The 144,179-nt window shown below is 38.6% G+C and overlaps 6 protein-coding genes and 1 pseudogene across 14 annotated transcripts in view; 3 read left to right on the top strand and 4 right to left on the bottom strand.

Moving 5' to 3' along the window:
* Positions 1-10,825: 10,825 nt before the first annotated feature.
* On the bottom strand, positions 10,826-17,941 carry LOC149813956 (protein LIGHT-DEPENDENT SHORT HYPOCOTYLS 5-like; annotated as a pseudogene).
* A 19,375-nt stretch (positions 17,942-37,316) lies between these two features.
* LOC149813955 (putative E3 ubiquitin-protein ligase XBOS34) lies at positions 37,317-49,457 on the bottom strand. 4 transcript variants are annotated; one of them, XM_089991960.1, is made up of 9 exons: positions 49,097-49,457; positions 47,530-47,644; positions 40,968-41,048; positions 40,744-40,832; positions 39,959-40,050; positions 39,657-39,738; positions 39,381-39,483; positions 38,624-38,709; positions 37,317-38,431 (listed from the first exon to the last, which is right to left on the bottom strand). In XM_089991960.1, the coding sequence occupies exons 1-5, from the start codon at positions 49,196-49,198 to the stop codon at positions 39,967-39,969; spliced, it is 471 nt and encodes a 156-aa protein (XP_089848086.1). In that variant the 5' UTR covers positions 49,199-49,457; the 3' UTR covers positions 37,317-38,431; positions 38,624-38,709; positions 39,381-39,483; positions 39,657-39,738; positions 39,959-39,966. The 4 variants fall into 4 exon arrangements, with proteins under 4 accessions (XP_089848086.1, XP_089848085.1, XP_089848084.1 ...); XM_089991959.1 differs by having other exon boundaries at positions 39,973-40,050; positions 49,097-49,362; XM_089991961.1 differs by lacking the exons at positions 37,317-38,431; positions 38,624-38,709 and having other exon boundaries at positions 39,455-39,483; positions 40,002-40,050; positions 49,097-49,362.
* An 8,901-nt stretch (positions 49,458-58,358) lies between these two features.
* Positions 58,359-64,231, bottom strand: LOC149813954 (ENTH/VHS/GAT family protein). Its single transcript, XM_089990862.1, has 4 exons — positions 64,021-64,231; positions 63,213-63,753; positions 60,073-60,354; positions 58,359-58,885 (listed from the first exon to the last, which is right to left on the bottom strand). Exons 2-4 carry the CDS (start codon positions 63,696-63,698, stop codon positions 58,592-58,594), a joined length of 1,062 nt encoding a protein of 353 aa, XP_089846988.1. The 5' UTR covers positions 63,699-63,753; positions 64,021-64,231; the 3' UTR covers positions 58,359-58,591.
* A 3,139-nt stretch (positions 64,232-67,370) lies between these two features.
* On the top strand, positions 67,371-68,624 carry LOC149813953 (pollen Ole e I family allergen protein). Its single transcript, XM_089991235.1, has 2 exons — positions 67,371-67,516; positions 68,303-68,624. Exons 1-2 carry the CDS (start codon positions 67,371-67,373, stop codon positions 68,622-68,624), a joined length of 468 nt encoding a protein of 155 aa, XP_089847361.1.
* A 26,741-nt stretch (positions 68,625-95,365) lies between these two features.
* On the top strand, positions 95,366-102,827 carry LOC149813952 (uncharacterized). Its single transcript, XM_089992024.1, has 2 exons — positions 95,366-97,595; positions 101,907-102,827. Exons 1-2 carry the CDS (start codon positions 96,129-96,131, stop codon positions 102,285-102,287), a joined length of 1,848 nt encoding a protein of 615 aa, XP_089848150.1. The 5' UTR covers positions 95,366-96,128; the 3' UTR covers positions 102,288-102,827.
* A 2,333-nt stretch (positions 102,828-105,160) lies between these two features.
* Positions 105,161-116,538, bottom strand: LOC149813951 (polypyrimidine tract-binding protein homolog 1-like). Of its 6 annotated transcripts, XM_089992352.1 has the most exons (12): positions 116,406-116,536; positions 115,482-115,678; positions 112,274-112,483; positions 111,476-111,572; positions 111,271-111,333; positions 111,129-111,202; positions 110,948-111,043; positions 107,546-107,603; positions 107,359-107,463; positions 107,197-107,278; positions 105,979-106,091; positions 105,161-105,808 (listed from the first exon to the last, which is right to left on the bottom strand). In XM_089992352.1, exons 4-12 carry the CDS (start codon positions 111,494-111,496, stop codon positions 105,383-105,385), a joined length of 1,038 nt encoding a protein of 345 aa, XP_089848478.1. In that variant the 5' UTR covers positions 111,497-111,572; positions 112,274-112,483; positions 115,482-115,678; positions 116,406-116,536; the 3' UTR covers positions 105,161-105,382. The 6 variants fall into 6 exon arrangements, with proteins under 6 accessions (XP_089848478.1, XP_089848475.1, XP_089848476.1 ...); XM_089992349.1 differs by lacking the exon at positions 111,476-111,572 and having other exon boundaries at positions 116,406-116,538; XM_089992350.1 differs by lacking the exon at positions 111,476-111,572 and having other exon boundaries at positions 115,482-115,694; positions 116,406-116,535.
* Positions 116,539-142,088: 25,550 nt separating this feature from the next.
* LOC149813950 (Transducin/WD40 repeat-like superfamily protein) overlaps positions 142,089-144,179 on the top strand; it is a 9,907-nt gene continuing 7,816 nt past the window's right edge. The window contains exons 1-3 of the mRNA XM_089991234.1: positions 142,089-143,172; positions 143,305-143,900; positions 144,130-144,179. The exon at positions 144,130-144,179 is cut by the window's right edge and continues 558 nt beyond it. Of these exons, the coding sequence (XP_089847360.1) occupies positions 142,089-143,172; positions 143,305-143,900; positions 144,130-144,179 (1,730 nt within the window). The remainder of the gene's footprint in view (positions 143,173-143,304; positions 143,901-144,129) is intronic.

Below are 144,179 nucleotides of genomic sequence, written 5' to 3'. Positions count from 1 at the left end.
ATGTATTACAAATCGATATATAAAACATATAATATCTTACAAATCGATATACATATCGCATAATATATTACAAATTGATACGACAATTCAGCATAATAGCTTATAAATCGATATTAACAAACAAAATAATATCTCACAAATCGATAGTATGTTACTACAACTGTGATTTGCGACATATTGCATATACTGAGTGAATGGACGATACCGGATGGGATAGAAGCCCTTGCATTTGTAACCAAGCATTCTTGTCAATAGGTCTCAACGTTCTACAAATATCTTTAATTTTCGAACTGTCAAAAAGCCAACATCCACCTGCAATAACAAAACAATGCCTTAGTGACACTCACGGCGATATGCGTTCTTCAATAATAACATGATGACATGGAAAGGTACTCACGACGCCTTAATGGCACTTGTTGGAATGTTTGTGCGCCATTACTTTTTCCATACTGCCTAACAAAAATGAAGAAAAAGAGAAGACTGTAAAAAGAGATGGCCGACAAATCCCCCTATGACGCCCACCAATGATCGAACCAGTCGATCGATTTATAGTTATCTCCACGAGGTAGGAACGAACCTGTGAATGTTTTGTAACACAAGGCAGCAACGAGAAGGCGACAATGTATTGTAACGCAAGCTAAAAACCAAGGTGATAACCTGGACTCGCGGGAATGTACAAAGCTATTTACGGGAGGACATTTCCATCAAATGCATATCTATCTTACGGGAGGACATTTTCGTCAAACGCATATCTATCTTTTTTATATGTTATTTTATTATAAAATCATCATGGGTAACATTGGCATATGAATTATCATGGGTCCCAAAATATTCCTTCGTACACCCCCGAACACACGAATCTGTCTTCGGGGGAGAACACACAACACCCTCTCGTGAACTAGAGAGGGTCATGGGCGAGGTAGAGGACGAAGAGCAAGGTTGGCATCTAAGGGAGCAGCATAACCGTATTGTTTCCATGGTTGAGGATAGGCGGATTAGGGAGGAATTTCGGTGGAGGCAATATGCAAGAATTTCTTGGCTCAAGGATGGGGACTTCAATAGAAATTACTTGCATGTTTTCGTCTCTAACCGTAGAAGAGTCAATCGAGCCTCTTTTATTATGCATGATAATGTTACTGTGCAAGGTGATGATCTCCTAAACCACTTTACCAAAGTCTTTGAAGAAAGGTACATGTGTGTGAGTAGGGACATTCTTAACTTGGCAAGGATGAAATTCCGAGCATTGGATAATGCCCAAGTTGAATTTATATCAAGGCCGTTTACCCAAGATGAGGTTCATGAAGTAGTTCGGTCCATGCCCTCATGGAAGGCCCCGAGCCCAGATGGTTTTTCCATCGAGTTCTTCTGTGCGTGTGTAAAGAAGACTTTTGTTCTCTATTGAATGAGTTTCATGCCCATGCTTCTCTCCCTAGAGCAATTGGAAGATCCTTGACGGTCCTACTCCATAAGGATGGGTCACACACCCCTTTAGATAATTTTTGCTCTATCGCTCTAAGTGGTTTGGTGTACAAGATTGTGTCCAAGATTTTGGCCTCTAGATTACAAAAGGTACTACACAAGATAGTTCTCCCAATCAATTTGCTTTCATTGCCGGTAGCAGGTTGCATGGAGGTTACATCCTAGCTCATGAACACACTATGCATGCTTCATGGGAAAAATGTTTCTTGCTCAAGTTGGATCTCATAAAGGCTTTTGACATGATTCTGTGGGACCTCTTTCTTGCTTGGAAATGCTGAATTTTGGAGTCAAACAATGTTTTTGGATAAAGGAACTCCTAAGCATATCAAACACCCCCATTTGCATCAATGGTGGCCAAGGTACGTACTTCAACTTACTTAAGAGTGTTGCGGCAAGGAGACCCCCTATCTCCTCTGCTTTTTCTTGTACTCATGAAGTCCTTATCCTCTATGCTACAATCAGCCACTTCAAGGGAAGCAGATCAGGTCATGCTGAACATGAGCATTTTTTGCTCATGCCGACATCGTGGCCATCCGATTTGCATTTTAAAAATCTCAAAAGTCAACAAAACCACGTGGCATTCATCCAAAATACAAATAGATGGCCACGATGTCGGCATGAGCAAAAACACTCATGTTCAGCATGACCTGATCTGCTTCCCACTTCAAGGGGGTTATTTGAGGGTGTAGACTTACCCGGTCTTATTCAATTTTCTCATATTTTATTTGTCGATGATATACTAATCTTGGATAAAGCTTGTTCCTACAACATTGCACACCTTTTGACCTTGCTTTGGGTCTTTTCAGAGTTGTAGGGCCTCTCCATCAATGGACTCAAATCTTGTTTCGTGCCTCCAAGGAATTTGGGTGGGTCGATCGTCACATTTGCTAAGTCACTATTTGGGTATAAGTTGGTGAGCTGCCCATTAAGTATCTTGGCCTCCCCCCTTCACTTGGGTGTGTCTAGAGATAAATATTGGAGGGAGGTGGAAGATAAGGTTATAGCATAAATCAATGGGCTGGTTTTAGTCTTGCATTGGCAGCAAGAACCACTCTTGTTAAACATATCCTCTAATCTTTTTTTGTTACACTGTGTGCAAATATTTCAAATCCCACAATCCACAAGAAAACATATAAAATAGAGCATTCCAAACTTCGTTCTAGGCACCAAAAAAATACATTTGGTTTCTTGGGAAGTCACAACTTGCACTAAAGAGGAGGGGGGGTTGGGCATCCGTGAGATTGGAAGGTGGAACCAAACACTGCTATTAAAATGGTTGTGGCTACTATACTTAGTGTAGATTCACCCTGGGCGGTACTAGTAATGAAGCACAAATATGCCTTACGGGGTTGGCCTTGGGGATGGATGAGAGGAGCGAAGTGGTTGGGAGGTTTCGATATTTGGAAAGGTTGGGCTAAACTAGGGCGGTTTCTTATGGATGGCATGCCACCCACGCGTTGTTTTGGGTAATGGGACCAAAACTAGGTTTTGGAAGGATGAGTGGTGTGAATTTGGTTGCTTGAAGGACACTTTTCCGACGTCCTTATATTATAGGCAGCTAGAGGAAAATAAATGATGATAGATTCGATTTGGGATATAGACAAATTTGGATGAGAAATCCATTTAAGGAGGGACCCATCTCCGATTGTTTCTGAAGAATGGATGAAACTAATGAGGTTATTGGCTGCACGATGCCCATCCTCTAATGAGGATGTGCCATATTGAAAACATGATACAGTCTCTCAATTGTTTCTTGCTACCGCATGCTTCGACCTCCAATGGTTGCTCGACAAATCGTTATGAGACAATGCTTTTTAGGTTCGTGGGGCACTAACGGGTTGGCTCATAATTCTTGAAGATAGATTGCTTACAGATAGATCTTAGGGATGTGCTGACTGCACTGTTTATTCGCAAGGGCAACAGCAAAATTATCTTTGCCTGGAGGTGCTTTGTTTTGATTACTTAGCGCCTTATCTGGTTGGAGAGGAATGCTAGGCGCTATTCAGAGAGCGCGATGGCTAGTAGAGTCTTGGCGAGTGTTGTCTTAAGAGAACTTCGTCAGCGGATCCAATTTACGTGGCCACATCTTTCTGAACCATTTGCCTTTTATTTGATATTAATATGTAATATAACAATGTAGTGACAACGCCTCACTTTCGGCATTCTATATATTTATGAATGCAAATATAAATATGAAAAAAAAATGTGGCATGAACTCATACATTTAATGTCACTTGGACCAGTTCAAGACTTTGAGGGGTCCTTGGGACATACAGAATCCCATCCACTAGATTATGTACCACTATATATATATATATATATATATATATATATATATATAGAGAGAGAGAGAGAGAGAGAGAGAGAGAGAGACGAACTATAACCATGAACATTACGAAACAGGTTCAACCAACATTGAACCTACCGCATAACCCACCAGGCCCAAGACATGCCAATGGGCCCCAAAATGAAGGAAAAAAGAAGAGAGAGAGAGAGAGAGAGACTTTGAGGGGTCCTTGGGACTTTGACTCGTTTCATGTCCTCCATCCCCGGTTCAAACGGGGACGAGGAGGGGCGGGGCGGGGATTGAGGTGGGGAACAGGCGAGGAAAGTGGCGGGGACGGGGCGGGGGCGGGGAAAAGTGAACTTCCATCCCCGAACGGGGATGGATTTTAACCTTCGTCCCCGCCTCCATCCCTGTTTCATACCCTTCATCCCCGGTCCAAACGGGGCGAGGTGGGGCGGGGCCCCGCTTTCCCCCGGTCCACTGCCATCCCTAATTACAGTGGTTGTTGGTAATGAGAAAGAACATTATTTTGGATGGATGTTTGGACAGCGGAGGAACCACTACGGTATAAACACCCAGGCCTCTTTTGTATCAGCAGAGGAAAGGGTGGCAAGGTGAAGGACAACTGGTGTCAAGATAGCTCACTAACATAGTCCAGTTACGACACAACAGTTGCAAGATATGTTGTGCTCAATGGTTAAGTGCAGCTTGTCAATAGTGATGATAGAATACGGTGGGAGCATGAGAAGGTTGAAGAGTACAGTGTGACATTCTGCTAGCGTGTGCATGGCAGGGCTACTATAGCACAACCTTTGGGGGGCTGATCTACCTCCAAGGACGAAGTTGTTTGGATGGATATATAGTGCTCCATGGCAGGGCAAGAATAGGTGACAACTTCCAAAGGATGTGGGTTCTATTGGCTAGTCAGTTTTGATTATGCGTAAGTGATGTGGAATCCACCTACCACCTCTTTGTTGAGTGTACATGGCTTAAGGAGTTGCAAAAAAAAAAAATCTGGAACCATGAACCCAAATGAAAAAACATGCAGCCCATGAGATGTGTTCCTTTCCCATTGACAACGAAGACGTGTGGGTAGAGAGGACTGGAGGTGTTAGATTTTGATCTCACGAAGGCTGATACAGGAACGTGATAATATTCGATGATGAATCTCCAAGCATGAAGCTTTTGTAGGTTAGCATTAATCTTAAGCTGCGAGAATGGAAGAAGCTGAAATTGGGAAACGACAGAGGCAACGTTGTGCCCACAGTTGTGCATGCTTAGCAAGCTGCAGTTCTAAGTTTTTATAGACATCGGATGACAGCTTGTCATTCGGTTTCAGCTGTCCTAACAGCAAATTGTCGAAGCAGGTTATATGTTCCCCCCCCGAACAGGGCAGTTAGCTACATCTCATGATCGGGGGTCCCAAAGAGCACCACGTATGTAAGCATGTGCATCTCGTATTCCCATGTTTGTCACCATTAATTAGCGTTGGAGTTTGATGCGATTGCAAAGACTTAAGTACCCTCTCCTCCATTGGTGCAAAAAAAAATGACGGTTCTTGAAAAGGAGTGGTTGTAAAGACTTAAGTGCCCCGAAGATAATTATTTAAGACCCAGTCTCTGCACTGCAGGATTATCCGAGAAAGAAATCTCCCCTGGAGGAGGCCATGAACATCAACCCTCTTACTCTCTCTCTCTCCCTTCTATTTCTGCTTCTGTGCACATCCATTAGAAGATCATACATTGCTCCATCAAGCACCGACTGACCTGCACATTGACTGTTGTAGAGCCTGATTCAAAGTTTTTACCTTTACAGGATGAGGGTTTGGGGGCTCATCCCAGCGTGGGTAGCATCATTCAACTCTCACTCTCACTCTCTCTCTCTCTCTCTCTCTCTGTCTCTTCTATTTCTGCTTCTGTGCACATCCATTAGAAGATCATACATTGCTCCATCAAGCACCGACTGACCTGCACATTTACTGTTGTGGAGCCTGATTCAAAGTTTTTACCCTTACAGGAGGAGGGTCTGGGGGCTCCTCCCAGCGTGGGTAGCATCATTCAACTTGAAGAGTTGTGGAGTCTGATTTAGAGTTTTTACCCTTACAGAAAGGGGGGTCTGAGAGCTCCTCCCAGTGTGGGTAGCATCATTCAACTTGAAGAGTTATAGAGTCTGATTCAGAGCTTTTACCCTTACAGAAGGGGGGTCTGAGGGCTCCTCCCAGCGTGTTCATGGCCTTTTGTGCTTACAGAAGGGGGGATTTACATTTCGTAGAACACCCGTCACCAGAACGAGATGAACACCCATCGCCGGAACGACGGCTCCGCTGAGACCTCCTCGTTAGGGAGAGGAAGACGACGTGGTGGAGCTTCTGCTGGCCATCCTCAGCGTGACTGCACCGACTGGGTTGCTGTCGAGGAGGAGGGCGAGAACGTTGACTCTTAGCTTGGGCAATCTTTCTTTTGATGATTGTGGTTGTAATGTATCGTTGAAGTTAAAATGGAGAATGAAATGACAATAGAAATTGCTGAAAATTTACAGAAATAAACTAGACTCAATAACGAAGACACCACTTTTTACGGATTTGGAATATGACCTTAAGTTAGGGAGATATGACTCTGACAAGTTGGTCCTAATTTGCGGAAGACACTACAAATCGCTATAGCGATTTGCGGAAGACACTACAAATCGCTATAGCGATTTGCGAATCGCTATAGCGATTTGCGGAAGACACTACAAATCGCTATAGCGTTTCGCGATTTACGGAAGACACTACAAATGCTACAAATTGTTGTAGGAAAGCCCGATAATACTATAGCGTTTCACGATTTACGGAAGACACTACAAATGCTACAAATTGCGGGATCCGCGCCGGGGGGGAGCCCCCGGACCCCCCTCCTGTAAGGGCAAAAACTCTAAATCAGGCACATAAGTAGAGAGAGAAGGGAGAGAGAGTGAGAGGGTTGGTGTTCATGGCCTTCTCCAGGAGGAACCCTTTACCTCCCTTGATTTCTTCTCTACAGAGAGAGAGGGTTTTACAGTGTTTTACGAAGAAGGAAGAAGAAGAAGATGACGATGGAGCAATGTACGATCGTCTGTTGGATGTGCACAGAAGTAGAGAGAGAAGGGAGAGAGAGTGAGAGGGTTGATGTTCATGGCCTTCTCCAGGAAGAACTCTTTGTTTCCCTTGATTTCTTCTCTAGAGAGAGAAAGGGTTTTACAGTGTTTTACGGAGAAAGAAGAAGAAGACATGTTTGTCCTTTTTTTGAACAGAAAAAGAAGAAGACTTTGAAGAGTCAACATCATCCTCGACTTTCTGGATGGAGGACATGTTTGTCCTTTTTTTGAACTATTTGTTTTTTCTTTTTTAAATGAAGGGCATTTTTGTCATTTTTTCAAACCATCAGTTTATGAGAAGAATAGCAATAAAGGGTACTTAAGTCTTTGCAACAACACCAGAGTCCGATGCAAAGTTATGTCAACATACACGGGAATACGAGCCCCATGTGCATGAATACGTGGCGCTCATTCGATCCCCCGAACACGGACGTGGGATTCAGTGAATCATCGGGGGCGAACATACACAACCCTCTCGCAAATTGTAGTCCATGTATGTGTAAATTGAAAAGTATATATAAAAAGAGCATTTGCCTTCTTCTTAAAAAAATGACCATAATTCATAGGAATCGAGCTAGAAACCTTGCACATTTTACGGTGTGGCATCTAGATTAGTGAGTATTGGCCATGAATCCGCCTTGCATTCCTTTACATGCATCTAAGGTTTACAATATAAGCTACAAACTCTCTCTCTCTCTCTCTCTCTCTCTCTCTCTCTCTCTCTCTCTCTCTCTCTCTCTCTCTCTCTCTCTCTCTCTTCAAGAAACCTCGGCCCTGCTATAATTAGACGTGGAAAGAAGTGGAGGACTATATGGAGAGTTTGGTTATTTACAATGTAGTGGTTCATATGAATGGGCAGAAATGATGCTACTTTTCGGATGTCCCGTTCAACCTTAACAGTTTGACTCATAGGGTCTTGGCTGATGTGTATGCTATCTTATGCATATATCTCAAAGACCTGCCTGATCCTCCTCTAGATGTCTGTGGTCCTTGATGAGTTTTCTGTTTTGTGTAAATGATGTTTTCATGTTTTGCTGTTGTGTTTTTTGTGTTTGTTGTGTTTGTTGTGCTTGTGGGACTCAACGCTTTGTTGAGTTTCACTTTTCGGCACATTGCACCTAATCCTCTCTCTAACCTTACGGGGACCTACATGATAAAGCAACGGGAGATTCGATCTTGGGCCTTCCTTTTACTTGGACACCTTTCACAAGACCCTGTTCACCAGGCATCCTCAACCCGCAGTGGCCGTCTGCTGTAAGTCTAGATGCATACATTTCTTAACAGTCGCCAGGTTTACAGAATTTGACAACGCCTGAAGTTTGATTGGCATGTTAAAGCAATCAGAGGGGCATATATTACATGAAAATTGAATTGGTAACCTAAGATGGTCTAATCGACTTATCTTGCATTGCAACTCTGGGAAATGGACACGATCTGTTATTGTGCTAGTTGTCCCAGAATGAGTATTATAATGATTAATTCCCTTGTTGGCAAGTAGTAAAACTATGAAATATGGAAGCCAATAATTGTATGCATCGAATAGTTCTTTCCTAAATCTGGGTGGCATTTACAAGGGTATAATTGCAGTTGTCTTTGTGATCATATAGGCTTGAATAGATTCCCTGTGGGACTCAGCTACGACTCTTATGCCTGCTGCCTTTGCTCTAATCTGTTTGTTCTATTTTCTCTTTGATCAACAAGTTAGAAAGCAACTGAGTTTGGCACGATATAAGATTCTAGATCTCGTGGAAAATATACAAAAGAGAATGAATAATATTGCTAAAAAGTAACCATTTATCCAATATCCATGACCTAAACAACTGTATGCATGACCTAAACAACTGTATGTTTAGTTTATCATGATAAGTTGCCTATAACAGATCTGTTTGTGTTGCAGATGTGTTCTTTACATCAGTACCAAATTTGAATTCCCTAATGCTTTCTCTCTCTCTAACACGCACACATACAGAGAGGCCGTCGCAGACAGAAAATTAGCATAGTGGGATTCTATCACATCATTACTAAAATATTTGGAAAATATAAAATCCAATAATTTATTCATTTAGTTTTTTTCCTTGAAACAGTAGACGTCATTTAGGAAATGAATATAAATGCCAGAGAAGAGGAGCAAACCTAGCTCACATGAAAAATTATTCAGTATCCTTTAAAAAAAAACTATTCGTTATTACTTCTATGCTCACCAGTCAAACTTGTCCGTACGATGAAATACTGTAAGATAAAGATCAACTTCCAATAGTTCTGCCATCAGAAATGATCCTTGGCTAACAAAATGATTACTAAAGCTTCCAAGAGTAGAAACCAAGCATTGGCACCCTCCATCACAGTCCTTGGTTGCAATGATGAAAGAGACAATCAAGTCATGTATTTAAATTCTCATAGAAAATCATCTGAAGAAAGAACATGTCTCCAAATGAGCAGAAACAAAAAAGCAAATGTTCTCTTTTCTCCATGTACAATAAAATATGAGGTAGTTCGAATAGAAAATCCAATGTTACCCAATCATGGGCATCTAAAATGATGACATAGGCTGCACTGTCGGCCAGAAAGAATAGTGGAAAGGCTCTAGTACTCCTCATTCTACCTTGAGATCCCTACAACATAGTATTATGACAAATTGAGCACGTTACAGTGGTGCAATATAATACAGGTGATATTGTGAATAGAACATAGATTTGCTTCATTTTGATTTCTCTTGAAAATCTAGCTCAATGTAAACCCAAAGATCTATAATTTAAAGTGGAAACTGGATCGAGGATAGTGATAATTTTCATTCTAGTTCCATCTTTTTCTCATTTTTGTCTCACATAAATAACCTGACATTTGCTAATTTGGGTCTCGACTGGTTACCTTGGAAAATCATCACTTTGGTTTTTGCTCAAACTTTGTACCTTCCAAGTGGTAAGGAAGCGGAGTTCAATCCGAAACAGCATAAATCAGTTTCTTGTGCATTTCCAGTAAACGCAACAGCACGGATTTGAAAAGGAAAGAGACTTCAGTGATCTGCCATTGAAACTATTTCCCTCAAACACAAGGCAACACTTACACATTGTTGGTTGGACACATCACAAGCAAGAAGAAGAAGAAAAACCCAAATAGGTAAACTCAATGTTGTCAGGTAACACTACAAAGAAGAAAAGCAAAAAATGATAGGTCTGCTAAGATGCTGGTAGTTGAAGAGACCATCCAAAATTTAGGATTAGAGCTACGTCTTTTGTAAGAATTTTCCTTATAAGTGCCAATTTGATATCCACAACATCCATACAAGACTGCAAAATCTCAAATAACTAACAAATCGACTTAAGAGTTCAACACCAAAATATCTATTTTTCTTAAAAAAAGTGCACCAAATAGTCTATTTGGAATTATGGCTAATCTATTTAAATTATCAGCACCAAAGAGAAGAGCAAGAAGAAGATAGTAACTTGCTTCACAACCAACATGCAAATCTGCAAACCGTCAATATTTGCATACATGGAAGGTGCACCACATTAAAACGACCACTCGATATCCTGTACCGAAAAAGAGAAAGAAAAAGGCAACGGAGAAAAGAAGAGGCATTCTTTTTCCCACCAGCAATCATCACGATCACCATCTCCTTCTCCTCCTTCAACTCCTACTACAATTATTATAGGTACTGACACTATAACTACTACTACAACTGCCACTGCCTTTGCTTACTACTGCTACTACTACCATATCATCACTGCCAACAACACTCCTATAATTGGCACTAATCCTAACAACTACTTACACAAGCATGAGACTAAAGTGAACAAAAAGAAAAGCCTAACAGTAGTCGAGGTAGTATATAGATGATCAATTCAAAGTTAGTGAAAACGTGGCGCACCGCCATCTTGGTGCTGCTCACATCTGATGGTGCTCAAGTTGGCAGTTCTTGTGAGACTTCCATCCACTGGTTGCCCATTAGGCCGGCCCTCTTTTCATCATGGTCACCCCGGCCATTGAACATCCGCTGCCGCTGCCCGACTCCGGCATCGTGATCTGCCCTTCTTTGTCGGCGATCATCCCGGCTGCCTTTGTCATCTCCGACTGCTGAATCTTCTGTTGTGTCAATGGAGGACGCTTTCTCTTCTTCTTCTCGTAGGCGATTCCTCGTGCCTTGGCCTGCAATTCCCTCACCTCTCTAAGGTAGAGGCGCACTGCTCGGGCGCCGAATGGGTTGGCCTCCGGTTTGCCGCCGTTCTCTTCATAGGCGGCGCGGAGACGGCCGATGAGCGCGTCTAGGCTGCCCCAGGCCTGACGGAGCGGGCAAGGGCATGGGCAAGGTGGGTTGGGGTGGCCAAAGAAAGGGCAGATCTGGCTGTGCACCTTGGTCTTGCCGAACTGGTCCAGGTAGCGCAAGAACTCTAGCACATGTGCACCACTACACTTTGATAGTGAGAGTGGTGGCCTGTGATTCCTGAGGTACTGGCCAAAGGTGTTCCAGTCTCTCCTCTTTTGGGACTCATATCTGCTAGGGGTTGTTGAGCTTGTTGTTGCGGTGGTGGGGATGGTGGTGGTGGTGATGGTGCTGCTGTTGGTGGTGGTGGTTGATGATTGAAATTCATCTGCAACGTTTATGGTAGCCATGGAAATGAAAACTTGGTAGTGTGTTTACCTGTTTATCTTTGATGATGATGGCTCCCTTCTCTCCCTCCTCCTCCTCCTTGCTTCTCCTTCTTCCTCCCCTTCAAGTGCTTGTTTGCAGGAATTGGATGGTGGGTTTGGCCTAGGGCTCTCTCTGGGATGGGTGGATAACTAGGGTTTTTTATTCAATGATTAATTGTTTATTTATATCTATGTATTTAGTCATTTGTGAGTGAGATTGATGGGGTTTTTTATTCGATATTATTTTGTTTTTTCCCTTCTTATTGATGGATGGTACATGAATGGAATCCTTCTTTCTTTTTTTTCTTCACTTTTGGAGTAAATGAACAGTAGTTGCTGAGTGAACTGTTTATCATGAACGCACCCAATTGCCCTCTTAAAAGCAAGGTGGTGATTAGTTGTTCTAGAGTTGGTATTTGTTTGGGTTTTTTTGGTTCTCTCTCTCTCATTCATGTCTTTGGTCATTTATGCCTGAAAGAGTGGGTGGGATTGTTGGATTTCAAACGTTTCATTGATGGTCGTTGAAATGTACTAAAGCTTTCTTCTTTTGGTGCAAACCAACAGTTGATGGGATGAACTCTAGGAGGTCACTCAAGTTGGGTCTGCTTTTTCATGTCACTCGACTACTTTCCCTCACAATCTTGGTACGAGCTATTTTATCCGATATATCATTACCTTTGTTTTCTTTTTTGAATCAATTATCTTTGTTTTCGTGTGCTTGTTATTTAATTCCATACTAATATATGATGTGGTATTAGATCATTTATCATGTACGCGGTTGGTTGAATAGCGTTCAATGTAGCGGTGGTCATCGGGGCAGTGACTAGGTACCCAGCCCGAATCGGGCCGTGCTTGGGCTGCAATTTGCAGAGCCGGGGTAGGCCCGGCCCGATTAGATATTCGGTCTCTAGTCAGGCCAACCCTTGTGTAAAATACACAGGGCCTGACAGGTCCGACAAGACTGAGTATGACTGAATCGGGTTGGGCTTGGGCCAAGACATGGGTCGGGTTAGTCGGACCCTATATAATCAGGCCGGCCTTGCCCGACCCAATGGCCACCCCTAATTAATTAGCTTTTCTTTGTTGACAAATTCATTAAGTAAATCATGTAAACTTACCGAGTCATTGATCATGTTTTCATTATGGTACTAACAGTAACAACCAGTCTTTTTTTCCCCTTTTTTTCTCATATAATACACAAGAGATTTGATCTAAACCAAGTCCATCAGTATTAATTACTCTCATGAATTATTGAATGTGAATTTGGTGAAGGTAGGAGCTGATTTGACACTTTTACCTTGTGGAGTTACTGAGGAAGGAATATTTAATTGACGAAGTTACCCCCATACAATTTGCTCGAGTATACACACTTTTGAGGGCAACATTGGCATTTGGAACTTCAACGGCATTATTAATTTGGCTAAACTCTGCATGCGTATTTAGTCATGTGAGTGTACAATTTGTTTATTTATTATTGATTTTTTCCTCTTTTGAAGTAAATAATGAGAAGAAATCTAGTCCGTGACGGGTTTTACCACAAACTCTGCTCACCATCTTTTTTGTGGACGAAATTGCCTTTGCACTCGCCTGCCGCACTTGTTTGTAATTAGAAAATTTTATGAGGGTATTATTGGTATACAAAGAAATGCACAGAGACGAGTACGTGCGTACGCGTACACGTGTGGTCAATGGTCAAGCGTCGTTATTGGAATTTATTCGCTACTCGGAGTTCGACGCACGTTGACTACCGTACAATTAACACTGTTTGGAAACGTGAAATGACAAAAATACCCTCTTTGTCGCGAACGGGCTCCCTCGGGATTGAAGCACCGGTCCCAAGAATGGGGCGTTTGTTTTGGCCTTTTAGGCTGGGAGAATTCGGAAGGAATTGGAGGTTCCCAAGTTTCCCTTCCCTTCCCTCATCTGTTCCTTGGGAGTTGACAATTCCTTGTTGGGAGTTTTTCCTTTCCCTCATGCCTGTGTTTGGAGTCCCGTGAAAATGAGTTCCACCAAACACCTACATGGCATACCGCTGTTTGGACTTAGCAGTGAACGAATCCAACCGAAATCGTTTGCCATTGAGTTGGTGATACACAAACACACAAGTACTTGTCGCGATTTCATTAAGGGCCTGTTTGGAATCTGTAGCTGGGATGGGCGTTTATGGAGTTTATGCATTTGAAGAAGTGGCAGCTGCCAAATCCTGTATTTAATGTAAATACCAAGGAGAAAGGGCCTCACTTCCCATCCCAAATGCATAAACGCCCATCCCAGCGCCGAGATTCCAAACAGGCCCACCAAGGTAGTTTGATCAAAATTTTGTCTCGGGACCACCAAATGCATAAACGCCCATCCCAGCTTCCAGATTCCAAACAGGCCCTAATTGTTTCCTAATATAATTTATTTTCACGGAATCCAAACATGTAGACAAGGCATGACTAGTCGCAAATTCTCTATGTAAGAGCAAGTAGTTATAAATTCCCTTCATTTCCCCATTTTTAGTGTTTTCTACTCCGTTATTTCTCAAGTTATCCAATTCCATAGGATGCCCAAACACGAAAATGGAATAATTGGAGAGAAATCTTGATAAGGTGTAAAAGCCAATGCCCTTTGGATTACCGAGGGGAGGATTTATATATATGGGGTGGCCAATTAAGACTACATTGTCTCTTCAATTATTTGATTCAAAAGTTTAAATTATCTATTAATTTGTATATAATACTATTTGGTAAGTCGATTTCAAGGCTGCATGCAGCTATATGGATCTCCAGATAGATTTGATCTGAATTGAGTTAGCTGGTTGATAAATCCAGCTCATGGTCCACTTTAAATGCTGGTGAATATATATTTTGCCAATCTGGATCCAGTAAGTAAACCTCTTCACTAGTGTTCTGAGTAGTTGGACGCAGATTTGTAATCCAAATCACATAGTGGCTATGTTCCATCTCCATTATGGTCCATTAATTTCTTGGATCCAGATCTGACTATTTGCTTCCTGTATCTAGGATTAAGTCTAAGTTTCTACGGAACTCAACTGAGTTCAAGTCTATTCTACCTTGAGCTTGCCAAGTATTCCAGTCGTTGAACTGCTTCGCTGCTCGGATTGAGTGAGCTATGATATAAATGGTCTGAGACAGTTGGATACCTATGTGGGAGCAAATTGTATATGGTGCATTTCTTTGTATCTAGACCCAATTGTCTTCTGCGACTTCTGTTCCAAGCCATGTCAACATCTGATTGAGAAGATCAAGATCTGACAAAAGATTTAGTCTAGTTCATTGAATAGGAGTGCATATCAGGTCAGAGTGAGCTCTGACGGATTACCTGATGTCGTTCGTCCATGCAATTTGCAAACTGTAGATGTCGTTCATCAGAGGCATCGACGGCTCTGAAAAAAATGTGAGACCCATCTAAGAGATACAGAGTCCATCATGGATGGAGGGCATTAAGGTGAGCTCTGATAATAATCCATCAGAGCCTACTCTGACCTGATACGCACTTATTGGATATTAAGACCTGAGACCATCTAACACCTTTCGTTTCCTTATTTAGACATGGAATAATATTTGATTGTTAGATCCGCATCTATACTATTCCGGATCTGCGCCAAGGATTTAAGGCTTTTATATGCATCCCCAGTACTTTTTTTTATTCATCCCTCGTCAGTTAAAGTGGAAACAAATAAATGGGGTGATACAAATGTTTCCACCTAGACCAAATGGATTCTTTCTTGACAGAATATGCTTTGGCATTAAAAAAATGAAAATGAACATTTCTTAATTAAAAAAAGAAGAAAACTTTCAGTGTTATTTCGTCAAGAGGGCATGAACTTAAACAGAATAATTGCACCTGAGTTAGTTTGATCGAGTTGGTCCCGGTGTTAGCCCTTATTTGCTGGATCTTTTAAGTTGGTTATAGAGCTATCCTATGATTATCGTGTTAGATTTCTGTGACCAGAAATGTGCGCAGTGAGTGTAGGAACAAAGAGAGAAAATGAGAACGAAGGGGGTCTAGGAAACGAACTGCGTCAAGGGTGATGCCTGTGCACGTGTTTGCACCTAAAAAAACTATTGTGGAATTAATTTGATGTGAACAGTTTTAGATATGGCCATGAAACGAGCAATCCATTAATTAGATAAGACCCATCTCAATCCTTAATTAACGCATGGACTCATGCTCGAGAGGCGACATGGCCACCTTGGTTGCCTTTTAAAATCAACATATTGATCACCCATGAAGGGGTTTCCAAAGAAAAAGGCTCTCTGGAGTTGGGACTCTTGTAAGACAGCTGCATTGACCACCCTAGGTCCTTCACTGTGAGCATCAGCAGTTCACTTTGTGGTTTCAATCAACTTGTGATATGTCATCCCTGCTGTAGGTTTTAGACACACAATACAAGAGTTATGTGGATTAGCGATGGACACTATCCGATGATAATTCATCGTTAATCCATTTAGCAACGGATTGGCGATGACTTAGCGATGGATAGCATCCATCACAATTTTTTGATCGCTAATTAGCGACAGATTTGATTTGTCGCTACTTTCATCTCTAATTAGAGATAGATTAGAGAATGTCATGATTCATCGTTAATTCGTCACTAAATAAGAATTGATTTGGTTTTACAACAGATACATATTCGTCACTAAAATTTAACGACGAATACGTATTTGTCTCTAATATCCATCACCAATTTAGCGATGGATTACATTTCATCGCAAAACATTGGCTGATTCAGTTTTTAAGACATAAATATTCATCCCTAATCCATCGCTAAATTAGTGATGGATATTAGTGACAGATAATATCTGTTGCAAATTTTAAAAAAAAAATGTTTGAAATATAAATATCGAGAAAAGATTTTTCGTTATACAATTTATATAACCTGTGTATAAAAAATAAAGTATACATAAAAAATACATATACAAAGCAGGTGAAACAAATTTAACACAAGTGAACATATACAAAGAATTTGTTTTGAAACAACAAGTACGTGAAACAAATTCAACACATGAATCTAATCCTCGCCAAGATTCAGAGCATCATCATCTTCATTGTCTCGATCTGCCCCTTCATCCATGCCTCCATCAGATCCTCTATGTTGATCATCTCTAGCATCCTACAAGAGAACTGAAATGTTAGTATTGACAAACAAAATATAATGAAATAAATTATATGCAATGCACCTAATCTAAGGCAATCAAAGTAACATGGTTGAATGACACATAGACTAGCAATAAAGTGAAGGACATTAACAAAATTCAGATATGTGTTCTAAGGCTGACAAAAAAAATTCATAGTGATTCAATCATGCAGATATGTGTTCTAAGGTTGTCAAAAAAATGTCATAGTGATTCAAGCATGCATATATGGTTTATAAGGTTGTCAAATGAATGTGTTATGTATCATAATCATGCATATATGTGTTATAAGGCAGTCAAAAAACTTTCATAATGATGAAATCATGCTTATATGTGTTCTAAGGTTATCAAAAAACTTTCATAGTGATTCAATCATGCAAATATGTGTTATAAGGCAGTAAAAAAACTTTCATAGTGATGAAATCATGCTTATATGCATTCTAAGGTTATCAAAAAACTTTCATAGTGATTCAATCATGCATATATGTGTTATAAGGCAGTCAAAAAATTTTATAGTGATGAAATCATGCTTATATGTGTTCTAAGGTCGTTAAAAAACTTTCATAGTGATTCAATCATGCATATATGTGTTCTAAGGTTGTCAAAAAACTTTCATAGTGACTCAATCATGCATATATGTGTTATAAGGTAGTCAAAAAACTTTCATAGTGACAAAATCATGCTCATATGTGTTCTAAGGTTGTCAAAAAACTTTCATAGTGATTCAATCATGCATATATATGTTATAAGGTAGTCAAAAAATTTATACTGATGAAATCATGCTAATATGTGTTCTAAGGTTGTCAAAAAACTTTTATAGTGATTCAATCATTCATATATGTGTTATAAGGCAGTCAAAAAACTTTCATAGTGATGAAATCATGCTTATATGTGTTCTAAGGTTGTCAAAAAAATGTCATTATGATTCAAGCATGCATATATGGTTTATAAGGTTGTCAAATAAATGTGTTATGTATCACAATCATGCATATATGTGTTATAAGGTAGTAAAAAAACTTTCATAGTGATGAAATCATTCTTATATGCATTCTAAGGTTGTAAAAAAACTTTCATAGTGATTCAATCATGCATATATGTGTTATAAGGCAGTCAAAAAATTTCATAGTGATGAAATCATGCTTATATGTATTATAAGGTTGTCAAAAAACTTTTATAGTGACTCAATCATGCATATATGTGTTATAAGGCAGTCAAAAAACTTTCATAGTGATGAAATTGTGGTCATATGTGTTCTAAGGTTGTCAAAAAACTTTCATAGTGATTCAATCATGCATATATGTGTTATAAGGCAGTAAAAAAATTTCATAGTGATTCAATCATACATATACGTGTTATAAGGCAGTCAAAAAAATCATAATGATGAAATCATGCTTATATGTATTTTAAGGTTGTCAAAAAACTTTCATAGTGATTAAATCATGCATATATGTGTTCTAAGGTTGTCAAAAAACTTTCATAGTGATTCAATCATGATATATGTGTTATAAAGCAGTAAAAAAACTTTCATAGTGATGAAATCATGCTCATATGTGTTCTAAGGTTGTCAAAAAACTTTCATAGTGATTCAATCATGCATATATGTGTTATAAGGCAATCAAAAAATTTCATAGTGATGAAATCATGCTTATATGTGTTTTAAGGTTGTCAAAAAACTTTTATAGTTATTCAATCATGCATATATGTATTATAAGGCAGTCAAAAAACTTTTATAGTGATGAAGTCATGCTTATATGTGTTTTAAGGTTGTCAAAAAACTTTCATAGTGATTCAATCATGCATATATGTGTTATAAGGTAGTCAAAAAATTTCATAGTAATGAAATCGTGCTTATATGTGTTCTAAGGTTGTCAAAAAGCATAAAAAATATCAACTTCAATATATTAGGTCCCAAGAGGGGCTTTACAAAAGCATTAAAAGGCTAGAGGGGGATCACCTTTATATATACACAAATGAGAAGGGGGGGGGCTCCAACATACACGTTGGAGTCCCTTCAACGGTTATAAATATAACCGTTGGAGAGGGGGCTCCAACGTATATGTTGTGCCCCCCCCCCCCCCCCCTATTACAATATGAAAAAACAAAAGTAAAAAAAGTAAAAAGAAAGAAATAAAAAGAGAATACAATCATATTCTCCAATGAGAATATGCGTAAAATGTGTGAAATGATAGAAACACCCTTATCGGCTTTAAATATATATTTATATATATATATATATACTTAGATAGATACATATACATATATATACTATATATATATATTTATATGTATCTTTCTCTCTCTCTCTCTCTCTCTATATATATATATATATATATATATATATATATATAAAGAACATTACATTTTAACACCCCCCTCAAACTTAGGGTGACATAACCGAAAGTTTGTCAAAAAGGAAGTTAAATCTTGGAGAGCACAACGTCTTGGTGAAGAAGTCTGTCAGTTGATATTTTGTTGTAACATAAGGAAGGTCAATGGTTCTTAAATATTCTTCACAAACATAATGGCAGTCCATTTCGATATGCTTTATGCGCTCATGAAATGTGTGATTTTTGGCAATGTAGATTGCACTTTTATTATCACAACATAATTTTGTGGGCCCTAAAACTTGAATATTCATATCTTCCAACAAGCTATGAATCCAAACAATCTCTATGGTGGTAGATGCCATGGCTCTATACTCAGTTTCGGTGGATGAAAGCGATACTTTCTGTTGCTTTTTGCATCTCCAAGAAATTGGCGATTCCCCTAAAAAAATACAAAAATCCAATGGTGGAGTGACGGTTATTGGGGTCACCTCCCCAATCAGAGTCAGTATAAGCAATTAAACTTAATTCAGAAGAAGATAGAAATACTCCCTTGTTTATTGTACCATTTATGTATATGATGATGCAAAGAATGGCGCTCATATGAGTTGTAGTAGGTGCATGCTGAATTAAATTCTTTGAACTAGGGTTATATAACCAATAACCTTTAGATTCATCACTATAGCCAACAAAAATGCACTTTTCACTCTTTTTGTCTAATTTATAATGATCACTTGAGTCAATTAGTGCATATGCAATACATTCAAAAAAAATCAAATTACTTATATTGGGCCTTCTTTTGTTCCATGCTTCATATGGTGTTTTGTTTCTCACAACCTTTGTTGGTGGTATATTCAATAGATGCACTGAAGTAGCTATTGTTTCTGCCCGAAAGTTTAAAGGATGTTGGTTTGCACTTAGCATGCTTCTAGACATTTTTACCATTGTTCTATTCTTTCTTTCGGCGATGCCATTCTGATGAGGAATCTTTCTTATGTCAATTGCTTGCGAATTTCATTTTTCTTACAAAATTTGCCAAAATCATCAAACAAAATTCTCTCCCTCTATCTATGCATAAAATTTTGATAATACAACCACTTTCTTTTTCAACAAAAACCTTGAACTCTTTAAATTTGTTAATGGTTTCAGACTTATAAAAGATAAAATAGACCCAACTCATGCAAAAAAAATCATCAGTGAACAGTAGAAGATATTTACTATTATTCATTGATGGCGACCTCATTGGTCCACACAAATCCGCATGTAATAACTCCAATGGCCTACGATCTCTCCATGCATTTCCAACTGAAAATGACATTTGATGTTATTTTCCATAAACACATCCTTCATATATATTTTTTGAGGATATAATCGGAGGCAACTCAAACATCATTTTCTTTTCAATAAGAAGTTTTAACCCATTAAAATGCAAATGACTATATGTCAAGTTCCATAGTGTAGATGTATCATCAATATTAGTAACCAAGGCATGATGATCAAAACATGAAGGTTCAAGAGGAAACATGTTGTTTTGTGCCATAGAAACTTTGGCTAACAACTTCTCATCCTTCATTATTTCACATGCATCATTTTTTAAAACAATGGAACATTCATTTTATATAAGTTGACCCACACTTGGTAAGTTTTGTGCCAAACCGGGTACATAATATACATTTTTGATAAACTTTTGTTCACTTGATTTAAAACTTACTTCTACTATTCCTTTCTTCACAATATGAACTTGATTGTTATTGCCAAGCCAAACTTTCAACTTTACGGACTCATCAATTCTTTTGAACAAACTTTTCTCACTAGTCATATAGTTACTACAACCACTATCTAAAAACCACACGTCTTGACTACTAAGATTTAAATTTGTGCTGATGAGAAAGAGATTGTTGTCTTCCTCCACAAAGTTTGCTTGTTGTTTTGCCTTTTCAAAACAATTTGCTTCTAAATGACTAAACTTTTTATAAAAGAAACATTGTTACCTTTGAAATGTTGGCTACCTTGATTATTTTTTTCAACATTGTTGTTTCTTTGGTAGTTTGACCTTCTACGTCCTCTTCCTCTACCACGATAGCCACCTTGGTAACCTCCTTGTCCTCGACCTCTGTTGTCATTTTTCTGATCACTGCTGCTTGCTTCTTTATTATCAATTTTAGATGAAAAAGCATGTTCAGACACATTTTTTATACTCTTGTTCATTCGTTGTTCATGTGCTAATAATGAGCCCATTAATTCATTCAAGGTATAAACAAAAAGATCATTGGATTCCTCTATGACGGTAACTATATGATCAAACTTAGTTGGCAAACTACTTAACACTTTTTCAACTACCTTTGATCATCAATACATTCTTCAAATGTCCTTATTTGATTAACAATAATAGCAAGTCTTGAAAAAAAAGTTTGAATCGACTCACCGCCTTTCATAGAGAATGTTTCAAATTCTCTATGTAGTGTTTGGAGTTTGACTATGGTGATCTTCTTATCATCATAAAATTCTTGCTTTAGTATGGTTCATGCCTTCTTTGATTAAGTTACATTTACAATTCTCAGAAACATGACATCTATCACGGCTTGTTGCAACACCAACAATGCCTTAACATCATTCTTTATGACTTTATTTGGCATCACTTTTCTCTCCTGATTTGGAGGCCTCTGCTTCTGCATAACCATTCTCAACAAGATCCCATAAATCTTGTGGAAGAAAAAAAGTTTTTATTTTTATACTTCAAAAATCATAATTCTTACCATTAAAAATTGGTACCAAGGACTGTGATAAATTCAACATATTTGGGTTAGTGGTCATTTGCCTTACCTCACTTCAACCATCTTACCAAAGACTACTTGCATTAATGGGCTCTTTCTTTTCTAATCAAAATATGGTTGCTCTGATACCACAAGTTATTGATTTTTTGTTCTTCACAAAATAACCTGCAAAATGTTTAATATATATATATTAGACTTTATTACCATCCACTACTTGACACACGTAGTTACTACTCAACACATGTGACCACTACTCCATCTTTTAAGTAACAAAAAAACCATAATTCTTAGAGAGTAGAAACTACACCAACCCACTACTCCACTTACTACTTTTTAACATCCACTACATTATCTTTAACCAACCACAATTCTACCATTATGCCACTACATGGTAACACCCTACATACAAAAACATCAACACACATGAAGAACAAAAAAATCCACTAAACAAGATAGCAGGAAAAACAATAGAGATATGCACTAAAAAGCTTTGTTACCCAACTCTGAAAGGAGAGGACAATATAAGAGAAAAAAGATAAAAAACCTTAGCCAATACCAAAAGAAAAATGACAAACTATTTGAAAATTTTCATTATACGATCTTCAAAATATTTTTGGATCAAGTCATAGATCCGAATGAATTCAGAATTCTAGGGACCCACACAACAGGCTCAAAGTGGCTTCTGGCAAGCTCCCATGCCAAACCTGACCCTTAAGCAAACGCTGGATCTCAAATTTTAAAATCCCTAAAAATGCTTGAAATCCACCATTTTTTGGTTTGATAGGGAAGAGGTGATGGGCCATAAAACTAAGGATACGAGATCATAAGATCAAATGTCCAGATCCTAATTTGCTCTTAGATCTGAAGCAATTCAAATACACCCTATGCAACTGGTCGGTAGAGGCAAGGACTTGTGCATTCCAAATGACTGGATTAGATCCAATCACATTAAAAACATCTGAAATCTTCTTCCTATATCAAATTCTTGAAGCACGTTTTATCAGCCATTCATTTAATGAGATCAACGGTTACGACCAGCTTAATTGGCAATGTCAATGCTATTTTATCTTGTTTAGTATTCAGTGTTTATATATCTGCATCATGATCCCGGAAATTTGCAGTACCAATAATATGTGTATATTTCTACGATGGAATTGCAGTAATTAATCTTACCACCAATTATTGGTGATGTCTTTTCACCGTCATTTTTACCTATTGAAAATCTTGGGCATTAATCCATTTCACATATCAATTGTTTTAACATTTTCCTCCGTGGCAAAGCTATCATTTTTTTACCAAGGGGGTTCCGCTTGTTTGGTAGGAGCTGTTAGTGCACGTCACCTTGTGTTGAGACTTTGCAAGTTCAAATCCCAAGGGCATGATGTATCCGGTGGGGGTCTGCCTAACCCCAGCCTGCCTATAAAAAAGAGCTGTCAAATTTTTGTGAGTAACTTGCAGCAAACGGGTCACCATCTGATTCGACGTAATTGGAGGGGTCCAAAGCATTAAACATTAAAATTTGTTTATTAAGGGATGAGACTTAATTGGCCTTATACACAAACTCTTTACATCTTACTAGGTGGGTTGCCTTAAGGCATTCAAGTTGAAGGATTAAGGCTTAAGCAACTGAGTAGGTAAGGGTGGCAACCAATGAGTTTTAACTACTTGGGAGTGGGCCTTACAGCAGAGCATCAATTTCCCCAATCCTCATCACCAAAACTAGGGTGTCCCCTTGATAAATATCAGCTAATTCATAATTCTACATTGAATGTGGAATAGTAAGTTTTTCTTATAAAGATTGTTCAAATTAAATGTATGGATTTTAGAGTCTTGGCATTTGGGGAACGTTTGCTTCAACCCTCTTCACAGTGAATCGGACCCACATTCACATTTGAATGGGATTTATGCATGGCATTGCATTGCTCACATGACATGACCCATGTGAGTAAAAATTCACATTTGGATGAGGTTTAGGCATAAACCAATGTGGGTCCCGTTCCACGGAGTGAGAGGTATGAGTAGGATTCACATGCTTCAAATTCACACGTAAATCCAATGCATGTGAGAAGGACCAAGCCAAACGTGCCCTTGATGTAGACAATAATTGATTCTTGTAATGTATTTTCACATCTCCATTATTCTATCTAGAAGGATTCATGGTGAACTTATGGACATGGAACTTGCTTTTTATTTATTGGTGAATCTCTGGTTTAACTACTTGCTAATATTAGAAGAGAAAAAAAAATCCTGTTGGACTTCTACTTGTTGGATTTTAGATTGAGCTTGGTTTTTTTTTTTTGCTATCTCAAGGAAAATCCACCATTAGTGATCACACATTAGCAGGCCTTTGGTTGGTAAAACCTCAAGTTCTCCCCCCTACGAAGCGGAGAGTACATCAGCTTTGGCCCTGTGGCAAGGGACATCGCCCGTGGGTCTTGAACCATGGTCATTCTATGGTAAGTGACAAATGACAGTTGCCCCAAGCTAGGAAGGTGAATTTTAATATTATAAGAATCTCAAGGACTTGATTAAGCTCAATTGGTTGGATTTTTGTCTCATGTATTATATATTTGAGTTATACACATTTTTGGTTTGAGAGGAGGAAATTTTTACTTTAGTCACGATTGGTAAGTCTTGTTATAAGGGAATAACTTTACACCCTAAGTTTGACCAGCTTCTTGGTAGGGCTGGGAAACAAGGTTCAGCTCACTCGTTCAAACTCATAAAATAGGCTCGGCAACCTAAACGTAAACAATAGGTACTTGGCTCAGCTAGACTCACATGAGCTCATTAGGTAGTAAAAAATATATTTTACATATATTTCACATTTAGTATATGTATGATTGAAGTATTAATTAGTTTGCAAAAATAGGTTTAATAGAAAAATCTTATTACTTCTAGCTTTGAAACAATGCATTCTTTTAATCCTATTTCTTCCAGCTCTAAATCAATGCATTTTTTCTATAAAGAAACCAGCATGAACTCAGAGCATTTAACACAGACTCATTATGAGCTCAAACTGTGCTTGTCTCACCACAAAAATTGAGTCAAGCTTAAACACTTCGAGCTCAGCTCATTTGGCTTGTTTACCGGCCCTATTTCTTGGTGCAGTGAAAAGGTAACGGACCCTCAATTGCAACATTATTGGATGTGAGTGCACTGTCAATTGTATCATGGAAATCGTGTCCTGTATCAAATAAACTCGAAAATGATTGGCTTTGCTTAAATAGGAAAATGGGTCTGGGCCTATCTGACTCTAGAGACCCTTAGTCAATTACGTAATCTTTGCTTTTTGTCTCTCTTTTCCCTCAAGTTTCTGTGGTTTAATTTTCCAAAGGAGTGCTGGCAATAAAACATAGAAGGTGATGGTTAAATGAGGAAGTCGGAGCATCTAATGGGCTAGCTAGGGTTTTGCCTCATGAGTACAGTCCCACTGTTTGCCTGATAATTCAAAGAGAAACCCATATTTTCTGAGAATTCCATTTCAAGATGGACGGTCCAGATAATGGGCCATGGAAGGAGCACTAATATTAGGGATGGCAGTGAATGGAGATTTTACCCATGGGGCAGCAGTGGGGGGCAAAATTTTGAGACGAGGCAAGGGTGAAAAGCTTGTCCCCCGCACCCACCCCGGTCCACTGTCATCCCTACCAATAAAGACCTCAGTTGGAGTAACTCAGGTTAACCACGAGTTATGCATGATAAAATTATTGTATAGTAAAATAGACAAGATTGGGCCTTTTTCAGAAAAAAAGGCTAGAAATGATACCTTATATGGATCTTAACCTTGAGACTAATTTCAGGTCTCCATTTGACAGTTTGAGTGAAAAGCTGGGTCCTGAAATGCCTTTCAAAAAAACATGAGATTTTTTTTTTTTTTTTTTGGGGGGGGGGGGGGGGGGGGAGGAGAAGCAGGTCTCTAATTACATGGAAAGATTCCTTTTCTAAAAGGATGTAAATATTATTTCACTTTTAATGCTTATTATTATAGTGGAAATTAAACGGGCCACTATTTAAATTACCAAGTACCTTTGGGATTCAAAGAGCAACTATCAAGTAAATCGGCATATAAACGACATAAATTAAGAATAAAATACTAGAAGGAAAATCTTGGGTCGAGAGGAGAATAGATTGATTAGAGAATAAGGGGGCCATGAGAGGGCCCACCACAGCACCACAGCGTGGGTGTGACGCCACCATGACGCTCTAGACACTAGCTTCCGTTCATTTTCACCTACTTTTGTTAAAAAATGAAATTTGCATATCTCTTCTTTGCTTTATATATTCGATTTCATAGATAATCTCGTACACATTCGTGAAATCATGTCCCCACTTGTACCTTTTACAAAGAGGTTGTGTTACTTATGGCAAAGGTCTGATGAGCATAGTTGGAAACACTCTAGGGTTAGGGTTAGGGTTAGGGTTAGCTTTTGTAGAAGAATCAATCAAGATGCACGATGGGATCAGTAAAGTGGAAGAAATGGAGACAACCCAAATGATTTGAGTAGTTTAAAATAGGGAAAAGAGATGGAAGGGTGCCTTACAGCTTCGTGTATTAAATTGCAGGGAGATCTTCACTTCACCTAAGCATATCTAGGGCTCATTAATTAATATATGCATGATTGCGAGCTTTTATATATATATATGAGGGTCACTTGGCTCACATAGTTCAAGTTTATTTGAAGATAGAGAGCGTCTGCAATGTGTTTCCCATGTAAAATAAATAGGTTTCTCATCGAGAGAGAGAGAGAGAGAGGTACGGTCTGGATGCCTCATAGATGATAATAGTGTGGATCTAAATGGAATAATAAGCTACCATTTGGTAGGACTTGGTACAGTTGTTTGAATAATAGTCAGATGTGATCATGGAATTTCAAAACTCAAACCTATAGATTATGAAAATATCAAAATCTAAATCAAATTGCATGCCTGGTCCATCGAACTTAAGCCTTGGTTTTTTGAACTCAGCTAAGTTCAAATTAATTTGAGCATTTTTCTAACTAGAAAAGTAAAGGTTTGGATGTGCAGATTTGAATCCGCCAGCTCATGTACGAAGGACCAGCCCCTAACTATTAGGTTTCTTTTTTGGTGGGTGGGGATTCACTTTTGTACATAATAATGTACAGAAGCACATTATAATATAACTGAGCTTAAACAAGCCTTAACAAGTCCAAGCACACTGCTTGGGTCCAGCTTGTTTAAGAAAATGAGCCTAAGGCTAAACTCAAGTGAAGCTCATTTATTTAAATAAGCGAACCCAAAATTTTCACAAAGGGTTTGACGCACGGTTTACCTCGAAAGCACTAAATATAAATTTATATCTGGATCTAGTGATCGAACATGAGGTCTCTCAACTTGAAGTTCAAGTCTCGATCCAAAACCAATTGTTCTAGAGAATTACCATTTCTTCCTTTCAAAAAATAAAAGAGAACTACAATCCCCCCCCCCCCCCCCCAAAAAAAAAAAAAAGTAGTTCAAGTCCCAGGGGGTCCTTAGATGGAATTGGATCTGGTCCATGTCCAATCGGACCTAGCATAGGCAGAACCATGCGCTGGTTTCTGTGAAACTTCAATTTTTTTCCTTTCAAATTGAAAAAAAGCGGGTCTTACCGAAACTTGGGTGTGACCCAGGTCTGGCATGAACTTTGTAAACCAGACCCAGGTCCTATGAGTTTGGTCCCAATAGCTATTCAGACCTATTTTAACATGCACAAACCCAACCTCTTGGCGGGCCAGGACAGGATCCGCCATCGAGTACTATTTAGTCGTACAAAATTCGGTGGTAATTATGGAACTATCATAAAAGAATCAGTGGGGTCAAATGAAATAGAAGGGTGGTTAGGTCGCACAATCATAACTAAGGGGTCTCAGGTTCAAATCCCACCGGAGTTATCCTCAAGCTGGCATATAAAAAAACATACAAAAGTTCCTCTCATGAGATTCAGAATCTCATGCAAATGAGAGAATAAATCTCATTTGCACAACCAACCAAACATCAGAAAATAAAAAATAGTTTGTGTGTGAGTAACTCTCAAATAGTTTTTGTCCTAAACTTTCTTAAGCACTTCTAAAAAATATAGTTTCATATTTACATGCCTTTTAAGCTTAATCTTAACTTATCGATGAGTTGATCATGGCTTATTAACTAAAAACCATGCTTTTAAGCAAATCAATTAAATGAATTTTTTTATTTTGATTTCATCAAGTTTTGGTGCAATAAAGCTATTAATTTTTTTATCATTCTGAAAACACAACTAATATTGAAAATTATCTAATTTTAATACATATGCAAAATAAGCTATAGAGATTTTTATCGGATGATGAAACAAACACCGAAACTTTGTTCTTTGACAATGTTTAGGAAATAAGACTCTATCTTTTATATATATATATATATATATATATATATATATATATATATATATATATCTGTGTGTGTGTGTGTGTGTGCGTGTGTGTGTGGAAAGTACTTGGTACTCTCGTGGGTAAGGAACCCCTTAGTTGGAGAGCTTATAGTGAGAGGTTTTTTTTGTGTGTGTGTGGAAAGTACTTGGTACTCTTGTGGGTAAGGAATCCCTTAGTTGGAGAGCTTATAGTGAGAGGTTGTTTTGACTGAATTTAACCCCATGGATGTGTTCAGCATGAACAAAATAGTAGGAATCGGCTCTTGGATCATATTTTTTCAATATAAAAATATAATTTTATGAGGGTTAAAAATTTGGTATATCGTAGGTTATTCATTTTTAAACCCTGAAAAATCTTATATACACTTTGAAATAACATGATTCAAGCACTAATTTCTACTACTCAAACATGTAGGTCACATATGCAAGGTTATTATAAAAAAATGTCAAAAAATTAAAAATATTAGACCTTTTTACTAGAGGTTCCTTACCCACGATATATATATATATATATATATATATATATATATATATGTGTGTGTGTGTGTGTGTGTGTGTGTGTGTGTGTGTGGAAGGGAGACCATCTAACCAAAAGAAGGTCCAAAATCTACAACCAACAATGATCGAATGGCTCTCATTCTTCAATGCTTAAGCATCTCATCGATCGGACCTCATATATGTGTTCTTTATAATTTATTTAATAAGAAATATGCTTTACACAAAAACTTTATGACATATAGGCATATTTTTTAAAACGTTAAAAATTATTTTACTATCGATATAGTTGTATTTCTCTGTGAGTCCAAAAAAACAAAGTTTATATTGTTTTACTATCAATTAATAAAAACTAACTAGTAAACATTGTTTGTTCACAACAAATGGTTGCAACTAAAGGACAACTGACTCCTTGGAGAGCAACAACTTGTCATATTGTTTTGTTGATGCTAACAAGATATGTTTTTATACAACTTTGCATGACTTATAAATAAATTTTTATGTGCACAACGATGTTACACTAGATTTATGTTACAGCTTTTAATTCTTTTTTACTAGGACAATGACCACTAGGTTCTTTAAGAAATGAACATGAAGAAAAATAACTTAAGGCTTTACAATTCCATGTTGAACATATATTTAGTAGATAAAAACCTCAAACAAATAGTATGATAACATAACTTACTAAATAATGTACTTGCTTTTTTGTGTATGTTTGTTATCTCTTTTTTTTGTATATGTGTTTCAGGTTCATTTTTTTTAGCACAATTTAGGTTTGACTGTTATAAAGATTAGAGGACACAAACCATGGAGAGTATTCCTTAACAAAATAATGAGTAATTGCTTTGCATTTGTTTGTTAACTCATTTTGTATATGTACATGTTTTACACTTGGTATTTTTTTGTTTTACAAGTATAACTATGGTATATTTATCATATACAGTATATGCAGTACTTGGACAGAAATTGAAGATTGTACTTCACACAAGTATGTGTTTATATGTTAGTTGTTCACTAGTTTGAGATGTTTGATGTAGTTATTTATTACTAATAAAGGGTTATTTTCAGCAACATGTCACATATATAAGAAATTGTATGATCAAGTTCTACAAGCACATAAAGGAAAGAGCATTCAAGGGTGCGAAAGACAGTGAAAAGGTGAAGACATCGAATAGAGATGTACCAGAAGAGTCTGTCCAGCTAACTGAGTTGTGAACAATTATGTACATTTGTGATAGATCATGTTAAACTTACATTTGTAATTAGATGAATCAAGTTAAACTTTGTAATTTAATTAATCAAATTAAACTTTGAGTGTAACTTTGTAATGAAGCTCATGTATTGAATATAACTTTGTAAATATTAAACTTCAAGTTATCTGATTTTCTGTAAACCAACTGTATTTAATTCTATGTTGATCATATTGACTTGTTTATACATGGAGAAGCAGTTTTGCAAAACTGACAGATTTTGTCAATCAGTTGGATTTTCACAAATATACTTCATGAGATTTCAGAATGTATATGTAAAAAAGTATAATGCATGCAAATAAGTTGAAAATAGTTGCGAGAAGGAAATAGGTTGGGGATGATTAATTGGGGATAAAAGACAAAAAAATCTTATATTATGCGAAAATAAGCAAGTTAGAGACCACAACGGGTTTATATATGATTCAAAAAATTTGCAAAAAATAAAAAATATCACATATTTTTATCATAACTTTGTAAATATTTAAGTATGATATTTGCGATAAAAAGAGATTCGCAAATAACTTTATGTGAGATCGTTCAGTCTATGCAAATAAGTAACATATTTGTGAATTTAGTGGTAAAAGTGGTTTCACACATAAATTTACGTGATTTTAGGAAGTATATGCGAAAAAGTAGGATATTTGTGAGAGGTGTTTTGCAAATATATTTATGCAAAATATTGATGTATATGCGAAAGTGTAGGTTATTTGTGATTTTAGTGATTTCAATTTCACAAAAAATTCACTATGCGAGACCGTGAGGTCAGCATAAAGAAACATGTGATTCTAGATTTAAGTAAGAGTTGGACCTAACCGACGGACAATATAATTTTATCGCAATAATGCCTCAATTTGCAGTTGCGAAGGGTGAAAGGGTCCTAACGATGTTGGATATTTACGATGTTGGATATTTACGATGTTGGATATCGAGAGAATATAAAAAATTATAAGGTTTTTAGATAATCTCAAATTATCCATGATCATTTTTTTTATATTTTACATTATGTAGTATAGTGTAGAACAAATTATTGAAGCATTGGTTTACAACCAATTATATAGTTTAGAATTTCTAGCTATGAAACAATTTATTTTTTTTGTAAACTTAGTATTTTTAGCTCTAAGGCAATGTGTTTTTTCGCAAAGGAACCAGCTCAAACTCGGCTCATTTAGCTCAGCCTCGCTCATTATGCGCTTGAACTCAGATGGCTCACCACAAGAAAGAGCAAAGTTTGAACACTCCAAGATAATCTTGTTCGGCTGGTTTACCAGCCACCGTGTCTGTGCGTGTTCACGTGTGCTAGGACCTAACATGTCCAAACGATAATTTCTTAAATAATGATAATAGCTTTATAAAGAGTCTACACATTCGTTATTGAGTAGAAAAACTACATCATGTTTGTGATGAGAATTATATAAAAGGCATTAATCTGCATGTCTTTTTCCAAAAGAAGTTGAACACCACAAGCATATTCCCTAGAACTTCATAAGGGAGCAATCTCCCGAGGAGCACATGATTCCACAAAACCCAAACAAGGCAAGAGAAAAATGTTTCACCATCTTTGCCTCAATCACTTTCCCCAAACCAGATTTATGCATCTCTCTCTCTCTCTCTCTCTCTCTCTCTCTCTCTCTCTCTCTCTCTCTCTCTCTCTCTCTCTCTTGCCTGTGGGAGTAGAGAAGCAGTTGACGCACTTGCTGATAGGTTTTCTATGGTCTGGGTGTGAACTCATGTGTAAGCGTCACTTGATTGTTTGGCGTTCGGTGGTTTTACCTTGGTGTATGGCTGGTTTAGGCATTTCTGCGCCCAGACTACAGAGCATTGTTCTTGTCGCCAAGCAATGTTGGTTGGCCCACCAACCGGATAACCCTTATGCTCGTTTGCTTCTTGCTAAATATGGGGCTCCTGCTTTTATCCCGGTTCGTCTGAGAACCCGGGGTTTGGCGTTCTCGCACTTGCATAAATCGTGGTTGAGGGCTTTAGCCTGCTTTAGAGACCCTTTTGAAGACTCCAGAAATTTTGGTCAGTGGTTGCAGTGGGTGTTGGCTCCAAGCAGAGAGTTCCTCACCAAAAAAGTTTATAGATCATTGCTCCCCCCGGGGGTTGATTGGTTGCCCGAGGGTGTGCTTTGGTCGAAGGGCCCTTCTCCCCGCTCTTGAGTCCTGGCTTGGTTAATTTTGCACGATAGGATCCAGACCCACAGTAATTTAAAGAAGTGGGGCATTCAACTCCCGAGTTGGTGCGTGCTTTGTCAAGCTGCAAAAGAATCTATGTTTCACTTGTTCTGGTCTTGCCCAATATTTGTGGAACTCTTTAGCAGGACCTGGAGGCATCCGAAAGTGTTTGTTAAGGAGAAGTCTTTTGCGCTAGATCTGATCTTGGGCCCGGTTCGTATTAAGCGCAGCATGAGGTGGAGATTCATCTGGTGAACATGGTTGCTTATTTCTTGGTGGTTTGTTTGGATGGCACGAAACGATGCTCATTTTCGTCAAATTCCGGTTAACATTCAAAACCTGGTGCATAAAATCTTGGTAGATGTTTATGTGATCTTGAGTATCCATCTTAGTGATCTTCCGCTCCCTCCTGCTGACGCTACCTCTCTTTTGCCACAATTTGAGCAAGCGGCTCCGGCGTGAGCCCGTTTTATCTGTCTAATGTTCTTTTTCTCTTCTGTTTTCTTTATTTGTTTTGACTTTTCTCCTGTCCAGTTCATGGGTTCAACATTTTGTTGATCTTCATGAGTGGTAATGTTGAATTTCTCTCTCTCTCTCTCTCTCTCTCTCTCTCTCTCTCTCTCTCTCTCTCTCTCTCTCTCTCTCTCTCTCTCTCTCTCTCTCTCTCTCTCTCTCTCTCAATTTTTTTTGATGAGAGGCTTACCTTTTATCTACACCATGATTAAACTTGTCTCTTTGTGGCCGTTGTTTGGGCCGTCATCCTCGACTTCAACCCTACATGAATCAATCAGTTGGGTCACACTTAGTTGTTCATGCTCGGCACCTCTAAATCAATTTGTAGTTGAATGAAACATAGATTTGTTTCTTTAAGATGATTTGAAGTTCGACTGATATATACAACCTTCGAATCTTTTATTTGAACGTAATTAATTTTGTTCATAAAGGATCAGTTATATCTTTTCTTTTTCCTTTTTTTTATGATGAAGAACCCTCTCCAAAGCACGAAAAACTCTGGGTGGGGTCCCACGACCACCCTGCCTTAAAAGTGGCCTACCTCTGAAAGCTACGGACACACCCATACGCCAGTGGGTTTTGATCCAATCCCTTCATCTCAGCACCCTCACAACCACCCATATAATTAATGGCAATTTAATTTTATAAGCCATATAGAGTTATTATTTATCATGTTCAATTACTGTATGTGGCCATTTGAAAATGCCATACTAAAGCTCGAGAAAGGATGTTTTGATTTGGACTTCTTGTGCCATATGGTTAATGATAAGCTCACAAATGTACAAACGAGAGAGAGAATTTAGCAGGTTCAATATGAAAACTGAATTTACACTTGATTAATTAACGAACTAAATGAGATTTGGTATACAGGAATAAATAGGAATAGGAATGGAGTAGGGATTGTTATGAGTCGTGAGTTTATAGATAATGTAGTTGAGGTCCGTAGGAAGGGTGATGGGATTTTACTTATTAAATTAGTATTAGGTACAGATATTATTAATATTATTAGTGTTTATGCACCTCAAGTAGGTTTAGATGATTGCATTAAGCGTCAATTTTGGGAAGATTTAGATGAAGTAGTACAAGGGATATCTTATGGAGAAAGACTTTTTATCGGCGGTGACCTTAATGGGCATGTAGGCATTAGTAGGGATGGTTTTGAGAGTATCCATGGAGGCTATGGTATAGGAGAAAGAAACGAAAGTGGAGAAAGGATTTTAGATTTTGGTTTGTCCTATGATATGATCTTAGCAAACACTTGGTTTAGGAAGAGGGAGTCTCACTTAGTAACATTTAAAAGTGGGGTTAATACGAGTCAGATAGATTTTTTCCTACTTAGAAAGAGAGATAGAGGTTGTTGCATCGATTGTAAGGTTATACCGAGAGAAAGTGTAGCTACACAACATAGAGTCTTAATTTTAGATCTTAGAATTAGACAATGCCGCAAAAGGGATAGACATAGGATAGATCCTAGAATTAAGTGGTGGCACTGAAAGGATTTAAACAAGGAATGTTTGTAGAGCAGGTAGTTAAGGAAGTTGATTGGTGTCTCGAGGAGGATTCAGAATCAATGTGGAATAAGATAGCGGGTGGCATGAGAAGGGTGGCTAAGGAGGTATTGGGTGAGTCTAAAGGCGGTGCACCGCTAGGTAAGGATACATCGTGGTGGAACGAGGAAGTCAAATTAGCTATTAAGGTTAAAAGAGAGTGTTATAGAAATCTAAGTAAGAGTCGTGATAAGGAGAATTCGGAGAAGTATATGATAGCAAAGAAGGAAGCTAAAAAAGTAGTTCGAAACACGAGGGATAAGGTATATAAGGAGGTTTATGACAAGTTGGATACCAAAGAAGGCGAGAAGGATATTTATAGGCTTGCAAAGATGAGAGATAGGAAATCGAGGGATCTGGGTATGGTTAGATGTATCAAAGATGAAACACAAAGGGTTTTAGTCAAAGATGAGGAGATTAAGGAGAGATGGAAAAATTATTTTGATAACCTATTTAATGAAAGTCATGCTCAGGATCTTGGAGACTTCTCTATTCCTTTTCATGAGATGAATCGTGACTTGGAAATGCAGAGGCTTTGAAGAAAATGAAATCAAGAAGGGCAGTTGGCCCAGATGGTATTCCTATCGAGGCTTGGAAATGCTTGGGAGAGAAAGGTTTAGAATGGTTGACAAATCTTTTTAACAAGATTTGGCGAACAAATAAGATGCCTAATGAGTGGAGGAAGAGTACTTTGGTGCCTCTATATAAAAATAAGGGTGATATACAAGATTGCACAAACTATCGTGGTATAAAACTCATGAGTCATACTATGAAACTTTGGGAGAGGGTGATTGAGTCTAGGTTGAGGAAGGTTGTCGTGATATCGGAGAATCAATTTGGTTTTATGCCTGGAAGATCAACTATGGAAGTTATACATCTTCTTAGACAACTTATCGAGAGAAATAGAGAGAGGAATAAAGATTTGCATATGGTTTTTATTGATTTAGAGAAGGCATATGATAGAGTACCTAGGGACGTTCTCTGGTGGACAATGATGAAGAAAGGTGTTTCTCTCAAGTACATTAAAATAATTAAAGATATGTATGAAAGAGTAGTAACCAATGTCCGCACTTGTGGAGGGGTGACAACCAATTTTCCTATAACGGTTGGGTTACATCAAGCATCTGCTTTAAGCCCTTTCCTATTTGCTATAGTGATGGATAAGCTTACGAGATCAATTCAAGAAAATGTGTCGTGGTGTATGTTGTTTGCTGATGATATTGTTTTGATTGATGAGTCTAGAGCTGGGGTTAATGCTAAGTTAGAATTATGGAGACAGACATTGGAAGCAAGAGGTTTTAAGTTGAGTAAGAGTAAGACAGAATACATGGAATGTCAGTTTAGTAAGCAACGAAGTAATGATGAGAGTTTAGTGAAGCTTGGTCAGCAAGAAATACCGGTGGATGATTGTTTCAAATATTTGGGATCTATCATTCAAAAGTATGGAGAAATTGATGGAGATGTAAATCATAGGATAAAGTTTGGGTGGATGAAATAGAAAAGTGCAACTGGAGTGTTGTGCGATCGTAGAATGTCATTGCGGTTGAAGGGAAAGTTTTATAGGACGACTATTAGGTCTGCTTTACTATATGGTACGGAATGTTGGGCTGCCAAGGGACATCATATTCAAAAAATGAGTGTAGCTGAGATGGATGTGTGGAAATACAATAAAAGATAAGATTCGGAACGAGGAGATACGTAAGAAGGTAGGTGTTGCACCCATTGAAAATAAGATGAGAGAGAATCGTTTACGGTGGTTTGGACATATTCGGTGAAGGCCTAATGATGCTCCAGTTAGAAGGATGGAGAAATGAAAAAATATATTAGTTAAAAGAGATCGGGGTAGGCCTAGGAAGACATTGATGGAGGTGATAGGAAAGGATATGAATGATTTGAACCTCACCAAGGACATGGCATTGGATAGAAATGATTGGAGGAGAAGGATTCATGTGGAAGACCCATAATGATTTTCTTTTTTGGTTCATATCGCAGACCCCAATTATTTTGGGATGAAGGCGTAGTTGTTGTTGTAATTAACTAACTAACTTTCTAGTTCGAATTTGACCATCTAGAAATGTTGCATTATACGATAAACTGAAATTATGACGACTTCTTTCAAAAAAGGACAAAAACGGAGGGTATGAAAATTATAACGCGTAAACGTTTATGGAGATGTATTTAATAAAGAAGGCACATTCTTCCAAAAAATGAAGTCGAGTGAAAATAAGAAACGCCCACTTGGGAACTAAACGCAGTTAAGATTTTAGTGGCCGTAAAATAAATGAGGCATGCATTTGAATTATCTGAATTATAAAAAGTTACTTGATCACGTTCTTGTAACATTAATTACCATGAAACTGTAGCAATTGGAAAACACGTCACCACATGGACTTAGCCTGCCCATGAACAGTATAAACGAGTACTCTCTCATTAATAAGTGGAAGAGATTGAGAACGCCGAACCCAAACATTACTAGTTCAATAAATTCCCATACGCATGTCGTATTGTTAAGACTAAAATACATCGACTACTCACTGCTCCATCACATGCTCCTCTAGGAGACGCGCCCTTTTTATCCCAATATGGTTTATCTCATTTTCATTTAATTTTTATTTGTTACTGAGTAAGTGATAAGTAAATTTGACATTTATAAAGACATTTTTGTTTTGGCTTCTTAAAAACAAAACCAGTGTTAATGTAAAGCTAATTATGATAAAATAGAAGTGATTTCTTCCCAGTCTTGCTCTAAGGAGGTTGTTATTATGCCTAAGTAGGCAAGGGCTGTCAGATGAATATGACGAGCCAATCATCGATCATACATATATAATTTGCCTCTCTTCTATATTTATATATTTTCTCAGATCGATCCCATCCTCAACAAAATTCCATAGCTGGACTACATACAGAGCCACTTCGAGTTTACTATATATCATGCTTATCAGAAACAAATCAAGGTGCAACCATTTGAAAAGCAAACTCCAGCACCCACATTGAACAAACCTGCTTAACTAGTCTTTGGACAAACGTAGGACCATTTACAATATAAACATCATTTTTACCACCTACAGTCTCCACTAGAAAGTTGAAACCAAGAACAAACAAAAACTAAAACAAGATGAAAAATAAGAAAAACGAAAAAGAGACATCCAACGTGCCTTTCACCAACGCACAGCCATAAGGTAAACGTGTTTACTTTCAACCATTCCTTGGAAGAGGAACAATATCAACTTTTATTTTAACCGATAAAGTCCATTCAAAATACGGGAACGCAAAGGAAATATTTACATACATGGTGGCTTGAAGAACTGGATTCTGACTTGTTCACGCAATTCTACAAACAACAATATGAGCAAATTGCCACCTTCAATGTCCGATTTCTCTAAATGCAGCTCATCATCAGCGACAGTGCACAAACAGGGCATTTCTTGGCTTTGATCATAAATCTGGTATATATATTTCTATTGTGTACTGAAATAGAGGTCCAACTCCCTTCACGTACGCTGGAATTTATCCACACAACATAAATATTTATAACAAAGATTGCTAAGATGTACTGAAATAGATGTTCAACTCCCTTTAAGTATGCTGGAATTTACCTACACGGCATAAACCCTCATAGCCTGCTCAATCTTTGCACGGCAAACAGGGCAACCCCAATTCTTGGCTTTGATCTCATTCAAACAAGCCATGCAACCAGCCAAGTGACCGCAGGGGATGCAAGCACCCTCTATTGGAGCATCCCAGCAGATTACGCACGTTGGTGAACCATCACCATCATCTTTGGATGGGCGCTTATGTGAACTATCCTTTACAGAAGGCACGTCCAAGTCAATAGGACTGGAATCAATAGTAGGGTAATGAATTGCACCTTCTTCAGGAAGAAGCGGAGCTGAAGGAGCCAAAGAACCAGCCACTGAAGAGATCTCAACAGAGGGGATATCATGTGGCTGGTGACTTTGACAAGTCTGAGCGGGGAAGTTGCTTGGGCCAGCTTCAGATGGAACCCATCCACTAGGTTTACAGCTAACAGGCTCAGCCAGCCAGTCACCTGCATTGGCTTCTGAAGTTGATGGCAGCCTGTCTGGAATTGCGCTCAGCACATTGTTGAATCCCCAGCCATTGTAGGTAGGAGTTCCAGTGGGGCCTGCCCAACCATTAGTGTTAATAGCTTCAATGCTCTGGTGGGTGTTGGGTAAAGTGGGTAGACTTTCCTCCGTAGTTGATTGGAGTGAAGCATTGATGGCCATGGATATATCAAGATCATCTGCTGATGATGTAAGAGAGGTTGCCGGGGACCTTATACGCTGCAAAGGAAGAGGAAGAACTCTGTTGGGATCTCTCAAAATAGGTCCATGGAAGTGCACCATCGACTGTACAAATCTAGTGTTTTGTTTACAGCAAACAAGAAACTAGTTGTATGTGTGTGGCACCACACACACACGCGCGGACGAGTCCCAAAAAGATGCATGTGCACGCTAAATAGCATTCACCAGTACCTGCGGAATTCCTCTACAAGCTTCATAAAGCCACTTTAGCTGCTCTTTGTTACCCTCCTTTTCAGATAAGAACTTGAACTTTGTTTCTGTAAAATGTTACACAGTCAGTACAGAGGTGGTTTTAAAACGTTTTAGTTTCCAAATGCACATTGGTCAGAATCACCAGATAAAGACAAAATCAACAATTAAGTACTACAAACTACCACATTATTGTGCCCGTTAAATTGCACAGATATTGGATTTATACACAGCTTGGTCTGATCACTGGAAACAACACAACATATTATTCAAACCCACAATGGTTCAGTTAGAAACATTCCTCTTTTGTTGAAGAATGGTCAATGCTAGTAATATTTATTATCTGTATTTATAAAGAAGAGGAAAATTTAAAAAATCAGGGCATACACATTTTAAACGCACCCCATCCATGGTAAATCCCTCAGCCCAAGCCACTTTATTTTCCATCAAATCGTCTAAAGAATGTAGTATAAGATTTGTTAAATTCTCATCATTTTTCTTTGGAAACGCGGTGATTAATTCTTGGTCCATGGGAATTTTCCAAATTTGCTAAGAGCCCCATTATTCTTATGGGGGGAGTAATTTTATGAGATACAAAGAGCATCTAGATCCCATGAAACACATTCCACAATAAATCATAATATAGCTAACAAAGTTCCATTCACAGCCCATGGCAATTTGTGGCTTTAATAAATTTCATGATTGAGCAAATTTCCTCTGGAAACTTAGAGAAACTTACAGCTGTGCTTGTCAAAAATAATCAGCATAGTGTCTGGCTGGTTAAATTTGGGTTCGTCAATCTCAACCTTCCACAGCAAAATGACTGTCCGAGGCTGTGCAACCTGCAAACAGAATATCAACACAGCAAGAATAACATAATTCCAACATGCAGATAAGTAATCAGAATAAAATAACATTAATTAATGGCAAGAAAACTTGAGAAAAGCCCAAGAATCTGCATGCTAGGAGTCCATCAAGCTTTGACGGTTAAGCAATCATATATGAAGTTTCATACCTGCAAGCCAGGATAAATAGCAAGCTGAAATTTTCTGGGACTGGTTGGATTGCGAGAATCCGCTGGTATAATCACCACCCAACTGAAAACAATACAAATACAGTCAATGCAAATAATCTACTAATTTCTTAAAACCACCCTGCAATTGGTGATTGAAGCATAACCTGCTTAGTGATTTAGCCAGGCTAGAAAACACAAATTTTGCAGAATATTACTAGTTTTGACAAAAATGTGCATCAAAAGAAAGACTTCCAAGTCTAACAAGCCAACAGAAAGAAAATGACTACTGAGCAAATACTAACACTTTTTTTTATACCCATTGAGGTGCTAGTGCCTCCAATATACCTGGACCAGAAAGCTCCCGAACCCAACCACAGAAAAGGCAGATATGTCCCTGGGTAGGAGACAGAAATAAACATAGCGAGTGAACAGCACATTAAAACAAATGGAATCAACAATATGTAACCAAATTATTTTAGAAAATCCTCTGCATGTATCAAAGTTCTGAAGGAAGACAAGCATGTGTAAACTAGGTGTGTCAAAAGGTTGGACCTTCACCGGACCTCGGTGGGTCTAGACTCAGATCCGAATTTAAGATGCTGGTACCGGGTCCATACCCAGGTCTGACCGGACCTACCATAGAAAAAACCATCCAGGGTCAACACAGTCCATACCCAGTAAAATAATAATTTTTATGCTTTTTACACTGTAAATTTCCAGATCTTAATCAGAACTCCGTTTGGACCTGGGTTTTGGTATGAAATTTTGTAAACCATACCAGGCTCTGTATACTAATCTAACCTTATGAATCCAACCCTAATGCTTAAGCCAACCTCCTTATTTATAACCAAACCCAAATCCCAGCGGATCCAGAACAGATTGGGATTGTGTCATACCCGACCTAATGACAACCCTAGCATGCAGAAAGAGCCACTGATGCATATGCATGCAGGTGAATGCACACATGCATGGGTGCAGACACATAAGAGTGCAACTGTTCAGAACTCCAGATGCACGTCCACTCAGACATGCAGAAATCACAAGTATAACCAGCCAAAATCTGAAGCTTCAGAAAAATAGACTTTACCTCAATAACACGGACAATATTGATGTGTCCCTTTGTTCTTGCCACATCCAAAGGAGTTTCACAATCATCATTCATCACCACTGCATTAGCTGAAATGGGATGCAGAAGGGAACTTAAAATTTAAGTAATGAGACGAGAATGTCACATATAGAAGAAACCTTTCAACATAAAGCTTTTTCAGAAAAATATTTCAACATAAAATACACAAGCCATCCAGGACAAACCTCCATGTGAAAGAAGTGAAAGGACTGTTCTATGAAGGCCTTTTTTGACAGCATGATGCAAAGGAGTTCCTCCACGAGAACCTGGGTGCACAAAGCATGATTAAGCTGTCTGCAGTTTCCCATGTTTCAGACCAAAAAACACAATGTATGCATGCAAACCCAACTTAAACAAGCCCAGCCAAATCAAAGAGCAAAATAGTTTTATTTTTTTAGATAGGCAAGCTGGGGTTAGGCAGACCCCCCACCAGTTATACATTTGTACCAATGGGTTTCGAACTTGCGACATCTCAACACAAGGTGACGTGCACTCACAGCTCCTACCAAAGAAGTGGAGCCCCCTTAGTAAAGAGCAAAATAGTTGGCATCAAGTAAATGCTGTTGACAAATTGGAACCAAGTACATGAAACTCTGAATGCTTGGAAGCCAAGCTCAAAACCTATATAACAAAGATACCTCATTATCCTCCTCTTAGTATCACCTTATACGTTATTCTTTACTGAGAAGGCCATGAACACGTATTACAATTTACTACAATATCCATCCAACATAGTTCAGATGCATGTTTTTATTGAAAAAGGTAATGGCCCTGCAGTTCAGATACCAGAGTTCTTTGATGAGATTATAACAAGATGGAGATACTGCCCATAAGCATACTAGGTTCATTTGAACTAAATTTGGATATTTTGACTGTAAAGCAAAAAAAATATCATAGATGTGACTGGATATCCAGTCATGCAGACAACAAAAAAAAAAGGAGAAATATCTAAGTCCATATCCTTGTTTAAGTGACATCATTTATAGATAACCACACATTTTTGTTTGACAACAGTTTTCAAATTGATATCTCTAGCATGTAACTTACTAAGAGGCACCTTATTACAGCCTAAATCAGCTAGAAAGATTACACATTATAGCCCTTAATTAAGATTCCAGTAACCCAGGTCTCAAACATTATGTCAAGCAAGACAATGAATGATGCAAGTGATCTACAGGAAACCAACAAACCTCACTCAATATTTGAAACATCTAAAAGAACTATCCCAACTGCTATATATAACACCCCGATCTGGGACCTCGAGAGTCCAAGCCCGTTGGTATTACTTTTCATAGGGAAAGCATACAGAATTCACACAAAGAAAACATGACTAATTTTTTTTTCTAATAACTTAATTTTTTTCATCATTTATAACATGCAAAAATAATGATTACATAAGTATTCAATGACAAGAAAATAAACTAACAAGTACTCTGCAGCAAAGTCGGAGTAGCCGATCACGTCCTACCTGCACTAGTATACCTGAAACCTAGAGTTGTAATTATTTAGGAGGTGAGTCCACAACTTAACAAAGAATATTCATAAGCAATAAATGACTTTAACTTACAATTGTAATGGACTCTAAGCTCCTAGTCTAAATTTAGTTTTCGACACACTACACAAGATTTGTATGTTTTGATTTTTTTTCTTAACTCTATCAATCAAACGCTCACTCACATCAAACTATAACACTAAATCGGCTATACCGGTCATAGTCATCTATGGGCGTAGCAACCCGCGTAGAACACCTGAATTCTACATTGTTGATCAGATTATAAACCATACACTCCCAATGATCCCCATATCATCAGGCACTGCACTGAAACAACAAGAGAGACTCCACCGGTAGCTAGCTGGAAGGTTAAACTCAAACTCAAAGTCGGCATGGTTCATACTACAATGTAAGCGTAATGACTTTCAACCGTCCATGGTTGTCTAGAGCCCCAGATATTGTGTGAATAACCAACTTTATTAACCAATAAATGAATGTCATAAAAACATAAATAAATAAAGTTTGTAACATAGAGTCACTCTATCAAGAACATCAAAAATAGGTCATGTAAACTGGCAGGCCCCATGTAGCAATCAGTCCCATCACTGAGCTCTTGATCCTGAAAAATATTTTGAAATACAGGGTAAGAACCAAAGATTCTTTGTACAAGTTCTTCTAAAAAACCAAACATAAAGGAAAGAGCATAAACCAAATTCAAGAATAGATTCTGAGAAATATAACAACAATAATTTAATAATAAATTTACCATTCCAGTATTTAAAACCCTAAGTTATATTTTAAGTTCATTACATTAAACCTTACTTTCAAGCTCGTGTTTCACTCATTCTCCCACGAGTGATATCGTGAAATAATCACGATGAATCTCACTCTTAATCTCATAATAACATTAAGGTTCATACTTTGTATCAGACTAAGCATACAACAAAGTAGAGTCGTTACGTCATTAAATCACCGGCGGCCCACTCTCCATAGTGATTGTACTCTAGCCACAAACCAGATACCACTTCTGGGATTTAAGGGGTTATGCATGTTAATCTCAAAATAAAATTCACATAATATATTTGCAGATTATAACATAGATATGTTATCATAAAATCAATATTTTTTTAATATGCAAAACATAGAACGACTAACGTTTGCATATAAACATCGCATTGCAATAATCTTATGCATGATCATTTTATGCATATCATACTCACACTCAAAAGCTACATTTCTAAATATGCTAATATACAACATCAATAATAATATGCAACGCAATATGGTTTGTTTACAACTAAGATACATATACATATATATTTATATATATATATATATAAATATAAAGATACATATACATATATATGTATACGTATCTCTATTTATATATATATATATATAAATATATATATTTTCTCTTCCTAAAATACCCTCAAGGGTATTCTTGTAATTTGTCATTTTACGCATATTCCAATTGGAATATGCATTGTAATATTTCTTTTATTTTCTTTTTTTATTTTTGTTTTTCGTACCATATTGGGGGCCTCCCAATAGAGACGTTGGGGGCTCTCTAACGTCTCCTTTGGGAGCCCCCAAGGTGGTCCCTTTGAGTGTGTATAAATAGGGGCTCTCCCCTTTGTATTTTCTACTCCTTTGGAGGAGCCTTTGCTCCATGTAATGGGTGTTTCACCCTTCCTCTTTTCAATAATATCAACTTATTATAGGCATTTTTGCCCCTTTGTGGGTTTATGTGTTAGCACATTATGTGCTTGTGTTTTCCCCTTTAGTGGGTATATTCGCACTTCATGTGCATGTGTATGGTTCATTATTGAACCTAATATATTCAAAGTTGTTTCCTTACAGTACTATAGTTGCAATCGAGTCTCAAGAGGCTCTAGCAACAGAATTTGATCATCACACAAGCATGTTCATATTAATACACATACCTTATTTAATATTTTGACAAAATTATCAAAATATTTCTCCCGAGTTGATCCATCAAACCTCAATTTTTATGCCCTTGATTTGACCAAAAATAGATGACAAGGAGATTCTCATCTACGATACGAGTCTAACGCACCAAACTTCACTCAATTCTGAGTTTGGAGTGCAAAGTTATGCCCATTCTACTTAATCAGATATTGGGTATACCTAGGGGTTATTTGGTTATTTCAACTCTTATGATTTGACCTGACTCATCCTAGGTCAAAACAGGTTCGGTCTGAGTTTAGAGTACTAGGTTTACTGAAACTAGTCTTGACCAAAGTTACCGAAAATGCCTAGGCAAGTGGAGAAGCGTGTTTTGGAAGCGCGAAAAGTCATGCTTCCGAAACGCACTGGGAAGCGCCAAAATTTATGAGAAGTGTGCCTCCCATTTGTGAAAAGTGTGTTTCCCTTTTATGGAAAATGTGCTTCTCATTTTATGGGAAGAGTGTTTCCCCCGTGCTATCCCCCTTATTTTTATTTTTATTTTTATTTTTATTTTTATTTTTATTTTATTTTATTTTATTATTCTCTTTATTAGCTTTCCCCTCGCTTCCTAGATCGCTTTTAGTTCGCTTCCTAGGACGCTTTCGAGACTATTCCTGATTCGCTTTTAAGTCATCCCACGCTTTCCGCTTCCTAAAATTTTGAAAGTGCCTCGCTTCCCACTTTCGCTTCTCGTATTGCTTCCCGCTTCAGCTTCCTCGACTAGCAACCATGGTCTCGACAAATTTGGGTTTGATTTAAAAACTCAATTAGATTCTCAAAATTCATAACTAATCACAAACTGGATTCAGAACCAATTCTGATCTGGATCCAAAATTGTCATACAGTATCCAGATCCAGTTCTAATCTGGATCCAGAACAGATCCATCCGATTATGAGTTCGATCCAGAACTGTCAAACTGGATCCAGGCCTCTAGTTCTGATCTAGATCCAGAACTGATTCATCCAATTGGATCCAGATCTGGCTCTGATATAGATTCAATACTGATCAGAACTAGATCCAGTTCTGATCTTTATCCAGATTTGTCAGACAGGATCCAAACCCAATTTTTGTACAGATCCAGTTCAATTTGGATCGGTCCAGACCGACAGGATCAAACTGGACCCAGATTCAGTCTAGTCTAGATCAGACTAGATCCAAACAGGAAACCGAGACCCTGTCAGACCCAACTTGGTCCAGTTCAGTCAACCGAGTCAAGTCTGAAACAGTTGACCAGACTCGGTCTGGACCAAACCGAACCAAGTCGGTCTTGGTATTTTGTTTTTGTTTTTTTTACTTGGTTACGCACTCAAACCGACCCAAGTCGGTCACTGGCATAGGGTGGAAGGAGCACATCCCCTTCTGATTTCTTTTCCCTCTGTTGCAGAGAGGCCGGCAGCCAGAGTCGGCTCTCTCTCTCTCTCTCTCTCTCTCTCTCTCTCTCTCTCTCTCTCTCTCTCTCTCGACAACAAGGTCGACAGCCATGCCGGCTTTGTTGTCCGGGTTCTTTTTTTTTCTGCAACTTGCCGACAGCCATGGTTGCCGACCCTTTGAACAACTGGAAAAGAAGGGAAAGAAGAGAAGGACAGCATATATGTGGTGTCGCCGACGACGGTTCCAGTAAGCTTCTCTCTGCAACTCTCTTGTTGTTTTTTTCTCACGCTCTCTCGCTCTGTGTATCGAGGGGTGGAAGGCTCACCGTGAGGGCTCTATAACGGTGTGTGAGGATAAACCTCACCCCACCCAATGATCGTGGGGGGCGAGGTTTATCCTCAACACCCCCCCCCCCCCCTCCCGCTACGATGATAATGGGAAGGCGGTTCCGCAAATGAGGGAACCTTCTTCACCTTCTCTCTTTTTTTCTTTTTTTACCTTCCCCGCTCGACGATCGCGTCGGGTGGGTTTACATACATCATGTCAAAGTGATGATGAATGAAATAAATAACCAGAAACTGAGAAAGACAATTAAAACCAACAATTATTTTATAGCCTCTAGCAAGGTTTTCTACTCATATAAAGTGGTAAACCAGCAACTGATGGAAAACAATGGCGCAATCAGTCTTTTCATGCTTGGTGATTCATGAAACTGTTTCTTAGTGCTGACATCGATACAAATCATATTTTCACAATATGTAGAAGAATATTAGCTGTAATCAAAGAGATGTTCGTAAGCAGATGTTTGACTTTAGTTCTTCCATTATATGAGGAAGCACTCATCAACATCCCAGTAGAATTCTCTCTCTCTCTCTCTCTCTCTCTCTCTCTCTCTCTCTCTCTCTCTCTCTCTCTCTCTCTCTCTCTCTCTCTCACACACACACACACACACACACACACACACACAGTCGAATCACTTTGCTCTCCACGATGAGAGGAAGATGGCATAAAATAGAGATTGATCACAAGACCAATGGATATAGTATACATCAACTAATTGTGCATAAAGGCCTGTAACTCTATGCATTGGGTGAGCAAAAGCTGCCAATGAGGTTGACTAGAATGAGAATGGCATTTCACCAGATGGCATAATGTCCACTTACTAACCAAATTATAGTTAAATGTGTAGATATTAAAGGTGAAGAAGAGAGAAGGATAACAGCCTTATCGACTAGGACCCTAACTTACTAACTCGCACACATGTGCACGCACACACACACACATACATCATGATCAGATATCTCATGACAATATTGGCAAGGGTTTTTCTCAAGAGAAACTCTCAGGAAAATTACCGCCAAATTTTAAAAATTAGCGATATAAATTCTAAAATTGAAAAAAATGGAAATCATTGTATGCATCTGTTCTTAATGTTCGGCACATTAACAAGTTCACCTTTTTCTCCCTCCTAAAAATGTTTGAGATACCATATGCTTTACATGTTAATCATCATCATCATCAGAGGTAGTTCCACAAACTATAAAAAACTTAAAAGGTGAATTAGATATAAAGCATATTTTTAATATGCATTCCATGGAAATTTTCTAAAAATATCTTAGAGATTACAGTTAATGAGCCACCATGAACTTGTAAAATTTCTAGAAGGCAATCTGGTGAACTTGTTGGAATCCATTAAAGACTGAATGTAAACCTCAAATCCACTACATATCACCCACGTAGCAAAAAGATGACTTTAATGAGAAGAACTGTGACAAGCATTCTTTTCCCACTCCAATAGAGAGTATTTACAGTTCAGTTGTCATTTACTTGAGCACACTTCCAGTTAAGCAAGCTTCAAATTCCCTGGAGGGTCTTACAGTAATTAGATTAGAATTAGATGGGGGGGAAATACCAGGGCGATAAGCATTCAGGTTGGCACCAAGTTCGATAAGACAATCTACAACGTCTATAAGTTCCCCTCTCGTACATGCCAGAATAAGAGGAGTTCTCCCCTCTTTGTCGACCCACTGCATGAAAGATGGCATCTTATGTTATTTATACATTCATGACATTAGTCAATGACAACGAGGACCACATCCAAAAAAATAATTCAGATATTTGAAAAAGAAACTAAACAGTAACCAGAATCGATAGTACAAGGAAATTCCCAAAATGTAACAATTTAGGACTTTCTTGTTACAGGCACCAACTCATATGATAGTAATGAAAGAACAATAGTAACAACATCAATGACCACCTCCATACAGATGCAAAAAAATGAAAAGAACAATATAGTGAAAAAAGTTCCAATAAAAAAGAACTGATAGAAATTCTAAAAGATTGGAAAAGAAACTGGAGCTTTTACAATATGACAAAACTAAAAAATAAAAAGTAGAATGCACTAATGACATAGTGGATCCTTTTTAAGACACCAAACTAGAGTAAATTTGTAGGATCCCACATCTAGAAAGAGAGTGTTGCCGACATCCAATTGAAAAGCTTAAAAATCAAGCTTCCACAGATGACTAAACAAGCAATTGTGCCCATTGCATTGAGTCTAGCACTCATTGCAGGGATCTGCAGGGTGTAATTCATCATCTATCAGGATACACAAAAAGCATTGTGATGCAAAAACCTATTCTTTACCATGCAATATACCAATGTAAACCAAAAAGCAGCCAACCACGTAGATATCCCAAATTTCTCAGAGAAGATCAAAATTTATTAGAAAGTGAGTTCATCATCTAATAGGATACACAAAAACGTTGACATGCAAAAAGCTATTCTTTACCATTCAACACACCAATGTAAACCCAAAAAAAGAAAACCAACCACATAAATATCCCAAAATTCTCAGAGAAGTTCAAAATTTCTTAGAATTCACTTTCTAGTTAAATTCTTGAGAAAACATTGTGATGCAAAAAGCAATTCTTCACATGAAACCTATCAATGCAAAAAAAAATACATATATAGTCAGGTACATAAGTACCCACACATTTCTTAGTTTATAAAATTCATTGTTAAACTCAAGAAAAATAAGAGCAAAAAAAATCCATCCACTTAGAGAACGAGGGCAATAGCCTGCAACTATAGGACATTGATGCGAATAATAATTCCGTTAAACGATATCACAAGGAACCCACGATTACTGCTCCACTGTATTCATATGATAATGAAACGCAGAACTATCTGAAAGTTATAGATAGCATCCATTAGCAATGCCTCAACGGTAACCCGAATTACTTCTTCGCAACCAATCGAAATCGCGACGACGAAAATTTTTGCATCTAAATTCATAACTTCAAAATCGGTCAGAAAGCAAGCTTATACGAGCTATCTTAACAACACAATGCTGAAAATCATTCCAACCACCAAGAAAAAATCGAGCAAGGAACCGATGAAACCACAGGAAAACAAACCCCAATTGCCCAAATTTTCACGTAAAACGGAAAAAATGCCAAATGAAAGAGAGAACATACCTCGAGGCCGGCGCCACCTCCACGAAGGGATCGGATGGCACCGATGTTTCCTATCGTCACTTGCTGGTACAGCAGTTCGTCCTTGGATTGCTGAGCTCCCATTTACTTCACCCAAAACGAAGACCCAAGAAGAAGAAAGTCTTATGAAATTCCCAAACACGAGAAAGCTAGGGCTCGGAAAGAAGGAAAAGGAGACCGTACAGAATCCCCGGAGGAAGAATTAAAGCGAAAAGGGGGACTGTGGGAAGAAGAATCCTACCAACAAGGGAACTGCGGAAGGTGGGAATCTCAAATAACCGAAAAGATCATAATTTTTTCTTTTTTCATGTTTAGTTCAAAGGAGAAAGAGATTTGCTGAGTCCCTGTGACTTGACTTAGTATTTCATTTAGCAGGGATCCATTACTCTACATTTGTGACTCTATGAGAGAGAGAAGATACCTTATCACGGGGCATGGATTTCAACCAGCTACCAATGAAAAGATCGGTCCTTCCCGGCGTTTCCTTCTTCGTTGGAATTGGATACTGCCAGCCAACGGAGATTCACATTACATTTAGTAGTGCAAACGTGGTCGGGAATTACACGTACATAAATGGGAGTGCTTACTGCTTCAGCTGTATCAAAGAATCATAAGCAAAGCTGAGCAACTCGTGGGCCTCCTTCTCTGTGTTCTGCTTTCCAAATGTCATCTGCGGGAGGGTTATGTATGTTCGCCCCCCGATGATTCACTGAATCCCACGTCAGTGTTCGGGGGATCGAATGAGCGCCACATATTCATGCACATGGGGCTCGTATTCCCGTGTATGTTGACATAACTTTGCATCGGACTCTGGTGCTGTTGCAAAGACTTAATCACCATTACTTGCTTTTCTTGCCCTGAAATGACGGTTCGAGGAAATAACAAAAATATCCTTCATTCAAAAGTTGTGAAACGACGGGTGGGAAAAAGGACAAAAAGTCCTCCTTTCAGAAAGTTTGATGTTAACCATTTAAAGTGGAGACGTTCGCATGCGCCATCTGCTGTAACAATGCTCCCATTATCAACGTTCCAGTGTTACAAAACATTCCAGTGTCTTCTCTTCATTACTGCTGCCGTTAGGCATCATGGAAGAAAGCAATGATTCACAAACATTCCAACCTTGTTCCATCAAGGCACAGTGAGTAGCTTTTCATCTCATCATGCTATCGATGAAGAAGGCATGTCGCCTTGTGTGTCATTAAGGCTTTGTTTGGTTATTGCAGGTAGATCTTGTTATTACGAAGGTTGGAAACTTATCGATATTTGTAAGACGCTGGGACCTGTTGACAAGAACGCTTGTTTGCAGATGCTAGGAAGGGCCTCTACCCCATCAGGTATCCTACAGTCACTCATCATATGCATTGTATCTCAAACCGCTGTATTAGTAACAGACTCTCGTTTTTGTGAGATACATTTTTGTTAGTTAATATCGATTTGTTTGCTATTATGTTCAAGTTCTTCCTTATCGATTTGTAATTTATTGTGCGATATATTTATCGACCTTTTAGATAGTATGTTTTTGTATCGTCGAGTTATAAGTTATAAAAACTGAACTGCCGTATCGATTTTCAATATCTGACAAATCGCTATACATATCGTTTTGTAAGATATTATATGTTTTGTAATATGTATTTGTAAGATATTTGTACACAGACTTTGAAAACGTTTGGGTGCAGAAACACATCTTGACACGCATGGCGGGGCGATTTTCGCATGCATATCGTTGCTCTCTCAGCGACTTCTATTGAACTCGCTTTAGAGCCTCGTGGATATTATGAGAGCGTTATCGTCAACACACATGTACGACATGTTTATTTTATTGGCATGATAAGCGACACGTCGATGCTCAGCACAAGCAAACATCAAACCGCACTTGCTTTGATACTTTCATTCATTAAATCGTTGCTTTGACTTGCGTAACCCTAGTGGTATCCGTTCTTATATGCATCCTGATTAAATCGTAGTAAACCTATGTCGCTTGCAAACGGAAATTGATATATTGCTTACAAAACATTCCACTGTCTTCTTTTATTTGTCGTTGTTGTTAGGCATTAAGGAAGAAAGCAATGATGCACAAACATTCCAACCAGTTCCATCAAGGCGGCGTGAGTAGCTTCCCAGCATCATGCTATCGATGAAGAAGGCATGTCGTCTTGTGTGTCATTAAGGCTTTGTTTGGTTATTGCAGGTAGATCTTGTTCTTACGAAGGTTGGAAACTTATCGATATTTGTAAAACGCTGGGACCTGTTGACAAGAATGCTTGTTTGCAGATGCTAGGAAGGGTCTCTACCCCATCAGGTATCCTACATTCACTCATCATATGCATTGTATCTCAAACCGCTGTATTAGTAACAGACTCTCGTTTTTGTGAGATAATATCGACTTGTTTGCCATGTTACTGCAAACACAAATTGATATATTGTTTAAAACATTATTGAGCTTATCATCAGGTTGTAATAAAGACGATGTAGCTCAATCAATAGAAAGATCTGGAGAATTGAATATCTATACTTATGACCCAACTGAAGAATTGAACATCTGCACTAACGATGCACATGAAAAGAAAGGTGCAGGCATTAGACCCACTATTGACTTGAATGTTCCAGTGGAAGAAATGCAATTCAATGATGAGGTAGACTACCATGACAGCGCACATAATAAAAGTGTATACACCGGGAATGTACACGGAAGTACACCTGACTTCAATGTTTCAGGAGAAGAAATGCAATTCAGTAATGATCCTGATTTTGATGTCAGTACACTTAATAAAACCGTAGGAACTAGGAATGTACATGGAATTGCACTTGACTATGTTCCTGTAAAAGGAATGCATTTTAATAACGAAGAAGATGCATATAAATTTTACAATGATTATGCCTTAAAAGTTGGCTTCAGTGTGAGAAGGTTTTTTTGGTCAAAAAATGCACAGGGTGTCTTGGTTAGAAAGACATATGTCTGTTCCAAGCAAGGTTGGAAGAAATCAATGGGAAATCCAACTAGGAGCACGCCAGAATCAAGATGTGGATGTCAGGCGAGATTGGTTTTGAGAAGACATCCGAATGGGAAATTTGTCGTGCGTACTTTAATCAGTGATCATAATCATGATTTATCTGCATCATTTATGACTCCTATGCTAAGGTCACATCGTAAAGTAACTGTAGCTCATGCTGCAATGGCTGAAATAGCCGATAGCGCCGGCATTGCACTAAGGAAGACATACAATTTGTTTACCCGCATAGATGGTGGTCGCGAAAATGTGACATTCACACCTTTGGATCTTAGAAACCACTTGAGCAGGAAGAGGACAGATAACATGAAGAACGGAGAAATATGTTGTTTGGTTCGTTACTTACAGAATAAATCAAGCAATGAACATGGTTTCTTTAGTGCAATGCAAGTGGACGCAGATGGATATGCCGTGAATATGTTTTGGTCAGATTCAAGGTCTAGATTAGATTATGAATGCTTCAATGATGTGCTTGTGTTTGATACTACAGTAAAGATTAACACTGAACAGTGGCCATTTGCGCAGTTTGTGGGAGTGAACCATCACGCACAGAGTTGTATATTAGGCGGTGCTTTTGTGTATGACCAGACCAAGGAAACCTTTGAGTGGTTGTTCAGAGTATTTACACAGGCAATGAACGGGAAGCATCCTGAAACTGTACTCACAGATGGTGATCACGCAATTGCGGCTGCAGTGCTTCATGTGTGGCCAGATGCACATCATCGCCTGTGCTTGTGGCATATCTTTCAAAATGCAGCAAAGAACATAGGACACATATTTAATCAGAATACAGGGTTTGACAAACATTTTACAAGGTGTGTACTTCATAGCGTAGACGAGGTCACCTTTAAGTCAGATTGGGACAAAATGATTAAGACATACGACCTTGTTGACTGTCTGTGGTTACAAAATTTATATGCAGAAAAAGAGAAGTGGGCATTGGCATATGGAAGACAATACTTTTGTGCAGGTATGATAAGCACACAAAGAGCCGAATCTATGCATGCCACGCTGAAGAAAACCCTGTAATCATGTTTAACAATGTTTCGTTTCATGGAACAATATAAATTATTTGTAGACGGTCTAAGACAGAATGAGCTTGAACAAGACGTAAAATGCTTTAATACACGACCTCTAACTTTTGGCATGAAAATATTGATGCGACCTGCAGCTCTGTATACACTAACTGTATTTGAATGGATCAAGAAAGAGGTGTTGCATGTCATGAATTGCAGAATAGAAGAACTGGTGCAAACCGAGAATATGCACAAATACCATATTTTTTGTCAGGGCGAAAAGCATCAGGAAAGGCAAGAAGCGCATGTCACGTACAATGTCGACAACGGAAGGGTAGAATGTTCGTGCAAAATGTATGAATTCAACGGTATCCTATGCTGTCATGCATTAAAGGCACTCAATCAAGAGAAGATACAAGAAATACCTGAGTCTTACGTAATGCGAAGATGGACGAGACGCGCGAAGATTGAAATGCTCGTTATGGACAATGCGAGTAAATCTGGTGTTGACGAGAAGTGCCACATAGCCTCCCGTTACCAACAACTGTGTAGGTCATTCATGCATGTTGCTGATTTGGCATCGAGAAGCGAAGAAGGCTATGCATGTGCGAGAAAAGCTGCAACGGAGTTACTTGAAAACGTGGAGTTAATTCACATTAAGTCTTTTGCAGCGAATGAATACCAGCCGAAGATAATGGGATCGAACAACGTAGGTCAAAATCATGTCTCGCTTGACACTCCCGAGAAGTTGCGCCGAAGCGTAAACATTATCTTCAACAAGTTAGTAGTGAACGTTGTTGATTATGATGGACATATTCATGAAGCAAAGGGTATCAAAAGAAAACCTGCCTTTGATCACAGTCGTCGGAGGGCAAAGGGTGCACTAGAATTGGTTGGCAAGAAAAGGATTAAGAAACAACCAACCTGTAATAAAAAACAACAAAGCCCTTCGAATGAACAGGTATGTAAAACATTATATTGCTCCCCATTGCGTGAAGCTTGTCAAATAGCTAACTCATGTAATGTCCATCATGCAGCAATACCCTGCAGAAGTACCGACAAACGTTCAAACCTACATTCCTCCCGACCAGATTTCCGGCAACGATCGCTACAGTTTTACAAGGCTTTTGGTATGTTATCGATGTTGCGAGGCGGTAGGCATTTCTTGTGAAACTTAATTCAGTGTCTAATATTTTCTCTTTCATGACAGGCTACGATGCAGTCGACAGATAGGTTTGGGACACAGGAATCTCGTGTGGGCTATTAACTTAGTTGGCATGCCTCTTTGCATGACCCGATCTCCACAATGCTGGATTTTTGGAGAGTTTATAGTCGTTTGTCATTGACGACTTGCGGTTCGTGGTTGAATTTGTTCAAATCGATAGATAGCGGGTTTTTGCTTCTAGTTGTTCTAGTTGTTTCAATAATATACCTATGTTTTCTTTCAGCAAAACTGTTTTGTTGTGGTGTTTTGGGACAAGAGCTATGATGAACTATTCTATGGTTTTCAAGATAGTTTTTAAAATCATTTGAAAGATACTCTCCTCCGGAATCAACTTTAAAGATTTTTAAATTATCATTAAATTGATTTTTAATCATCATATGATATGTCTTAAACGATGCAAAGACTTCATGCTTATGTTTAAGGTAGTATATCCAACAAAATCTTGAATAATCATAAAAAAAATAACATAGTAAGCAAATCCTCCCTTAGATACTACGGGTGTCTTCGCCTCGAAAGAATAGCGCACAAAGTATTGGCGAAGACAAATACAGCGATTGTTTGTCATCGCTGATTACAGAGATGCAAATAATCAATAGATAAGGAAAAGATTTGTTTCCATCGCTGGATACTTCGTGCTTTGAGTCAGAGAGCGATCTGTGGCATCGCAGCATAAATCTGAGTGCACAAGTTTAAAAGATTTGTTTGTAAACGTAGATCTTTGTTCAAAAGTCAAGCTTCTCATTTTTCCAAAAATGCAATGATTACAATTGAAATTACTATTACAGAGATCTTTGTCTTCGCAATCGCTGTATTTGTCTTCGCCTCGAAAGAATAGCGCGCAAAGTATTGGCGAAGACAAATACAGCGATTGTTTGCCATCGTTGATTACAGCGATGCAAATAATCAATAGATAAGGAAAGGATTTGTTGTCATCGCTGGATACTTCGTGCTTTGAGTCGGAGAGCGATCTGTGGCATCGCAGCATAAATCCGAGTGCACAAGTTCAAAAGATTTGTTTGTAAACGTAGATCTTTGTTCAAAAGTCAAGCTTCTCATTTTTTCAAAAATGCAATGATTACAATTGAAATTACTATTACAGAGATCTTTGTCTTCGCAATCGTTGTATTTGTCTTCGCCTCGAAAGAATAGCGCGCAAAGTATTGGCGAAGACAAATACAGCGATTGTTTGCCATCGTTGATTACAGCGATGCAAATAATCAATAGATAAGGAAAGGATTTGTTGTCATCGCTAGATACTTCGTGCTTTGAGTCGGAGAGCGATCTGTGGCATCGCAGCATAGTGATTTGTGGGTATTGTTCGAATGTCAAATCACACGTGGAAAACGTATTTTTGAATATTTAAAACTAAGAGTCTTGAGAGAGTAGAGGAGGGTCTCACCACCAACCGAATAACAAAAAATACAACGACTCAACTTCAAGTGCAGTAAGGACCCAGAGTCGAATAAATTTAGAGGCAGCTCATCAGTAAGGACCCACAACAGTCAATGCGCAGGTCAGTCGGTGCTTGATGGAGCAATGTAAGATCTTCTGATGGATGTGCACAGAAGCAGAAATAGAAGGGAGAGAGAGAGAGTTAGAGGGTTGATGAGCCCCTGGACCCCCCTCCTGTAAGGGCAAAAGGCCATGAACACGCTGGGAGGAGCCCTCAGACCCCCCTTCTGTAAGGGTAAAAGCTCTGAATCAGACTCCATAACTCTTCAAGTTGAATGATGCTACCCACACTGGGAGGAGCTCTCAGACCCCCCTTTCTGTAAGGGTAAAAACTCTAAATCAGACTCCACAACTCTTCAAGTTGAATGATGCTACCCACGCTGGGAGGAGCCCCCGAACCCTCCTCCTGTAAGGGTAAAAACTTTGAATCAGGCTCGACAACAGTAAATGTGCAGGTCAGTCGGTGCTTGATGGAGCAATGTATGATCTTCTAATGGATGTGCACAGAAGCAGAAATAGAAGGGAGAGAGAGAGTGAGAGTTGAATGATGCTACCCACGCTGGGATGAGCCCCCAAACCCTCCTCCTGTAAGGGTAAAAACTTTGAGTCAGGCTCCACAACAGTCAATGTGCAGGTCAGTCGGTGCTTGATGGATGTGCACAGAAGCAGAAATAGAAGGGAGAGAGAGAGAGTAAGAGGGTTGATGTTCATGGCCTCCTCCAGGGAAGATTTCTTTCTCGGATAATCCTGCAGTGCAGAGACTGGGTCTTAAATAATCATCTTCGGGGCACTTAAGTCTTTACAACCACTCTTTTTCAAGAACCGTCATTTTTTTTGCACCAATGGAGGAGAGGGTACTTAAGTCTTTGCAATCGCATCAAACTCCAACGCTAATTAATGCTGACAAATATGGGGATACGAGATGCACATGCTTACATACGTGGTGCTCTTTGGGACCCCCGATCATGAGATGTAGCTAACTGCCCTGTTCGGGGGGGGAACATATAACCTGCTTTGGTCATCTGCCAGAATGGTGAAAAACTACTGCGAAGCTATTCAATCATGTGCAGTTTTGAATTTCTATATAAACGAGGTGGGCAGCAGACAAGAAAAACGAGTCACCCACAAACCACCCGAGCCGTGAGGCTCAAGCGAATCGGTGTGAGCTCCGGGTGTTTGTTAAATTTGCACGTGGATAGCGTTAATTGAAGGATTGGGAAAACTCAGGACCCTGACCTTCCGTTCCATGTCCAAACTGGTACTCCGAATCGTTTCGTTTCAACCGAGTCGTCCGAAAAGATGAAAAACACCCTCAAAGACTCACCTCGAACCAAACAGCTCAGATGACAATAACTATGCCCCAAAGACCGAGGTGGTATCCCAGCTTGCCTTTAATATATATGTATATATATATATATGCCTCAAAAGGGTTTCGATTCGTTTCAACAGAGTCGGCCAAGTTGAACGTGTCTGGGTCTTTCCGAAAAGATAAAAACACCCTCAAAGATTCACCTTGAAACAAACCGCTAAAACGCTCCACTCAGATGACAATAACTATGCCCCAAAGGGGTTTGGCTTAGTGGAATGGGGGCATAGGCCTCTAGGCACACGGTTTAGGTTCAAATCCCATGTGTCACTCCTTGCACAAGCCCATGCATGACGACTTTCTGGAGGTAAGGGGTAAGCCCACAAAGTTTTAGACTGTCAGGATAGTGACCATAAGTATGGCAGCTAGCTAGTTCTTTGATCATGTGGGCAGTTTCTCCCTTTAAATATCAAAAAAAAAAAAAATAACATAACTATGCCCTCTCTCAGGTTGATTTCTTTACCACAAGAAAAAGAAGGAAGGAAGGTTGAATCAGGGGTACGGCATGAAGCATAACAGGAACGTTTCACTTGGTGGAGAAAGAGAGCGCAGCGCTTCTAGGATGTGAATCAAAACGAGTGACGAATTTTTGCCTGCATTAACCATCTATGCGTACGTACGTGGAATTCACAATATGTACTGTAAGCACCACAACACGTTCCAGAAAGTAACCAGCAAAATAGTCTACTCCCTTATCTTGCTTGACGTTCGTTGGCTTCCCTAACGACGACATTCAGCCCCAATATTTGTTCCAAGAGATGATGTCCATCTTAACTTTGAATAGCCCGTATAAGCTCTCATAGGTTACTGGCCAACTCATAAAAAACCCTAAGTATCTGTCCTCTTCCATTCTTAGACAAGGCGTCGGCAACCCGATTACGAGAATGGACCTCGCAAGCAAAAGATTAATTTGCATACCATCTGTACAAAAGATATGATCGCGTGGCCTAATGGATAAGGCGCTCGCCTCCAGAGCAGGAGATTATGGGCCACGTTCGAGTCCCACAGTGATCGCTTCTCTCCGGCCCTTGTGTCATTCAAATTTTTATTTGTACACTTTTACTTATCTCACTGTTTTTATTTTGTATCGTTTAATAAGGACTACAAAGAAAACAGCAAAAGAGAAGGAAGTTGAAAAACATGAAAAGCCGAAGAAATCCAATAACATCGAGAATCATTTGTCCTGTGTAAACGAAACAACAAAATATTTATTTAAACAGAGAAGAAACGTATAAATCACCGTTTACTACACAGACAACGGTGGTCCATCGCGGTGTGCGTCACTGCCAACAACTAAACAGGCTGCAAAGGAAAGCCCTCAAACTATACAACGGAGAAAGGAAAGGGATCAAAACAAGAACCCACAAAATAGTCCATAGAAAAACCATGCTATAGCATGCTGATTTCTCCCTAACCATTGTTGCTCTGAAGACTAGCTCGAGACTGCTCAGACTTTTCAGCCTCCTCAACGACCGTAGAAAGAGGCAAGTTGTCCATCGACCGGTGAGCTCCATTAACAGGTTCCCCTTCAGCCTTCGTGGCCAGTGATTCTTTTTCATATTTGGAAAGAACAATCTGGAGCTCGTCATGCAAATTCAGGGCATCAAAGAGCAAGCCCTCGTCATCCCCCGTGCTCTCGATCATCCTCTGCAGCGATGCCTGTGACTGCTGGCATTTTTCCACTACGCTCTCCATTGGATTATCCTACAAATCCACATTTAGAACCACTGAAATTAGAAGCAAAAGAACATGATAAAAAGCCATATAAGAGAACAAGGAACGAGATGTCATTATTGATGAGAAGCCTCAAGATCTAGAACCAAAAGACTCATTATCCAACCCACACTGGTGACTGAGTGAAGCACATGTTCAGGGTAGGAAAGAAAAGAGGTATACTCTAACGTCTTCGACTGACTGAAAACCCATAATCTCTAAAGCAATAGCCTCATAAAAAGAATCAATACCACCCACAAACTTATGTTGCATAAGCCTCATAAGAGAACGAATACCAAAGATTCAAGGGTCAAAATGACCGCATCTAGAATGAGAAACTCAGCTATACCATGATCATGCAAATGAGAGATTGTGGAATACGGACCTTTTAAAAATAACTGATAATTTCTTAACTAGTTCCTGATGTTCTTAACCAATTTAGATGATCACTTGCTAAATCCTGTCTGGCGCAGATATTAAAATATTGACACACTGTATTAGGAGGTCATGAAGATGCTTAAACGAGTTGCTTCATACCCATGGCATATGATGAGTAAAAAGTAGAAACCAAGAATAGATTACCAAGTTGGCATTCTCTTATAACAATTTTAAGTAAAGCTGTTGCCCGATAAAGCCTGCAGACAGATTCACACAGGAACATTTCAATAAAAAAAAGGCCTTACGTTGGGACTCATGGCCATGCAGTTTGACCCAGTACTTTCTAACTGAAAGAACCATATTTTCCAAACATAACAGACCATGTCCAAATTGATTTGAGTTGCTTGAATGGCTAATAGTTGGTTGAATAGTTAACAGCTGAATTTTCTAAATAAAATGAACATCAGTATTTAAAAAGTTTCTTGCATCGTGAATCACATCAAACAAACAGAAATCCTCACTTCCCACATTCGCAGGGCCAAAAACAAAGACCACCAATATAATGGGCAAGAGAGTTCCTCTCCTTCTTTCAAGGCAACGTGAAACTGAAATGGTTCAATATATGTACCACCTCTCTGACTCTCAAATTTGTAAAGATATATATAACCAAAAAATGATTTAAGCCATCCACTAAAGAATGGTCAACAATCAACATGAATATTAATACAGCACGTGCTTGCACACGTGTGCATGTGTTCATGTGCGAGTATGAACTAAAAAAAATACTAAAAGAAACTTACTTTGCTCGGTGTTCCCTTTGATTTAGATTCTAACATAGAAGATAATAGTTGAATGCCATTCCGAGCTATTTCAAGTATCTCCTTCTTTTGCTCGGCTGAAGGAATGCCACTGCTGTATACAAGCAAATCTTGGCCTGCACTCTGCAGATTGATGTCAACTGTAGGATATCCTGGGGGAAGAGATGCTGGCGATTGATCAACAACAGGCTCCATGGCTGGAAAGGATGCTGCAGAACCAACATCTTCTTCACCTGGAACTCTTACACCTCTTGCTTTCAGACTCTACAGAAAATTGCAAGAAATGTCACTACTATTAAAAACGATACAGATGAATGGTCAACAATGACAAAGATTACCAACTACAACTTACACATCCAAGCAAAAGGTAGAAAAGCCAGTGGAAACTGCAAGAGACCACATGCTTCATAAATAGCAAATAGACAATAAGAATGGCATGCAAGTACAATGGGAAATTTTTTTGAATCCCTTGCAACAGAAATTGGAATATTTTACAGAACAAAATACAGTAATATAACAAGCAGTCGCCCAACTTCTTGGCCTCAGACGATTTCATCTTTTCAAACCTTGCAGAACCAAAAACTTTGGCATTATGGTAACAATTTGAAGAAAATATGTAGCATTACAAAGAAAAAAAGATAGCAACAGATACAGATTTCTTGCTAATAAATTAACACAAGCACTCTTTGAAATTTCTGATACTGCATCTGCATTCAAACCAGGGTACAACAATGTGATTAAGTTAGTAAACACCAACAGTCACATACTACATTTTACAGTAAATAATTATAATATCTATTCCAACATATAATTTAAAACACAATACGATATAGTGTATTATACAGTTGCATTAGATTAGAATATTGCAGCAAGCCTGCAGCTATCCTATCCTAATTAGAATATCAGCCAGTAAGAATGCAGCTTATGATCCATAATACACGTAACTTCATCAAAGTTTGTGATAGCCGGATAGAAATTCGTGATCCATATTATCCTAATCCTAAAAAGCCTTTTTCTTACAAATTGGAATTCTCACTAAAGATCGAGAAGTGAAAAAACCAACTTCCTAAGCTCTCAATGGCCTCTATTTTCCTTCACAAATCTAATTCTAATGTTTTTCTTGTATTGTGGTCTATGTCACATGGGTACGGGTGCAGTTATGACACGGCAAGTTCGAAAAATGTGGGTTTGAGGACCCGGCTATATAAGTGTGTGTGTGTGTGTGTGTGTGTGTGAAGGGGGTACTTTGTAACACACCTACCACCGTCACACACACTCTCTCTCTCTCTATTTGTATATGAAGGAGAATGAGCAAGAGGAGAAGAAGAAAGGAGGAGGTAGGTAGCTCCCCCCTCTGGTTTACCCCCCCTCTCTCTCTCTCTCTCTCTCTCTAGATATAGAGAGAGACGGTAAATGAGGGGGGTATCGTGGTGAGGGGAGGACCAAAATGGTCCCTCCCTTTGACCCAGATCAACACTAAAAAAACAAAAACAAAAAAAAAACATTTTTGGGTTGGGTCGGGGTTGGACCTGACCTGGAGCATACCTGGACCCAACCCGTAATGTACTCGCACGGCATGCAGTACCCGTACCCATGTCTTACCGCGTCGACACGGGTATGACATGTCATATAGAGTGTCGGTGTAACATAGACTGTGGTTATTCTACAGTAAATTTAATAATATTATTCTACAAATACATACTATACCACATTGGAATTATAGTTATAATATATTATGCTAATATATAACAAAGTTATGATACAATAATATGATGGTATACAATGACAGTATAGCGTATTATATTGTAACTATGTTGATTATTGCATTAACTTATCAGTAGACAGCTTCTTCTGAGACACTATGAGCGTGTGTTGGCATGTGTGTGCATATGTATGTCTTGGACCACGTATATTTAATGATTATAAATCTTGAAAATGATTTGGTGTATTCTTAATTAATACCCACATTGATGGATTTAAAGGTGTGTTTGTCAGCTACCTGGCACAAAGTTGATTTGGGAATCACAGTCATCCTGAAACATCACTTGATACAAGCAACATGTTAAAAGCAACTCCATTGGCTCATAGCTGATGAAAATTTTAAGCACCAAGTGCTTGTTGGTAATAAATCAGTCGTAAAGACATCTTATGCAAACCAAGAAGAGAACCTCTGAATCATCTGTGGTCATCTAATTTCACTCTAGCTAATTAAGGATCAAAGTGCACCAATATGGCGCATGTGAACAGTGTAGTGATCTGATAATTTGTAATACTTGAAATAAACTGTTATTTCCAAATCCTCATCGAGCTTATTTAATACTAATAAGAAAAAGAAATATCTGATAACTATGCTCGCCTGTCTTCCTTCCTTTTCCGTCTCCAATGCACAAAATTTAAGGAGAACAAGGTATACTTACATATGTGTCTACACATGATCTGCTGGAGAAGTGGATATCAAAATCATGTAGGTGCTATTGATTTTATGTAAGGCACTTGAAAGAGCCCTTAGAAGGACTGCCACAGATACTCTGTTACGGACAGAGCTAAAAAATCCCTTATACTTCCGAAGCTTTGGAGATTAGTTGCTTGAAGGCTTATCAGCAGTTAGCTTCGGCCCTTTCCATTGTAGAAGGATAAAAAAGACAGTCATTCATTACACTTATTGGCTTTCACATCTTACAGTTCTCGTTGTCGATTCAGGCTTTAGATGAATGCAATGAGCATTTTTATAAGGTCGTCAAAAGGTTCACCTCACATAAGAAGAGTCCAGAAGGACGGTTTTTATTCGTAAATGAATAGATGCCGATTTCGTGGTTCAGTTTTTTCTGGAAACCCGAAAAAATATCAGAAAAAGTGTAGAGATGCACAAAGTTGTATATTGTAAAGAATGGGAAAATGATAATCTGATCTTTCGTTCCAAAAGAAGAGGAACGAAAAATCTAAATTAAATGCATTCTCACATTTTCCCTGTGAAATCTAAAACAAGTATAATGACTCCTAACGAATTCCCAGGGACACATCAAGACTTGCCATAAAGAAAGTGAAAAGCAACAAACAAAAGATTGAAATAGTGCACCCAACAAAGCACGATCAACAACACCAAGTAAAAGAAGAGTGCATACCATATATGTCTGGCGGAAAACCGGCAGATAACCGAGGTCCGACGACTCCCCCCACGCCTGAATCAACTGCGACGCCCTCTGCCTGTTGCTGAAATGCGTCTGCGGATTATCAATTATCCTCAGCATCTCATCCAAGACCTTCTCGGATGAAATCACCGAGAAAACCTTGTCGCAATTCATAGCGCAGGCCTCCAAAAGCTCAATGCTCAGCCTCTGGCTAACTTGGTTCTTAGACGCAATCTTCTTTTTGATTGCCCTCATCACCTCCTGCCCGCTGAATTCCTCGCTCGCGAGCAACGAGCAGATCCTCAGATTCAACGCCCAGTCGGGCTCCTCGAGGCGATCGGACGTCGCCTCGTCCACCATCTTCCCTTCCGGTGTCTGAACCTGAAGGATCTCCTTCATCTTCCCGCTAACCTTCCTGCTCATCTGAGCGCTGCCGACCTTTATACGCTCCCCCCATTCACTGAGCTTCAGCTTCTCCATATCAACAGAGAGTTCCAATAAACCCAGACGAAACCGTCTTCCCAGCTGCAAACTCCTACATGATCAAACAAGAGAACAGATTCAGTTTCTTCCCCAAAATTATACTTCAGGAATTACTCCCTTGACAAAAAACGACCAATCAATAATATATTTTCCTAGCAAAAATCAAAACTCTACTTTGCTAAGCTCGAAACAACAAAAATCAAAACCCTAATTTCTCTAATTCAAACCCGAAGAGAACACAATTTTCTCCATCTGAAACCCTAAACGCGCATTCGGAAAGAGGGCATAAGAAGATGTAAGCGGCAGAAACCAGACTTACCCCGATCCCTCTGAAAACCCTAACCCTGGAAGCCAATACAGGAATGAACACGACGAGGAAGGAGAATAAGAAGAAGAAGACGAGATTTTCCGCTGTTTGGGTGGCCCCTGAAACCGAGCACTCGTTTATCAGAAGGCCAGCGTTTGACGGAGAGAGAGAGAGAGAGAGAGAACGGACTTCGGTCCACGTTTCCTGGCCAAAAACTTGCCACTTAGACGGTGGAGTTAGGGTTTGTCCTCTTCTACTCTCCTAATAACGGGTCTGACCCATCATGGATGCATTGGATCACCCAAACCCGCCTGAACAACAAGCATTTTGTTCCGGGTTCGGATTTAAGTTTTGCCGGATTAAGGAAATGAAACTCTAAACTCAACCCACATAATTTAGATGATCAGAGACCTAGCCAGGCTGCGTGAAACTCTGTGGACTTATCCCTTACCCTCAAGGAATCGTCACACTTCTATTTGTGCAATAGGTGACGCTCAAGGGATTTGAACCTAAACCACCAGCTTAGCGGCCTATGACTCATCCCACTGTGCCAAACCCTTTTGAAACTGTCATACATTTTAATTTTTGTATAAAAAGATATAAGAAGAAAGTTGGGTCAGCTGGGTCGAGTTGGATATCCGATGAAAATCATAGCTCAAACCTCACCCACATATTAATATATTACTAAGATCGAGTGTGGGATGGGTGTTTTGGTTGCACGGCTCACAAAGTGTCGAGGCTTGTAAAGCTTATTTCAAGAGTTCATTTTTTGTCGTTCTCCCCTTGTTCAAATTCCATCAGCCAATCAGGTTAGCATTTAATGCTTTAAGTAACCTACTCACAAAGTTAAGCTCTCTTATGTCATCCCTAACCTGCTCCCCCAAGTTGCCAGTTTAAACAAATGCCAAATCATGTCAAACAAAACTTTAAGTGCATAAACATAATCATACTCTACTAAAAAACAAATACTTAATCATAGGCTCATTTTATTGCGATACAATTATCAAAAGCCATAACCGATTTTGGGGTGTGTTCGATATGACTCGTCTACTGCGAATAGGGCTGGACCGGCTCGAGGCTCAATGCGTAAATCTGGTTCAAACTCATCAAATGAGACTAGCAAGATAGAACTTCGGGTTGAGGAAGGGCTGGTGTTCAAGCCTGGTTTATTCTTATGGTGGGCGAATCTTCATCTCGTGCTCATGGCAAGCTTGAGTTAAACGAACCATGCTTGAGTTAACTGTGGTTTACGAAAATAAAACATTCTCAAGATTGAAAATAATAGAATTTTAACTCTTAAATTTAAGAACCGTTTAGCAGACACTTAAAATGAAGTATTAGAAAGCACTTCTTCCGAAAGCTTCATGTTATACTTGTTTGGCTGACATTCTTTTCCAAAATGCTGTTTTGAGACACCAAAACGTGTTCTTGAAAAAACGGAACGGACCTGGTTTTTTCACAACTCATTTGCTTAAATCATCCAGGCCCACCCCGTTGTCCCTATCAGAGGTGTCAACGGGTTGGGTTTGATTCGGACCCAAGTAGAACCAGACCTGTCTTCGGGTATGGTATCAGCTCGGGACCCGAGGGACATTAAATCGTTAAGCTCAAACATAATCAATTACGAAATAGTTATACTGTTTTAAAGATGTAATCATAGTATTTGAGCACTTAGTGTATTGCTTGCTTGCAAACCACACACTTCAACCATTTATACTTTATGATATAAAAATATATGCACAACATATTTATTACGAGTTAATGAACCCATATGAACCGAGCCAAAGTGAACACCCACTGTTCATGTTTATTTTTTTGGGTTAACTTGCACATAGATGCCTATAGTACGCCCGATTTAGGTTTAACCACATAACATTAAAGAATTTAGAAATAGATGCCTAACCTTTCAAGAAATGCATTATTGCTAGTGCTTCGCTTAAAATCATGAATATGGGCAGATCTTAAGTTTTTCTATTAGTCTCAAACCTGAATCCATTATGTCATTTTTGGTTGGGTTAAACGCTCCACCTGCAGACATTTTTTGGGAATAAACACAAACTGGTAAACCCTTTTTTCCCTGCTACATATAAGCTAAAATTAGTAGGCCTATATTTGTATCTGTGTCTGCTCCAAAGTACTTACTAGCTTGATCTGAAGGCAAATTCTACAAAGGATAGCAAGTGGTGTGTCAATGGGTCGGGTTTGACCCAAACACTCTTGGTTCAAGGTTTGGTGATAAACAAGGAAGTCCAATTAGAATCCTTGTCAGATTCAAAGGATCCGACTATTATATGGAGCCGAGTAAGGTTTTTGAAATTTCATAAGATCCACAACTTTTCAATGTAAAAAAGATAAAAAGTATTATTTTGCCCGGTCAGCTTCATGTAACCCTTATGGGGATCTGGGTATAGTTTTTCTTAAGGTGGGTCCGATTGAAACTGAGTCCGGACTCGGTACCAGCATCTTAAATCAAATCTGGGTTTGGTTGGTCTCACCAGGTCCGAACCAAACCCGACCCTTTGATACCCTAGTTGTAGCATCTGCTGGGAAGCAAACTCTTTCAATATTACCATCTATCAGTTCTTTGTATTTGCAATTTAATATGCTTTGCCAAGTTCACGCGTGCATCTGTTTCTTTTGAGAGAGAGAGCATTGAACCGTTCACGCAGGTAGACAAGTGTTTCTGTACGTGTCACGGGGAGGGACACTTTGTTCGTTAACACATATGAAACAGATAAGGAGGGTAGTTTAGTCAATCAATGAAGTATAAATAATGTTTTTTGTTTTTGTCATGCTCGGAAGGTTGCTACTGTGGGGGCATTTGTTTCATCGTTTGAATTCAGTGGAGCCTAATTTGGTGCAGTTTAATAAGTGATATTGCAGAATCCAAGAAACCGTCATGTGAAGCGACAGGACGCATTCAAATAAGATTTTCAAAGCAGCATCAACATTCAAATAAGATTTTCAAGGCAGCAGGAAGGGACCCTTGTTGACAGAATGACAACCATCCATCTTGTGAATGGACGGCAGGAAGCTTACTCGACACCTGGACTGTTGGGAAGAGAGAAAGGTTCCCTTTTTTTTTTCTCCATCCATGATTTCGCGGGAGAGAAAGGAAAAAAGGATAAAAGGGCATTAGGGTTATTAAGTTAAAGAGACAATCTGTGGGCCTGTAGTTAATGGCTAGTAGAGCTACATTTTGAAACGTTACTTTTTATTTTTGGAGCCCTCTGCTAGCGGAGCTGAAGTGTACTATTGTAGCTGACACATTATGCATAAAAAGAGGTGCAAAATACGACTTTGAACGGTCGATCAAGATGCTGCATTAGTCACAGGAGAGAGAGAGAGAGAGAGAGGTGAAGATGGGGAGGGTTTCTTCAATGGGGAGGTTGTTTCTGGTGGTTCTGCTAGTGGGTGTTGTGGGAGCAACTAGCCGTGGTCATGCCGTCTCAGAGATGAAAGGGCCTGGTTTTTTGTACACAAGAAGCAGAGGCAGATGTACACCAGAGTGAGTCTCTCAACCTTTTTTCTTTTCCTTTTACATTCTTATGGCTTCATAGAGTTCGCCAACAAATGGGCATTAGTCCTTTCCCTACATATCCCATAGATTTTAAGTCTCTCTCTCTCTCTCTCTCTCTCTCTCTCTCTCTCTCTCTCCGCATGTTCATGTGGCTATTGTTTTCTTACTGGTTCTTTACTCTGGTTCGACTACACAACCCTCGCCCCCGAGTCGGATGCAGACCGGGAGTAAGATTCGATGAAACGTGATTGTTGAAATTGAGAGCCTCGCCCCGAGTCGGATGCAGACCGGGAGTAAGATTCGATGAAACGTGACTGTTGAAATTGAGAGCCTCGCCCCGAGTCGGATGCAGACCGGGAGTAAGATTCGATGAAACGTGACTGTTGAAATTGAGAGCCTCGCCCCGAGTCGGATGCAGACAGGGAGTAAGACTCGATGAACCGTGATTCTTGAAATTGAGAGCCGATTTCCTAGCTCAAAACCACGGAATCACGCGAAACAAGCAGTCCTATTTTGAATGGTCGAATCTGACCGAGCCGTCATCCTGATCACGAAGCAAAGGCCACGACTTGGCCGAGTCACCATACCACCCGAGACTCCGACCGAGTCCTGAAACATGGATCTGTTTTCACGGCCGCATCCTCGCAACCAAAAACACACATCATGTAATCTTGGTGCCCCACGTCGTTCTTTTTTTTTGAGGCATTTCGTCGAACACTTTGAAAGAAACCCGTAAGAAAATCCCGTGAATCACGTGGTGTGTGTGCACTGCAGATACTGGAGCAGCAGGCGGGAAGCGTGGCCGAAGATGGTGCCGATAACGTCGTCGGTGGCGAAGATCTTCGGGTCTCTGGCGTTGGAGAGGTTCAGGCCGCAGCTCACCCTCTTCGAAGCGACGGACCGGAACGACGACAACAACGCCTTCGTGCACCTTCTCAGGGAGTCGTCCGCGGCGCTCCTAAACTCCTACGCTCGGAAGGACTTTCCCTACCCTTCGTGGAAGGTGAAGTCCTTTCTCATCCAGGGATTGGTGTCGGAAAAATCAGCCCTTCAGCAAGCTTCTCGCTTCTCTGCAGCCAACCAAGGCTGTGATTAGGGTTTTACAGGGGGGGGCTTGACTTTGAGTCTTTGACAGTTAAACCCCTGGTGTTGTACTTGTGTGTACATAGGAACTTCTACTACTGGGCTCCTGTGTTGTGAAGGTGTGACGAAGAATGTATGAACCACTCTGATTAATGTTTTGAGGACTCGGACCAGTTGCATCACAAGCCTGGTCAGAGCTTTCTAGCCTCTTATCATGGTCTCAAAAAAGCTGCTTTCAGCAATTGATGCCCTCATTTTTTTGGTGGCCAACTTTGGCCCCAGATTGGGTTTGGCAACCTGAGTTGTCTCGACAAAACTGTGAAGTTGAACGGCTGCAGGTGTTTATTTGCAATGGCTTACTGGCATCTCAATCTAGATGGGATCCCAAATTACATCATAGCACCAGTTTCTGAGGGGTCGCTTTGCGTTTGTGAACAAGTCACGCTTTGAGTTTGTGCACATTTCTTTTACAATGGTTTTGGCATGCACTTTATGACCTTGTTCTCAAGCATGGAAGAGTGGTTTCTGTTAAATTATCAGAGAAAAAAAATGAACTTTCTTGAAAATGTTTTGTCATGTTCAAAAGAATTGTGTTTTTCTTTAATTTATCTATTTGTTATAATATTTAAATATATAATAAGGTTTTTTTTATAAAAATAACTTCAATTTTATTTTAAGCAAACCATAGGTTTTAACTATAATTTTTATGCCATTTTTTTGTTTATGTTTATTGTTGTTTCTTTACCCGCTTTCTTTTATGCTTCATAAACATGTTTTATGTTTTTTGCATTTAAGCATTCCTGAAAGGTTTGTTTCTTACTCACTTCACACCTCACACGTTGCTTTTGTCCCCCATTTTTTACTCTGGTTACTATTTCTCAAATCAATCTCTTCTCCATTTCATGGCTCCGCAACAACTGATGACCATAAGGAACAATGATCTGGTAATTGCCAAGAGGATCTGGCTCAACTCCAGCAATGAATATAGACTCATGTTACAACATTTCAACGGGTCAGTTCTATTATAGGTCACACTTAGTTACCGTGAATTGGAACCTAACTGAATCTCGTTCTGGCCTGGACCCTAATCCAGGCTCAATGGCATGTGATTGTTGCTCAGAGTTGAATTAATCAGGTTTAGGCTTTACCTGCAAATAGCTTGGTTTCTTTTATTCGGTTCCAATTGTTCAAAACAGTTTATGATAGTGGTTGGATTTCCGGTAAGTTGGGGTTGATTGGGTCAAAGGAGATTAATGGGTCCAAAATTGACATCATTCAGTGTAATGCGATTGAAGCCAACTAACTAGATCTATACATCTATATTATACTCATAAGTTGGATATGGGCATATGGTTCAACCCATGAACCCTAACGATTTGAACTTTGTAGTTGATTGTAAATAGGTTTGGGTTGACAGTTTATCAAGCCAAACCTACCTGAATTTATTATCATAGTATACAATATAAAGCAAATAAGCATAAACATGGACATAAAAGTAGTAACTGTCTCGCTCGCTATGTGCAAAAATTACTGTGCTTTTTGCTTATTTTTTATGTTCTGAACTGAAACAAGCAAACAGTTCATCCAAATAACAATATTCTATTTGAAGCTAACATAAAAGAAGAAATTAATAGAAATTAAATGCATCCAATATGGAAGCGTTTGAAGCCCCGTCTGCTGGATGCACCAAGTGCATCCGCTCACCCATGCAAATGTGGGATGCACGGACTCTACTTTGGTGTGTCCTGCGGATGCAGAAACAATGTCCACTGCTGTTCCATGCCCCCAAGGAACAGCAGCGGATAGACAGGCACGGACACTGGAAAAATATTTTTTTTTAGGGCGTGTGGACAGGGCAGGACAGTGCATCCTATCCTGTTCGTGGACAGGCTGGGATGTCCCACGCTATCCTGTCCTCCGTTGTCTGCAACTTAAACACCTGGGGTCAATCACTTCTATACACCCATTGCTCAAGCTCTATGCCAGCCAGGCCTAGGTTTTGTGGTTGGCCTTGCTCATCTCATTACCTCGACTCTGGATTATGGCTGGTCTTGATCAGGTGGTTCCAGGTCCACAACCAGCTTCAATTGGCTCATCACATGGCAGATCTAGACCTGAACTTCCTTTTGAACTGTTTATGGCACAAGTGATCCATATTCTTGGGTAAGTCTATTTGGATCAGTCATGCATGTTCCCTACATAACCAAAGGGGGGCTGTGATTTGCAGACAACCGTGGGCAAGTAGGCTGATGGATGTCGACGTCCAGCCATTTTGTTTTTTCTTCCAGGGGCATTCAGACACCCTTGTTCCAGTGGGGAGGGTGGAATGGCCCAGGACACCAAAAACTATTCCCACCGGATGTTGTATTCCAGGCATTCCCCAAGTCGTGTGGGCCCCACGTGTTGCACAGACAGCGGAATCAAGCATGCGCTAATTAAATATCCCTAGCACCAGATGATTAAAATAAACCATTATCCTTGTTCCCTTGCGACTTACATTGTAAAGTTGTGATTAGAGTATGATGTAAGCTGTCCGGTTAAGGTGAATCAATACCCCGAAGGGGCAGCCCGTATGCTTGAACTGCAATAGCCCTCAGGCAAAATTGTGAATGAATTAAATGCTTTGAGCTTTCTTTTGTTCACCCTCGTTGTGATTGTTTCTTGTGATTGCAATTCTTCTCCCTCCATTCTCTCTTGCACTCTAATTACAAGCTTTCACGACGGACAAGCGAGCTGACAAGTAGGCTCGCGGTAGTAAGGCCAGTTACAACCCTCATGTTGTTCATAAGTTCTTGCACCATTATGTGTTGGTGGCCAAGTTGGTTGTATCCCTTAAAACATGCGACCTTCGGATGCATATTGAGAGGTCTTGATTTATGAGAAAACTATGTTCTGCTACTTCTATGCATGAAAATAAAAAAAAACACAAAAATACAAGCAAATTGCATAAAATTAAGGAAAATAACAAATTAATCATCTAACCTCTCTCTGGGGAGCATTATATATAACAACTATTTATAGTAAAACAGAAAACCCTACCCTCCATTGGATCTTGGGTAAAATTTGATTACCCAAATCCAAAATACAACTATGGATCCCATTGGATCATCTCTCGCTGAATCCATCAGATCCAATCGCCCTTTGTTCCTTTTCTTCTTCTATTTGCCTTTCACTGGAGTTGGATCCGGCTCTGAATCCACGACTGCATCAGTTGAAACAAGTCAAACCAGAGGTGGGCATTGTTGCCTGGATTTGTGATTATAAAAGGGGGATGGGTCCTCCTGGAGCCTGTCCTAACTGACATTATGGACTAAACCCAAGCTTCTTCACAAATTTCATACGGTTGCACAACATGCTGGCTTAGCCCATTTCACAGTCGACGATCAAGCCTAGCCCATTAACAGGACACAGCTTGATCAAACTCACCCTGTCCAAAGCTCAATCTGGAAATGTCCAATAGCCAAAAACCTGGACCAGACCTGGAATGGATGGGCTGCAATATGAGTCCCAATTCAGTGGGTGGGTGATGGATGAGTCGGCTCGTTCTAAAATTTGGATAGGCTTGACCGGCCTGCGAGTTGCCAACGGGCTGGTCAAGCATGCCCAAATTTAAATGTGGTCAACAAGGCCTTTCAACATGGTTGGTTTGATTATAAGAACGGACTCTTGGATCATATTTTTTCAATGAAAAACTTGATTTTTTTAAATCACAAAATTCTGCCTTTTGTCAACAGTTGATTTTTGAATTATCAAGAAATCAATTCTGCGTGCAAGTCCAATTTTGACGATTGAAATGTCTATCTTCACTAAATAAATGATGCAGGATCATATATATGGAGTCTGAATTGATCACAACATGGTGCGACCTGATTTGTTTTTGCCATGTTTCCTAGCCCCAAGAACACGTGATTTACAACGAGATGGGCATCACCTATTTTTTTTCCAATTAAATTTCACGAGATCCTTGCTCCATGGCAACTGGTTGCATCCCATGGTACGTTTTTTTTTTAATTTATAACTCGAAGAAACCACATCACCAGGCACGAAGACCTGGTTGCGCTGGCTCAGCCTGCCAGGACCCGTGCCCCAGAGGCCTATACTACCCTTTGGCTTGCACAAGGGCCCTCACCCCACTACGCCAACCCTCCTTGGGGCTCCCATGGTATGATTGCTAATTGGATTCCGAATCTCATAATCAGTCTCTTAAACCAAATGGCGAGGAGCTCAGTCTACATGGATCCAGTCTTGCTAGATATCCAATTAGGTTGGAAGCAGATCAGGTCATGCTGAACATGAGCCATCGTGGCCGTCTGTTTGCATTTTGGATGACGAATGCCACGTAGGTTCTGTTGACTTTTTAACTTTTCAAAATACAAAACGGACGGCCACGATGTTGGTATGAGCAAAAAAAAAAGCTCATGTTCAGCATGACCTGATCTGCTTTCAATTAGGTTGCAGACCCAGTTTCCAGCCAATCCATCACGTTAATTTAAAACTGTTATTATTATTCCTACATCCTTGAAAACCAAAGGAAAGGAAGGAGGTGAAGGGTGCACGTTATTTCAGAGTGTTGTGGACGAATTAAGATATCCTTTGCCATCAAAAGGAGCTTTCCCCAGTTACTGGGAAAAGTAGGAACCTCTGAAAACTCATTGGGATTTATTCCTTGTTTCCGAAGACGATGACGGAAAACCAATTATACAGTACCATTGTAAAATATTATGTAAACAAGAAGAGAAACTCATTCAAGGAATTGGAGAACAGATGGCAGAGGAGGGTTCGGTCTCTGTTTCTCCATGGGACTCCATTCTCACACGCCTCGTTCGATTGCTGATGGAGCTGGAGTCGTTGAGACAACGGATCACCACCCTCAATTCGAATCTCGACCAGCTGGTCGAACGCTTCGACGTCTTGGACAGGTTGAGATTTGCTTCTTCCACTCAGGAATCGAGTGGCTCAACAGGCGAAGCAGCGATCGATACGTACAATGACGGTGAAAGGAAGATGTTGCGTGAACGTGAGGTGGCGAGACGACTGGAGGAGATGGACACAGTGCGGGTGGTAGGGTCGGGGTGCGGGGAGGAGCACTCAGTGTGTGCGGTTTGCATGGAGGGATTGGAGACGGGGTGCGAGGCTAAACGTTTGGCGTGCTCTCACATGTACCACCGTGAGTGCATTGGGGAGTGGATGGTTTACAAAAACCTGTGTCCTCTATGTCGTAAAATTGTGTAATACTCTCTCCTGAAACTTCATTGTGTAATTAATACTATCTCTGATCTCCCTCTCTATCTCATGTATATATGGAATTAATTGACATTTGGTTGGATGCGATACTGATTCTTTTCGCTAACTTATTTTGCTGCAGATCAGTTATTCGTAAGTTTTATATATATATATATATATATATATATATATATATATATATATATATATATATATATATATATATATATAGAGAGAGAGAGAGAGAGAGAGAGAGACTTTTTGCACCTGCTACCTCGTGCCTACCACTAGTGGATAGGGGTTTTGCAGGTTGTTTTTCAAAAATCTGACCCTGCGGATGTCTGCATGATAGATTTGCTAGGAAATCACACTTGGATCATGATTTCTTGAGGAAAAAGATGATGTTTTAAGCATTGAATATTTTTTAAAATTATAAACTGTTGATTTTTTAATCTTATAAAAACCGAACTTGTTGTTGAAATCAGACAATATAAAAGCCGATTATCATAAAATCAAATATATAGATCATATATGTATGGTCGGATTTTAGAAAAAATAGAAACAAAGCTCGATAAGCATGCAGTAGGTACAAAAAGCATAGACACCTATCCTCTAACAATTGAGTTTTTCATTGATCAACTTTACATATCGGATTTTTATCATTCTTTTAGTGAAGGACATGATTTGGATTATGAATTTTCGATGCTTAGATGTGTTTTTAAAGTGCTAAAAATCAATGACCAATAATACTTTGTATTGTAAAGTTTTAAATGCATTGTCATCGTGAGCCATTGATTTTTTACATTTCTAAAAACATGTAAAATATATAGGTTTCTGATTCAACTTTACTAAAATGACCAAAATAGCTTTAAAATAATGATATTTTTTAAATGCATGATTATCTTTTTAAACATTATAGATCTTTTAAATTTGAAAGGAAATAAAAAGTCAAACATCTTTTCCAAAAAAGTAATTTTATGAAACTATAAAAGTAACTTTTTAAAAAACAAAAGAATTGTGTTGTCCCCTTTTCCAGCAAGTTACAGTTAAGACCATCCAAATTAAGTTTTACTGATTATGTATAATCAAATTAAGTTCCTTATTTAAAGCAATATGAAATGTGAATTCCTAAGGTGACATGTGGATGACACCCAAAGCTCAGTTTTAAAATGGGTACATTTTATGCTCAAAAACCAGGTTTTGTTGTACCGGTAATTAACTAAAAAAAATACCCCCAAACTCTTTCTTTCTCTCTCCCCTCCACCACCTCCCTACACACCTGTGTGAATCTAGCAAAAATTTTCAGCTAGTCACCAGTCGGCAAATGGCCCAACTAGTATGGCTTGGCGAGGGTGGCATCGATTGGTGACCAACCAAAAACTAATTTTTTTTTCAAAAAATGATTGTAATGTCTTTGCAAAATGATGTGTTTCTCGAAATGCCTTACAATTTGATGAAATCCTTCATACCAAAATCTTTGATTCCAAACTTTTTACAGCATTTTTGCTCTTTGCACATGCGAACCTAATGAGGTTCATGAGATATATAAGCATGCTGAGAAGATCGTTTGTGAACCTTCGCAAATATATTGCGACCTTTATAAATATAGTATGATCTTCACGAAGATTTCCTGCAAACCTCCCTTAAGTAAATACCCTTCAAGAAGCTTTAGAAATGTGTATTGACGTTCGTAGTCACCTGTTGCGAATGTCTCCAACGTTCACACTTTGATTCAACATGTGCAAAAATAATATGACCCTCACAAATATAGGACGACCTTAGCAAAGAAAACCTATAAATCTCCTTTAACTAAATACTCCTCACGTATGTTTGTATTAATCAAAAAAGAGTTTTGGTTCAGATTTGAAATGAACTAAACCAAGATCTTGTTGGATACTTAGGGACGTGTGTTTGATTTAGAATAGGTTGCTGGAGGTCAGAGACTACTAAAATATGTCGTTGGGTGGTTGAGATGCTCAAACGATAAAAATAACTTTTGGGGTTAATTGGATCAATGTAGTTTTGATTTTAACCCTATGAAAAGCAAGATAATGCAACCTTATAAAGTCTGATAAGATATATATAAAAAACTAATATTAAAGGTTTATTTAGGCTTCAGAGAGGGCGATACAAAAAAAACCACGGTTGTAAAGGCTTTCTTGCTTCCAAACTTAAAGAAATCTTTCACTGTCACTTTTTTTGTGGACAAAAAGTTGTGGTATTCACTGAAGAAGAGACCCGGGCAGCAGATACGAGTTGGCTTTCTAACAGTTTTTTTCCCTTTTGGCCTTTTTTTTTTTTTGAAGAGAAAGTTGAGGCTAGTCCGACCCCTACCAGATATACAACTATACCATAGGATTCCAACTTGCAACGTCTTAACACAAGGTGACGTGCACTAACTGCTTCTACCACACAAGCGGAGCCCCCCGTTGGTCCCTTTCGGCCTTCCGGGTAAAACCAACTTCACGTTATTTTCATCTTCTCCCGTAGCTGTATCTTTGTCCTTTTCTTCCTTCTTAGCTCGCAGATCTGAAAATATTCGCTAAATTATTTTATCCTTTTAGAGGAGAAGAGAGGGGCTGACTGGTGGGATCATTTTATTAGGTATATGTTACTATCCATCTATAAGGACAAGATATATTCTCGAGGTCGAATGAGGCTGTATGCACGAGACGCAGAAGGACAAAATTAAGGCACCTCGACTATATGGCTGTCCCTATATCGTATGGTTCTGATGGGGCTGAGGGTAGAGACCTCTTTCTCTATTATAAATCTTGGAACATCAAAGCCTTTATGCTTGGCAAAAAATATCCTCGTAATCTGTCAACTTTTTAGAAATTAAAAGATCAACAGTGAAGTAAGACAGCAAGCTGTGCATTGCAAAGCAAGTGAATTTGCAGTGCCAATTAGCTAGGATGCCACTTAACAGAGGTCAAGACAAACGAGGCTGTAGCGGCGAGTTATTTAGTGAGAAGGCATGCTATGATATTTTTTTTTATATTTGGACATGTTTTTCAATGCCATTTAAAGCAAACAGTGCAAACAATTCTTCCACACATTTTTTTGTTGTTGAAATATATAACTTGATCTAAAGCACGTTACACTGTAAAAAAAAAAGAAAACAACACAGAAAGAACCTATTAAGTAGATAAATACTATAACAAGCATTGTTAGTTGTAGATTTTGGATCTTATTGGCTTGGACGATTTCTCTTCTATACAAAGATCAAATATATAAAGGGTAGTCAAAGATTGGAAGAAAACTGTGTAATCATCCTTTGTTAATCATTTAATTAAAAGTTAGCAGTATTAAACTTATTGAAATCATTAAAACACCACTATAATTAATGACATTTTTTAAAATGCAGGGATAATTTTAAGGTAAAAAGAGTCTTTTATTTTAGACTAAAATAAAAAAATGATAATAATTAAGTACTTTAATAATTTGTTTTGACAAAATCAAGTGAGTTATTTAGGCCCCAAAAGTGACAATGGTTTTGAAAAACACCATTCATTTTAAGAGTGTACGTGTCATTTCAAACGGTTGATGCTAAAGTTCATACAAAAGGCAGAAAAACCTATATATATATATATATATATATCAAAGAATTGAAACTAACTCTATAAACGTGATTGACATGTATTGCTTAGTGAGAATCAGCTTTTGAATTGTTCGATTACTGCATATAGGTAGGTTTTTATAAAGCTTCGAAAATCATTAACCTGCAAATTAATGTATGATTTTTTCTTGACTGAAAAAGTCATTTTTTCATAAAAATAATTGAGTTAAGAGTCAATCCCTAGCATTTGGACCATGTTAATGCATCACTGAGGTCCAATTGAGTCAAACAATCTGCACATTTTTAGCAATTTGGTTCCACTCATCTCCTATGTCAACGCCCATCTCCATACCCCTCTTAATCTTATTGGTGCAAGTTGTTTTGATCAAATCTGACCTCATAGGTGGATTCAACATAGTCGATTAAATACAAAACCACCGTTGAATCACACTTTTTTTTTATGAAAAAATATGTTTTTAAAATCATAAAATTTTAGCAGCTTGTTTTTGAATTGCTAAAAAATCTTGCAAATAAGTTGGATTTTGGTGATTCAAGTATTGATTTTCACTAAATGTAGGATGTAGATCACATCTGTGGAGTCCCATTTGATCAAAACAACTTGTATCAATGAAATCATCCCTAAGAGCAGTATGAAGATAGGGATGACTTTAGGGATGAGGGGGATCCGGACTCGATTTCTAGAGGCAACATGATGTCATGGCAATCACGATCAACTATTATTAACTCATATGGAGAGAGAGAGAGAGAGAGAGAGAGAGAGTTTCCCACTCAGCCATGCGTGGGGAAGATGCGATACGCATATTCTTCACTTGGGTCATGAGTTCAGAGATTTGAGACTTTCTTGGGATCCGGTCCTACTTAAGATACATGGGCATGCAGCAATCCAAGTTGCTTGGGCAAGGTGGAGAATCTCTACCTCTTTGGGGAGAGGAACCAAGATACTCCACAAAGATAAGATCAACACAACAAGAATGGGAGGAGTAACATCTCAACATTTTCTTAAATTTTAAGCAACACAAGAATCTTCAAATTCAAAAGATGGACGCAAAGATGCTGGCTTTCCCACCACCTCCCACTTGACTTTAGATGGGTTGCAACTTTCAAGCCGTCCACTCCTTTTCCCATCTCCCTTTCCAACCTTGCCAAGCTATGAAAAAACTAAAAGAAAATTACAAAACGGCTTCCTTTACTTATCCTATTCTCCACTATGCGGCACTGGTATCAAGCGTCTCTGTGCTTTCCTATTACAAGGGCATTTTAGTAAATTTCATAATAATATTGAAAATGTTCAAAACTTGCATATCTCAACTGGCATAGGCTGGCGAAAAAGGAGTTTTGTGAACAAAAAGTTAGTTTTTAATGACAAAAATACCCTTAAAAGTAGGATAGCGTTCGTCCCTATTGCGTCAAGAATTTGGTCTAGCTAAGTCAAGTAGTCAACTAGGGGGCTGTTTTTTGACCACGTCAACGTGATCAAGTTTTCCGAGTTAAACCAAAAGCGGCCAGTTCTTTCCAGTCTCGACTCTCCCAACACTAGTCAAGAGCGGCCTAGGTCAAGTTCAACGGTAGAGGTAATTGAGTAGGAAAGACAACCTCGTGTCGATTCGGTGGCTGTGCCAAACACGAGCCCCACACCAAGTTGGTCTAGCCAAGCTGGACGGGATCATTGACATGTCCCCTCGTAAATCTTTCGAAAATCCAAGGGTGAAATCGTCCACTAAAAAGGATAAAAGCAAATAAATTAAAAAAATAAAATAAAATGAAAGACCCTGAAGGTAGGCCCTCCATCACACCATAAGAGGAGCCAAACGCTCCCTCCTGTGAGCACACCCCACTTCATCCTGCATTCGTCAAGTTTCACACGTGCCACCACCTCTCTCTCTCTCAGCCTGTTTTTGATGCCAAGCCTGGAGCTCCAGAAGAAGCTGTTGCGGACGGGGAAGGCGTGGAAGCGCTTGGGCTCAGCCATCAGGGACGGCCTCGCACGTGCCAAGTCCGCGCGCAAGACCACCTCCATCCTGCGGCAAGTGTGTTCCCTTCCGGCGAGGAACAAGGAGGAAATCGGTTCGTGGACCCGCTCCCGCGCGGCTTGCCGGACGTTCGAGCGCGTTCGCACCGCGACCGAGAAGCAGCAGAGGCAGTTCGAGTCTGTGTACGTGGACGAGTTGGTAGGCCGGACCGGGACCGGGCCCGGGCCCGGGCCCGGGCCCGGAGGGGATGGCTCGTCGTCGATCGCTGCTGAGCCCGGGGCCGGGCCGAGCAAGGCGGTCCGAAAGAAGGGTCCAAACCCGGTCAGGCGGGTGGGCCCCGTGATGACGTGGGAGGTGGACGAGAGGGCGGAGGAGTTCATCGAGAGGTTCCGCGAGCAGATGAGGCTGCAGAAGCAGCAGTCCATCGAGGACTTCAAGGACATGCTCGCACGTGGCTCCAGATAGCTCACGCGTGCCAACCTCTCGTCTCATTGGCTCTTTTTTTCCTCTTCTATTTTGGTTTGGTGTTGTACGTGTGTTTGTGCATGGTTGTGCCTGTTTTCCTCCTTTCTTTTTCTTATTTTTCAGGTTTTTTGCGTCGATTAATTGCATTCACCAATTAATGGGTTGTTGATATGTAAATTATTTTATAATTTCATATGAAAAAAAAAATCGATAATTATTGCCGGATATGTAGTTCCTGTACTACCAAGAAGTCTTAACTCGACGTTAAATCGTAGTAAACTTTTTATGCAACGGTTAGTAAATTCTGATAAAACATTTTAGAAAAACAAAAAGAGAATCTGAATTTACCAATAAAAAGATTTTATTTAGATTGGCTTGATGCAGTGCTTCATGTTTTCTCCGTGAGATATTATTAAGTTGACACTTTTAAAACTACAAGGATTTTGCAAAGCCATGCTTTTGGATCCAAATGATGCGGACTCAAATCAGATGAAGGTATGATCAATCTCTACAAATCAGAATGATGCGGACTAGGACTTTCACTTGAAGCCCTCTTAATATGTTTCTTTATTTTTCTTTTTTTTTTGGGATAGGCATGTTGGGGTTGGCCCACCTAATATGTCTCAATGCAATATATGAAAACCTGCTCCAATAACTTTTAATGCCATGAAAGCCCACAAGGGCTCTGCTCATCTGCTTATGAGTATCACCAAGTCAGAAGGCCAGCAAATATTGGGTTGGTAATCCTTGGATTATCCAAAAAAGTTAGGTTAGATAGTTCTGGAATGTCAAGGATTCGGCTTTTGCTCTTCATGTCGATGCTTGATTCTGTGTTACAGTTATGGATCGGATTGAGATTTGCTTTTTTTCTCGGTGTTTTGCTTCAGATGGATTGTGGTAAACGTAGGAAACTACTGTTTAGAGTGATGCTGTTGATCTAAATGCGTGTTGTAGTGACATAAAGCTCGGAGGATGGAATGATGGCGTGAATTTGTAGTCACTTTCATGAATATCAAATTAAAGCATATGTCTCCCTTAGGAGAATTTAATGTTGGACATTTGGATTTGGGTCCAACCCATTGGGTGACCAGTTTGACATTAAAAGCATAGTGGGGTAGTGGGCTGCATAGCGGAGGAGGTTAAGTGAACGTGGAGTGTCCACATTCACTAAACCACCTCCCTTTCGATCGACTGAGGAGAATGTCAAACACCTACGCTCACAAACCATGACAACCACAGGTACACTTTCTGTGTTTGTTTTCCCAAAAAATGCCAACAATGGATTATGGGCCCACGACCCACGCATTCTGTTGCGCGTGCGGGTGCGTAGGGCCTTCCGATGTTTTCTAAAATCTAGCCACGCTCCTAACCGCATGTCATCGTGGGGCGACATGGGTCACTGGTCATTCCAGCAGTCTGTCGCAAACAACGACAGATGATGGCAATGTTGTATTCCCCAAAGACTGTTGCCATGGTGCAACAGCCTTCACCGGCGACAGACCCATTTTATGAGGTGATCGCCCATCACCATGGGATGACGTGGGTTGCTGGTACAGCAACTGTCATCGTTGGGCGACGTACTGCCATTCTCGACAGCCGTACGCTAGTGGCGATGGATGTCCCGGCGACCCTCTGATTCAAAAATATAGAGGATTGAGGGTTTAACCTGCGCCGTTGGGTAGCAGGGTAGTTTGTTGACGTCGAGATCACCACAAAATGTCATCGGGGGAGGGGGTTTTGCCGAATTGCTGGATTGTCGGCGGAGTGCGACAAACTCCTTACTTGTTGCGTCGATCGTCGAAAAAAAGCAGGGTTAAAAAACCCCCATTCTTCAAAACCTTTCAGTTGTCGGGCTGGAGATTTCAATCAGTGGCTTTTCAATAATAACTGATCCAAATTCTGAGTCAGCAGGTTGACCTTGTTTTGCAACTCAAGGTGTGCTCTGTCTTAAAAATCCCAGCCTTCTTTGCTCTATCATGAGCAGGTGCAGCCCTCTCAGAACATGAGGCTGAAGTGTGGTGCATCGAATTCTCACTAAGGGTCTCAAACATGACCCACGCTTCATCCTCACTCTTCAACATAAAGGTGCTTCCACAGGATGCATCAGCCATCTGACGATTTTTCTCGATCAGCCCATCGTAAATTACTGCACCAGTTATCAACGGGACACCTGGTGGTTGGGACACTTTCAGAAAAAATCTTTCATCCTCTCCCACGTCTCATGAAATTGTTCTCCCTCAATCTAGGGAAAACTGGTAATGGCTTTTCAAAATTGATTCGTTTTACCAATTGGAAAGTATTTCTTGAGAAACTCTATCTGCATTCATTTCCAAGTGGTTATCTGAAGTGTATCTAAAGCCTTCAGCCAATGCTTGACTTTATCCTTGAGGGAGAAAATGAACAAGGTCAACCTCAATGTGTCATCTCTAAAATTATTGATCTGCACCATAGAGCAGATCTCGAGGAACTTATCAAGATGACGGTAGGGGTCCTCGTTACTAAGGTCGTGAAAAAAATGTAACATCTGAATAATACTGGCATTGATTTTGAACATGTTTACTCCTACAACAAATCTAGCGATGCAGGAGGTGGGAGTGTATTCAGTGGGAATGAAATACTCCTGGAGGAGACGAGTCAACTGCTGATCCTCAGACATAGGGCCGGATCGATGGGCTCTCCTAATGATAAACTCGGAGTCCTCTACTAACTCAGCAAGCTCAGGGTCAAGTGAGTGTCACCCTTGCATACACCTGAGAGTAGACCGATGTAGAAACCATCCTAAAGAAGGGTGTTCTACCTAAACCTTGCATGCACACATGATCAACCACACAAACTACGAAGCAGGCAAAATAAAATAAATAAATAAAACAAGAAACAGAAAACACACACCATATTCTTGCACCCAAACAGATATTTTGCAGAAAGCAAACTATGTGCATAATATCAATCGTGCATAGTCACCTACTAAGGGGTAACCTACTAGGTGGGCCATACAGAAAAAGTAAATTGATCTCGAGGGCTCGCAAGCAACATAGTTCTACAAATCATAATTACAAAAATAAATTAACAATCCTAATTAATGAGCAGGAAAATAAACTAGCAATCCTAAATAAATAACAGAAAGGAAACTAACAGTCCTAAATAACATGAGAACACATGAGAGGCAATAAAGTGAATAGTCATTTTGCTATCTCCGTTCCCCGACAACGACGCTAAAAATTTGGTATAAGTTTTATGAAATAGATTTTTAAAGAGATATTTTTGATAAAAAATTTATTTTGTGAAAGCTAAGCACCAAATAATAAAAATCGGCTCACACTAGGGTGAGATCCAGGTCGAACTCAAGGAACGAAAGAAGAAACTTTGTATTCCACAGAATGATAAGCTTTATTGCCATTAAAATAAAATTAAATAAAAATAACTAACTATTACAAAGAATTTCCTTTTGCAGAGGGCTCAAAAGGAATAATAAATGGCCTGATTAAAAATTCAAATTAAAAATAAATAAATGACCCTATTCTAAAAGAAAGGAAAAAGGGTATTTAGTTGCTTGAGCTTTAATCCCTATAATCTTCACTGCTTTCCTTTGAATTCAAGAGCCACTAATATTTTATTTATATTTAAATGTCTTGTCTCTTCAGAGGGCTCTCTAAGGGACCTTTGTGGGACCTGAGAGGGCTTCTTAATGGTACTTTTGAGGGCCTATTGCATGTTCAACTGCTTCTCTATAAAACAAAATGACAAAACGAGTAGAACAAAGCAAAGAAAATATACTGGAAAATAAAGATTAGTTACTTAAAAATAAGAAAACAAGAAGTTAACTAACTACTCTAACAAACTGAAAAAAAACCCTCTAACAAATAACTAACTACATAACAAACTCAACAACAAACTATGAACTAACTATGAAACAAACCAACTACTTTGAAACAAATTAAAAACAACTAACTAATCTTGAAATAAACTAAAACAAAATAACTAAATTAAAACAAGAAAAATGTGAACTTAAACTAACTAATTCAAGTCAATAAAGACATGAATGTAACTTAACTAAACTAAAAGTAAATGAAATCCAATCGAATATGAAATGAACTAAAACAATTGTTAATTCGAATTCAAGAAAACATTATTTTAACAACTACTAATTAAAATGTCTGAAATAATTGAATCTAAGTTACTTGCTTACACTAAAAACAAGGATTAGCCTAAATGCCAAATTACTATACAACTAATTGATGTATAAAAAGGATAACACGGGTTAAGTTATGACTAACATAAACAAGCATCTAGATCACTAATTAGCCATGAGCACTATGGTATAAATAACTAGCCTAATTTATTGAATGGACTAACACACACATAGAGACATAAAACCTGAATTCAATTCTGAATAGCTATCATTCTAAATGCTAAACGAATGAAAACAAAATTTTAACTTTACTAAAAATTAAAACTATGTTAACTACCGACTATAGAACAATTCAAAACAAAACAAACTACCGAAGATGAAGACTCAATTTTAATGAACTGACTACACGATGCTAAACAACTAATACTTCAAAACTAACTAATTAAAACCCAACTTACGAGAAAACAACAGGTTGAAAACAAAACTTTTACATGTAAAAATAACAAACGGATCATATCTAACCCAGTGGATCTTGCAACTTGAAAAGCTTTGGTGCATTGGTTTGCCTCTGATCTCAAGTCTAATGTGATACCAAATCCTAGGATATAAGTTGCAACTTAGATTTGAAATTTTTGGCATGGTGAAATGGATCCTCTTGAATACGTAGGTTGTGTATACAACAAGATAGACAAGTAAAAGATTCAATGACTTCTTAATTTTTTAAAAGGTTGGGTTGAGGCACTATAGCTCAAGCTCCTTTCGTGATCCAAAAGAACCAAACATGATCTGAACCAAGCCTAGCCACAAGTTGCTTGGTTTGTTTACCCACCCTAGTTGAGGGGACCAAAAATATTAATTAGAACAATAAAAATAAAGAGAGAAGTGTTTCAGGGTGATAGTTCAAAGTAATGGTATGTTGACAGTCTGCAAAGTAAGCCACGGATTTAGTACTCTACAAGAATAATGGCAACATTGAAACTTGAAAGCACAGAGGCTTTGTTTCAATGTTCCTTTGAAGGATCTCTGTGTTGAGATGCTTAAAAGCAATACAAGTCTCATTAACAAACTTCTTCATATTGGTCACTGTCCCGATCATCGGCAATGAAATCTTCTTCAAGATAAAACCATACTACCTGAAGGAGTCATGACATTTTTCTTCGGCATCATTTTCAATCCCAATGTCGACAAGGCTCTGGTACCAACTTATCACGTAGCTTCGGATAATCGCAAACACCAAAAGTGAGCCTTTTAAGCGCATAAGCAATGCACAACACATGCGTGCGAGCGGAAGCAAGAGTACACGCATGCACAATCACAAAGAGAGTACAAAGGCAAGGATGCAAAAAGCTTGTTTATAGATACTTGAAAGCAAAGTACATCAAGAGAAGGAGAGAGGGTCCGAATACATGGAGTTCTTAAGCTGTAATGCCTTGTGGGGTACTCGAGAGTGCCAAAGAGGTATATACATCAAAAGAAAAAGGTGAAAAACATGGCGGTCCGGAACAATCAAAGTCTTTCATAATAAAAAAAATTTGTTGACTCAATTTTATTGAGACAAAATTTGAGATGCAAGGAGAACGGATACGAGTAAGGAGTATTCGAGACAGAAAAATGCGAAGGAGTCTTTGAGATAGGAAAATGTGAATTAGTCATACCTCAAAGGCTACTCTTCAATCTAGCTTGCAACTCTTCAATCTAGCTCCCGATTTGTTACCATAAACAAAAATGAGAGCAAACACAATGAAACGAGATATACATGGTTCGGTTCTCAAGAACCTACATCCACGGTACAAATTCTCTCACACTCTTATTCAGATCACCCGAGTGGTAGAACATATTTATACATGAAGATGAGGCCAAGGAGATAAGGCCAAAAGAAAGAGACAAAAACTGTTGCAAATGCTTGGATTGATCCTCAAGATCATTAGTATCCTCCATCTCTCCTTTTATCTGTTTTTATATCTTTTAATCTTCTCTTCCAGCCAATTGTGATCTGCTCATTATTTGCTGAGTCACACCATGCTGCTGAGTCATCTGCTGAATTACCATGCTGCTAATATTTTCTGCACCTTTCAGAGTCGTTCCTGCTCAATATCTTAAGTTTGAGAAGCATGATTATCTCCAAATTGCATATTGTGACTAAGTGACACTAACAATTGAGTGAAACTGAAAGAAGCGCAAGCCAGATCTAGACTTGAGGTCCAGTCTTCTCGAGTGAAGCAACATGAATCGAGTTTAGCAGGATCTATTTAGATCGATCTTAGATTTTGGACTCTTTTATTATTTAGATCATTATATTTGGATATTTATATATCTTGTATTGGGATATTGAATCATATTAATTGATCCCCATACTTAAGGATAAGTCTCTTTTTTTAGAAGGTTATCACAACATGAAGTCTGTTTGTTTGGAATTCGAAACCTCCATCTTTAAAAGGACGTGAGGACTAGATGTAAAATCATAGTTGATATTAAAATTTGGATTGATTCTTTTGTTTAAATTTTCAGTTATTTGAATTTCTCTTTATTTCTTGTTTTTTTTTTTTTTTAGATAATTGGTAGAGATAGTTATAGTTTGATAGTTTTTCCTCGCAAATTTGGCAACAGGTTTACGTTAAGGTCAGCGAAGGTGAGAGTGGGGTTTTCCTTAACCTAGCAAAAAAAAAAAAACTATCATTATTGCCCACAAGGGTTCCACTCATCTGATAGGGGCGACTTGTGAATGTCACCAAGTTGACGGGAAGTCACAAGTTGGAAACCCATGGGTGGCACCCCCTTGCTGCAAGGCCTAAGCTGGGTGTACTCCCCGATGGGCAGGAGGGACCTTTAAGGGTTTAACAACTGCAGGCCAGCCATGGTGAGGGTGATGGGGGTTTTCTCTTAGATTATCCAAAAAAAAAAAAACTATCATTATTGTCCTTGTGTAAAATATTGTTTTCTACAGGTGAACATGCTGCACTATCACCATGATATATGGAAGCATATCCAATGTTCTGAGCATCACTTATTTGGCTGCCCCTGTAAATAAAAAAGGGAGAGCTTACAACCCTAGCTTTCAAGGCACAAGAAAAACTTTTTACTTTGGATGTCTATGGCTTGAGTTGTGAAAGTTACAAAGACACATTTGTAGTCCGTACTCCCTCTCTCCCGTTGGTCAAGGGAGCTCTCCTTGTCTGGTAGGAGCAGCTAGTGTATGTCACCTTGTGTTAGGACATTGCAAGTTCTAATCCCAATGATATCATTGTATAAATGGTAGGGGCCAGACTAATCCCAGCTTGACTTACAAAATAAATAAACTACGACCATTCAGTCCCCCACTTTCCCATCTCTCTTTCTCTCTTCAATCATGATTTTGTAGTGCAGCTAAATCCTTTTTTTTTTTGTGCATTGCACGAGCGCACATTATTAGTGTGTGTTTTTTTTAACACAAACTGGGGTTAGGCAGACCCCTGCCAATTATACAAGGATACCATTGGGATTCAAACTTGCAACGTCTCAACACAGGGTAAGGTGTACTAGCTGCTCCTACCAGACAAGCCCCCCTCCCAAGTGGACAAGACCTCATGAGTTTGAAATCTATAAAGAGTGCACCTTGTTGCTGGATCGAAGCGAAGCCTACCCTACTGTGAGCAGGGGAGGCACCAAGAGTTTGCCTGGTTCACCAACTAGAGGCCTGCGACCTAAGGGTGGGGGCATGGTCAGTTTGTCTGGTAGGAGCAGCTAGTGCACGTTGGGATGGTGTAGATTCTAAACATAATAGCATAGTTGTATAACCGGTAAGGGTCTGCCTTACCCTTACCCCAGTTTGCTGCCTTTAAAAAAAAACTAGATGCCTGCGACCACTAATGGAGACTTGCCTAGGCTTGTTAAAAAAAAAAAAAGCTCAAAAATGGGTGGCCTAGATCATTATTATATCTAAGATCCACGATCTGCATCTTACACGTGTTATGATTCTCCATGCATATTCGAATAGCCATCCCCCTCTTTCTCGTCTTTGTGTGTGTGAAGTACCTCTTGGGTTGGGGTAGACGGGTAAATTTGCTAGAGTATATACGCCTAGTCTTAGGCACCTAGCTAAATGGCTTAATATCATAGAAAAATACATAGCTTGGCAGCCTAGCCTTATCTTCATGATTGAGATTACAAGTACCTAGATATCTTTAATCATAGTATATCTTGTAGCTTCACGGTTACTAGGCTTAGTGAAAACATAAATTTTTGTAGTTTTATGACTAGGCTCTACAAAAAATATGTATTTGCACATCACGTGAAATGTAATTAAATTCATGAACTAAAACATTTTTTTTTAAAGCAAGCTAAGGTTAGGCAGACCCCAAGCCTCATGTGGCATAAGGATTCTAACCTGAGCCTCCAGCTTGGCACAGGACCCAGCTTACCACACTAAAACATTTGATTGACATAAATGGTGTTTTTTTTTTTTAAGGCAAGCTGGGGTTAGGCAGACCCCTACCAGTTATACAACAATACCATTGAGATTTGAACTTGCAACGTCCCAACACAAGGTGGCCTGACATGTTAAGCCCCCCACCCCCTTCTTAACCAAAACGGAATGCAATCCTAAATGTTGGGGCGATAACAATATCAGATATGCCAAACCACTAAACATGGCCAATCTCACAAATGGATCTTGTTCAACAGTGTCCCTTGATGAGGCCCACCCACTTACACACTTGCTAAATCTCCACCATATGCAACTTCTAGTTGTGGCACCTTCACTATGGAATCCAATGACAGGTCCGGTGGTTGCTAGCCCCACCATGCATCGTAACGTCCGGGTTCTGAGTTAACTTTGTCCAAACCCTGGCCCGTGTTCGACTTCGTCGATGAACCTTAGCATTTTCGCAATTGTAAAAAGCATTGGATTTCGTGAAGTTGATTGTGCTTCATATCATGTCCAGATTAGTAGTAATGTGAAGTGTTCATGAACTTGGTCTTGTTTCATCCAGGTCTAATCAGACACAGACTTGGACCCAATTGCCGGGTATAGTATTGGGTCCGGATCCAGATCTAATCGGATCTACTATAAGAAAAACCATACTTAGACCCGATAAGAACTATATGAACCAGACCTGAACCATACCCAGTAAAATAATATTTTTTTACTATTTTTACATTGAAAATTTGAGGGTCTTAATTGGAACTCGGGTCGGACCTGGGTCTGGTATAAAATTTCACAAACTATACCTAGATCCATGTAATAATCGGACCTTTGAGTACAAACCCAGGTCTTATTCAGGTCTTCTTATTTATCACCATTAAGGGTGTCAACAGGTCGGGATTGGTTGAGACCCAGGTGGAACCAGACTTAGACCAGTTTTTTGGGTACGGTATCGAGTCTGAACCCGGGTCTAATCGAGAACACTATAAGAGAAACCATACCCGGACCTGATAAAAACTACATGAACCAGACCCGAACCATACCCAGTAAAATAATATTTTTTATCATTTATACATTAAAAATTTGCAGGTCTTAATGAGAACTCGGGTTAGGCCCGGGTCTGGTATAAAATTTCACAAACTCTACCTGGGTCCATGTAGTAATCAGACCTTCGAGTTCGAATCCGAGTCTTAATCGGGTCTTCTTATTTGTCACCATACCCGAACCCTAGGTTTTGGTTCGGGTTGGATCTGGGTAAACCCGACCCGTTGACACCCCCATTATGCCATGCATCACTGGTTGGTCCAATTGTTCAATTCTTTTCCTTTTGAACAAAAGGAAAACTTTATAATTTCTAGTCACGTGGAGGGGGGCAGGTGGGGCGAGGCACAACCAAAGGCAAAAGAGCAGAAAAAGGTTGTAAAGTTAGGGCTGTGAATGTGGGCATAAGGGGAGCAATAAAGGGCAGAGAGCACATGAGCATCGATGGGCCTCCCTACAAAGTGAAAAAAAAAAATTTAAAATATGGTAAGAAGCATAGATCTGTATAACCTCCTAATGACCATTTGGTGCCTTTCACATTCTACAAAAAGATGGCAGACTGGCAGCTCCAACATTGCCAAAATTAACCAACAAGTTACTTTTAAGAAGATGAGTACTGCACGTTGACACCACCATAGTAAGGAATCCCAATAACTTAACAAAGTCCATATTTTCAATGTCGTCCAAACGCAACCCAGCAAGTCCAATCATTTCCTATATGTTTTCTTTTCTTTTTTTAAGAATTTTTATAGACAATGGTAAAGTTCATTAGAATCATAGTGACAATGTCACCAATATTTTGAAAACATCATATTTTAAAGGGATATTGTCATGGTGATTATTTGCACACACACACATATATATATATATATATAGTCAAGAAGAAAACAGTTTTTTTTTTAAAGGCTACCTGGGGTTAAGCAGACCCCTACCGGTTATACCATGATACCATCGGGATTCAAACTTGCAACGTCCCAACATAAGGCGATGTGCACTAGCTGCTCCTACCAGACAAGCGGAGCCAACTATCGTTCCTTGGCTTAAAATTTTTGGGAACACCATGCCCACCATGTGGAGTAAAGTAAGGATGCAAATGCTTCGGATCAAAAATAGCTAAATACAAGGGGATTTGGTTCGGAATCGGATCTGGAACAACAAAAAATTGCAAAACCTCGATCCTGAATCCGACCCATTTGGATCCCTAATGTGGAGACCCAGCTTCATCCTTGTGAAGAAACGGCTCTTGGGTACCAAACTCATAACATCTCTATATGAGCCAACCTGGAGTGCAATGCCCCCGGGGGGCATGGTTGTTATTTTGCTGTTAAAAAATACATTTTTAATATGATATATATTAACATGTTAAAAACATATTTTCCATTTTCTTGTATTATTTATATACTTACTATAATTTTATTTATTTGACAAGTTTACATCAAGACTGTTCCAAAAAATCCAAAATGAGGGAAGTATCACAAGGTTCTCATGAGATTTTTAGGAAAGTTGTGAATGCAGTTGGTTAAGATACTAAGGTACCGTTTGGATGACACCCAAAACCCAGTTTTAATTTGGGTTTTGGGTGTAAGCTGGGTTTTTTTTTACCTAAAAACCAAGTTTTGGTGTGTTTGGGTGATACACCAAAAGCTTGGGCAAGTGACCCCCCCTTCCTTCAACCTGGTTTATCAAGGGGGCCCTCCCAACTACCTCGACTCTCTCTCTTTCTTGCCTCCCAATATAACTTATAAATCTGGCCACCTTCCAGCGGGTCATCATCCGAAAATGATCAAAAACTTTTTTTTGTTGTGTTTTTGTTTTGGTGATGGCTGGCCAACCATTTTTTGGCCAGCCGCCGAATGTGAAATGGCCGGCTACCCCCGGCCGAAAAAATGGCTAACTGGCCATTCTTTTCTTTTTTTATTTGGTCGGCCATTTTCTGGCCAGGCCTAGCCAGAAAATGCCCCACCTTTTTTCTAGTTTTTTGTGATAAAAAAACTTGAAAACTAAGTTTTTGGTCACCCAAACAGCCCAACAGAGGGCTGGTTTTTGGGAAGCCAGGTTTGCCACTAACCTGGTTTGAGGCAAAACCTGGCTTGCCAAACACCAGGTTTTGGCCCGTCAGTCATATTCGCAAGGTCAAGTAAGCCCAACCATGAAATCATACTTACTAGTCTTTGAGATGACCCAAGTCTTGAGTCATCAACTTAGCTGATCCAGTGCCAATGACAACTCGGCTCATCTAGTGGGGGCGACTTGTAAATATCACCGATGTTGAAGAAACATTATGAGTTCGAAACCTAGGGTGCGTCCCTTGTCATGAGGTTGAAGCTGAGTGTACTCTCTTATGGGCATGAAAGATTTGAGATTTTTGCACCAATGAGGTTATGCGTTAGTGAGGTGGTTTTATTATGTTATCTCAGAAAAGAAAAAAGAAAACAACTCAGCTGATCTGGTTAGGACTCAGCCTAACTCAGTTTTGTATTCCATATAAGGGTTAGAACCTAATGGAAAGCAACCAAGTTCACAAACTTCAAGGTTTTCCAAATGCTACTCTAGATGTTGGGCACGTTGGAAGAGCTAAAAACTTTTATAGGAAAAGAAAGTTTTGCCTATGAGAAGTTTTTCAAAAGAAAGTTTTTGCTTGTTTGTGTAGCATGAGAAAAACAAAAGTAAAAAAATGTGAAAAAAAATGAGAGTTGGAAGAGGGTGGTGGTAATGGTGGTGGTGATGGTGACGGTGAGATGGATGGTGGTGGTGAGATGGATGGTGGAGAGTAAAAATAAATTTTCTCTTGGTAGGCAACATTCCTCCACCCTCTATCGAGGAATGTTTCTTATCTAAAAAGTGTACTAAACTCTCTCAATGAAAGTTTATCTCGGTGAGAAAATCAGTACGAATTTTTCATTTTGCATCACTTTTCCTACATCTTTCCATCCAAACGTACCCTTTGAGTTCATGAATTTTGATAAGGTTTCTTATGGTACATTAGCTGTTACTAAAGTCTCTATTCAAGGAAAAGAATATGGTTTGACTAAGGTCAAGAAACTATATTGACTACTTTTTTTTTTTTGAAAGGAAACTTGCTTGCCTACTTTGCCGGCAGGCTTTTAGCCTTGTATGCTCAGGAGCCAGCATAAAAGGACAGGAAAGATAAGGCACGAGCTAACCATATGTCACAGGGACACGCCGTTTTGGTCATGTATCTCTTGTGACAGGAGCGGACGCACTGATTTGGACACAAATTCCTGCAGTCGTTATTTCAATATTATTAATAGTTTTTGTTAAGAATATTTCAATGAAAAGCATTTTTCATATATATATATATATATATATATATATATATATATATATATATATATATATATATATATATATATATATATATATATTAAGCTGGGTGAACATTGAAATTTTGAAACGTATATAAATATATATATATGTGTGTGTGTGTGTGTTTCAAAATAAGTTCAAATTCTCATTGCTTATTAAATTACTCAAAGCATGGATGGGCCGAGGAAGGAGGTCCAAAGTTTCTGTGACAGGAATGGACAAGGAATTGAGGGCAATATTTTGAGAAGGGGCGGGGATTGAGACCTTGCCTACCCCTTATATTCCTGTTTTTACAATTTTTACAAAATGCATTTGATTTCAATAAAAGATCAAAATTTCCTAAACTTTCCATTTTCTTGATGTTAGTGGGAACATTAAAAATCTTTAAAAATCAGGATTCTTTAAGTGGTATTGAAATGCACTGTTGTTTCCACCAGTAATAGGAAATTAAGATTTTGTAGAGATCTAGATTTTCATTCACTTACAAACACCGTCCGTTGTTTTGACAGAAGAGTAAGGGTGTGCTTGAGTCTTCCAATATAAGCAAAACAAAATAAATTAAGAAAGAAACGGTTAAAAAACAGCCATGAAAGACAGCTTCGATGGTGGGTCTGTCTGGCTTGTGTGTAGGGATGGCAGTGAACCGGGGGAAAGCGGGGGCCCTCCCCGACTCGCTCCGTTTGGATTGGGGATGAAGGAAACGGGTTGGAGGCGGGGACGAAGGTTAAAATCCATCCCCGTTCGGGGATAGAGGCGGGGATGGACTTACACTTTTCCCCACCCTGCCACGATCCCCGCCTAGCCCTGCCCCATCCACAGTCCTTCTAAAGGATGGCAATAGACTACGGGGAAACGGGCCCCTGCACCGCCTCATCCCCGTTTGAACCCGGAATGGAGGACATGAAACGGGGATGAAGGCGGGGGTGGAGATTAAAATCCATCCCGGTGGGGGGATGAAGGTTCTAATCTTGAGACAGGGTGGGGGTGGAGACCCTGTCCCCCGCCCCGGTCCATTGCCATCCCTACTTGTGTGTGCAGAGAGAGAGAGACAAGAAAAAATTCATTTATGCCCAATATTTTAGCCCTAATTTCAGAAACAGGTTCACATTTTTTTAATTTCATAATACAATCATGGTTTCCTGGAATCTACGAAAATAGTGACTTAGTTTAACATCCATCGTCTTGAAAAACGTGATTTTTTTTTAATTTCATATTGTCATTTGAAATTGGACAATACTTATTTACTCCTATGGGAAAGATAAAAGTACTATTGTCTTTTGATTTAGTTTAACCAAGATTTAACTTGAGTAAATAGATAGTGGTAGTTAGGGATGTCAATGAATTAGATTTTATCCAACCGAAGTAGCATTTGGCAAGTCAAAACTATATCTCACTATGATTGGATCCGACAAATATCTGAATTTAATGGATATCTGAATCCATTTACATGTAAAAAAAAAAAGTGAATCTGGCATGAGCTTTGCACCATCCAAATTAAAATCCATTTAGCCTACATCCCAATAATCAAATATGGTATTCACCATATCCTATTTGATCGGATCCGTAATGGTAGTAACTAGTAAGGATCGGACTCTGTTTGGTAGTTTTCAAAAAACTAAAGGCCCATGTCAAGAAATTCGAGATCCATTTTAAAGATTAGGGCCAAAGGTTGGCCCTTAAATGAAATTTTCTTAAAACAAAAAATGTAATAAAGGGCATTTTAAAATGACAATCAAGCTTTTATTCCTAATAAATAAATCTGATAGTTTTTCTCATTTTTTTAAATATCTCGCAACTTTTAACCTGTAGTTCAGCAAATAACGGAGTGGGTTTCTTTTCATTAAACATATGCGAAAATGAACAATTTACCCTTTCAAAAATATAACGAAAACACGTCCTAGTTCGGAGACTTCTTTATCTCAAACAGTAAAACCGCACGACAATTTAAAAAACCTTTACTTGTAGATACATTTTTATTTGGTTAATATGGTAACCTTAACTCTGCCTCACCATTTAATCAAAAAATTAAAACCGTGGTGGTCGAGAAATAAAGGTTTCTGCTTAAAGAGAGAGAGAGAGAGAGAGAGATGGGCACTTGTTTTTGCTGTTAGTAGTGAAATTCTTAGGGCACGTTTGGAGAAAGGAATTATTTTTCACATGCTAATGTAAATCACTTTACGTATAGATTTTAACTGGAGACCCCTCGTTTATGATAACCTAACCATCCTGCTATCTTAGATCTGCCATTAGTTTTTTTACAGCTTCCAAAACGATCTTCAAAACATTGTCTCTCTCCACACCCACACCAACCAACTATGTTTCATTGGAACGTTCCAAACACGAGTGGATGAATTGGTTCCAAACACGCGTGACGCGTGGAACAGCTTGATGGGAGAGATAACAAAGAGAACAGCAAAGAAAACGTGTTCCCAAACAGCGAACTTGCCGACCTGCACATTTTAGGAATGAAAGAAAAGCAGAAACAGAGAGGCAAGGTCCGTTACTCCTCGAAACCTGAAGCCCACAACAAGGAAGGGTTTTCAAACTTCAAAAGTTTTTACATTGGTGGTCATCCCACAGGAACAACACACTAACACTCACGCAACACCTGCAAATCAAAACCAAACCAAACCTAAAAAATACAAAGGATTGCACCCTCGTTTCAACGCGAACGCCAATTCCCATACCCCCACCGACCACGACCAAGCCCAAGGGGAGCAGAGAAACCCCACCACCACACACGCAGAGAGAGAGAGAGAGAGCACAGCAGCAGCAGCAAGGACTCCCCATCATCTTACATTGGTTGCGAAGATCCCTCTCCCTCCGTTACCCACCATTTCCAATTCCTTCTCTCTTCCACAGAGAGAGAGAGCAGCAGCAGGAAGGACCCATCATCCTACATTGGTTGCCGAGATCCCTCTCCCTCCGTTACCCACCCTTTCCAATTCCTTCTCTCTTCCACACACACACACACACACACACAGAGAGAGAGCAGCAGCAGCAGGGACTCCCCATCATCCTACATTGGTTGCGGAGATCTCTCTCCCTTCGTTACCCACCCTTTCCCATTCCTTCTCTCTTCCACACATACACACAGAGGCAGCAGGAGCAGGACCATCAAAGGGCGGAGATCCCCAATTGGTTGGTTGTTCCCTTTCCCTCCGTACCCACCGTTTCCAAATCCTTCTCTCTTCCACAGAGAGATATAAAAATATAGTCTTTCTGCCAATTGGGATCCAACACGTCCTCTTCAATCTGAGACCCCGCCCGAGAATCGAGCGTTTGGAAACACTCAACCACCTCCGACCCATGCCTTAGGTTTCGTCCTCCTCTCCTATTTTTCTCCGTAGAAAAAGGAAGAAGAAGAAAGAGAAGAGCTTGGTATGGAGGACCTGTCGAGGTACGCGCACAGCCCAGCGCACCTCGCGGTGCTCCAGCGGGACCACGCGGCTCTGCGGCGGATCCTGGCGGGGCTGCCGCGGCTGCCGGAGGCCGGCGAGGTGACGACGGAGGCGGATTCCGTCGCGGCGGAGCTCCGGGCGGACGCCGTGTCGGCGGCACTGGACGTCCGCGATGGGATCCCGGGGCGGGAGACGCCGCTGCACGTCGCCGTCCGGCTGGGCGACGCCGTGGCCGCAGACATCCTCATGGCGGCCGGGGCCGACTGGAGCCTCCAGAACGAGCGCGGGTGGAGCTCGCTGCAGGAGGCCGTCTGCTCGCGCCAGGACGCCGTCGCGGCAGTGATCGCGCGCCACTACCAGCCGCTCGCCTGGGCCAAGTGGTGCCGGCGCCTCCCCCGGATCGTCGCCGCGGCCGGCCGGATGCGCGACTTCTACATGGAGATCTCCTTCCACTTCGAGAGCTCCGTCATCCCCTTCATCAGCCGGATCGCCCCCTCCGACACCTACCGGATCTGGAAGCGCGGTGCCAACCTGCGGGCCGACATGACCCTCGCCGGCTTCGACGGGTTCCGGATCCAGCGGTCCGATCAGAGCTTCGTCTTCTTCGGGGAGGGCGACGCCTCCGGCCGGATCCCCGCGGGCGCGCTCATGGTGCTGGCGCACCGCGAGAAGGAGATCACCAACGCGCTCGAGGGCGCGGGGGCGCGGCCGACCGAGGCGGAGGTGGCGCGGGAGGTGGCTCTCATGGCGCAGACCAACATGTACCGGCCGGGGATCGACGTGACGAAGGCGGAGCTCGTGCCGCACCTCAACTGGCGGGGGCAGGATCGGAGGGACACCGTCGGGGCGTGGAAGGCGAGGGTCTACGAAATGCACCACGTCACAGTGAGCGTCAAGTCGAGGAAGGTCCCCGGGGCGATGACGGACGAGGAGCTGTTCGCGGTGGCGGCGGCCGCGGAAGAGGAGGCGGGCGCCGCAGGAACGGAGGATCCTCTCACTGCAGAGGAGAGGATGCAGCTGGACAAGGCGTTGAGGGCAGGGGGAAATTCAGACGACGAGGAAGGGGATGGTGGCGGTGGTGATGGCACGGGAGCGGCCGGGAAGGAGAGGAAGGGGTGGTTCGGAGGGTGGAGCGGGAAGAGATCAGGGGAAGAAGGGGATCGGGCGGCGGGGAAGAAAGGCGGGGACGGGAAGAAGGCGGTGAATGGGGTGAAGACGGCGACAGCCACAAAGAAGAAGAAGAGTGGTGGTGGTGGGTTGGGGGATGGAAAGAATGAGAGTGAGTACAGGAAGGGGTTGAGGCCGGTATTGTGGTTGACGGAGGATTTCCCGTTGAAGACCGAGGAGTTGCTGCCATTGCTAGATATCTTGGCTAACAAAGTGAAGGCCGTGAGGAGGTTGAGGGAGCTCTTGACCACCAAAATGCCACCAGGAACGTTCCCCGTTAAGGTAGGTATTCTTCCCTTTACATCATCTTTTGCTTTTTCAGTTTTGCCTTTGCTGATTAAACTGGTGGTGTTTTACTTCTTTGCTTGGCTTTCTGGCTTGGTGAATTAGTGATACTGATAACGGGTATTTTTACAAATGCATTGATATCCATAATTTTGTTGCCAAATCGTCCGGGCATGGGCTTGGAAGAAATTTGTAGAGATGATTCCCAATTTTTATTGTTTTTTTTTTATGTGCATTGCTAGATCGTATACATGAATTTAGTGTTGATCATTGTAAAATTGGCTCAGCATTGGAGATTCGAGATATTGTATTTGTTGTTGATGTTTTATTTTCCTTTTCCCCCTAACCGTTAATTTAGTCTCTTATCTTCCTTTCCTTCTTCAAAGTGATGCTGTAAAGCCTCTAATGGTTTGGAGGAGGTTGGGGTAAGGTCGTGTATGCCTCAGGTCTTGTGTGATTTTTCTGCCTCTTGTGGGGCTTAAGTTATTGAAAATTATTCTAAGTTCTAATACAACCTCCTTTGTTATTTCCTTTGATTAGTACATTTCTGACATTCTTTTGGTTAAGAGTTGATCAGAAGCAATCCACTCATTAGTCAACATTCTCTTTATGTTGAACAGTAAAATTATGAATTGGAAGCTTTAAGTGTCTTTGTGGATCTCTTTTGTATGGCTGTGTGGGTAAGGTAGCGTATGATTTTTCTGCCTCTTATGAGGCTCAAGTTATGGAAAAACCTTTTCTAATACAACCTCCTTTATCACTTCCTTTCATTAGTAGCTTTTTGTCATTATTTTGTGTAGAGTTGAATCAGAAGTATCCAGTCATCAATCATCATTCTCTTTCTTGAACAGAAAAATTATGGATTGGTATGCGGCAGCTCTTCCATGATTTTCCTGCCTCTTATGAAGCTCAAGTTATGGAAAATCTTGTTCGAATACAACCTCCTTTATCACTTCCTTTCATTAGTAGCTTTTTGTCATTATTTTGTTTAGAGTTGAATCAGAAGCATCCAGGCATCAATCATCATTCTCTTTCTTGAAAAGAAAAATTATGGATTGGAAGCTTTAACTATCATTGGGATTTCTTTTGTATGGCTGTTTCCAAAGCGTCAGAGGTAGGTTGGGGTGTTGTCTACAATGTGGCCTTTTGACGTGCAGTTGGTGCACTTTCATTGGTTGCAGATAACAGGATAAGTGCATTATGGTCATAGCTCTTGGAAGGCATTGCCCACACATTGGCTGTTACTTTATATACTTCAAACTACATCACAAGCAGGTAGAATATAAATGAAGAGGGTGATTGAAATGTGCATTAAAGCAAAGTATTGGTGTACATGCAGAATATCATCAAAAGCTGATGCTTTCTTGAAGAAGCTTAGGCGATATCCATCTTGTAAGAAGAATAAAACCATTTGAGCCAAAATATCTGGCTTACCTGATGCTATATGGACCTCGTGGTTTGTTGACTTTTGACTGCAAGGCCTTCAGTTCACATGGTGTAGCAAGAACCACAAATCAGAGGCATTTGCAAGAAAGGGAGGCACATTCATCTAATATTGGAGACTAGTATAATTCCTGATGCCCAACACAAGTCCTTGGCCAAAATTGAACCAAATCAGACGAGTGTTTTGAGTTTGAAACTGATTGTCCGGTCTGGTTCAGTTGTCTTGTCTGGTTTTCATTGTTGGACAAGCTTATGCCATTGATGTAGGAGACAGGTATAACTCTGATAAACCAGATTGCACCATAATCAGATCAAGCTGTTGGAGGTTGGATCATGATGAATGAGAGTGGTTTGAACCATAGTTGCCAGAACAGGAATTGAAAACAGGATGCAGTATGGGAATCGGAAGCGGGAAGCAGTCAATCTATATTTTTGGAGGATTTGAGAAGCGGGAAGTGAATAAGAAGCGGTAGGGGAAATCGTTCAGGAAGCAGTATAAGAAATTATGAGAAATAATGATGAAACTATGGATGTAAGAAAACAACTTTTAAATAATGAAGTTCTTTGAAGAAAAAAGAAGTATGTCAAAATGAATAATTAAAAAATGACGTCTACAATTGACAATTATATCATCTTATTAGAAAAATTACCTAAGATCATTTAATAGGATAACTAAATAACGCATACAATCAATAAAAATGCAAAACCTTTAAAAACTACAAGCTCATAAGTTTATTTCGGAGTTTGGATACAAAACATTGCTATTATAAAAAAATTGTGCAGCAATTGATGTGTAATTCATTACATATTACAATTCTAAGAAACTTCAACTAATCTTAACAATGTAATCAACTATTATATGATACCTTTAAACAATAAGAAATGTACAAGAGTGGACAATGTTTATATATATATATATATATATATATATATATGTGTGTGTGTGTGTGTGTGTGTGTGTGTGTGTTAACAAAACAAATATCTAAAAACATATAGCTAATTATGTATTGCTAATGATTTCATATTATTGTAGGTATGAATATAATAATTGTAATATAATAAAGCTGCATATAAGATATATAAAAGCTTTTGAGTTGTTGTACAAAAAATACAAATTAGGCTGCTAAGCTATTTTTCCTCTGTTCAAGAATTTAGCAATTTAAAGTTTTGAACAAATGTAGCTCTATTATGAAACAAAGAACAAACAACTGCAATTAAGAGAGAGCACAACAGTCCAGCATGCATATAGAAAGACATATCAATCTAGATATGGTAATTAAAATAAAAGGAATTTTTTTTTCAATCAAAATAATAAGACTAAAGTCAAAAAACATGTGCATTTATATTCTATATACTATGCAAATTTGTGCATTTATTTGAGATGAACAAGAAAAAAAGGGGCCTGTGGCTGTACTAGACAAAATCACACTACAAATGATGAAGAACTAGAGTTCCTATATATGAGGAATTGAATTCCTCAACTTGGGAATTATAATTTCAATGAAAATAAAAACTCGTCCATGGGAATCGTGATTCCCTTGTTGCAAAATCGTGATTCCCATGCATAGGAAGCACGATGATTCCACACCACATTCGGTTCCCGCTTCTTGGTAATCGTGATTCCCACCTTATAGTAGTGCTTCCGATAACTATGGTTTGAACTTAAAACCGAGTTTGTCTTGTCTGGTTTCAAGTCTTGGACAGACAATTGGTTTCTGGTAAAGTTAGCAACACCAATCTAAGTTTAAACTTAGGAGCTTGAAGGAATGTATCTACTAGCCAAGTCTAAGACTAAAAATCTATATATAACGTATTCCAATTTCGACATAACTTTTCTTCACTTTATCCCTCATTAGTATTTCCCATTTTTGTATACCTTTTCTATTCTATGTTTGGATTGGTCTCTTTTGCGTCTACTTAAAAAGCATTCCCTTTGTTTCCCTTGTACCTGACTTTGACATCAATGTCTAGTTTGTTGGGGTCCTAATTCTGCCCTTGCTCTTATTGAACAGAGATGCCACAGAACTCAAAAGCAAGTTATACTCTTGCAGAAAGATTAACCAGCAAACCTAGTGAGGGGCTTAGGCAAAATATACTCTTTCATGTTTGCTTCCTATGTAGTCAACCATTCACCTATTTGAATTGGAAACATTGTACTGCAATCTTTTTCATAAAGCTTTTGTTCAATCTTTTCAGGGCATATTTAGTTCCTTGGTCACGACTAGTTTTCGAAATCTGATTCTACTAGTCAGTGAAGTATGATGGATTCTTTGGTGGTGCTATCCATTGATGACTGTTAGATCTGGAGAATATACCCTTTAATGCTTCTCAATTGATTTGTACATTTTAGTGAATTGCTGAAAGTTGACATTTGCAACGAAATACTGGCCCAGTTGTTTGCACCATTTATTTCTTTTCTGCTTTCAGGATCTTAACTACTATTTTTCTCCTGGATAAAGTTGGTCTTCTCTCATCCAAGATCTTACAATAGCGTTAAATTGCAACTGGTCTAATTAGTCTTCCAGAATCCAAACTTTCTTAGTATGTTTTAAATGATCTGATTTTGTGGAGCTAGTTACAAGCAATAGAGGATGTTAGAACACCTAGTGCAGCGAGATCTGTACTTTCTGTTGATTCCATGTTTCATTTTCTTGCTTACTTCCCTAGGAAACTTCGTGCAATTTAGACTCTATTACTTATCTGACTTAAGATACCTGACAAAAGACATAGAGGACTCCAACTCATTATTGTTACATTATAAACTTAATTTTCTTCTGTAGAGCACTGCCTTGAAACAGCTTATGCAAGCACTTTGAGGTTGCTAAGTTTTACAATTCTCCTTGTATTGTTTTTTATGCATTTCAGGTCGCTATTCCAATTGTGCCCACCATTAGGGTTCTGATCACCTTTACAAAGTTTGAGGAGCTTCAGCCATTGGAGGAGTTCTCCACTCCTCCCTCCAGTCCTGCTCATTTTCAAGATTCCATGACCAAGGATTCTGAGTCTTCATCTTCATGGATCTCATGGATGAGAGGAAGTCGGGGGCAGCCAAACAGCTATTCTGTGTCCACAGATTGCCAATTGAGAGATGATGTTGATCCATTTCTTATACCGGCTGACTATACTTGGATAGACTCAAACGAGAAAAAGCGACGGATGAAAGCAAAAAAGGCCAAGAACAAGAAGGGGAAGAAGCAGGTATCTAGGAATTCCGAGATGCAACATGCCAGTGACGTTGAAGATTAATCCCCTGACCATTGACGACAACAAATTAACATTTTGTTTGGCTTTAATTTTCAAGGGAAATTTCTGGTCAGAAAGGGGCGAGAGAATCGGTTCCTTGGTGGTGGTGGTGGTGGAAGATCTCAGTAAGGCTTTTGATTGAGCTTAACTTAGAAGGTGATTATTTATCGCCACCTTTGTATGGATGTGATATCAGTGAGTTTTTCACAATCATGTTTCATGATTTTATGTGTTGTTTTTTGTTGTCGTTCATGCTCTCGAATCGATTATTTAATTGATGCCAAAACGCCATGAGGGTCTAGGACCCCAGCCTTCTTATACATCATGATGTGTGGATGTTAAAGGTGACTGCTGTCTGATGGTAAAATACAGCAGCTTATGTTGGGCACTGCCCATCCAAGGAGATTAAATTGACACACTGCTTTTGTCATCACCTGATTCATGAGGCATGCTGGAGCACATCAGCTAGTTGGTTATTCCATCTGTATTTCTAGTGTACAACCTCTATTTAGAATGTTTTCTTCAATTCATTAAATTTTGCAATTAAAGTTGATCTTTCATCCCCATTGACGCAACTTTGTTTTGAAAGCTGTTATCTTGACTAAGAAAATGTCAAATAAACTAAATTTTTTGGCTCATGACAGCGAAGCTCTTTAACAAATCACGTTGAAAATTCGTTGGACTAAATCTGGAGAATATGCTTCTCATTTACATTGAATTTCATAATTGTGCTTATTTTTTGTTTCTTTACAGGGGAATTAGCTGTTAGTTTCCACTGCATTCGTAATTTCAGTATTAGTATGCAAGATCAGTTTATTAAACGCTTCTTAAATGCGTTGGCATAGGCCTAGACTTTCTTAGTCCATGTTTGGCATCATGGGAAGCCACAAAGTAGCGGGGACAATTAATGGAAGAAGGATGAAACCAAAAGCAGCAAAGTAACTGTAAACAGCCCACTAGGGCTGCCAATTGGTCAGGTATGATCTGATCCTGCCCCACATTAGATTCGTTAGGGTCAGGGTTTGGTAACAAAGAAAGGGCTCTGATTAAACTATCTAGGTCAGAACTATGAGGTCCTGTTAGCATACTTATGGAGCTGGTATAGTTTACGAAATTTCATAGGCCATCTGACTATAGCCCTGATAAAGATCCGCATCTTTTTAATGTAAATTTTATAATAGTATTATTTTTGCAGACCTGATCAAGCCTAGTTTATGTTACCCTTATAGGATCCATGTATAGTTTTGCTTTTGGTATTTCTAGTCAGACCCAGACCTAGTACCATCGCCTGAATGTTGGATCTAGGTTTGGGGTCATCCAGGTCCAGTGAGGGTCCAACCCATTGACAGCCCTGGGCTTAGGTTCAATTCAGCTACCTTACCAGTCTGATTCAAAGCCCAACAAAATCCAATGTCTTTCATATAAATATGCATCTGATTAGGGCGTACACCCAAATTGGTATCCAATATGGGCTTTCTACATCCAAATCTGAATCCAACCCTGTCTCCACTTAACTTACATGCAATCTGAATCCGACCCGTTTACATCCCCCAACGTAAGCCACAGCACCAATTTATTTTCAAGCATTTTTCACAAGCTCAAACTGAGGTGATAACTAAGTGAACAATCGATGAGAAGCTCGTAACAAACTCCCCTTTGCCATTTTTCAAGAATTTCTTCGATTTTTGAGGCAATTAAAGCATCTGATGGATCCATCACCTTGTGCAAATAAAGGTTAGACGTGACGAGCAAAGGAATTCTGCTGAAGTGTTTCATCACGAATGTTGCACAGAATAAATTATGCCATGTTTATTAATCTGATGCCGGAGAGTCCACAGTGGATTGAACCCGACTTCGACTTCCCTCTACTGAAAAAGTCGAGAGAATATGCAGAATGAGATTTCAAAAGAATGCTTTATCTGGACTGGACAATTAAGTTTAAAAGGTTTTGGGAGAGACAACGACGAAGAATCTCAAAAATGCCACCAGACTGTAGCATGGTTTTCATCTTCCACCATACAATATAGCATGTTATCACGGTGGGGCCACCATCTCGTTTACATCAATAATTAGCTAAAAAAACCACCTTTGAATTTTGAATCTCAAAAAGACGAGGTCATTCTTTCTTGCTTTTTCCTTTCTCAAGGAGGTCACTTTCCTTTTTTACCTTTTTCTAAAAAGGCCTTCCTTCCAACTGGACAAGGAGCAACAGAACGGCTGACTGCCATGACCAAGCGACCACAGACTCCCATCAGAGGTGCCTCCGTAGCCGTTCATCCAAGTGATAAACGGCAACCAAATGACCACCCAACTGATAGCTTGTCATTTAGATGTGTCCCAAACCTTTTTTAGTCATTCATGTTTTAGATGAGTGGCATCTACAGCGCAACTGAAAATAAAGCAAACGTGATGGTGTTCCGCGGATGAACAGCATCCAAACCGTCAGAGGTAGCCCTGACCTGACCTCACATTATATATCAAAATGGAGATCTCTTAATTTATTTAGATCAGATGTAAAAACAGAGTTCGTGTTTAATTCACTTCACGAATATATAAGTTCTCCATTCAAAACATAAAACTTAAATTAACCTAAAAAATAACTATATTTTTTAAAAAGTGGCACCAATTTTAAAAGAGATTTTGCAAAACTGCATCGATTGATATAGAAAGTTTAATACACACTCGGGGTCGATCTAACAATAAACCCTTTTTCCCCAAGGCGTGCAGCATCGACTTTCGTCTCAGGTATCACCAGTAATCTGGTGTTCATACGGAGGAAGGTCGAATTAACAGCAACCTCAGAGTCAACACAACGTGGCTGCACATCATCATCATCTCTCTCTCTCTCAAGGAGATCAAATCGATCAAAAAGTATGTTTGGGTGCAGGCAAGCACGCGTGCTGCTTTTGAGAGAGCCCATTCTACAAACAGTCTAAAACTTAACGGACACCATTCAAGACTCATGGACATAAAATCAGAGGCCCCACAGCAGGGAACATTTCCCATTTATGGCACAAGCATGGCCCACATGAAAAAGGAAATAACAGAAACAAGAACAAATTTGACCCATCGACTACAATTTAGTGTTCTAATAAGTTTTAACCATAATATGACGATGGTGGCTGACCTGGGCGTGGTGCAGAAACAGGGCCAGCATTTAGCTGACGCCCATACATTGCAATCTGATGTGAAGTCTGATCCAGTGGCGTCCGAAAATTATTGAAGTACCCAGGGACTGGCTCAACAGGAGGACCAGGAAGAGGCCTTGAAGATGAAAATGCAGCAGCAGGGGAAGGATGGTATGGTTGACCACGGTACATATTTGCAGCAGGAATAAAAGGTGGTCTTGCAACCTGAGTGTTTGGATCCCACGCCCGTATCTGGGCATCCCGCATTTGGGAAGGTGGCACAACACTTCTCGTATATGCTGCCGGGGCCTGTGGGCTTTGAAAGCCAGGAGCCTGCTGTGGAGGCAGTATTCCAGTTTCAGGAATTGTGTAGTCTCTGCTTCTGTCATTATGGGCCTGTCAACGGAGAAAGACAAATTGAGCTTTGATTTTAGAATCCTTGGTTAATCATATGAGCGAACATAGCAAGTTTAAAGAACACATACTTTCATGATTCATCATCTTAATCCGATTATATTATAATTCTTTTTCGTTTTTCATGGTTACGACATAAAAGACATTTATACCTTTACATTGAGATCAGTATGACGAGAGTATGACAGATGAAGCTTACAATAGCCACCTTCATAGATGCAGTGTCCCTCTAAAGCCTCTTTCGCAACAGCTGCAGTTGGCACATCTGGAAGAAAGAAACATGTTTGAGAAGGGCCAACGGGTTTCAAATATTGACAAGAATCCCTAAGAAAGAGAAAAATCACCGGCGACCAAGATGACTGAATTAACCAGGGGTGCAAATAGCAATCAGGTTATATTTCAAAACAAATTGGTGCACCTCAACTCAACCGAATGAGGCAACCCTACCCAAGATTTCATAATTGATGATCAGATCTCCATCCTTGGGACAACACAGAACACGAACATAAGTCGTAGGCAAAAGGGATACCAAACTCAGGATCAAATTACTCACTAATGATCAATGAGCACTTGGGCATCACCACACCAATAAAAAACCATTGCATAACAACAATAGATGTAAAGAATAAAGTGTACAGAACAGCAAACAATCCAAAATACTTGGAGAGAACACACACAGTAGCTGCCTTTCGACAAGCAAAGATAGAATCTTAGATTTAGCTATAAAAATCAACATCATTGCAATGGATAGTGGTCTGCCTAATTCCAGCCAGGATCCAAAGCAAGCGCAAGATTCATTAGTGCAAGCAACTAATGCTACGTAGATATTTCATACACCGTAAATACTGCCCAGAGATATTAAATTGTGCTAGTGAAAGCAACAAATAATACCTGAGAAAACTAGATCTAGAAATACCAAATAACTTAAACTACAAAATAAATAAATAAAAACATAAAAAAACCAAAAATAAAAAGTTAAAACAGAAATGAAGGCAAATAACCACATTATTCTTTAAGGATCACATAAATGATGTCAAGATTTTGAATAAAACTTATGCTCCAATCGTTCATATAAGTTGCCTGGTTCAACCAGCAGCAAGTAGCCCCTATATTGTCAATAGGGGCTGCAAGATTGAAACTAATAGAGGACAGATAGATGATAGTGAAGCAAAACACGACGCATACAGCTAGCTAACCAGGATATGGAGTTCAACATTTTTTTCGAAAGGAAAAAAAAAGGAGTTTCATCCATGAAATGCAAAAGTAAAAGAGGAAGAAAAACGAATGGCAATTAAAAAACAAGAATACCTTGACAATGAGTTTGTACCAAAAAGGAAAAGGCCAAAAAACAATTCAATAATAAACATTACCTGGATATTGAATTAATGCCTGCATTCCACCATTCTTTTCAAAGATCGCTATCTTTTGGACCGTACCAAATGCAGAGAAAACCTAATGCAACACAGAATAAGCATCAAAGTAGAAGCAGACATCATGTGAATAAAGCCGACAAAAACAATGATAACTGTTACCGTATGAAGAACATCAACAGTCACAGCGTATTGCAGGTTTTCAATAGAAGCAAGAAGCACATTGCTCTCAGGTTCCTTTCTCCTTCCATCAGGGCCTACAACAGGCTGGATGATTTCACATATATAAGAATAATGCACACCTAACCACAGGACAAAAAAAATAGAACTCTTTAGAAATAAAAAATACCTGCATAGTGCCTTCAATGGCTGATGGGTTCACTGGAAGATGTGGATTTGTGTAATCCCTTTACATTCACAAAAATATGGTGATGAACTAGAGTAGCCAACTAAGGACCAGAAATTAATGTTGGATGAAAATAGCAGAATCACAACCTTAACAAAGCCAATAAATACAAGATATTTTGATGGCAGAAAGTCAAAGAAAAGACACATGCAATGCTACCCTATTGAAGAACATATTTTTGCTTGAATCAAAGTACAAATAAAACCCTGCAACTCATGATTTTGAAAACATAAACAAATAGGAGAAAGATATAAAGCTCCTCTTCCTCTCATTCTGGATCGAAGACCAAGGTACAAACATAATCACCATGCCTACTGCCAGTCAATTGCTTTTATAGGCACCACTTGCCTTCAACGTACTGTTCTCCATCTCCTCACAAGTGAAACCAGCATCACAAGAAGTGGATGTCAAGGTATTTAACTTGAAGCAACTTCAATTGGCAACTAAAGATATTGGACACAATGATGACCACATTATCATGAAAATGAAAACAAATCAAGGTGCATTGCAACTGTTGATTATACACATGGCTACTGCCTTGAACCTCAAGCAAACCTACTCCATGTTTAATGAGATGAGCTTTCTGCAAACAAAACACCATCGTCCATGCATCTAAGATGCATGACCGGCTATGTCACACTGACCCTCCACTTAGCACATGTCATGCAAAGATGTGACAACAACGGATTAGGCACCAGAAACATCACAAGGTTTCATGTTTATCAATGACCAGCATCATTGACCAAATAGAGAAGCACATTCCAGCTGGGCCACAAATAGAGGGTCAGCAGGTCTGCCTAGACACAGTCAACACTGTGTCCCTAACTTCATCTATTTCTATTTTTTTAAATACTTCATCTGTTTCTTTTTATTATGTCGGCTGTACCTTTTGTACTTGCATACTTTTTCTTTTAAATTTCGCCATTGATTACAGTACATTTCAATTTTCAACTTGAATACACACACACACACACAACATACATCATATGGCCGCGCCCCACTGTCCTAATTTTAGAAAACTATAGTGCCAAGTGTATCCATGTCAAATCTTGTACTCGTATCAATGTCTTTGACATAAATGATGGGAGGAACATCAGAAACTTTAACCCTATCAAGAAAAGCCACATAAGTTTCAATTTTTTACCCACAAAGTTGAAGCACAAAATTTCTTTCTCAATCTACCCTAACCCTTTTAGAGAGGCCAATGAAACTAAAGTTATAAATCAGCACTTTGAAGAGCATGATATCCTAACAACATGAATAAGATATTCAATGAAAGCAAGCAGACAGTATAGTATACAACATCTTCCATTTACTTGGTTCAATTCAAATATGTTTTAGAACATGCCCACAACCACACCTTTTGCATATGAAATTACCTATAGAAAAACATAGATATCACTTTCTTTGAGGTTTATTCAATTTAACAAATAAAATCCAACAGTTTTACTTTATTATGAAAGGTTGCCAGACTAGGAAGCAGAAGCAGGAAACGATAAGGAAGTGGAAGCAAGAAGTGAAGCATTTTAAAATTTATAGGAAGAGAAATGAATAAAAAAAAGGAAGTGATATGAGAAGAATTAAATGGGAATTGAAGTGGGAATTGAACATAACACAAACAAAAAACAATAATTATTCTTAATTTTCATGACTTTAGTATAAGAATTAATTTTTTATTATCAAAATCTAAAAATGATGACTACCAATTTAGAGAAAGCAGATGAGAAGTGAGTGGGAAACATGAGAGGAAGCACATAAACAACATGAAAAGAAGCACAAGAGAACATATAAGAAACATGTGGAAAGCATAGGAGAAGCGTGGGAGAATCAAGATTCTTATCAAGTTTCGGAAGCTAGGAGTATCGCACTTCTGAAGCGAGTTTCCAAGAAGTGTGCTTCCCACCCATCTAAGAAGTTTCCGGAGATTCATGACATACAATTTTAAAAATGTGATTTTTTATTTCATTCACAAACTGAGCTTGGATCTATGATTCATTTCATCCCTAAGGATGGGGCTTTCAACACGTTAGAGTTTGGTCAAACCCAAGTCTAATCTAAACTTGAAACTTTAGATCTGACATAGGATGACTCGCTCGCTCAAGGAAATGATTGGGTCATAGAGCACAGGGATTTTCTAATAAATAATAATAGAAATTTCCATAAATTAAGAAATCCAAAAAACTGGAATTCTCATAAAAATCACAGAAAATACCTGATATTTTAAATGTGGAGTCTTCCTAAAATTATCCATTTATTACACTTTTAAAAACATAATGTTTTCACATATTACCAATGCTGGTGAGTATGCCAGAAGTCCAATTTTTGTAGGAAGAATGGAAGAAATTTCATGTGTACCAGCTGTAAAGTAGGATCATAGGAAGAGAAATTACTTATGCCCTGCATGAATGCTTAATGCAGCCATCTGAATCCACATCATGTAGATCTCTTGTCGAAAATTTCCAGTTTACCTCATTCAGTATGCATCTAAAACAGGCAGACCCCCAAACCTCTTGCCTCCTCCCCAGGAACCTCTTCTCCCTAGTGAAGCTCTTATAAATCCAAGATTTGGGAGTCATTTCTTATTACAACAGACTCTGTTTAAGCCACACGATATCAAATCAGAATCATTTTCGCCATGTCAGTTTATTTTCCGACAAGGTTCTTACAAGGAAATGACTTGGACAACATGATCATCAACAACCATAACAGTAGACTGACTGCCTAAAAAGAATAAGCCTATTTAAATCCATGCTAGCTTGTTTTATTTATCTAAGCTCACGTCTGCTGTTTTTCAAGGACATTTGTTTGGAGAAGCTCTCCCAAACACCAGCAGAGGTGGTGGTGGTAATAGTAATAGTAGCAGCAGGAACAGCAGCAGCATACTAGGATAGCTAGAATGATGCCATTTGACTACAATTAGTTAGAGAAAAATCATAGGACTTTTCAATGACAGCAGAATACATTCTCTCATCCTCAAAAGCTTTGCAAAATCATTGTTCAAGACCTTCGCGGTTAACTATAAACCTCTAACAATAGCATCAATCAGAGCGATGGGCAATACTCCATTCAGACAATTTGAAGAAATAAGAGAACACAATGAGATTGGATGGCGCTAAAATGATGCTATTTGACTACAAATAGTTAGAGGAGAAAATCATGGGACTTTTTTAGGACAGCAGAATACATTATTTCATACTCAAAAGCTTTGCAAAATCATGGTCCAAAACCTATCATTTTAACTGTAAGCCTCTAACAACGATGGGATCCGAAGATAACTAATATGTCATTCAGATTATTTCAAGAAAACAGCAAAATAAGATAGAATGGCACATGATTTGGTTATACCTGCTGCGATGTGACTGAAACTTGATATTCAAATCAGTATGTGCAGAAAATGAGATGCGCAAATGGCACATGCCAACATGCTCTGGAAGCAGGTACCTGAAATTTTTAAATTCACCAGGAAAACATGAGATCTATCTATCATGTAAAATCCAATAGCTTTGAAAAGGTCCGAACATTTTACCGTGGAATGCTTCTTCCATCCAATGCATCTCTAGCTGTGGATGCTGTCTCCGCATCACTAAACTGAATCAAAGCCTGATAAGATACAACAGTAAGTAAACAGATAAGAGGTTTAGTAATGCATGGCGTTTGACTTAAGATACCTGAAAACCAGCAGCCTTTTCAAAGGTGGCAATTTTGTGTACAAAGCCAAAAGCAGAGAACACCTGCAAAATTATCCAAAAAAACTTATTTTTTTGTTTAGAAACTGGATGTAGATCATCAGAAACTGCAAGTGTCCCTGATGCATAAGCATAACATGATATAAAGATAAATCATCAACAAGTCGTGTTAAGTGCGGAAGAGCACCTGCAGGTAAGACCACGGCATTCATCTTAACACCAGAGGCATCATAACAGTGCATAGACTTAAAAAAGCAATATGACGCATGGATCTTATTTAGACACTGCCTCCAAACAAAACAAAGTAAATGAGAAAAGCAATACAGTATATAAAGCAACCAATCACAGAAAATGTACATGTGATCTTATCCAAACAACCCCAAAAAAATGTGACTGCCTATATGTCATGAAAAGTGAACCAAGAGCCCCCTTGTAAAAATCTAAGCCCAAAGAAATTTGAAGGAGTACAAGAGGAAAATGGTGCAATGTTCAATTTAAGTCAGAAATGGAATGGGAAAAGGAGAGAGACATCTGAGATTGAAAAGGTTGAAAGATTAACCTTAAAAACAGCTTCCTTACAGGTGGAGACGGTCCTACATCTTCAATTAAGCATCGCGAATGAAGGGAAGTTAGAAAAAACTAAATTAAAAACGGAAGCTGCAAGTCTTAAGAGTAGAATGACCAAACGAATGGGGGAGCAAAACAAACATGTGATTCTCCAATGCAGTAGTCTGACAATGAAGATTTCTCCATGACAAAATGGACCTGCTGATCCATGCAGAGTACGTCAACCAGAAGTCAAAGAACAAGCAAAAGATGTGCTCTACAAAATGTTTAGAGCAAAACAAATTCCCTCACAGAAGTTCTTTTCTATGTTAAAGTTGGATTAACTGATAGACCAACATGGGTAACCAATAAGACAAACAAGATCTACAGAATTATCAATATGCATCAAAATGAAATATGCTGGCCCGTAGTAGCTTACCAAGTGAATGACATCTATGCTGACATCTCCAGCTTGTACACCCTCAATAGTCACCAGCAAGACATTTCCAGCAACATCACCAGAGCTCTTATTGTTGATAATTTCTTGCCTATTTGAGTATTGAATATACACAGTTTTACCTCGCACTTGTGCAGGCTCGGATGAGGAAGCATAATAAGATACCATTGAAATTGCCTGATTCAGGTCCATCTGGAATAGGTCCACAGCACAATTTCAAATATGAGCATGGAAAAATACATAAGAACCCGTTAAAGTGCATGTTTGCTTCCAATGTGGGTCCAAGTAAACCTAGATAATATAAGGTACCCAAAAAAACACCTACAAATAAATAGCATACAGAAACTAAGAGAAAGAAAAAAGAAAGCTAAGCAACACCGCTAAGAAGATCCCAAACATGCAAAAGCCAGATCATTATATGGTCTCCCAAAAGATAAAGATGTATATTATTTATATTCTTTAATGAGGCTGGCGGCAAGCTTGGCCTATTCAAGCTCAGCTTATTAAAGAGCTTGAGCTTGTGATGGGCTGGCCAAGCCCGAGCTCATAATGAGACAGGCTCAAGCTGGCTTGTTTATATATATATATATATATATATATATATATATATATATATATATATATATATATATATATATATATATATATATATATATATATATATCGGTGTGGGGATACGGCTGGGCCGCTGAGCAACAGAGAAGGGAGAGAGAGAGAGAGAGAGAGAGATCACAGGGGGAAGAAAAGATTCATTTCATTCATCGATGCTGAGCATTTACAGGAGAGAGGCCTTTATAGGCTTAACAAGGGTGGTCCCCACTACTGGGGCGCCAAAACAGAAAAGGAGCAAAAGGTGTCAGGGGATCCCAACGGTCTCCCTGACAGCAAGGACCCGGTGCCCGAATCGTGCGCCACTAGCCCCTGCGGCGTGCTTGCCGCAGGGTGGTTATGTGTCAGAGTACGGGCATGGCAGGAGGCCACGCCTAGCTGCTTCGTGTCGGCCGCGTGCTAAGGTGCGCGGCGTGGGGATGTAACAACTATATATATATATATATATATAGGGGTGGCAATCGGGTTAGGTTGGCGAGTCAGCATACCTCAACACGAACCCGACCCGTTTATTAAACGGGTCGGCTGTGGCAAACACGAACCCGACCCATTTATTAAACGGGTAACCCGACACGGTTAACCCGTTTAATAAATGGGTTGGCGGGTTCGGGTAAGCGGGTTGGTGGGTCGGGTTGACCCGCCCGTCTAACCTGTTTATTAAATGGGTCAGCCGGGTTGGCATACCCCTAACACGAACCCGACCCGTTTAATAAACGGGTTAGGTGGGTCGACCCGTTTACGACACGAACCCGTTTAAGCCAAACCTGAACCCGGCTAAGAAGCGGGTTGGCAGGTCGTGTCAGATTTTGCCACCCCTATATATATATATATATATATATATATATTAAAAATGCAGGATTTGAGCCCAACCTATGTCACATAGACAAGAAGCAGCGCGCGCGCGAGAGAGAGAGAGAGAGAGAGAGAGAGGTCTTCACCCTAACCAGCCGGAGAAGAAGAATGAGTGGAGGAGAAGGCGAAGAAGCAACGAGATAAAGAGGTCTCCACCCTAACCAGCGGGAGAAGGAGGGGGGAGAAGACAAGAGAGAGAGAGAGAGGCAGTGGGTACCTCCTCGTTCTTCTTCGCATGAAGAGAGAGAGAGAGCAGCAGTGGCGGCTCCTTCTCGTTCTTCTTCACATCAAGATTGATAGAGAGAGAGAGAGAGATATAACAGCAGCGGCAGCTCCTCCCCCTTCTTGTTCTTCTTCACATCGAGAAAGAGAGAGAGGCGGTGGGAATGAGAAGGGGATTACAAAGAACCCCATTCCCTTAAAAATAAAAAGAAAAAAATTTAAACACCACCCTGTTTTAAAATATATATATTTTACCCTTTTTGAAAAAGGAAAGACACATTTTGGAGATTTTAAAATGAAACAAACATCCCTCAACCCCCCCCCACCCCCACCACCACCACCCACCCACCCACGCACGCATATCTACATATATAGCCATGTCCCTGTACACATTTTTTTAATTTTCCGTGTCGTACCATCCATACCCACACCTGTACCCATGTGACATAGGCCCCAACCTTTTTCCAAGCCACACATCCCAACCAACTACTCTATACTATATGACATAAGTGGTATGTATATGTGTGCATAAATATATCCCAACATGCCCAGTCAAGTTAAGCCGAGACGAGCACCCAATCTTAACGCTCAAGCTTGTTTAACCATCATGAGTGGCTTATGGCTTGGCTTGCTGAGCTCAATTTGCAAGATCAAATCAGCTCTTGACCAGTCAAGCCGAGCCGAGTCACAAGCTGTTCATGTCATTTCCCAGCCAGCTTTAGACTATCATAATATTATAAAATTTATTACTGATTTGTGGTGTTTCTAGGGACAAAATAATCTATAAAGGAGCTTGTACAGGATATCATAAACTACAAAAGTAGCACTTATCTTTTATCTGCATCTATAGTTTGACTTTGATCTCAAGCCATGGACTGATTATAAACAATTGTCTAAAAGAATATGTTTCAAAATGAGATATTCCCATCTTCAACACGTTGTGCTTCTTCTGTTCTTACCAAGAAAATGTGTCAATAGGCATACAATAATTATGGAGGGTCTAGACTGCAGCATCGGGAAACAGGCCATTCATTATTGTGTAATGAGTATTGGTATTGCTTGGTATCACTGTAGCCATCAAGCATATCTGGGATCTTTCCTTGGATGATGATATTGTTCCAATGCATACTTAGTAGGCTTTGAAGATGATGTACCCGGCAGATTGCCTTGTTAATTCGGTGTAGAAAACAAACGTGTCAGGCAGTCACTTAGACAAAACTGGGAGAGAGCTTTTTTCTGGCGATCCAAAGCAATTGAATATATGTTAATGTGAAAGTTTTCCTAGATTAAATGAAATTTTGGAGGTTCGTTTGTCAAAATTGAGAAGCAGACTACACCTCCGACGAGACTTTCTGTATAGTTCCAGTTGTGGCTTGTACTGAGCATATAACAAAACCCAGGATATTTCCTTCAAAAATACATCTAATCTTATTTGGCAATTCTGAACTTCATAAACACAAACTGCAATATTTTGACCAAATATAACAAGTTGAAGAAAGAAACTCACAAATTCGACGAAAGCTTGGTTCCGGTTGGCGCCGACGTTGCACTTAGTGTTGACAATCTTCCCAAACGGCTTGCACAACTCAACAAGCTCTTCTTCAGTGCACTCCCATGGAAGATTCCGGAGGTGCAGCACTTTAGAAGGGGTCTGAGTATATCGAAACTGAGGCTGTCCAGAAGAAGAAGACATCTCGATTCCCCCTGGAAAGAAACAGACCTATAACAAGACAATACCGGAGATATCTGGATTTGAGACATAGTTGCAGGTGCGAAGAATTGAACCAACAGATCACAGTAACAACAGCAGAAACAATAACAATTAAAGGAAGCCAATACATAAACGAGATTAGTAGTAGAAATTTGTGGATCTCTATCAATGACTGCTAAAGATTTCCTAAAATGTACGTACATAAACTAGGGTTTAATGATCCAACCGTAAACATAACCCTGGAAAAACAAATCCAATTCACACGTCTCTGTTTAATGCAGGCTCCAAAGAGGGAAGGAGATGGACGGAAAATCCTACGTTAAGGTGCCAGGATAAAGCGTGCCTCAAAACCAGCAGGGGATGCCGGCATCGGAACTAAATGAGAGAGGCGAACGACAGCATCTTGCTAGAATCCAGCGTGTCTTAACCCGAACTGAGAGAGAAAGAGAGATAGATAGGTCTACAGAGTTCTTCTTGTTCTACAATGTCATTAACGTTAGGGCGTGCCGAGAGCAGGTGCGGAGAGAGAGAGATCCGTGTGTCCTACAACCCGATTAGGGATTTAGGGTTAGCGCGTGCCGAGAGAGAAAGACGCGTGTTCTTCAACCTGATTAGGGTTAGGGCATTCTCGGAGAGAGAGAGAGAGGGTACCTTAGATCACGCAATCCGCGTGTTCTACAACCTCATTAGGGTTAGAGCATACTTAGAGAGAGAGAGTACCTTAGATCAGGCGAGGGGAGATGAAGCTGAGACGAGGCCGACTGGCATAATTTGGGCTTTCAGTTGTGGACGAGAACGCAAGGCTGAATATCTCTCTCTCTCTCTCTCTCTCTCTCTCTCTCTGTGAAGCGTGTGTGAATGTCGCCTTGTCGGATCTTATAGCGTCGGAAGCGGGTCGGGTACGAGTAAAATCCAGTATTTTCCGCAGATAAGATCTTATTTTGACGAGACCCGCCTTTACGTGTCCTGAGAACTCTTGTTTGAAGCTTTTTTATCGTTTAGCGACCCTTTCTTATTGTAGTGTAGTCAGCTAGCGGCTTTTAAAGTTGTGTCCTGTAAGTGTCGAGGCTTGATTATTTGTGAGGCTGGTTGAGGAGTTTAAGGCGAGGGTGATATTTGTCCTAGTTCTGTTTTAAGAGGCGGTTGTTGCAAGTCCTACCGTTGTCTCTGTGGGTGGTGGTGGTGGTAATGTGGAATGGTGATATGATGTGGTGATCTATGTGGTAGTTTGGACATGTATGGTGATCTAGGATGGGATGGATGGCGTTTAATTTTGGGTTGTGATGAATACATAAATGGTGTTATGTTGATTTACATATATATGGTATGTATGGATGGCAGAGTGTTGATCTATGGATGGCATTGTGTTGATCTACATATGTATGGTGATTTATGCATGTGGAATATGGGATAGATTGTGTGTCACGTTTGTGTGTGGGAAGGTCATGGATACATGGATGATGGTGTGTTAATATACATATGTATGTGTATAGGATGTGACGTGTACATGGGTGTTTAATTTACCATAAGACATTAATGAAAAAAGGGTGATGATGGGTGTTGTGATGGTATGTCATGTATATATAAGCATAATCGCACAAAACTCAAATACAAATTGATCACCGACTAATTTTAGACACGCACCATTGATATGTTGTATTACCTCAACCACAAAGAGATCACCGAATTATTTGAGTTACACATTGTTGTCATGTTATATCACCTCAACCTCAAACCGAGCACCAAATAATAAGAGACGCACACCGGCAAAGCAACTTGCAGGGTAGATCTGCATGTGTGGTATAGAATCAAAAGAGAAAGGTTAAGAAGAGTAGAAGCTCTTCTTCTTTTTTTTTAGGTTGTATGTGGTCCGAGTATACAAAACTTACTGGAAAAAAAAAAGATAAAAGGAATTGTAGGAAAGTCGTACAACTTCGATATTTATTTGCTTTTGAACTATTGTATGCTTTCTTGTTTCTGGTTTTCTTTGTTGTTGTTTTGGTCGTGTATGCATTTATTAAAGTATTTTAAAAGGGTTTAAAAAAAATCACCATTTTTCGGGTTATAAAAATTAGAGTGTTACATGCAAATATATACTTATATTCGTAAAACCAAACACACAAATATATATATATATATATATATATATATAAATGAACGTGAGCATCTATTTTACTTAATTTGAATCATGCATTAAAATCTCACAAATACCAGAATTAGTACAAATTTACCCTACCCCAAAATATGTGACGTTATATGATGAATAAAAAATCTCAAAATTATCTATGAGGATTTTTCCTCTAAAGTTTGCGATGAAAGATGTATTCACTATCATATGTGAACATTAGCAAGGATGTGCAAGTGCCTTGGTTTTCGTGCCATTAGCACAAAAATGCATGCACATGTCGCACCATAATGTGTACCCAACGTCAGTGGCGGCGAAACAAGCCATGACGAGAGGTGGCAATGGATTCGACGAAGCAAGTAGGGGAATAGAGCGGGAGAGGGCAACATTGGTTGTCCGGTCACTGTGTTCTCATAGTGAGGAGGAGAACAACAGACGATGGTGGCGTCACTGGGGGCTATTGGCTCTGATCAGTCCCTCAGCAGAATAAAGAAGGGATGGTGGTGGTGATCAACCAAGGGAGAGGTGGCTCGGGTGGCCACGGCAGTGGCTTTCGACTCACTTGGAAGAGAGAAGCAGAGTGATGTTGGAGGGTGAGAACCAAGAGAGGGTTTGAGAGAAAATAACGAGAGATGGGGGTTTTACAATGTGTGAAATGAAAATTAAGGGGGGGGGGACCAACTTTTTGGTTTGAAAATAGGAAAGACTTTGAAAATGCGTGGGATGGAGGTTTTGGTTTTAAATTTTGAGAGGTGGATTTGGTTTTGGTGAGACTCATCCAGGTCTCATCCACTACAAGAAAAATGTTATTTAGCGACAGAAATTTATGATGAAAATAATCCATCACAAAGTTACGACGAATTAGCGAAAAAAAAACTATTCATCCCTAAAATTGGAATTAGTTGCAGAATTAGCGACGAAAAAATTCTATTGCAAACGCCGTCGCAAATTTATGATGGAGTAGCGACGGAAAAAATCTGTCTCACACTACATTGCAACTTTGCGATGGATGAACGATACTGCTTTTTTGTCATTACTCCATCGCAAATTGGCGACAACTTTTGCGACAGATTTTTTTTGTCGCTAATCTGTCGCTAAATATAATGTAAAACCCTAATGCGAGCCCCCTTTCTTTTTCCTTTCTGTTTCATTCATTGCACACCCCCGCCCTTTCTCTCGCCCCGTTGCTCGCCCTCCCTTCTCCCATCTTCTGCATCACCCTGTACGCCTCAAGGCGTTGCTCATCCTGCATCACTAGCCCCACCACCCACCACATCCTTCGCACAGTTCTGCCTCACCGTTGAGCCTGTGTGCCCCTTGTTCGCACGCCCCTACGCTCCCTCCACTCCAACGCCATGCACCTCAATGTGCAGCCATCTTGCTATTATGCCGCTCACCCTACCCCTGCCACACGCCGCACGCCATGCCCGTTGCAACGTCGTGTGCTTCACGCGCGGCCGTCCCTGCAAGTGTTGCAATCTCCCACCTCCACGCGCGCCGCACAGCCTTCGTTGTGCACCTCAATGTGTGGCCATCTTCGCGTTATGCGCTCTCCATGCATGCAACCTGTGCGCACTGCCGTGCCAACTCCTTCCCCCTCCCACGTGGGCTTTCATGAGCACCCCGTGCAACCCTGTCGCACTCAACGCGCTTCTGTCTGTGCCTCTTACTCGTCTGTCGACGCATCCGCCTTTTCCCCCAGGTACGTCTCCTCCCTTCCCTTCTTCTTTCACCTCATCTCTCTCTCTCTCTCTCTCTCTCTCTCTGCCCTTTGTCACCCAGCGGGTCGACAGATTTCTTTGAAAAAATCTACTTCCTATCGGCAGGTTGTGGGATCACTTATGTATCTTAGTATCACAGAGCCAGGCATATCTCATGCCGTGCACACTGTGAGTCAATTTCAGCATGCCTCCACTTCAGTTCATATGAGTGTTGTACTTCGTATTGTCACATACATAAATGGTACAATAAACAAGGGAGTATTTCTTTTTTCGTCTTCAAACTTAGAATTGATTGCATATACTGACTCTGATTTGGGAGGTAACCCAAATAACCGTCACTTCACTACTGGTTTTTGTATTTTTCTATGTGAATCACTGATCTCATGGAGATGCAAGAAACAACAGAATGTATCTCTTAATATTTCAATTTCAATTTAAGACTACAATAATTCTAGATTAATGAGAATTTCTATCTTTTTGTTTAGAATAGAATGTATGAGCATATAATTGCACTTTTAAATTCTTGTAATTGTTTGTGACATTTTATTTTATTTTATTTCTTTAAAAAGCACTATGGGATAGCACAAATGACACGTGTCACATTCTAATAAAAGGTAATTAATCCTAAGTAAATGGTTCACATTTATAGTCATAGTCAGAATGTGAACAATACTTAGGTTTTTTATCTTTTATGAAATAAAATTTGACCTACACTTCAGGTCATTTATGAAAATCATTATATTTTTTAAAAATATCTTTTCTTCTTTTATCAGAATTCAAAGTAAAGATTAAATCAAGATATATTTCTGGCCATAGCCCTTGATATATTGAAATTTAATCTTGCCTTAAATTCTATAAAAGCATAAAAAAATAATGTTATTCTTTCTTGGAATTCAAATAAGGATTAATTTAAAATATATTTGTGACCATAGTCATGAGTATATTAAAATTTAAATCTCATTTCAATTCTATTAAAGAATACAATTTGCTTTTTAATTTTATTCTTTCTTGGAATTCAATTGAGGATTAATTTAAAATATATTTGTGACTATAGTCATGAGTATATTAAAATGTAAATCTCATTTCAATTCTATTAGAGAATAAAATATATTTTTTAAAATTCTAATTTTAAACAAATTCTCTCAATACATTCATCATTTTGCATCATTATTTGCCATCTTTTCAAATTATTTTCAAAATTCCAAGTGATTTTGAAATAAATTTTCAAAAATATAGTTTTCATTTCCAAAATTTAAAACCGTTTTCAAATTCCATTCACAAATGCAAATTTATCTCTTTATTTCAAAATTCGACTCAACTTTAAATCTGATTTCAAATTCCAAATTTCAACCCATATTCCTGAATTTCATATTTATAACTTTTAATTTAATTTCAATTTCAAATATTCAATTATTTACTTCTTTTTCCAAGAATTCAAACTTTGAATTCTACCTTCTATCTCAAATTCAATTATGAATTTTATTTCAATATCCCATCAAAGTTTGAAATTCACTTCAAAATTCCAATTTAATTTCCAAGTTCAATTCTGATTTTAAATATTGAATTGAATTTCAAAATCAATTCAAAGTTTCAATTTTGAAATCTAATTCAATTTTCAAATTCAATTCTGATTTCAAATATTGAATTGAATTTCAAAATCAATTGAAAGTTTCAATTTCAAAATCTAATTCAATTTCCAAATTCAATTCTGATTTCAAACATCGAATCAAAAATCTCAATTTCAAATCAAAAATCGATTTCAAGTTCCATTTCAATTTCAAAACTTTCAAATCCAAATGCTAAATTCAAAATTCTTTATTTCTCTTCAAAAATCTCAAATTCTCATTTTCAAATTCAATTCTGAAGTTTACTTCAATTCTCAATTCAATTATAAATCAAATATTTGAAATTTATTTCAAAATCTCATCTTAAATTCAATTTCAAAAATCGATTTCTAATTCAATTTCAATCTCAACTTTTGAATTCCAACTTCAAAATCCAATTTCAAAGTTTACTTTTAGATTCTAAATTCTCATTTTAATTTCAATTTCAATTCTAAGTCTAATTTCAAAATTTTATTTTCAAATTCCAAATTCAAAGTTCGAATTCAATATCAATTTTAATTTCAAATTCAAATTTCAAGATCAATTATGATTTCAAAACTTAGAATTGATTTCTAATCTTGATTTTCAATTCAAAAATCAACTCAAATTTGATTTTTAGTCAATTTCAGATTTCAAAGCTCTTAAATTCAGAATCCAATTTCCAAATCCTCAACTGCAGAGAGGATTTTAGTTTCAACTTTTAAAATTTCAAACTTTCAATTTCCTTTTCAAATCTCAAAATTCACTTCAAATCCAAGATTTGGATTCAAAATTTCAATCTTTTTCAAAACAAATTCAATTTCTAAACCATTTTTAAAGGATATTTTTTCAAACCTATTTCAAAATCACTTAGAAAATTCAAATTTATGTAATATCTTCAAAACGCATACATTACAACACAAGCATGACTCTTTGTGCATTTTAGATTTCAGAATAATCATTTAGATAAATTTAGGTAAGGCAAAAGGCATTGAAATTCGATCATTGGTTCAATTACCCCTGATAAAGGCGCCAGGAACGGTTGAACCTCGTACCGATGAGCGAATCATGACTTTCTATTTTCTCGCGAAATTTCAAAACGGAGGCAAGTAAATTTCAAAATCTATCTTTCTTTCAAATAGGTCAAGCGAGACCTTGCAAAGGGTTTTTCTCATTCTCTCTTCTTTATTTTTTCTCTCAAAAGAAGAAAAAGGAAGGAAAAAAGAGAAAAAAATTGCAACGATCAAAGGTTTGGCGACCAAGATGGGACTCATCTTCATTTGATCGAATTAATGCATTTGCCTTGTTTAAATTTGACTGAGTTATTATTCTTCAAATGTCAGCTTCATTTTTCATGTAGCCTTAGAGACCAATAATCATACCCAGATGATATTAATGCATATAAGATTAAGTATGGTTTGGTAGGACCATATGGAGGAGATCTATTCATGCTCACTTAGACTTAGGTCTGAAATACAACTCTCCTCAATCTAGGAATTGAATACAAACATTGTATGCTAGTCTGTGCTTCTTTATGATTTTCAAAATTATATCTCTTTAGGACTTTGCATTAGAGTCATCTGATGTTCTTGCATGTTGAGCATATTTTCAAAAACATCCCCACCTATATTGTCCTGGTCTTCACATTGCTAGGCTGTCTCACTAAACCATAGTTTGGGAAAGAGCCCTATAATTAGATCACTTATTTGGGTTAATACCCCCCTGCCACGTACTAAGGGCCATAGTCTTAAGTATACCGGCAGGCACTCAAGGTTGTTGGGAAAACCATTAGCCTTAGAATCAGAGAAATTTTTTATGTCACGTACTTCGAGCTTTGGCTTGAGTATATCGACATATCTCGATTGGAATCAGATGATCTAAGCCTTTTTCAAATATTGCATTTAGAGTCAGCTTTTAGGAAATATTGTTATGTGCATCATTGTTTGTATAGCTTTGCTTCTTTTTGTGGATATTATCTTGTAACTCTCATTTACTTCACCTTTTCAAAACCCTAGATATTTATTTCAAAAATTTCTCTATTTCTCAAATCCAGGTATGTATTGCTCTTTCTTTATTTCTTCAGAATAATTTTCTTAAACCCTGGATATTTTTCAAGATTTCCCTACATTTCTCAAAATTCAGTTGTATATTTCCACTTATCTTCTTCAGAATAATTTCCTTAAACCCTGAATATTTTTTTCAAGACTTCCTTATATTTTTCAAGATTCAGGTGTATATTCCTCTTTTCTTATTTCTTCAAAATAATTTTCTTAAACCCTGGATATTTTTCAAGGTTTTCCTATATTTCTCAAAATCTAGGTGTATATTTCTCTTTCCATATTTCTTCAGAATTATTTTTCTAAAAACCTAGATATTTGTTTTGAAGTCTTCTTCTATTTTTCAAAGTCTAGACGTATATTTTCTATTTTTCCTTATTTCTTCATAACTATTTTTCCCAAACCCTGAAAATCATTTTTTAAAACTCTCCTTAGATTTTCAAAACTCCAGGTGTATTTTCTTTTCTTCTTTTGATTTCTTCAATTTCTCTGATCCTGCATGCAATCTTTCAAATATTCAAATATTGCCATCTATTTTCAGCTTTCTTCATATCTTCTAGTATATCTCCAAGATTCTATTCAAAATTTCTATTTTCTCGCATAATCTCTTTTGTCAAGCGATATCCTTTTAAAATCGTCAACCTATCTCATCATTCTTTATCGCAAGATTGTTGCCTTCAAAATTCTTTTTTTATTTCCTTAGTCTAAACCACCCCCTTTATTCTACAGAGGAAACATTGACATTGTGATATGGGAAGAAGACAGTACAGCGGTACAGAAGAAATGGACTCTCCAAGATCGGCCAGAGGTCAGGATCAGACGGGCGACAATGACATTGATCCCACCATGTACGATTTATTTCAAAAGATGATGATCAAGATGCAATCAGATCTAGCCAAGGCAGGTTCAGAAAAGAAACCATCCAAGAAGAAATCCAAGGGAAATCTCATGAGAGAGCCTGTCAAAGTTACCAAGAAAAGGATTCAGCTTGACAGCAGTTCAGAAGGGACATATTCAGCAAAAGGAAACTCAGAGCAAGAGCAGCCTGCATTTTTTCAAAATCCCCTATATCAGTCTAAGAAAATCATTGAGGAGCATGAACCAATGAACAAACCTAAGTTTCAAATCCCGATGGAAGATCCAATCCAGCTGCAATTGAGAGATATAACCTGCATGGTCAAAGATATGCAGGCTCGGGACAAAGGCAAGAGAATCTATACCAACGAGGATTTCTATGACGGCCTAAAAGGGAATGACAATCTGGAGGACCTTCCTCATAAATTCATTAAATTTGATGAAACCGGCAATCCCAAGGCTCATTTGGTCATGTTCTTCGTAGAATGCAACCGATTTAAGAGGGACAACAGAGTCATATTTATATATTTTTTGCGCAGTCTTGAAGGTGCTGCGACAAGATGGTATGTTGAGCACGTCAACCCGATCGAACTACGAGAGTTCGACAAAGTTATTCATTAAAAGGTTCTTGTTCAATACTGAGACACTACCAACCCTCAATAGAGATTTCATTCATAGGTAGAGATCTACCTGCAACAAGATGAGGGATCCGATATCAGAGGGGCATGCATTGTCAATGATCCTGAATAATTTCTGCCAACCTCTAAAGGGCCTGATCTCTATCTCCCCATCACGATCCTTTGTCGAATTAATAGAACGAGCCGAATGGCTCGAAATGGGGATGAAAAATAGAGTCTATGAGGGCATTACCATTGTAAGAAGCAGTCAAGATGCGAAAAAGAAAACTTCACTTTTTCTGCCAATTCCTTCAACAACAACAAGAGTAACAAGAATAATCATGGCAACAATTTAGAGGGATTCAAAGGCCAAAAAGGGAAGTTCTTCAACAATGATAAGCCTTTTCAATCTAGTCTTCAGCATAAAGAGAAAAATTAAGAGAAATCAAAGCGCAAGGACTGGAGTCTTGACCGAAAGTTCACCCCTCTGGACCAGAAACTCGAGAGTGTTCTAAAATATTTGCTCGCGAAAGATATGATCCATTTACCAAAAATCACCGATCCTCTGACAATTATGGGCAAATTTAAAGAACAATTTTGCAAGTTTCACCAAGCAGTGGGGCATGACATAGAAAATTGTTTCGTCCTTAAGAACATTGTCCAAGACTGCATTGATAAATATCTTTTGGTGGAAAGCGACGAAGAAGAATAACCGACTGTCATGACCAAGCCTTTCCCGGACTACTCAAAAGAGTGATAAGGACAGAGTTTTCCTGTTTTTTTCTTTTGTCTTGTAGGGACAAGATAGTCTCAGTCTTTTGCGTCCTTTTGTTAAATCCTCAATTTGTCTCAATCAATGAAAAACAGATCTTTCCTTTATATTCTGATGTCCATCATTTTGTCTATGACACTATTCTTCTTTTTTATGCAAAAGGATATTTTGAAGTTTGTGGTTTCCTTTGAAACCCCCCCTTTCATTTTCAGGTCTGTTAAAACATGCCTCCCAAAATCAATCAAGAAGCTCGTCGTCTTGTTTTCTTCAAAGAGCATTCTTCAAAATCTTTTTCCCTGGTTATACTAGGGCATCTTTTGTAAAGTCATGTTTTACATCAAAATCCTGTATGCAGGCAGGATCAAACGAAATCTTTTCAGCATCAAACATTATCAATTTTCATCAATTTTAAAAACTACCCATTTAGGTCAAGGGATAATCCTGAGACCCTGACGGTTGTCCAAATCATCGTGAGGGTGACGATTGAAGATCTTCCATCACAATCATCAAGTATTATTATCAAGCATTACCAAGTATTGTCTTTTATTTGTCTGATCAGCATTTGCTGGAACCGATAGTTCATAGGTTGTACCCCTACTGAACCGATGTGGTCCTTAGGTTGAACCCCTATGGAACCGATAGTTCGTAGGTTGAACCCCTGCTGAATTAATATGGTCCTTAGGTTGAACCTCTGTCAAACCAATATGGCTCATAGGTTGAATCCCTTTGTGAACCAAAATTCCTTCTCAAATTGTGATTCTTAGGTTAAATCCTTCTTGAACCAATCTCATTTTCAAAAATTTGATCTGTAGGTTGAATCTCTTCTGATCCAATTTTTCTTGGTTGTTCTTAAGTTGAACCCCTATTGAATCGATGTTGTCCCAGTGGACCTATTTTGTTCTTAATTGAATCGATGTTGTTCTTAGGTTGAACCCCTATTGAACCAATGTTGTTTCCAGTGAACCTATGTTGTTCTTAATCAAACCAATGTTTGTTCTTAAGTGAATCTATATTGTTCTTGATTGAACCGATGTTTGTTCTAAAGTGAACCTATGTTGCTCTTAATTGAACTGATGTTTGTTCTTAAGTGAACCTATGTTGTTCTCGATTGAACCAATCTTGTTTTTTATTGAACCAATGTTTTCTCCAGTAAACCTATGTTGTTCCTAATTGATCCGATGTATGTTCTTAATTAAATCTATGTTGTTTTTGGTTGAACCAATGTTTGATTTTAAATGAACCAATGTTATTCCCAGCAAACCAATGTTTGTTCCTAATTGAACCTATGTTGTTCTTGATTGAACCAATGTTTGTTTTTAAGTAAATCAATGTTTTTCCAATGAACCGATATCCTACGGAACCAATTTTGTTCTTACAGAACTAATTTTGTTCCTATGGAACCAACCTTCCCTTCTGATCCAATCTCTTGTCAAAATTCAATAAATCAAAAGGTTCCAGTTTTTTGCGTTGGTCAATAAATCAAAGGTTCCAGCTATCACTGGTCAGTAAACCAAAAGTTCCAACTCTCGCTGATCAATCTTTCAAAATCCAATTTTACTAGTCGAAATTCCTAAAATCTAATTTTCAAACCAAGGTCCCATCAAGATTGATATTGAGTAATATTCTTTCCTAAAAGGTGAAGCTTGTTGAGAAAAAAGAGCAAAATTCAAACTTTTTTCCTGTTAATCAACCAAAAGGATAAGAGAAATATCCTTGGTGTGATGAGCGAAGAAAATTTCAATGATTTTGAAAAGTTAGAAGCGAATTGATATTGATTATAGCTATGGTGCATATTTAAAGATAATTCTTTTGGCAAGAAAGCAGTGAAAATATCCTGAGCAATAACAAAATCCTCTCAAGTTCTCAATAAAGCAAGTATAATTAATTATCTGTAAAAAGAATCTCTCAACTATCAACAAGTTGAAGACAGATATGCGAGTTAGACCCCCGGGGATAAAGAAGATTCGGATCACCTCCAAGTTGAAGGAGTGTGTGATGTATCCTTCCAGGAAAAGTTCAGATCATCGCCAAGTTGAAGGCCAATGCGATGAACCTCTCGACTGACCCTAAAAGATATTTGATTCATACTATCAAAAGATGTCAATCAAAAGAGACATCTTTATCAATTTATGGGGATAAGGAAGACCCTGATTACATCTAAGTTGAAAGAGTATAAAGTGTTCTTCTAGGAAAAATCGGAACATCTCCAAGTTGAAGGTTGATGTGATGAAATTCTTGCCAAACCCCAACAAAAGAATTCATTTCTATGCCTCAGAAAGTACAAAAAGCATATCTCAGATATCAAAATTGCCAAAAATTGTAAAGAATCGTCTTTTCTCATGCAAAATTCTTTTATCAATATTTTTTCACTACTTGCTTTTATGAAAATTGAGAATATATATTTTCTTTTTATATCAAGGAAATTGATAACTTCCTTGAAGAAAATCAACATCATTCAAATTTGAATTTGACTCTTAAAACCGAGGAGTTAACCTCATTTGGAGGAAATACTCTAGGTAAAAAGGAAAATATCTTTTACGCATACGTGCAAATTTTCAAACATTTGAATCAACTACAATTTCATATTATTGGCAATTTTTTTTGGCTATTCAAAAATAAAATAAATACTCAATGTCTATCTTGATACAACCTAGCATGGTTTACATCTTTAAAAGAGCTGCCTCATTCTGATGAGGTATTTCTTTCAGTCCCATCATGTTTTTTTCTCATCGTGACGAGGAATCCATATTTTTTATCCATTCAGGTAAGGGATTGTACCTGAGCCTTATCTCACGAGGTATTTTTCAAAAATGTCCCATCATAGTTTTCCCCAATTCTGACGAGGGATCCATATTTTTTATTTGTCGTTCAGGTAAGGGTTAAAACCATGAGCCTCATTTCGATGAGGTATTTTCATCTCTCATTCAGGTAAGGGTTAAAATCTGAGCCTCATTTCGATGAGGTATTTTCATTTCCCGTTCAGGTAAGGGTTAAAACCTGAGCCTCATTCCGATGAGGTATTTTCATTTCCCGTTCAGGTAAGGGTTAAAAACTTAGCCTCGTTCTGATGAGGTATTTTCATTTCCCGTTCAGGTAAGGGTTAAAACCCGAGCCTCATTCCGATGAGGTATTTTCATTTCCCATTCAGGTAAGGGTTAAAACCTGAGCCTCATTCCGATGAGGTATTTTCATTTCTCGTTCAGATAAGGGTTAAAACCTGAGCCTCATTCCGATGAGGTATTTTCATTTCCCATTCAGATAAGGGTTAAAACCCGAGCCTCATTCCGATGGGGTATTTTTATTCCCATTCAGGTAAGAGTTAAACCTAAACTTCGTTCTGACATATTTTCGTTCCATCCAGGTTAAGGGCTAAACCTGATTCTTTCCAAAAGCTTATTTTTGTCTCATGCATGAGACTTTATCAAAATCTCTCTTTCACAATTTTGGGATCTTCATCCAAAAGTCCCATCATGATTTCCTCATTTTCTTTTATTCAATTATTTCATTTTCGAGGATTTCATCTTTTTCCAAGTCATTCAGGAAAAGGTGCTAAGCCTGATAATCATTTTCACAAACAATTTTTCCACACCCGGTTCAGATTGTCTGACTGGGGCATTTTTAAAATTTTGTGTATTTTTCTTTGCTACTAACCTCGACATTTAATCGACTTAGCAGCAAAGAGGGACATCTATGAACACCCCAATTTTTTCAAAATTTCCCTTTTTGCCTCTGACCCCCACCTTCTGAGCAATTAAGTCAATCTCTATTTATTTCTCAGATTCAGTTCCTGGTTAAAGATCCAAAATCCAACTTCATTTTTCATATTTGACCCAATCTCGGATCCAGATCTGATATCTGAATCCAATTTTGAGTCTGGATCTTCTATTTTTCAAAAATCAAAAATTAATTCTCTATATTGGCTTAGGTATTTTATCCAGATCCTGTCTCATTTTCTCAGACTGAGATCCAAACTCGATATTTTTTCAAAATCAAGGATCCAGATCCATTTTGAAACTCAATTCTTAAAAATTAACTCTATTATTTAAAAAAAAAACTCTCTTTTTGTAAAATCCTCAAAACTTAAAAAAATAAAATATTTTACAAAACCTCTTAAAAATTTCATCTGACCCCCCCCCCTTGTATTTTGGATTCTTCTTTCAAGAAAATAGGAAAAGGGCAAAAATTAAGAAAAGCCACTTTAGGGTTTTTGAAGTTTTTACAAAGTTAAAACTTCTTTTAAAAAATTTCGAAAACCTAAAGGACTCTTTTGAAAAATCTCATAACGGCTTCCTCTTATTTAAACAGACATCGAGAGTCCATATCGATCATCCATTATCCATCTACCATCTCCTGATCTCTCATCTCTCACCGAGCCTCCCCCTTCCTTTTTCCCCTTTCTCTCTTCCTCTCTTCTTCTCTTCTCCCTTTTCTTTATGTTTTCTCTTGTTGGTGAAGAAGATTTATCCCACAGTAGCTTACGGAGGAAGATCCCTCCTCCCTCAACCTCTGCCAATTCACGGTAAGTAGCTTATCCCTTCATCCTTTTTCTCTATTTCTTCTAACCTTATTCTCTCCGATCTTTCATGATTTTTGTCTCCCTTTCTTATTTTGCATTGTTCATTGAAAGCATGTTTTGTATCATCGATCTGCCTATAGCAGCCTCAATGCTACACATTGCAACAATATCATTGTCTTGGTTTCAGTTTTTACTGCATTTGAGGCTACAATGTATTGCATAGTTTATCCTCTGCTTTAATATATTGCTTTCATTTTTCTTTCTGTTTCTTTGTCTAATTTCCGTTATATTGCATGAATACATTTTTTCATCGTGCTCCCTTTCATTCCCTGCTGCATTTTCTTTTTCTCTCTTTTCTTTCATTATCTACTTGTGTAGTTTAGCAAACGTCTTCATTATGTTTTGCATCTACATTCTGTCCATTTTTCGTTATAGCTTCATTAGTCTTCTCTATGCTGATTTGCATCTTTTATCTAATCTGATTCACAATTTCTACATTTATTATATATTTTTCGTTCAATATCGCATAATGTCATTATTGTTTGGTTTCTTTTGATTCATCTGGGTATCTTTGAATGCATTCTGCATTTATCAGATGCAACAGATCATCGTGATTTGCATTGTATCCCTTTTAGTTAATATTCCTGTCTGTGAGATTCAATAGATCATCATAATTTGTATTGTTTCAACCAACATCAGTTGCTATTTGAGGTTTTCTGTTGTCAGTGAAGCTCTATTTCATAGTGGAATGTTCTTCTTCTTACTGAATTTATGTTTTCACTGGTTTCTCATCCCCTGATTCATCTCATTTTACCGCAACTTTATAAATCAATTTCCTGTGCATTACATCTCATAGCGGCTACTGCGTTTGTGATTCCATCTCCATCTAATCATAAGTGATTGTGCCTTGTGATTTCATGTATTCTACATCTGAGTATTCACTGCATCTCATCTGTGCATCTCTTGTTTCATCATCATTTCTTCATCCTGCATTAGCATCTCACGATTTGCATAGTCTTTCATTTTGTTTTGTTTTGTTTTCAACCTCTCTCAATTCACTGCACTTCACTTCACAACATTCATTAACACCATCTACGATAGAGAAATACAAGGAACTGTCAAAATAGTTGTTGTACACTTGTCTTGCAAGCCTTTCTGGCCATTGTGAATCTTTTCGAAAAGAACTGGATGCCATTAAACAGTTGTGAAAGAACGAACACGAGCTGAAGGTTAAGGATGTGGGCGTTGTTGTCCTGTTTGGATTGGAATGCTACTATTGATCTCGTGCTGGTGAAATAATTGGGAGAGGGTTCATGGTCATAAACTTCTACGCCTAATGCAGATCTCGATCCCCTTTTCAAGGGTGATTTTGGTCCCAGACCTCCCTTTTGAAATTTTGTTTTAGGCAAAAGGCAGCAAAACAAAGAAAATTTTGCTAAAACATGTTAAAACCTTATGGCATATTTAGCATTCAGATTTTCCTATCTTTAATGGTGATACCTTTACCAATTGTGCTACAAGGTCGATACTGTTTGAAATCCCTTTGATAGAACGTTAGCAAGTATCGCAGAAACCCAACCTTTTGCAGAAACTCACCTTGCATTCTACTGCATTTTATATTCATGCATCTCATTTCTTCATTGTATCTACTCCATTCCCAGCACACCTGCACATTACCCATCACATGCACTTCACAGTAATAAATTTCCTATACGTCAGCTTAGTCCTCCGTGTGCTGCATATCATCACTTGTAGTAGCATTTCACTTACCGTGGCATGTTATTTTGCTAAATCATTTCACCTGTAGCACTTGCACACTTGCATATCATCCAATACATTTCCTTTCCTAGGTTGCATTGCATTAGTAGCATAGGTATTCATCTCTTTCTCTGTATGTTGGTATTTTCATTATATTTTCACAGCAAACTCAGCTTGTACATATGCAAAACCAGTCTAGCATCTCGTATGTACTCACAGTACAACACCCATCTTCACTGCTTACATATAGTTTGTGTCAAAGTCTGTATATATCACCTTCTCCATATTGACTACATTTCTTTTTCCCCTATATCACACATCAGTATGTGCATTTACTCATTTCCTTTGCACCCTTTACACTCGCCTATCAGCCACCTTCAACATCGAGTGCACAGGCAAGCCTTTTCATTGGCAAACTCTATAATATGCAAATAGGGATGCTAGATCATTTTCTGGGGGTAGCCCCTCTATCGAGGGTGTCTTTTCAAATATGGGTTTGAACAACACTCTTTTGATTGGGATGTAGAAATAGATAGTTGCTATCAGTAGAATGGATGAATAAGAAAAATGATAGATGGTGCAGGAGAATACATTATAGTTTCTGAAAGTACTTAGCCATGCTGGCAATAGTGCCTCCTAGTAAGCAAGATCTGGAAGCAGGGAGGAATTGCAATTCCAGTGCATGGGGATCCTGATTTTTACATATGAGTATCATGATTCTTAGGATAAAAGAATCCTGATTCCTGTGTACAGAAATTCCAATTTCTGTGATGTGCAAATCCTGACTTCCATGTACAGGAATCTAGATTCTTGTGACAGGAGAATCTAAAATCTTGGAGGAGGCTAATTCTTAGAAGCCATGGTTCATGAATATGTGAATTATGATATTTGGATGAAGGAATTCCAGACCTTAATCTATAGGAATTCTAAACTGTTGAATATTATTTGTACATATATACTTAAAGAAGCTACAGGAGGATTGAAAATTCAAGCAAAAAAGGTTGGTATATCACTATCTTTTGGCCAGCAACAACTTATTTGTCCTACTGGTGTACTGCTCAAATCTTCTAAAGCGCTTTTTTTTTTATAAGTGCACAACAAATATGACTTTCAAATTGCATCCACATTGCAGAAGACCACCTACCATTATCAAAGTTACAACAATATCTTAAAAATCTGCAGCATCAATTTTTTCCTTTTTTACAGCATCTGCATCTAATCATTTACATTTAGGCATACATTTTTACACTTGCGTGTGATTACTCTGATTGCGATATGTATATACAATTTCTGTGTTATGATTTGTTACCCATTACTCATTTCACTATACACTCTCATATTGCATTTCCCCATTGACATTAGCCTTACATATGCATATTCATATGCATTTTCTCATTAAATATATGCATTGCACTTAGGCATTGCATATACATTTTTTTATTAGCATATGCATTGCACTTAGGCATTGTACTTAAGCATTGCATATGCATTTTTTCATTAGCGTATGCATTGCATTTAGGCATTTCTTCATTAGCATATGCATTGCATATGCATTTCTTCATTAGCATATGTATTACACTTAGGCATTGTATATGCATTTCTTCACTAGCTTAGGCATTGCACTTAGGTGAAGGCATATGCATTCTATTCATGCAGTAGGCATTGCATCTTCATTAATTTGAGCATTTCCATTATAGCTTAGGCATAACCATATGCATATTAGTTTTGACATGATATTTTTAATTTCTTTCTATATTTTACATTTTATTGCCTTGTGCTAACTCATATTTGCAGGGAAAGCTTGGGAGAATCTGATTTCCTCTCCTAGATTATGGATTTTAATATTTCAATTTAAGACTGTAATAATTTTATATTAGTGAGAGTTTCTATCTTTTTGTTTAGAATAGAATGTATGAGCATATAATTACACTTTTAAATTCTTATAATTGCTTATGACATTTCATTTTATTTTATTTCTTCAAAAAGCACTATGGGATAACACGAATAGCACGTGCACCATATTAATAAAAGGTGATTAATCCTAAGTAAATGATTCACATTTATGGACATAGTCAGAATGCGAACAATACTTAGGATTTTTATCTTTTATAAAATAAAATTTGACCTACACATTAGGTCCTTTCTGAAAATCATCATATTTTTCAAAAATAATTTTTCTTATTTTATTAGAATTCAAAGTAAAGATTAAATCAAGATATATTTGTGGCCATAGTCATGGATATATTGAAATTTAATCTTGCCTTAAATTCTATAAAAGCATAAACAAAAAATTAATTTTATTCTTTCTTGGAATTCAATTGAGGATTAATTTAAAATATATTTGTGACTATAGTCATGAGTATATTAAAATTTAAATCTCATTTCAATTCTATTAGAGAATAAAATATATATTTTTAAAATTCTAATTTTAAACAAATTCTCTCAATACATTCATCATTTTGCATCATTATTTGCCATCTTTTCAAATTATTTTCAAAATTCCAAGTGATTTTGAAATAAATTTTCAAAAATATAGTTTTCATTTCCAAAATTTAAAACCGTTTTCAAATTCCATTCACAAATACAAATTTATCACTTTATTTCAAAATTCGACTCAACTTTAAATCTCATTTCAAGTTCCAATTTTCAACCCATATTCCTGAATTTCACATTTCTAAATTTCATATTTATAACTTTGAATTTCATTTCAAATTCAAATATTCAATTATTTACTTCTTTTTCCAGGAATTCAAACTTTGAATTCTACCTTCTATCTCAAATTCAATTATGATTTTTATTTCAATATCCCATCAAAGTTTGAAATTCACTTCAAAATTCCAATTTAATTTCCAAGTTCAATTCTGATTTTAAATATTGAATTGAATTTCAAAATCAATTCAAAGTTTCAATTTTGAAATCTAATTCAATTTCCAAATTCAATTTTGATTTCAAATATTGAATTGAATTTCAAAATCAATTGAAAGTTTCAATTTCGAAATCTAATTCAATTTCCAAATTCAATTCTGATTTCAAACATCGAATCAAAATTCAGAATTATTTCAAAATTCTCAAATTCAAATCAAAAATCAATTTCAAGTTCTATTTCAATTTCAAAACTTTTAAATCCAAATACTAAATTCAAAATTCTTTATTTCTCTTCAAAAATCCCAAAAATCTAGAAATCTCATTTTCAAATTCAATTCTGAAGTTTACTTCAATTCTCAATTCAATTCTAAATCAAATATTTGACTTTTTTTTCAAAATCTCATCTTAAATTCAATTTCAAAAATTGATTTCCAATTCAATTTCAATCTCAACTCCTGAATTCCAACGTCAAAATCTAATTTCAAAGTTTACTTTTAGATTCTAAATTCCCATTTTAATTTCAATTTCAAATTCTTATTTCAATTCCGAGTCTAATTTCAAAATTGCATTTTCAAATTCCAAATTCAAAGTTCGAATTCAATATCAATTCTAATTTCAAGTTCAATTATGATTTCAAAACTTAGAATGGATTTCTAATCTTGATTTTCAATTCAAAAATTAACTCAAATTTGATTTTCAGTTAATTTCAGATTTCAAAGTTCTTAAATTCAGAATCTAATTTCCAACTCAACTGCAGAGAGGATTTCAGTTTCAACTTTTAAAATTTCAAACTTTTAATTTCCTTTTCAAATCTCAAAATTCACTTCAATTCCAAGCTTTGGATTCAAAATTTCAATTTTTTTTCAAAACAAATTCAATTTCTAAACCATTTTTTTAAAGGATATTTTCAAACCTATTTCAAAATCACTTGAAAAATCCAAATTTATGAAATATCTTCAAAAGGCATACATTACAGCACAAGCATGACTCTTTGTGCATTTTAGATTTCAGAATAATCATTTAGACAAATTTAGGCAAGGCAAAAGGCATTGAAATTCGATCCTTGGTTCAATTACCCCTCGTAAAGGTGCCAGAAATGGTTGAACCTCATAACGACGAGCGAATCTCATCTCTTCATTTTCTCGCAAAATTTTAAAACGGAGGCAAGTAAATTTCAAAATCTATCTTTCTTTCAAATAGGTCAAGTGAGACCTTGCAAAGGGTTTTTCTCATTCTCTCTTCTTTCTTTTTCCTCTCAAAAGGAGGAAAATGAAGGAAAGGGAAAAGGAATTTTTTTTTGCTACGATCACACCATACCAATGACAACAAATGTACTACATAAAATATATCAGTAGGCATATAAACAAGTGTATGAGACCCTGATACATGTGAGACGATTGTAATCAATAAAGAAGTAAGTGTGTGTTCTATAGATAGACCAAAAAAAAAATCCATCAGTTCCAAACAGGAAAATACTAAATGAAGATGGATGTCACTTACTTCGATCAGTATTGCAGGTAGACAAAGCATACCTGTGTAGGAATGCATATTCATTTTGATTATATTCACTTGAGCAATAAATTGTGGAATACATTACGAACCATTGATGTGTATAAGTAAGCAATTATTACAATAGCTATAACATCCTAATCCGGGACCTCTCGAGTTTAAGTTCATAGGTATTACTTTTCAGAGAGAAGAGCACAAAGTGAGTACAGTAAAAACATAACATAATTTTTTTTCTCTAAATTCACATCATAGTATCATAACTCAAAACCTTCTAAGTCTAAATTATTCATTCATATCATAAGTTCAATAAAATAAAAATATAAAATAAAGTCTCATCTCCATCTAGCCACCTAAGGACACCTATTGAAAGTGTGGTAACTTTTTTCAGTTTCTCGTCCATTACTTGAAACCTATAGTTGTAATTATAAAAAAGAGGGTGAGTATACAATTCAGTAAGCAATATTTATAAATAACTGAAGACTTTAACTTATAAATGTAGGCTCTAAGCCCCTAGTCTTAGTTTAGTTTTTCATATCACATAACATACATATTTGTTTCTATTAAATCTTCTCATTAATCCTCTTAAAACTCATAAGTTAGCATCCTCTCGATGCTAACTACTATACTATATTGACTATATCAGTAATAACCTACTTTGGGCATAGCAACCCATGTAGAATACACCAATTCTTTGATGTTGGTCAAACTATGAACCACTCTTTGTGCACCCACGAAAGTCACGGGACACTGCAATGAAAGATGACACATTGATAGCTAGCCAGAAAGTCAAACTAGAGAGCTATACTTACTCCCCAAGGTTCATAGTTCATGCTACATCCTGATTTGGTTAGAGTCTTAAATGTTGTGTGAAACATAATCCCTATAATGTATTAAGCAACTCATTGCTTTTTTACATGAACTACAGTTTCACTATTTCTTTTTGTAACTTAACTAAGTTTTTCAAGCTCTTTCTGGGGTTCTGATATCACCAAGATCTAAGCACACAAACTATATAGTAACACTACATCAATAAATCACTGGTAGCCTATGCTTATGACGACTCTCACTCTGATGACCATCAGGTAGCCCTTTTCATCTATCGCCTCTTCCAAAAATTTATAAGGTTAAGTCTAACATGCTAAGTTAACTTAAGCTTCCAATAAACTAACTGAAAGCAGATACTCTTAGGACTTTTCTCAATTACTGAATTTTGTTCTCATGCATGTAGTTTTACATTCTCTGTATGTATTTTTGTCTAAAATACCATAGCTCATTAACATGCAACTTGCGTTGAGAAATTATAAATACATGAAATCATTCTTGGCATTACAACAAATTCATATGCATTCATTTTCTCTCTTGTATGACATGAAACACATTATATAATGCAACTGTATCAAACACAAGATACAACTATATTCTCAAACATATAATATTTTATGTAAGCTAACTCACACAAGAAACAAATAGACTTGTATTATTAACTAAACATGTTTATAATAACCCTTACCTCAAAATGCAGATATTGAACTTCTAACCTGCAATTGAATCACTCGTTGTGGTATTAGAATCTATTCAATACATAAAACTTACTCAATTGCCAAACCAATATTTCTTGTACTTTATAAAATTACCAAACTACCCTTCCTCAAAAAATCTATTGATACTTATTTTTCTGCATTGTGTGTTTGATTATGGAAACACGACAGTCTCAGTGTCCTGAATCCAACATGCCAAGATTCGTCTAGTTTCGAGCTTAGAGTGAAGGGTTATGCCAAATTTATCGACAAGGGCAAAATGATCATTTCACTTCTCGAATGGATCTAGATCTTTTGAATTTAAACTTCTCACTAATGAAACCCAGATCTAGTCTGGTATAAGTTTAATTTGAACCTAAACCTTCCTGATTCAATTCTAGATTCCTCGACTTGGATCCAGATCCAAATCTATTTCCTGTAGATCTGAACTAGATAGAGATCCAATCTTTGCTAGGTCTAAATACGATATGATAGATCCAAACCTTGGTTCTCTACTTTGGTGCAAAAGTTGGAATCAAACTGGATCCAACTTGCTCTAATCCAATTCAGTGCTATTGGATCCAAATTCACTAACTGGATCCAATCCCGACCCAGTTTGGTCTGACTTGGGTTCCATTGGATCTGTGTTATGGTAGAAAATTGAGATACCCCCTTATCTCGATTTTTTCTATAATTATGTGGGTTAATATATATATTAAAACCACATTTCTTTTTCTTAAATATGCAATGGGTCTGAAAACTCACCCAAATCGAGTTTGTCTGGGTGTGGACCTTACTGACTCGGCCTGGGCTACATTCAGGTTGGTCTTCTACTGACTTGGTCCGATCAAGCCCAGACCGAGTTAGTTTATATATATATATATTATAATTATTTATTTATTTATTTTCTTTAAGATTGAGATAGACACCAGACCCAACTCGGTCTGGTGTTATTGAGACCGAGTTGGTTTGCACATCTACCATGAAACCGATACAGAATCATGCTTTATCTCGTTTATCTTTTTGACCAAACTCGATCTAGGTTATCCAGGTCGAGTCAGTCTGCTAAACTGGCCGAGTGAACTAAAGAGTTCACTGTCTCAGTCCTCTCGTAATTATACTTGGTTTGATATATGGACCAAGACAAAAAGTCTTTCTCACATTTGGCCAGACTCGGTATGGTTCCCACCAGACCAAGTCGACCTTCTATGCACGCTTAATGACAAGACTCGGTCTAGTTTTTGACCAAGCTGAGTTGTTTTTTTTTCCTGTCCCCTAATTAACCAGACTCGATCTGGTTTTAACCAGATTGAGTTGGTTCTCTATTGGGGCTGAGACAGAGAGTTTGTGCTCTTTGTCTCGCCCTAAAAATAACTAGACTCGATCTGGTTTTAACGAGTGAGGTCCCGGATCGAGGTGTTATAATTGGTATTAGAGCTAGGTTATGAAAAATGAATATTAACGATTGAGGATTACCAAGATTGCAAGGTCTCATAAGAAAAAATATTTTGTATCAAACCCAGTATGAACAAGGTCTAGATCTGTGGTACCAGATCTGGATCCAGTATGAGAACCAAAGGTTGGATCGAGAAGTACTGAAAGTGCTTGGCTTCTTATATCTTCATTCTTTTAATTTGGGACATGTAATTTGAATCCTTTAAAAATTTAAATGGTTATTATTATTGATGGATAAATGGACCTTTTTATAAAAAAGATTGGCATGGTTTTTTAGGTTATTTTAATTTGGCAATTTTTCTCTAGACATTAATGCTCACGAACCCAGGCTCGAGAGGCCCCGATTCGGATCATTAAAATAGCTATGTTGAATCACCCTCTAAGACTCTTAGACTGCAAACGTCAAAGATCTTAAGATCTTGTCGTAACATACATTTCAATGTCCCATCTATCCTGCTTTATCGAACGCCGATTGTTTGATTTAGCACTTGTTATTCTTATCTTGCATTGTTAATGGTTGTGATACTTATGCTTTAACGTCTCAATACTCAACCCTTGCTTCATCAAGGCTGCGCCTCACTTCAAAGCTTCTAACAACCTTGTTCTGAAGATTATATCAAACTTTTACCTTTTCTTAAAAACATATGAGTTAATATTGATAACAAAATATACTTATAACTAATCACTCAAAGCTGCGAAGTCCATGCATTGTAAAACCTAGCAATTACATACACTACATTCCAACCCTGACAAACTAGCTATTGCTAATTTGTTTCATAGTTGCTATGAGTGCTAATTATAGTATCTCTCAAAGATTCTCGTAGATGCAAATACATTCCATGTTCCAAAAGACAGATAATGCAAAAACTGATTACACTTGTTATGCTTAACCATCTCCTAGTAATGTGTTTGAGAATCTTGAACGGTTGTTCTTCCATGATTTAAAAGGCATGAAATGTCCTTCCCCTTCTTAGCAGAAGAGATACGTGCAAGTGTCAACAAAAAAATGTCAATAACAAAGGTCATCATCTGCTTCCATAAAAAACTTAAAAAAGAATATGTTCTCTTGTGAACTAAGTATACAATGAAAATCCTATCAGAGATGCAGAAAAAACATTCTGTTTAAAATCTAATATATATATACACACACACACAATTATGAGCATCTTCTTGATACTAAAAACACTAAACATTTGATAAAGTCTGATAATGAGATATACATTTACCTCACGAAGAAAATTAAAATATTTCAAACTAACGAGACAGGACAAATCTAATTACTTACAATTATTAATCAAGAACAGTTTGTTGAGAATAAAAATCACAGAGTGTTAAAAAAACAAAACAATAAAAACAAGGGATATATGGCTCGCTGCCTTAATTCCTTCATCAACTTTGCCATCGAAAGTAGGATAAAAAAGGGAATCTATCCCATATTCTCTTGAATTCGCCTCAACAAATTATTGGAGAAAGGCGCAGTCGAGCACAATTACTATACTATACCACCCATACCATTTAGTCAAAATCTGATCATTGACGTGTCTTCTATCAATGCATAGGCTTGCATCCTCATGACTGCTCTTTGTTCCCATGATAATTCGAGAATAGGATGTGTGTCACATGAGGACGTTGTGCTACCTCTTTGTTTTCTGTGTGGACATAAGGTATTCTTTCTCAGTATACGGCAAACACTGCGTCGTTCTTTGGTTTCATTTGCACCTTCACGGGAATGCTGAGGGACAAGCAGAGCATATTACAGAGGGCGTATGTACTGCAACTTTCCCTTCTCTTTCGTTCTAACAAATATGTGTTAGGCTCCTAAGCGGTGCACCTGTTTATCTCTCTGGAAAGTCATGTAATTATTGAACCCTATTTTAAAAAAGGGCAAACCATCTACTATACATATCGTATTGATTTTTAATAAATCAGAACTTTTAGTTTTCTGGGATTTTGGCCTTCATTTTGAACATGATTCTAGAAATCTAATGACTGTCCTTTATGTCAGGGTATTTAATATGCACTGTAATTGATGAATTAGCCACTAGAACCAATGTTGTCATTATCAGTGGCCGAAAATAGATATGATACTTACTTGAATCAGTTATTTTTTAATAAATATATAAACAATTAAAATAATATTTTAATGACTTTAACACGTGTCATATTTTGATTGACATGTAATATTTTTCAAATTTTTTTTAATGATTCAAAACGATTCACTTGAGTATCGGTATCGGCTGATTCACCCAAACGACAACATTGGGCCTAACATAAAAAAAAAAAAAAACAGCTTAGCATTCTTCAATGTGAGGAGCAAACTAATAATTTGGATTTTGGACTTGACCATCAACCCGGGTCACCATTTGATCTCAATTATCACAAGCATTATCTACAATTCAAGCCCTAAGCAAAGTATGCAAAAGAAAGCATATGAAATCCAAAGTTCAAGTCCACCATATCATCTTGCCACTTGCCAGCTATGCAGAAGGCAAATTCCTGGACAATTCTTTTGGGAGCGGAGGAAACAATAGTTACACAAGTTTAAAACGCAAAAATGATGTCAACAAATTTCTCGCCATAATTGATTTTTTTTTTAAATGTTAGCAGATTTTTAATGGCACAATATTACCAAGAAAACCAATAAAAATATTTTTTTACAGAAATAAAATAAAAAAAAAACTCAACCTATGCTTGCGTGTTTTTTTTTAATGTGTTGAGTAAAATATTGCATAACTTCAACTTTTTTTTTTTGTTTTTAACGCGATATTTCAACTTTGAAGGTCCCACGAATTTAAATGTGGGGACTGAGTGTTTGCTCTTTAAAATCACACGGGTGTCAGGGAATCATTTTTTATAGAAAGACAAAAAAATAAATTTAAAACTCCTAATCATTCTCCCTCCCAAACGCTCTTCCCTCCCAAATTCCCGTCCTCCTCTTTCTCCCTTTTCCGAGAACCCCAGAAATCTCCATCTCTTCTCTGAATCTGCGAAACCCAAGAACTCCACCATCGCCATTTCTCTCTGGGCCGTTCGAAACCCTCAGAAAGAAGACGATGTCCTCCACCCGCCGAGCCAAAGGACGGGGTGGCGGCGGAGGGAAGGTGATGGCTGAGGCCCCTCTCCCGCCTTCCCTATCGAAACCCAGGAAGGTCCCGCCGGAATATCCGTCGAAGGAGAATGCCGGCTGCCCGAAACCATCCGGAAAATCCACCCTTACCGGTCCGCCTAAAGCGAGGAAAGATCCGGGTGTGAGGCCCTCGTGCCAGAGGCCGCCAGCGAGGGTTCCGCATGCGGATGCCTGCCAGAAGGGCGAGAAAAGCGTCAGGCGGTCGACGTCCTCGCTTCCGAAGAGTAAGGCTTCCGATCACTCTGAGTTTTCCCGTTTTCTCTCCGATCTTCGCAAGAATCGTGTCGCCAGGGTTTCTCAGAGTAAAGAACCCGCTTCTGGCTCGAATCCTGACAAGAAAGGCCTAGAAATGCCTTCCTCTGCAGCTATCGGTGATAAAGATAGCTCACGTTCTTTGAACGTGGAAGATTTGAAGATAGATCATTCGGTTTCATCGAAAGATCAGAAAGGTAGCAAATCTTTGGATCTTGGCGCGGGGAAATGTAAGGATGGAGAGAGTTTACAGGTGAAAGAATCTATCGCTAAAGAACATAGTTTAAGCACCAATCATTCCAATTCAAATAGTTCTAGCGGTGGTAGAGATGTGAATCTTGATAAATTTTCTCGGAATAGTAAGCCAAGATCTGAGCTTGAGCCCCTGAATGATGATTCATCCCACCATTTGGGCAAGGAGATGAAAGACTTGTCTCTTCAGGATATACCAAGGAAAGGCGAGAATGATGATATTCAAGGCGTGGAAGACTCCGAGAGTGCGAGAAATCAAATAGGCGTGCCGGGTTTTAGCAAGTATTCGAGCAAGCTTCAGGAGAAACTAGCATCCTTAGAAGGAAGAGTCAAATGCATCGCATCAGAAATCAAGCGAACGAAAGAGATGTTGGATTCGAACAATACGGATGGCTCAAAATCTCTCCTTTTGGATATTCAGGGAAAGATTTCAGGTATCGAAAAAGCCGTGGGATGCATAATAGATGACAAAAAGAAATTGGGGCTGTCAAAGTTTGAGCCGTCTGGTAAGCGTATTGTAGCAAGAGATGGGAACCAGTTGGATGATCATGCAAAGGATACAAAGAATGGGTTGGCAAATGGAAAGGTTAAGGAAACGTTTAAAAATGATCAAATTGGAGCCCCCCCAAAACCTACAGGCAAGTTCTTGAATAGTGAGCAGTTGGAGGCAAGGCTCTTTCCCCACCATAAATTACTTAGGAATCGACCAGTGCTGGCCAATTTAATAGTTCCCAATGGATTTGATGGCCAAAATTCTAGTTCTACTATTGCTAAACCTGATAGATATTTAACACATGGAGATAGAATACCGAGTCCAGGGGAAGAGAACCCCATTGCACTTGAGTTTTTGGCTTCTCTAAAGCATGCAAACGAGCCTAAAGTAGAAGCAAATGATGAAGTTTCAGAGCTTAACGATTGCAAGATTGTGGAAATGGAATCAACAACCAGTAATCAGGCAAGCCATGCTTCATCTTCTGATGCCCACGATCCATCAAACGATCTTGTTGGAGGGAATGATGACTTGAAACTCTTGTGTGATGAAAGCTGTCAGTTTACTGACCAGGAAAATCGGTCGTTTTCAGTAAGTCAAGGTTCTGAAGATTCCTGTTCCAATCGTCTTATAGAAATAGGGGCAAAATCCTCAACTGCCGGATGGTTTGTCTCTGAGGGTGAATCAGCATTGCTTGCTCATGCTGATGGTTCGTGCTCCTTTAACGATCTTATACATTGTGAGGTATGGGACATGATTTACTTCTGCTTTGTGTGCATAGTTTGTTAACTATATTTGCTTACTCTGCAGAACCACAATTATTCAATTTTTTTTCTCTTTATTTTCGGTAGTAACAATGTTTAACATTAACCATGTATTCCTGTCATTTCTCATGTGCTTGAAATATGTTGAGTGTTTTTTCAGATATCCCATTAATAGTTGTTTTCGGTTTGCTCACTTGATAACATTATAGGAGAAGTCTCAATATGAGCCACCCGTTCAAGTGTCTCCTAACCTATGGGG

Source organism: Nuphar pumila, chromosome 16, assembly GCF_984573655.1.
Source record: "Nuphar pumila chromosome 16, dmNupPumi1.hap1.1, whole genome shotgun sequence".
In the NCBI taxonomy this organism is placed as follows: Eukaryota; Viridiplantae; Streptophyta; class Magnoliopsida; order Nymphaeales; family Nymphaeaceae; genus Nuphar; species Nuphar pumila.
This window is presented reverse-complemented; position numbering and strand designations above follow the sequence as displayed.

Bases quoted from the DNA above. Each gene is read 5' to 3' on its own strand.
- LOC149813952 (XM_089992024.1), top strand. From the start codon at position 96,129: ATGGAGGACCTGTCGAGGTACGCGCACAGCCCAGCGCACCTCGCGGTG. The intron at 97,596-101,906 runs GTAGGTATTCTT...TATGCATTTCAG, and splicing joins CAGGAACGTTCCCCGTTAAG to GTCGCTATTCCAATTGTGCC.
- LOC149813955 (XM_089991958.1), bottom strand. From the start codon at position 38,374: ATGGCCATCAATGCTTCACTCCAATCAACTACGGAGGAAAGTCTACCC.
- LOC149813954 (XM_089990862.1), bottom strand. From the start codon at position 63,698: ATGGAGAAGCTGAAGCTCAGTGAATGGGGGGAGCGTATAAAGGTCGGC. The intron at 60,355-63,212 runs GTATGCACTCTT...AATTTTCTGTAG, and splicing joins TTTTCCGCCAGACATATATG to AGTCTGAAAGCAAGAGGTGT. The intron at 58,886-60,072 runs GTAAGTTTCTTT...GTGGATTTGTAG, and splicing joins CAAAGGGAACACCGAGCAAA to GATAATCCAATGGAGAGCGT.
- LOC149813951 (XM_089992349.1), bottom strand. From the start codon at position 115,667: ATGTCTTCTTCTTCTGGACAGCCTCAGTTTCGATATACTCAGACCCCT. The intron at 111,203-111,270 runs GTATCTTAAGTC...GTATCTTATCAG, and splicing joins AAAAGGCTGCTGGTTTTCAG to GCTTTGATTCAGTTTAGTGA. The intron at 107,279-107,358 runs GTAACAGTTATC...GTGTTGCATTAG, and splicing joins CTGTTGATGTTCTTCATACG to GTTTTCTCTGCATTTGGTAC.
- LOC149813953 (XM_089991235.1), top strand. From the start codon at position 67,371: ATGGGGAGGGTTTCTTCAATGGGGAGGTTGTTTCTGGTGGTTCTGCTA. The intron at 67,517-68,302 runs GTGAGTCTCTCA...TGTGCACTGCAG, and splicing joins AGAGGCAGATGTACACCAGA to ATACTGGAGCAGCAGGCGGG.